This window comes from Solanum verrucosum, unplaced genomic scaffold, assembly GCF_900185275.1.
Source record: "Solanum verrucosum unplaced genomic scaffold, falcon-dt-bn FXZP01000261.1, whole genome shotgun sequence".
Lineage (NCBI taxonomy): Eukaryota > Viridiplantae > Streptophyta > Magnoliopsida > Solanales > Solanaceae > Solanum > Solanum verrucosum.
This window is the reverse complement of record NW_026019969.1, coordinates 2,074,739-2,217,453: the sequence shown is the minus strand read 5'-3', so window position 1 is coordinate 2,217,453 and position 142,715 is coordinate 2,074,739. Positions and strand designations below refer to the sequence as shown.

The window sequence follows — 142,715 nt, the reverse complement described above, 5'->3', positions numbered from 1 at the left end:
CGATTTTTGGTTAATCGGTTTATGGTACTTAACGGTTCGATTTTCAGTTTAACCAATAAGAAAATACTCATATATATTATATACACGATAAGAAAATTTTCAAATAAACCATATGATTTTTTCAGCATTTGACATGAAAGTAATAATCATAAAAGTAACAATCATTTTTCTTGCAAGTTTAGACACTAAACACATTCAAAGGAAAAAGTGTGAAAGTAACAATCGTTTAACCATTAACAAAAAGTGTGAAAGTAACAATCGTTTAACCATGAACAATAAGACTAGTAAATTTAGTATAGTCTTATTGGGTTATTGGTTTAACCATTAACAAAAATTATAAAATCGGAAACCGAACCAATAACCCAATAAAAAATTTTGCAAAACCGTTAGTCCAATAACCCAATATCAATAAATCAATAGTGTTTCTTTCAGTTCGATTTATTGGTTAAATCGGTTTTTGCACACCCCTAATTGAGGTTAATATATAATTTATAGAATTGACATATTTTTATCTATGTAATATCTTTTTACTTGTTTCTTTCTCTTTTTGCTTTTGGGTTTTTTATTATTATTTATTTGTATACCTCTGTCTGTGAAGAAATATGGTGCTTGAAAACACGTATATAATTAAAGTTCATTTTAAGTTAATATTATACAAAATAAAAATAACTTTAAATATTTTTTCTGCGTTTTGTACAGTGGAGTATTTTATTAAGCTAATAACTTCTATTTCCCTCTTGTATCAAAAAAGGAGCTCCTAAATGCTTTTTGAATAGATTCATTTTTTTTTCAAACACTGAATAAAGGGAACCCTAGTTCGAATAAGACCACTCACTCATTAATGAATTCGTATTATTAACCAACTTGTGATTTATAATATTATATAGTACTTATTTGCCTTTTAATTTATTTAAAATAATTCTTTTAACATATTCATCACTCATATATAACTTGACTAATTTTTCCCTATATTTCTTTTTCGGTACGAGGATCTTTAATATAGCTAAAAAAATGTCCAAAAAACAAATTGGGACCTATAATAATAATAATGATAGTGAGATTAACAAAGACAAAACATGTATTCTCAATTAAGTCCAACTAATTTTTCCCTCTCATTATGTCATGGTTTTTGCTAAGTTTGTATTGGTTCAAATTGGTATCAAATGGATGGTTAAATTTATTCTGAGAATGTAGAAATGGAGTGACTAATATTTAGATACAATAACTCATAAAGATTTCTTGAATTAAATTAAATGTGGACTAAGCAATGAACAAATGTTCAACTCACCCAACTCTTATAGGGCTTGCACAATATAAACTGAATACAAACATTAAACATTGTATTGTATTGTATAGTTAGTTTAAATATAATGTTTATTTTGAATGTAATTTAATTTTTATTATATTGTATCGTTTAAATTCACCATTAGGTAGCAAAGAAAAGACCCATTTTATGTAACAACTAATTTAGTGTGATCCTGTCATTATCTTAATATTTTCTTCTCATTTTGTCTTTATTTATTATTTAATAATGCTATTTCATCTTTTAATTTTATCCCATCTTTTCATAGTACGTAGCTCTACCATGCACTCTATTTTTGAGGTTTTTCCTTCAAATTATGGATGTGTGACATTACATAACGAAGGAGAATGATACAATCTATTCAAATTTTGTGTTCCTTAAAATAATACAATACAATATGATACATTATGAAACAATATGTAACAACCCTCCAAACAGTGTTAAGGGTCGTTTGGTATATGTGAATGTGATCAATAAAATTATCCATGGATTGAGATATATATATAGAATTAGTTTCGTTCATATATATAAGATAATTTATCATATTTTAATAATATGAATGGAAAGACGAATAATCTCAAAAATTAATTAGTACCTAATCAGATGCAGAATTTAAATAAATCCGAATATGTTATCTCGAAATTATTATCCCTCATTCCTTGAACAAAACAATCCCTAATCAGTAGTCACATGTATTGAAACAAAAAGAGATATCAACATGGATTGTGACTCAATAATAAAACTATTTCACTCTTACTGAATATAGAGAAAATATTATTGAAACACCACTTCAAAATAAGTTTTAATATCTGTAATTCAAATTTAATCGGATTTTTAATATTCGAAGAAAAAAAAGTAGCAAAAAAGATATGGCAAAAGAAAGGAAGGATCGGTGGGAGAGAGGTGAGTGAGCTGGCGCATTGTTTATTGTGTATCATTATTAAATAAATAATTTCCAACGTAATGTATTTAGCTAATACGTGTCGAGGTGTCAGTCAATTCACGCGTCGCTGGCTTGGATTGGCCAACTAATACCACCAGTCATGTGGCTGACGTGCTCCTTTTTATCGCCAAATTAATTTAATGCCACATTTATCCAATTTTATAATTATGCAAAATAACATTAACCACATTGGATACCTCATTTCAAGTCCGCTAAGTTAATAAATCTAATTGATACTCCATGTTCCTATTTACTCTTCCAAGACTTGATACATCTGTTAAGAAAATAATAATTGGCATAGTAAAATTATTATTTTATTTCTATTAATTGGTAAAATTACAAAGTTAATTCTCTCTTTTTCAAAAACAATAATTTTTAAAATAAATTAAAATTATATTAAATACAAAATATTGTATTTCTTGATTTATTAAAATAACAAGTAAAAATTAAAATGAACCGGTAAAAAATAAATGAGCGAGTGCTAGATATTTTCCCTTATGTTCACTTTTTAACTATTCCAATTTTAAAAAATGATTTATAAATGTAAAGTCAAAGTTGCCCTTTCTCCTCTCTTTTTTTCCACCCTGTTATTATTGTCAAAATTGAAAGAAGACGACACAAAAGGAAAAAAAAAGGGAAATGATCTTTTGTGGCAATTTACAAGTTATAAATTAAAGAGAAGAATAATTTTATATTATTTTACTGTTGTTATTTTCTATATTTTAAAAGATTTTACAATACTTCTTTATTAGTATAACTGGATATACTTATTTTCTAGTTTCTCTTGTATTTGAGTTTAATGCACTGAGTTAGTATCTTTTAAAAAGAGTCCATTTTCACGAGATATGTCCAACCAAAATGTGTTTTTATTTTTTTAGTTATTCTTTAATTTCAACATTCCACGATATATTTAAAATCGTACAATTAAAAAATATTTTAAAAATATTTGATATATCCTTAATTTAAGATCGTGAAATTCTACTTTTTTATCATATTTATTTTCTTAAACTATGTGTCAAATCAGTGAAAGAGTTACTATAATATAATTTGCAATCTCATGAATTTGATGACATATTGATTTTGGTATTCAGTCTAAGTCCTTTCCATACTATGTGAATAATGAAAGAGAGAAAATTTATAGTAGTATTATATATGGCAAATTGCATAAGTTAGTTGGCTTAATTAGTGAACAATTGTTGAGGCTTAATAATGGAATATATTATGGTTAGTTGAAAACATAAAATGTACGTCTGAATTTTCTATGCGACGGCCAGAAAATGACAAACTACTTTATAACATCTTTTTGCTCCTTTAGAGTAATGGTGTGGTAAGATACTCCAACGCATTGCAGCATAAATGAAATTGTATTTGAACCTTTTGTCAAATTTTCAGTCGTGACAATAATAAAAACAATCCAAATACAACAACAAAATTCGTGACAAGTATTCTTTCGTATCGCACAATCTTTTTATCGTAAATATGAATTTAGTTGAGTTTCCAACATACACAATATTTGATAGTAAATAATTCTTGTAAGAATTAAGAAGTGACGTCCACCTTCTAGGCTCTAGATAGTGTTGTGTGTATGGTATTGTTGGTGATGAAAAAGAATAGTCTTTTATGGAATTCGTTACCACCAAAGTCTAATTCGTCTTGCATGACATGATGATACGTAGATGGAAATTCCTATCACACTATTGAATTCACTAGTTTTTGAAAGATTATTTTTTTTGTAAAATAAAAATAAAAATAAAAATTAGGTCATGTAATTGATGCCGAAGAGAGGAAGTTTTTTTTTTTGTTTCCCACCCGATGTTCGGAGCCCACATTGAAGCTCCGACTAAATCTGAATCGTGCACAACAGGGCCCATTTAGGGATGGCGCTCCAAAAAAATTTTCTTCATACTCAGAACTAGAACCCGAGACCTCAGGTTGAGGGTGAATAAATTTAAAATTTAAAAACTATTCATGAGTATTAGTATTCTGATAACCTTAATAATTATGTGTCGAGCTTAAATTACAATAACAATTGTGAGTTATTTTCTTTCATTTTATTTATATATTATAGCGTGTATTTGAATGAATACGAAACTTATAAAAAGATAACTAAAAATGCCAACTAAAATAGAACAATCGAAACATTAATAGTAAAACTCTTTTTTTCCCCATAAAAGTGAAACATATAATAGTGTGTAGATATAATGTTTTGGCCCACCAGCGCACTTAATAAGAACAAATCCTGACCGTTGATTATGGGATTATGAACATATATAATATAATAAAGTATAGATTTCCTAGTCATCTCAAAAAGGTGACCCACGCGTTAGCCTAGGGCTACTTTCAAAATTCAATCAAAATGTGGGCTCCATTTTGATTTGCGTAACTCCCCACCTTTCTTTTTCTCGACCTATTATTCTTCTTTACCAAACTCAACGTGAATAACGTGAGCTATAAAGTATAATAATTTTAAGGATAAATTATTATGTATTTAATTTTAGGTATTAGATAGTTTTAAATTTATTTATCTCATTTTTTATAATTTAGTGATGAAGTATTTTATTCCACATACATGATGTAATAATTTATTTTAAAATAGTTTATCTCGAATAATTAGTTTTATTTCAAATCAAACAACTTTTTAAGTGTTATGATGAAGTTGTAATTTTATTGTTATTTAATTAAAAAAAAATTATATCCTTGCTACGAAGAAACTACTAAAGAGTAAAGATCTACATCTTTTTTCAAGATATTTATTAAAAATAAGTTAGTAAATATACATTTTACTCTTTAGAAATGAGAAATTTTCTTAAAGATATATCCAAGCTAAAAACACACATATTTTGAAACGAAGAAAGTATTTACCCCATCCCAAGCACATTTCTTTTTTTAGATTTTGAAATTAGATTACACTAAATTATTCAATGATTGGAGTTAAAATTGGGAAAATTGTATGAAATAACAAATTATTAATTCAAATTAAATGTTATAGCCATAATTTCTGTTATTTGTAATTCGCAGCAAACATTCCATATTTTTTGCCATTCATAGACCCATTCGGTATATATATGTGTTGTATAAAAATTAATTGCATGACCCATTTGTATACCGAAATATACAAATAGACCCATTCGATATACATATGTGTTGTATAAAAATTAATTGTAGGACCCATTTGTATACCGTAATATACAAATAGACCCATTCGGTATACATATGTGTTGTATATATGTAGTAATTTTATTTATATACAATTACTGTGTTTTAGTTTGTATACCAAAATATACAAATACCATAACTTTATGTTTACTATAAAGCGCAATTATACAAATTATAGTTATATCATACAAATATAATTTTTAAATTTGCTAATTCTAAAATTTACTCATTAAAATTTATAAATATAAAAAATTATACGAAAAATATTATAAATTACAAGTTTTGTTATACTGTAAAATTGATGAAAATTCATATAATTTAATTTTTAGAAAAATTAATATAGATGACGAATATCTGAATATCTAACAAATACTTATATCACGTTGAGGATTGATGGATCAGACGGTATAGCAAATTGCCAAGGTGGACTGCGAAGCATATTAACACGTACTTGCAAAATGGGCCCAAAATTTCAAACTTTTAATTTATTTTGGTCCACCGAAATGACGTGTACCACCCACAACCTGTAGTGACATAAGTGGACCCCACCTCTTTTGCCCTTTCGCATAGGCCAACTCACCATCACCACCTTCTAGATACAACTTGTAGCCTGGCCCACGTGTCACCTCTATAATTCCACGTGTTTATGTAAACGTGTTTCTACACTATTGGCTAATCTGTACGACTTTTAGGCTCGTTTGATAAGAGAGATATGAAACAAGTTATCTCGACATTAATTTATTTTATTTTGATTGTAAAAAACCATGAGATAACTTTATCGTATGATTAATTATTGTGAGAATGTAATGATATTTTTATTTCATGTTAAAAAAAATGGAAAAATAATTCAGAATAACTAATCCCGTATTAATGTTTCCAAACTAGTAGTGGGCATGGTACGTAATTGAATAAGTTATCCTGAGATTATTATTCCATTTCTAGGGAGGGATAACTTATCGCATGACTAATTGTTAATCTTGGGATAAGTTTTTCCACCCTTTGCAGCCAAACAACAGATTAAAAAGCCACTAAAAAATTATCTCTGGATTAAATCCTCTTATCCATCACACCCAAACGACCCCTTAGTTTATACTTATACTAGGTTGTATATTTGTTAATATTTTAATAATATGTATATAGTATTATTTATGTAACTATATATTTCAATATAATATTCTGTATATCATTTCCAAATATCAAATAACGTATTAAATACCAAAAAAATAATTAAAATATTTATTATATATTATATTAAATACTGTAATATCAAAACCACAATATTAAAAACTTCGATATGATATGATAATTTGGCATATACATACTATGCTCACAACTATGCGAAACCAACAAGCCCTTAGTAAATATTAATGATCTTCTATGACAGGTGGCTTTGGTTATGTGACGTCACACTTGATATCTTCTTCTTCTTCTTTTTCTGCCGCAAATATGACGGAATTTTTAAAGGGTTAATTTCTTAATTAAATAAAGAAAATGGTCTTGACGATTTAATTTCAGAAAGTTTTTGCCGAAATATACCGGAGAAACTATCTTAAAACTTATTAGACATAAATTTATATCATATATACTAATTTTATTTATATTTTTAAATAATTATTTATCTTACAATTAATTAATTTTTTAAAATTATATATATTAAAAAAGATACATCTAGATGGCTAGATACATATATTTTTACTACCCAATACTACACTAAAATAGGGAGAGAGACAAGCGAGATTGTACGAGAGTGACAAGCTAGATAGTCATGTATTTGAGATATCATTTCACATACGAGAGTGACAAGGGAGATTTGTTTTGTATCTCAGATATATATGAATCCACTTAGATATAATATATGTAGAATAAATTACACCTAACTCTAACCTCTTATGCCTTGTGATACATGTATCTGGACATACCAAAATCTAATAAGATTCGTAATATTTCAAACTAGAGTGTATGCTAATAATTAACTCCTAAACTAGTTAAACTTCCGTAAGTTTTCTTTCTCATGACTAGTTATATATAAGATGACTGTTATTCAAAAATGATGGCGAGTCATATCTATTTTTATTTTATTACTTAATTTATTTATTTTTCAAAAAAAGAGAGCAAAGAATTGACTAAGAAGAATCTGATGTGTGACACCTTTGGCGTTAACCGACAGCGTGACGTGTCAAGCAGGCATATGGTTTTACCAATGGGTCCGCTGACGTGGTCCATACAATTGAGATCTGATCTCTGAATATTTAATTATTTACTACTTACAACCATATTTTTCAACTAAAAGTATGGTAAGAAATTAAGTGGCCTCAATTTTCAAATATTATAACCATTGATCTAATTTTGAATAAATGACTAACTTCTACATACAAGTCCACATAAGTGGCTTCTTATGCAAACAATCCCTCCTCAACCTCAACTTGGACATAAAGCTGCATGTTTTGCCCTTTTAAATGAGTTTCGTTCACATAACTTATGGGATATTATGAAGGAAAAAAAAAAAAAACTTTTTTTTAAAAAATAATAATAATAATAATAATAAAAATAAAAATAAAAATAAATAATAATAATATATATACATATATATATATTTTAATCTCTCCCTAGGAGCTCCCACCCCTTTTGCTCCCTTGGTGATTTGAACTCACAACCTTCGGGTTGAAAGTTAAGGGTGCTTACCAACCGAGCAACTCCCTCTCGTCAAAATAAATATAAATTTATATTGCATGAAAATAATATTTATTATGAAGTGCATAAATTTTAAACAACACAAAATAGGGATAAAAGTGCAAATGATCGCAATCAGATGGGGTCCTTGGATATACTAGTAGACCCTTTATGCCATGTTAATTAGTATTCACTCCGTCAATTTTTAGTTATTATGTTGTGCTTTTCGAAAGTCAATTTGACTATTTTTTAAAGTTATTAGATAACATTAGTTCGTTATTTAAACAAAAAATTTAGATATTTAAAAACTATACGAAAAGTACTATAAATTGCAAATTTTTGCATATCAATATTATGAAAAATACATCGTAAAATGTTAGTCAAAATTCTTATTGTTTATCTCTAAAAAAAGAAATCATGACAACGAATGGAGGAAGTACTAATTAGAATAGTTTAAGAGTTGGAATGTATTATTGTGTTTTGTGTCAAATCAATAAATGCATATGTGTTTTTGTAATGAATTTTTTCTAAAATTAATATGCATTCTCAGAAAAATAATATTTTGTACTTCCTGGTTTGGTGATCAGAATTGACATGTACTTTTGGACCTTGGAGTTGGAGATAGGATGTACTTAGGCCACTTACTGCTGGGCCCCAAGCCCATATGGTATCGTATGGACTCATTAAGCCCAAAATTAAATTTGTTGCTTTATTCTCCTAGCCCAGACTGTCAAAAAAACAAACAATCTATTTTCTTTTAATTATATCTATGTTTATATTAGGGGTGTACAAAATTGAACCAAACAGCAAATCGAGTCAAATAAAAAAAATATCCGACAAGTGATTTGGTTTGACTTGGTTTGGTATTGAAAAAAAAAACCCGACTATATTTGGGTTGGTTTGGTTTTAACTAAAAAAAATCAACCCGAGACCAAACCAATCCGACATTATATATGTAGTTTTAAAAATTTATTTTATACATAAAAATATTTACTTTGATATAATTTTAAAATATTTTTATACTATTTCATAGTTTTTATCTTTTAATATATTATTTCAAGTTTAAAACATAGAATTCGGAATGGTCCAATAAATATTATAGTTCATAGATGTTGATAATTATAATAAAACTTGAATCAAAATCAAATTAATACTAATGCAAAAAGAAAATCAATTCAACACTAAGAATGACAATAATATTGAATATTTGTTCTTTAGTTTTACATTGGATTAGACAATTAAAATACATAATCTAATTTTAATTTTCCTTAAATATTTAGTGATGTAACTAATACTTATTAAACTTATTTTAGCATGATTTAGTACTTTTAAATTATGATCATTTTCATTATGACTTTGCAATATTTATTTTATATGATGATTTCATTATTATTTTTTATTGAATATTTTAGTGTCATCAGTACTCATCTCATATTTTGTGTTATTTTCTTAAGAAATACCTTAGATAATTGTATTTTGGTTGGACTAAAGAAATATTTGGAGCACAAGTTAATTATATGTTTGTATGCAAACTTTACCGAAAAAATCCAAGGTTTATTAGTTTGGTTTGATTTATAAATTGAAAAATTTGACACAATGATTTGGTTTGGTATTTGAAAAACCCGAACCAACCTGAGGTTGAAAAACCCGAAAAAATCCAATTTTTATTAGTTTGGTTTGGTTTATAAATTTAAAATTTTTACACAAATGATTTGGTTTGATATTTGAAAAACCCAAACCAACCCGATCATATACACCCCTAATTTATATATATTAGAAAAATACTGAATAACATCTCGAAAAGGAAGAGACATTTTTTTTTTGCTTTACTATGAGGTTAATAAACATTATTAACCTCATAGAATGCAAAAAATGTGCATTTAATTCAAACCTTTTAACTTTGGAGAGTCTAATACTGATATCGGTTATTATTGATTTTCAAGGTGATGTATGATTTCTCACTCTTTATTTGAATTTTATTGTTGAGAGGAATTTAGGATTTTAAATTTATCATTTCAAAGATATTATCTTTGAATATATTTAGTAAATGTTTTAACATTTATATAGTTTGAGCAAAAATTACTAGAGTCAGATGAACAAGTACTTTATCTTGTATATCCGTCCATGCTAGTGAGGGGAGAATGTTTTCGAGATTTTCATTGTGTAAAAATTGAGGCCTTATGCCTTGCAACAACAGTTTTCAATCCTACATGACTAATTTCATTTCTCTCCGTTTCCTAATTCACTCAGCTTTTAACTAAAAAAGAATACACATTGTCAGTGTAAATAAATTTTACACCGTTAAATTACTTTTCTTATATTATTATCTTTAGATGACATGATGGTGTAAAAATCTATTTACACATGTATACAACCTTTTCAATTCATTTATGCAAAATTTTCTTGATTTCTGAAATTTGTATATAGGTCCCATTTGATACGAATAAATTGAGAAAAAGTAAGGGAAGAAATATATATCCAATTGGAAAGCGTTACTAACAACGTTTGTTTTAACTTGCGTCACCAATTGATGTCTACATGCACCACTCTCTGTCTACAAATAACAAAAATTGTTTTCATTCATTCTATCCCATTACTACTCCAATAATATCCAAAAACAACAATGACTACTTTGAGAGCAATAACATTGTTGTTGTTTATGGTGGCTGCAACAGAGTGCAAACAATGTGCATTTAAGGCTATCTTTAACTTTGGTGATTCAAATACTGATACTGGTGGTTTTTGGGCAGCTTTCCCAGCTCAAGCCCCTCCTCATGGAATGACTTACTTCAACAAACCTGTTGGAAGGGCAACTGATGGCAGAGTTGTCGTCGATTTTCTTGGTGAAATATCACTAATGTCTCACTATACTATGTTCTTTTGTTTGTCTATCATAAGCCTTCAAGTTTAGAATAACAACAACATTACTAGCAAAAAGCCATAGAAAATGGTTAATTGTCTTATATGTTAAACGTTACGTTACCGAAAGAGAGCTATGGTTTGTCTTAGATGTTAAATGTTATCTGAATTCTGAAGAAGGAATGTGTATGCAGAGGCGGATTCAAGATTTAAGCTTTATAAGTTCAACATTAATTTAAGGTTCTTACCTCCTAGAACTGAACTCATCTACTGATATATTTAGCTATAAATCTGACCCTAAGGAGTTAGAAAGAAGATAGATATCTTAGTGAAAATTGTGACCATTTCTCTGTTAAGTGTTCTCTTTTGGAGTGAGGATAGAAGTATCATTGGAAGAAAACGAAATAGCCTTAGCTGGAAAAAGTACAGTAAAATTTGTCCATGTCTATGTATGTTCTTTGTTTGTCCTTATAGGTTTTGTCCTACATCCTTATCCTAACTATTGCACCTGTGACCTCTTCATGTGGCTTAATTTTATCCATACATTATTAGCCTTTTTCAGTGTATTGGAGAAGTAAATAAACGTTTATTCGAGTTGGATGTGGGGTAAACACTTATACACAGCTATTAGGGCGTGTTGAAGATATAGTTGAGTGAATAAAAGTGTACTCCCTCTTACAACTTAAACACGTTTAGATTGAGATGGTCACATAGTTAAACTAGATTTTTTCACACAATTATGTATGTATAGGAAAATATTTGTCCTTTTTCTTCGTCTTGTTTCAATTGTTGTTTAAAATTGTGACAGTTTTTTGAGATTCCTGGTTGTGCAGCTCAAGCATTAGATTTGCCATTTTTGAGTCCATATCTGCAATCAATTGGATCTGATTACAAACATGGTGCTAATTTCGCAACATTAGCATCCACAGTTCGCTTGCCACAAACTTCCTTATTTGTTACTGGTGTGAGCCCTTTTTCTCTTGAGATTCAGCTTAGACAGATGAAAGAATTTAAGGTTAAAGTCGATGAACTTCCTCGTAAAGGTAATATTATTAACATTTCATTCTATAAAAGATTCGATGAATGTAACGTTGTTTTGTATATGTCTGAATTTTCAGGGAAAAGTAATCTGCCTTCCCCAAACATATTTGGAAAATCACTATATACATTCTACATTGGCCAAAATGACTTTACTGGAAATTTGGCAAGACTAGGAATAAGTGGAGTGAAAGAGTTTCTACCTCAAGTTATTTCCCAAATTGCCAGCACCATCAGGGTAACAAACATCTTTTTACTTCAATGTCCTAGCATTCGATGAATACTTTATTATGCTTTCAACGTTTTTTTACTTGTGGGCTTGGTTCTTTGTTTTTTTGGTAATTCTTTTGATAGATGACTGAAAGTGGGATTTGATCTCAGGATTTCTGCTATTCATCATGACTATATAATATCTAAAACAGCAGTACCTTCCATCTCCAATTTTAAGGAAGACTTTAACTCGTTTTAAACGGAGAGATCACAGGGCATTCAAGATAGTTGTTGAGGAAGCATGTGATTATTGTTCGTTCTCAAACTAACTGAACGCCTATTTGATGCTATCTTGTTCTGTTTTATTTTCCAGGAGATATATGCATTAGGTGGGAGAACATTTTGGGTGCTAAATCTAGCACCAATTGGATGTTACCCTGCATTTCTGGTGCAACTGCCTCATAACATTTCTGATATAGACCAGTTTGGTTGCCTAATATCATACAATAATGCAGTGGTGGATTATAACAATATGCTTAAAGCAGCATTAGCAAAAACCAGAAAGGATCTTGCTGATGCAAATGTTGTATATGTCGACACTCATACTGTGCTCTTGGAGCTATTTCAACACCCCACTTCTCATGGTACTACTTGTTTTCATTTTCTTTTTCTTTTAAGATGCTCAACAGTAAAGATTCAAATGTTGAAAGTTTGTTTGTTTTTGCAGGGCTAAGATATGGAACCAAAGCATGTTGTGGATATGGAGGTGGTTTATACAATTATAACCAGCAAGTGTTATGTGGAAATACGAAACAAGTAAATGGGAAAACGGTAACAGCAAAAGCCTGTAAGGATCCACAAAATTATGTAAGCTGGGATGGAATTCATGCCACTGATGCAGCAAACAAGCTCACAGCATATGCCATTCTCAATGGTTCTTATTTTGATCCTCCTTTTCCACTTCACAAGTACTGTGATATCCAGCCTATAGGTTGACAATGTTGTTTAATTTCTTGTGTTCAGCAATAATAATGAACCACCACTTATGAGTACTCATTACTTGTCAAGTTAACAGACTTATCTGCACTCGGTGTTTACACCAAACCATGTTATGTTTGCCATATGCAAACACATGACATTCGTTTATTAGTTTGGTGTAAAGACGACAAACAGTTTTTCCAGTAAATGATATGGCTTATCTTTAAAATGTGACAGATATTGATGGAAACTTTTAAAACAAGGACTTGATAATTGAGTTGCATCATCCCATAACAACAAACTTCATCTATGAGTTGTGATCCATATCCTAATCTAATTTTCTTATAAAAAAACACAATCCATCTTTGTCTATATGAGTTGAATTTAATCATTAGGTATGGATTTAGTTTGTGAATATATTAAAGTACTTATTCCTTCTCAGATTGTGATTAAACTAATGCACACCAGCAAAAGATACTCCTGATTGCATCAGAAACACCATTTTCCAAATGGCTTAAATGGTTACAGCCTTGGGGCTCATTGGGTATAAGGTATAACTAATCCCGGGAATAATTTTGGATGAGATTAGTTATCCCGGGATTGTAGTGTTAAACAATCCTGAGATGACTAATCAGGGGACGGGATAACTTGTTCCCCAACCAAACGAGCCCTTTAAAAATTTTGTTGACAGGGGTTTAATCAAGTGCAATAACTATTAAAGAAAATTCTTAGCTTACAGACCAATCTTTAGAAAAAATGCAGACAGCTCAACAGAAGATTATTCTAAGATTTCAGATTGGCCCATACATTATGTCAAAACATTATAAAATTTTGGTTTTACAAATTAAAGTCTTAGTTAATTGTGCCTTCTTCCTGTCAAGAATAAAGTTAGTATTTTTTTTAAAAAATAAATAGAAACAAACAAGTATGTGAACAGTTAGTGTTAAACATTGAATGTTTCTTTCACTTTAAAACAGTCAACTTAATAGTTTAATAGCATAGCATTATTTAAAAATTATCAGCTAATGATCTCACTTAAGAACATTCTAATCATTTTGGAGTTTCTTAATTGTACTAAATAATTATCTTCAACCAACCATAAAGTTTATTTGATGACAGTTTGTACACTCAAAAGGAATCTCACCTTTTATGCATAAGAGAGAGCCTATTGCCTTTATATTCTATTCATTTATTTGAAGGGTGTTTTTTTTTGGAAACCAAGGATAACCCGCACTCGGTAAACCCCTCACCGTGTAATATGCAAACTGCAAATCACACCGGGAAAGTAAACCGCACTAGACACATGTATGTGGCACCAATCAACTGAGTCACTTTGAAGGGTGTTTTGTTGTTTGAATTATGTAAAAATTTACATTGATTTCCTAAACATGAATGTATATACACCCAAAAAATGGAAAGAAGACAAGAATTGAAAAGAACAAATTATAAAGTTGAAAAGAAAATAGAATCAAGGAACATAACTATTTTCAAGAACTGGTTGAGTTCTGATACCTGAAGCAGAAGGCATTCTGCTATTCCCAACCCAAACATCATCCAAAGCCTCACTTTTTTCAGATTGTCTCTCCATATTACCTCTCTTTTTTAGCCTAACACATTTGTATATCAAAATTCCCATCACAATCAACAATATTAATCCAACAATTCCTACTCCAAATCCTATTACCCACCATTTCCATTTTCCCTTTTCCTCCTCCTCTGGCTTCAATGAAGGAACCACTATCGCGAAATGTCCTTGTCCTCGCGACATACATGTGTTGTTCATTGTAACATTACTGAACTCTATCGTTCCATTTTTGACAAATCTAACACATTTCACATTCTTGTTATCCTTGTTGTAGTCGTTGTTTGGAGGGAAATGAATCAAAATGTGATTTTCCATGGTATTGAGCTCAACCATTCCATAATTTTCTCTGCTTCTTCTTGCATCATATGCTAAAAAGCCTATAACAGGTGTTACAAATGTGTAATTTGTAACATCATAGTATTTGGACGACAAATTCCCAAGATTTTCATAAATTATATCAAATCTCTTAACAAAAGGCCATGGTAATACTCTGTGTGGGATTTTAAAGAAGCTAAAATTAGCCCCTCTTCTCCAAAAACTTGAACTTCTAAGACGAACAATTGAACTTTCCATGCCTGAAAAATTTGTAGGAAGGGGAATATCATACAATTTACCCGTATATCGTTTCGACATATTCTTGATTGAATATTCATGAATATATGAATCCAATGAGTCTCGATCCAATCCTCGTGCAACGTTTAATGATGATAACAATAATAATAATAACCAAGACATCAGTGGGATGACGTTACATATATTGTTATTGTTATTATTAGACCCCATCAACAATCTTCATTCATTCCCATTTCTTCAAAAACATTAAAATCTTGATCAATGTGACATAAATTAATGCAAGAAAAAGGCATGGAAGATCATAACTAATTAAACAATAAATCAACCCTCTCAAAAAGGGGTTTTAGGGATATTAATCAAGAATTGAGATTGCTAATCTCCAAGATTTGGAGGAGTAGGGGATGGACTCTTAACAAACAAGATTATCTAGGTATAATGAAAAAATTGGGATCTTTTATAAATGTGGTTCTAATTCTAATATTCTTAGGGCCCTAACCTTAATCTGTCACCTTAATAAAAAGTACAAAAAAAAGAGGGTCCCCTTAAGAATTGTTCTATGTTACTTGTTACTCAATTTTTTTATTTAATAAATTTTGTGTCAATTGGATTAGTTGGAAATAAGATATGTAATTTTATTCTTATAATTCATTACTACTTTATAAATTGTGCCAACTGGACTTTTGTTGGGATCACAATCAATCTTCCATGAAGGACAAAGCTATATAAATATAAGATTTGTATAAAAAGCTTATTTTAAGGAGGTGGGTTGAATGGTCCATTTTGTTGGTAAAATCTATCTGTATTCTAAGTTACCTTTTTTGGTGTATTAGAAGTTAGAAGAATATCAACGTAGAAGAAAGAAATCTTGGTGGAGGAAATAGAAGTCGATATAAAAATGAATATTATTTGGTATTCAAAATTTCATAAACTTGATTAATTCAAATTTACACTATGTATAACACAATTAAAGAGAAATACTCATTTATCAAAAGTTTCTCCATTTCTATATTCAGACCTGATAGCTGTAAGAGATTTTGTATGCTTATACTAAATTAGAAAAATTATGTTTAATTTGAAGCGATCTTAATTCATGCCACCACACCTCTTATTTCAATTTTTTAACTAAAGTACGGCTAACTTTCTTAACAAAATTTATTTAAGTTTTGGTCTCCAAATGGAATTAGGTATTATGCGTCTTCGATAATTTAGGCGTAATGTTGTTGAGATAAATGTGCACGTATGGTATGAAAAAGATTTTTACTTAGATCACTTAATTTGTATTATATTTTAACCTTGATTTATACCTAACTAAGCGAATTTTATGTGATTACGATAAAAATTAATGATCTGACATGATTTTAAATCAGATTAATTTAAAATTGAAATTTTATTTAGAGATATAATTCAATTTTTTTAAGTTGTATTTTTCTCATAAAAATAAAATCCTATAATTTGTGAATACTATCCAAACTTTTCAACACTTATACAATCTTACCAAATAAGCAAATCATAGTTCATAACAAGGTAACAAAATATTCTAAAACACTACATTAAATAAATTACAAAAATTGTCATTTTCATTAATGAACAGATGTTTGCATTTGTAAGTTTTCTAACACATAATTTTACAATGATTTATGGTCTAAAAAAACACACAGTAATAACTAACTATTCTCTAATATAATTCTTTCATATGGTACGTGATACAAATAATTTATTCACCTCGAGCGTTAGTCTTTTTTATAAAATTTATAATGACGAGTTTTTATGAAATACGTTTTATGTTTTAAAAAAATTTAAATCCCAATTTGAAATTTAAAATCATAAATTTTAAAAAAATTATACAGATTTTATAATTTTATTTTTTTGGTACGAGGATACTAACTTTGGCCGGCGAGGTGACACGTGGATGGTTATGCTCAGTCAAGTAGTGCCAACTCAAGAATGCATATGAGCCGAAAGCTCACATCCACAATCAATTAGAATACTTCTTAGTGCTAAACACTGCAAAAATTACAAATCTAAGATTCCTCTTTTTTTATTCTAAAAAAGGATCGTTTGGTAGCTCGTTTAAATGTGAGTTATGAAATATTAAAATTAGTTAAAAAATAAGTTATATATGTATAAAATTAATATGGTATTTGAATTCATATAGCTATCTATATACTACTATTATTTTATACAAACTCTTCCCGTTTAAAAAAAATGATATAGTTTAATTTGACACGAAATTTAACAAAATGAAAAAAACTATTCAATTTTGTGGTCCTAGTTATGTTAAAATAAGTAGTTATGTGTTTGGATAAAAGTGTTGCAGTTGAAAAAAAGTTATTGATGTGTTTGGCAAATAAGTGTTGGTAAACACTTTTTTTTATCAAAATGTCTGAAATACCCTTTAAGTTGTTAACATGATGAAAAGTTGATTAATTTAAGGTTTTTATACTTTAAAAAAAATTAAAACAAAATTAATTTATATTTTACATCCATAAGTAATAATAATTTCCTATCATTCACATATTTCTTTACCACCACAAATTATTTATAAGAGGAATAGTAATAATAATAATATAATAATATAATAATAATAATATAATAATATAATATAATAATAATAATGATGATGATAATAAAATAATAATAATAATAATAATAATAAAATAATAATAATAATAATAATGATAATAATAAAATAATAATAATAATGATAATAATAATAATAATAATAATAATTAAAAATAATAATAATAATAATAATTCAATATGGGCAATTTGGAAATTGTATAAAAGAATTAAGGGCAAAAAGGTAATATATTTGGTCAACATAAAAGGGCTTTTAAATTAAAAAAAAAAAAAAAGTTCCCCTCACCTAACTTTAAGCTTTTGGCTTAAAATAAGTCATTTTTGACTTAAAATAAGTCACTTTGATAATTGCCAAACACTTTAATAAGTAAAAAATTGGCTTTTAAGCCAGTTTGACCAGCTTAAAAGTCCATCCAAACAGGCTCTAAAATGTTGTCAAATAAGAAAAAAAGTCATTTTTTTAAAAAATAGAGAGAATAATACATAAATAACTAGACCTTTCATAAATAATTCCTTTACAAAATAATACATAAATTTTCTTATAATAATATTTACATTACTAAATAATACCTAAATAACTCCACCAAACAACCATATGTTTGGTCTATTATTGGCTATATAGTAAAATAAATTGGTTAGAAGATGGAAATCCAAGATTTCTAATCTTTGAAATGTCCAACATGGACAATGGTAACAAGATTCTAAGAAATTATGAACTTGTCATCTTATTGTACGGAAGAGTAATTGTTTATTTTTTATGTTGTATAAAATAATAGTACTATATAGATAATTATATGAATTTTTAAATTGCAAATCAAATACCATATTGATTTTATATATATAACTTTTTTTAAAAATTAATTTTAAAATTTCTTAACTCACATTTAAACCATCTACCAAACAATCCAATACAATAATGTTTCTTTTAAAATAAAAAAGAGGAATATTACTACTCCTTTCCTTTTAAAAAAGAATGAGTGGCTTTGGGGTATCAATTTCCATATTAGCACATACATTAATTTTACAATATTTAAAAATTTTTTTAACTAGCATCGTTAACTACATAAAAGTACTATATATAAATTAATTATTTTATTGTTTTTGAATAATAACCAAAATGACCAATAATATGGTAGGGAGGTAGAAGGAAAAAGAAACTAGGGATTTTCTTTTCGTACTATATAAATTTCTAAAATAGACACAGAAGATTCTTACAAACAACAGAGCTAATATAATAATAGTTACAATTTAAGGTTTAGTCTTATTCATTTTGTTAATCATCAAGATTCTAATGAAATGAATATGATTTCTTTATTTTTAATCAAAATTTAAATTTGAGTCTTGAGAATAAATTTCCCTTTGATAGACCTTATACAGTATGAACGTCAGTCCATAAATTTTGAATACGGAATAATTACATAAAAAAAGATAATCTTAATTAATTGATATCACATGTGTAATTATTTGATTCTATTGTGTTTTGTGATTTTTGTCCGATACGGCTAAACTAATATTAATATTCAGAGAAAAGTATACTCTCCCCGTTCTATATTAGTTGATAATTTTCCTTTTTACACGTATATTATGAAATCATAAATAAGAAGATGATTTTATTAAGGGAAAAGGGTCAAAAATACCCCTCAACTTTGGTTTATAGTTTGACTTTACCCTCGTTGTTAAAATGAAGTTAATTTTAACCCTCCCGTTACTAATTTCATCAAAATTACCCCTCATTTGACAGAATTCCCAAAATTGACCCAAATTATCTAAATTTTAAAAAAAAAACTTATTCCCTATTTTTAACCCAATGCCCCGACCTGCCCCGACCCCTCTAGCTGACGATTTTGTACAAAACTGTCTCAGCTCTAAAATTTGGTCTCGTAGTTTCATTTGGTGTATGAGTTTATTTACGAGGAATTTGGTGGCTTATCAGAGTCCATAAGAATTATTTGGTACATTTTGGTTGATCTTCTGGAAAATAACTCTTAATTCTCTGCTAATGTATGTATATTTGTATTGATTGTTGATGATATGGTGAATATATGTTAAAAGAGAGGACTGATTAATACCTTTCAAACCTGATTGTGTTTTGGTATGAATGGAGTGTACTCTTCTCTGCAGTGCTTCTGTAACTCAAGTAGTAAATATGGTAAATACTTGTTAAGTTCTGATCCATATTGGTCTTTCTGGGTAACTCTGTAATTCAAGTAGTGAAATTCGTAAATATTTTTGTTTATTTGGATTCAAGTTAATTAATTTATCCAGTTGATGAAAAGAGCTAATGTGCTTTTTTGAATTGTCTTATTTAATTCCTGAATAGGGGACAACCATTTGAGTTAACAAATTTGATTTCTCACTGGAGCTAGCAGGCACACAGAAAACAAAGTTCACATAGATGCTACAACATATTTAAGCTCTAACTAATACTCCATGGTGGCTATCTCAAAATGGTCTACTTCAATGTTCTTTTTGATTAAATTTAAATGTTACAAAGATGCTAGTGAACCGGGTTATCCTCTAGAGGGGTCGGGGCAGGTCGGGGAATTGGGTTAAAAATAGGGAATATGTTTTTTTTTTTTTAATTCGGGTAATTTGGGTCAATTTTGGGGATTCCGTCAAATGAGAGGTAATTTTGGTAAAATTAGTAACGGGAGGGGTAACATTAACTTTATTTTAACGGCGAGGGTAAAGTCAAACTATAAACCAAAGTTGAAAAAGTATTTTTGACCCTTTTCCCTTTTATTAATTCACTCCTAAAAAAACTTCCTGGTAATATTACAAACAAATGTGAATACTTTAAAAAAAAATTAATTGTAAGAGTAATATAGGAAACATTTAATTGATGCTTTTCTGATTTAGTAGGAGTCTGGCCATGCGATTTCATCTCATGATTTAATATCATGAGATGATATCAACGTTTGAACATGTGATTTTACGTTGATTTCATCTCATAATTTTTTATCATGAGATGAAATCTCAAATTCTCCAAAAATCATGATTTGAGATTTTTCAAATACAAAAATTAACCGACTAGTTTATATTTTGTAAAAATAACCCCACATTTATATCTACTAACAATTTATTTCATATGTAACTAAAAATAATAATTCATATCATTACTTTTTAAACCATTTATACTCATTTAACGATTATTCTCACTAACATAAAATTTATTATTACTTTAAATCATTTCCTACTTCACTATTTGTATATTCACCAAATTCTTTATTTTTTATCAAATTTATTTACCGACAAATGACTCAAAGTAATAATGTTGGTCCATCTTTTCAGTCATATGATAAAGAAATGCACGTTCAACGTGAGAAGATTGACTGTACTATATGAGATGATTATATTAACGATTCTACAATTTATGTTCAATTTTATTTTTTTATTGAATTAAATTGATCAATAAATGTTGTACTTTTTTAGAATAACTTTGTGATAGTATCTTATTACGTGATTTATAAACTATGCTTATTTGATAAGATTTTTAAGAATTAAGACAATTTTAATAGCTTTACAACTTATCGTTCTTCATGTTCATAACAAAACATACCACATAAAAAGTCCAAATTACATGTCCAAACAAAACTTCAGCTTCAACTCCATCTCATCATCTTATATTATGATTTCAAATCATGGTTTTATATTGCATGACCAAACAAACCTTAATAAAATAGACAACTAATATGAGATAATTATTTTTAGTAAGGAGATTAAGAGCCCGTTTGGATTGACTTAAAAAAAGTAACTTTTAAGTTACAAATAAAAAGTCAAACTTAAATGACTTTCAAATCAAAAATAAAAAGTAGGGGGAGACTTACTTTTGGTTTTTAACTTATTTTAAGTCAATTTAAACTTATTTTAAGTTATTTTTAACCTTGCCAAACACTTCCTAACTTATTTTAAGTTATTTTTAACCTTGCCAAACACTTCCTAACTTATTTTAAGTAATTTTTTGACTTATTTTAAGTTATTTTATATCTGCCAAACACTTCCAAAAATTTGACTTAAAAATAGACTTGATCAACTTTTAAACCAATCCAAACACCCTCTAACTAATAGGGGATAGTGGGAGTACTAACAAATGAAAAGTGTTCCCATTTACTAGAAATTAGGGGTGACAATTGGCCGGGTTGGGTTAAACTTTGGGCGGTCAAAATGAGTCAAGAGAATAAACGGGTCAAGACCCAACCCAAATTTGTTTGGTCCAAAATGGGTTGGGTCAAAACGGATTAGGTAACGCGTCATAACCCAATCTGCCCAATTTTTATTAAGTTTTAATAGCTTTGTTTGTTATTTTATAAACTTTTAATACCTAATATTTTTTTTCTTTATTATAACAATATATATAACATATAAAATAAAAAATAATAAAAATATTTTGACAAGATTTTTCAAAAATTAATTTGAGTTACATATCAATTTAATTTCTAATGAATTGAGCTAACAAATTGATGGGTCAATAACCAATCCAAACCTAAATAAATTGAATCAAATTGAACGAGTTGAATTTGATTTTGCCACCCCGTACTATAAATGAACAGGAAAAAACTATAGGAAAATTAAGATTTTGAAGATAGGGAAGAGACCAATGAGAAAGCCGAGAGGTTCCACGTATCACACTCCACAATCAAATTTTTTTGATGGATAACCAGAAGTAGGAGAAGCACACAAAATTCCCACAAGAAAAAAAAGGGTACTTTTTGGGGATATCAAGAAACTAAAAAAGATATTTGAGATACACAAGAAAGAAAGAGAGGCCAAGAATCCAAGCATACACAGCTCAGTCCAAGATTCCAAGAATTGGCCAAATGGCAGCAGCTTCTACTTCAATGGCGGCTACTGCCGTCTTTGCCTCTCGTTTCCCACTTTCCTCCACCACCAAAGCCGCCCCAGCTCGCTGCTCCGCCTTGCCTTACCTTCCACCCCGCCTTTCTGCTACTGCCTTCCCATCTTCTCTCAAATTTGCTGGTACCCCTCTTTCTTATTGGTCCTTGTTATAATGTTTCTTATACCATTAACGTTATTGATGGGGACTACCTATTAACGTTACACTTGTAATTAGGGGGAAAAAGAGAACCCAATTCAATTAAATTAGACATATGGTGCTTTGGGTTAGTAGTATTTTTCTAAAAAGATCCTTTCTTTGTATTAATGTTATTGATGGGGACTACCTATTAACGTTACCTTGTTAGAAAGGTGCTGACTTGTTAATCAATTTTCACTCTTGTGTGTTCTTGTCGAGCAATTTGAATTGGGGTTACACTTAAGAGGCATGATACTGAAACACTGAATTTAAGGGCAGTTTTTTATTTTATTATCTCCCTGATTCAATGAAATCAATTAATTTTGGACACAGAGTGCTTTGTTTTTATTAGTTTTCTAGAAAAAAAAAGGGTTTTTTTTTCGTCTTTTTAAATCCTAACTATGATTGAACATTTGTGCAGTAGTCTTTCTTGTTACTATCTGTACTAAGTTGTGCAGATGTAGACTCCTCAATTTTAAAAGGTGTTAACTTGTCTCTGATTTCAATCTTGTATGTTTAAAAAACAATGTGAAGTGATTGTTGCTGGACTGTGCGGTTGTGTGACAAAATTGCTTCCATACTGTTGATGAATTGATTTAGAAGCTTACTTTATCTGCTCTTTAAAAGCCATGTTGGCAAAAATGTTTTTAACATTTGCTAGGATGTTATCGTGATGCTCTTTCCATTTGCAATGAGCTCGTCTACTGCTTGATTATGATAAAAGAGCCTCCGTATATACCCCGTGCTACTTGAGTTAGGTCCTGATTCCTTTGGTTAACAAAATTTTGATTTGTGTACAATTTCAACAAGTTATATAGTGTTAAGTGTTCTTTCTACAAATGCATTTGGCGCCACTTTAAGGGTCCTTATTTTAAGGGAAATTAATATCATCCCAAAGAAATGGTGGAGTGCCTGAGGTATAGCAGTAACAACTTGAGGTCAAAGGTTCGGATAACAGCTAGACTCAGTGTGGGTTCATCTACTCGAATACTTGTGGGCAAGTTGACCTGACGCCCAGACACTTGCGCTTGTGACCTGTAGCTAGCTGTATTGTGGATTAATAGTGGTGCGACAAGCTGACCTGGACACGACAATCTTTTAAAAGAAAAAGGGAAAATGATATCTATAATTGACGATTGTCAATAAACTTGAACTTGCCATTTCTTTTAGACTTCTGTTTCACATTCAGTAGAATTATGAATGTTACACATTTTGATAGCTTCAGTGGAATCTACTGTGGGTTACCTACATGTAATATCTTTCACATGTTTTCGGATTCTTTTTGATGAAGTAGACTGACATCACCCCGTTTTTGAAACTTGTGTAGATTTTATTTGTTACTTGCAATTTGATTCAGAGGTTCAAAATTTTGTAATGCTTTTTGTAACAGATGAGGGGTATCTATGTCAGATGCCATACTTCAATTGGAAGTGAACCTTGTATACTGTGTTGAACAGCCTCTCAACTGGATGTCTTAAAATAGAGCATAAAATGGCATAACATCGACTTATCTTAGAGGTCTATGAGTAATGAGGAAAGGAATATCTCATGGATATTATCATGTTATCTCCAAGAATACAGAAAGCCTTCCCAAAAGTTGGAGTGTAGTCATAAGAATCTGGTGCAGAAAAGGTCTAAGATCAGATGAAAGTGATACATTTTGCTGTTTTTAATATTGTTACTTAAAGTTAAACCTGACATAAACTACGAAGCATCGCCTACAAAGTCTGCTGTTTTCTATATACCAAAGTCAATACTTCATGTTGCTGTGCTCATCATCTTATGTTAATATTTTTACAGTGCCCAAGAGGTCTTCGCTACTCCAGGTCAAAGCCTCTTCATCAGAAGAATCTGGAGCTGTTGATACTAGTGAATTGTTGACTGATCTAAAAGAAAAGGTAAACTGGACACTTGCAAGCTGAGATCTTCTCTATTGCACTCACTTCAGTCATTTGATATACACACACACTCTGGGCTGCATTAGTACCTTAAAGGTTATTCAGAATAAATAACGTTGTTCTGTACATAGTCCAAACTAGTGTAAGTTGCTTGTTTCTGTATAATATTTTATTGCCAAACCTGTCATACTGGTATATTTGTTTTCTATTTTGTAGTTATTTGCTGTGTTATAAATGATATTTAGGTGCTAACCCTATGAGCGTTTTTGGTTAATCGCTTACAGTGGGATGCTCTTGACAACAAGTCTACAGTTATAGTTTATGGAGGTGGGGCAATTGTTGCAGTTTGGCTGTCTTCAGTTGTTGTTGGTGCTATCAACTCAGTTCCTTTGGTAGGTTGATCAATGTGAGACGATACAGTCTGTTTAATTTCTGTAAAGTGAAGTGAGATTGTGTGTTGCTTTTTAGATTTTTTTATGTGGTTTCCATTCACCTATCTAAATTAGCTAATCTTTCTTCCTCTTTCTACAGCTCCCAAAAATCATGGAGTTGGTAGGTCTTGGATATACTGGGTGGTTTGTCTACCGCTACCTTCTCTTCAAGGTAAGTTTTTTTGACTGTGTAGCTACTCGCATCATCTTTTACGTACTGAACTCAAGCACCAAACAGGCAGTACAGAGCCTGTTTCCTATATCAGCATGCCATTATTTTACTTTCGTCCTATGGGGTGGGGTTTGTTAAACATCTGTCCGGGAGTTGGAGATTGGCTGTAAATTAGCCACAACTGACTAATAGCCTGAATTTGCAAGGTCGTGTGTTACCTTGTTTTCTTTTCCGTAGTTGTGAACTAATCATTTACGACCATGGTATTTTACTAATTGGTCAAGACTAGATTATGCTGGGAATATGAAACAAATGGTTCATTTTTAGTCAGTTTATAACCCTATAATCCATCATATCCCCCGCGATATGCCTTCCCTCTACACTAAAACCCAAAGATCCTTTAAACTATCTGCTGCAACATTATCCACATCTCATTCCATTATCTGAGAAAAATCTGCTTTTAGCATCAAATTCGGTAACAACAGCTATAGAGTTTTGCCATTTGGTCAGCACTGCATCTTTTACCATGAGATGAAGCATGTGTAGACCCTGTAGCCAGGTCCTTTGACAACTGAGTAAAGCATTTGGATAACTTCATCAGGAAATAATACTCGGCTGAGAAAATCTAATCGTCTCTCTATGTATAGGCTTGCATTTAAAGGGCACATATTTTGGTTATGGAGATGGTTAATAGTACTTACTAGTGATTTAAATTTGTTTTTCTTGGTGACAGTCAAGTAGAAAAGAATTGGCTGAAGATATCGAGCAGTTGAAGAAGAAGATTGCAGGAACTGAGTAAATGCCAGCACCAATTCTGTACAATGAGGCATATGCTCGTCTGAAGTAGAGTAGATTTTGATGTAATTTTCGTTTTATCAGAGCAACATCTTCAAATAAAATTCTGTATTTACCTTACAGTTCATTGTGCTTATAAATCATATAGTACATATTTCCTTTGTTTCTATAAACCTTTGATGCATGTTTAATGCAACCAATTGTTCTGTTTGTAATGTTTTTTTATAGTAATGCATGAAGACTGATAAACACAAGAACTAGGAAGACCTCTCTTTTTCACATGTTCGACTAGTTTGTGCACACCTCAACGACTAGTTCTTTTTCAATTATTATTAGAAACCAACAAGGCAATGCTAACTAGGACAAAAGAAATTCATTTATCTAAATTAAATTAAAACATCAAACTATCATTTCCAACCAATCCTCCTTTAATTTTAACAAATCCAATTGTGAATCCCCCACTTTTCCTTCCACAACAATTTTTTAAACATATTGTAAATACATTTAGAATGTTAAAAAGTAACATACCCAGTTTTATATAGAAACTCGGCTCAAAAATCACAAGTTAAGAGTGTTTTACATTTCTTAAATTTTGTGTGGTATCAAATATATATAATTCCAAGAAGGCCCTTGTAGTTTCTTAATTTCTTTACTTGCCCCGGTCCAATAAGGGTTTTTGAGGGGGTTTCAATTACATCGTCACTTTCATCAGTTAGGTTTTTCACTTGCAGTGCCAGATTCATTACACAGTGAAATCAACATGATGCGATTAACAGAAATCGTAAAATCCAAACCCTTGACCTCATCAATCGAAACCCTAGGACACCAATTCATACAGAAATGCTTCGTCAGTCGAACAGCAAAGGGAAAAGGTAAATTGAAAGCAGGGCAGCCATTGAAAAGATCAAAAGTTACTACGAGAAAAGGCGCAGAAGTTGCAAAAAAAGAACCACCAAGGAGGAAAAGCGAATTTGACGAAATGGTTGAAGATTGTTTGTCTTCTACAGCTCCGGTCAGATCATTGAAGCCCAAAGAAAAAGCCCGAGAAGCTGAAAGGGAGAGAATGGGTTTAATTAGCAAAGCCAAAGATGAAGAGATGAAAAAGATGAACAAGATGAAGAAGGAGTTTGCGAATCCATGGCCAATTGGTCCACCGGGTTTGGATTTGATTTCACTTGGGCTTGTTGATGTAGAGAAGCTTCCTAAGTATGAATTGACAGTTGAAGATGGAAGGAGGCTGGCGAAGGAGAACAGTAGGGTTCTAATGCGCAAGCATAGGCAGAGGCAGGCTGCTGAAACTACATTGTTGAGGTTGAAGAAAGAGGCGATTGAGGCATTACCGGAGAATTTGAAAGCTGCTGCATTGGTTCCTGATATGACACCATTTCCTGTGAATCGATTTATGGCTACTTTGACGCCACCTATTGAAGGTTATCTTGAGAAGGTTATGGAGGCAGCTAAGAAGAGTTCTGCAAAGGAGAAGCTTAGATGATTGGAGGGTAAGGTGATAGTGTAATGCTACCTTGTGTTTGCTTCTTGAGAATCCCTAATTTGCAATAAAAATTCAATTTTTATGAGCATTGTTTTGCAATAGGTCCGACTAGAAGAAGTGGACCAAATAGATTAGATTGGACTTGGAGGATTTCTTATAGATAGTTTGATATTGAGTTGTAGTTGATTGATTTTGATCTAGAATTTGTACCTTTTGAGTTAAATTTATTTGTGTGATGATATGATCCAAAGGTGTTTTATGAGCTGAAAGAAAGCGCTAGGTTTAGTAGTAAGAAATGTTACTGTTTGATCCTTTACGCTAGTAAATTATTAGGACATTGGCTTACTGTCGTTTAGATTATCTAGGCTCTTGTTCCTTAAAAGAAAATGTGTTATATATCCATAGACATTGTCAATTGAGAGACTGCTTGCTGTTTTACAGATTATTTGGAAACATGCATACTATCTGTTCAAGGATACAACACTATCTTTCCATCTTTATGTATTTCATTTGTCCTCAAGCATTTATTCCGGTTTAGGATGTGGTGGTGGTGAGTGTCCCCCTGGGATTTAGTGGGCCAAAATGTGAGCTTTCTCAATATACAATGTTTTTGTATATTGTATAATGTTCCATAGAAGATATTTCTCGACTGAATTTTCTTAGAAAACTATTTCTTCATTATTTGAATGTTTGGTTGAGTGTAGAGATACATCACATATGACAGTAGTGGAAGATGTGATTGGGTTTGTGTTAAGTGTTTAGGTGATATCTAAAGTAGCAAAAATTTACAAAGGTTTCTGCATGACTAAGAGTAAGTCATATAGGAGAGGAACTGAGATACTTGTAACAGAGAGTGATTATGCCCTTAAGCAATGTAAGTTTTGTTCCCACCACCATGGTAAATCTTTACATTGAGGCTAATCAGGAAAAATGATTCCATGAAGAAGTAGTAGTTAATCTTGATTGCTATGGTGTTAACCGTATTAATGATCTTCAAGTATTGAATTTTGTGCTGGTCTTCACCATGGTTATGTGAAGATGGATATGTAACCTAGATGGTTAAATTCTGGATAAAATTGACATCCAGCTAGTAATAATGACATTGAAGCTACTGCATAAACTAGTACAAACCAAATATCGCAGCGACAATGAATTTTCTCCTGGTATTTGACCTTATCTCACTAGATTCCTGTACTGGCTTTAATATTCTCTGATAAGCATGATGACTACTTTATAAGATTATTTGTCCAAGGCTAAAAGACCATCTTTTGTTGAACAACCTCTTTGGTGGAGAACTCAAAATTTCTTTCTTTTGTTGTCATAGAATATATTGCACTTCATGCTATTTCCATTAAGTTTTTTTTTGTAACCCCTATGTCTTAGATGTTTTAAGACTTTTCCGTCATTGAGGTTATGCATTGATGAGCTTAACAGCTTCTCCACCTCCTTTTAACTTCCTTTCATCTTAGTGAGATTCTTTTTCTAATTGTGATAGGAAACTAGTGACTGTTACATGCATTGACTTTAGTAATTTGATTCCAAATGCAGTTGAAAGTTTTTCACAGAGATAGCAAGGTTTGCTGGTGATCTTGTGGCATTAGGAATCCATTATTTAGCAGCAAGATGACACTGGAAACAAGAGCTTGAATAAGCCTTGTAAACTCATAGACAAATGCCTTGCAACAATTCACTTTGTTTTGGTTAAACTGGCTTTTTTATCGCTTTTGTGGTATGCCATTTGTCTTTATGCCACAATATGCTTAGTGCCCCTTGCTTTGTGTTAGTATAATTCTTAATTAGGTTGCTTTACTTGTGAAAAACAAGTCATAGCTTTTTCCCTTTCACTCTGGTCAAACTACCACCAATTTTATACGAGACTACTTAACTAAGAAAGTTCATTGTTTTCTTTTCTGAATATGAAGTTTTCTTATTTCAATAATAGTAAGAAAGTAGTTCAATTATTGAGATTCTAAAATGTAAGCTTTTGAATTAGTATAGGAGAATCTCCTGTACTTTTTTCATTATCATGAAGAGCTTCTTAAAGCATAGGCGTCCTATAGTAGAACTAACGACTATACAACTTTATGCCAAATCATAACGATAGTAGAATCAGTTTGTGGTCAATAAGCAAAAGAATAGTGCAGATTCAGTAAACAAGAAAAGTTGTAAACAAATGCAAGTCGTAAGGTTCAAATTCAGCTATTCAACATCAATTCTGCGAGGTTGTTGGACTAATAATGAGAACAGTATTGCAGTGAGATTGACCTGCTTAGTAATGCATCTCCGTATACCAATATGTCAATGCATATTCTCTTAGGTCTCGTAACATAGAAGGCATGAAGAAATGGCAAAAACTGGGGTTATAGTCTCACTGCTTAAGAGCATTTCAAGGCAAAACGAGACAGTAATCATATAATGCATGAATTAGTATTCTGGGGAAAGAACCCCCAAGATGCAACACTGAAAAGTGTGACAGACTAATTTCAACTGAGTGGACTCTTTTCCAGCATGGAAGCTACAACCAAAATAGCAAGAAAACTAGGCTGAGACATGCTCACTTAACATAAAAGCTTCTTTTTTAAAGTTCATCATCCATAAATCAAAGGCAGCAAGAGATATCCAGCACCACTCCACTACATAGAATTGTTTCCAAATCTTAAGTCATAGCTACAAACCTACAAACATGTACTCAAAAGAACAAACACTGAAACACACCACTAAATAACAAACTGTACCTTCACCAGTGTTTTAGTAAAACTTAGAGCAAGTAACTCAGAAGGTGCTCTCCTTTTCTCATTTTTGACTTCTGAGTATCAACACAGACTATTATTGCATCTAATAAATCAAGAGTTGCATGAGTAGAATAGAGAACAGGTGGCTATTATTGCATCTGCTTCATCAAAGCATAAATCTTCATACAGAAATACTAGTGAACAAAGTTCAATCATATTAAAATGGTACATATAAGGTCTCTCTCTTTCTTTTTGTATTGAACTCAAACTCTAAGGAAATATTTGTGAGGCCAACAGGAACCCCCAGTGACAGCACTGTTTAGATAAGGAGTTTTAGATTTTGTCAATGTCTTCGTCTTCAAACTCAATGTAATCATCAGCAGCATTCTCATCTTCTTCATCCAAATTAGCAATACCCTCATTGAGCCTAGTGTTCTCTGGCAACTCCCCATATGCCTTCAACAACCTTGCCTCATCTGGCATATACTTCAGAATAACATCAGCTTTGTCATCCTGGCAAAAACCCAAATAGGAAAGTTTAGAGAAAACAATTAAAGAGAATCCAAGTTCACATTATATAAAAACTGAGAAAACATAAACAAGCAACCCAATGTAGATTAATCCCCCAAGTAAAACATTACAGAGAAGATCCTCACATGAGAAAGAGGCACATTTAGAAACCCAGAGGTCTCCCTGGCATTCTTAACATTTTTTTTTTTGGGACAAGTGATCAAATATTTACAAATACTTGCACTAAGCCGGTGCAATAAAGGGTAATTGGAGATTGCGCGGATCCTCTATTGTATCTAGAATTCCATCTACATCACATCATATAGGACAACCAGAACTCACCATTGAGCCCAACAGCTGGGTATAAAGACTTCATATTTATACTTGCACACTCAAATAACCAAACATAATACAAATAAATATGAAGATTTTACATTCATACTCTTATGACACTCAATAATCAAATGAAAGTACCATCTTTGTTCTTCAAGCAAAGGATTACAACAACATACCCCATGTAGACCCAAGTGGGGTTTGAGGAGGGTAGAGTGTACGCAGCCCTTAGAGAGGCTTTAATCAAAGGACTGTGGAACTAAATTAGCGTTGGCCAAATACACAAATTGCAATAATGCATCTCATGCGTTATTGACAAGGTTATCAAAAAATTTACAATCAGTGAACGAACAAGAAATATGAATCATCTACTCAATTGTTTTTTGGGAGGAATCCACAACTTTTAGAAAAGGAAAAATCCGTATACATAAAACACAGCTCAAAAGACAGGAAGGAAAAATCAAAATCACAGTGTCCAATCAATCAATCAATAATTTCATCCCAATTCTGAACTAGTTGAACCTCTATACTCTTTTCCGCTCAATTCCGGTCTATCAAAATCTCAATTTTTCATAGGGGACGAGAGAAATAAAGAGGGAAAGTCTCATTTTTTAACAGGGTCGATTACAGCTATGTAATTTCTTCCCATCTGCAAAAACCATATAAGAAAAAGATTCAATCGAAAAAAAAATCGGATCTTGCCTGATAATCACGGAGTCCGACAAGGACGATATCACCAGCGGCAATCCAAACTTTCTTATGCATCTTACCACGTATGTGACAAAGACGTTTAGTCCCATCAATACACATAGCTTCACACCGTCCATTTCCAAGCATACGAAGAACTTGAGCATATTCCTGTCCATCTTCCTTAAAAACAAGCTCTCTCTTTTCATCATCAGCTTCGTTCTTTCCTCTCTTCCTATTCTTTCCTCCCTTTCCCTTATTCTTCGGCATGATTACTTGGGTTTTGCTTTGATGGATACCTTAACCCTAATTTGAACGATGGAATGAAACCCTAGAAATGACTCAAGAGAGTTTCAATTTTTTCTTATCAGAAAAATAAAGGGATTTTGATAATTCTAGTTTTCCTCTTTATATAAATTATTAAATTCATGTTGGCCTTTTTTCTACTAGGGTCTAGGTGAGTCGATTGTTTAGACTATTTTACCCTTTTCAGGTTGGCTAATGGGACTTTATATGTAGGGACAAAACTGTAAAATTATTGATGTATTTTATTTTCTATTTTTTTTAAAATTTCAGTTCTAGTTTTTTTCTCTTCTCATTTACCTCGCACCTCCTCACTGGGGCGTCTGCACTCCGTCTCTGAGATGGTTTGGACATGTGAAGAGACGGAGTGCAGACGCCCCAGTGAGGTGGTGCGAGGTAATGGTGGTAGAGGGTACGCGGAGGGGTAGAGGTAGGCCCAAGAAGTATTGGGAAGAGGTGATTAGACAAGACTTGGCTATGCTTCACATCACCGAGGACATGACTCTAGATAGGAAGGAGTGGAGGTCGCGTATTAAGGTTGAAGGTTAGTAGGATTAGCGGGTTGTCTTCCCTTGCGAGGGTTTGGGTTGTTAGCGTTTGGAGCAGTCCTAGCCTTTTGTTGTTTACTGCGTTTCACTCCCTATATCTCTCTTGTTATTGTCTCATTTGTTGATTATACGCTATCTTTTGTATTGGCTGTTATGTTTGCATATATCTCTCCTGTCACTTAGATTTGATGTTCTTGAGCTGAGGGTCTCTTGGAAACAGCCTCTCTACCTCCACGAGGTAGTGGCAAGGTCTGCGTACTATTTACCCTCCCCAGACCCCACCTAGTGGGATTTCACTGGGTTGTTGTTGTTGTTGTTGTATTTTTAATGACTTAAGGAACATTGGAGGAAATTTTTCTACCATCAAATTTCTCTATAATAAGATTGCTGGTTTGAATATTAGTAATTATTATTATAAACTACTAGTATACTTGAAGCAATAACCGTTGCTAGATGTGTCTAATGTACGAGTTTGAATTAGTCAAATTTTATTGTAAAATCGGATACGGGGTGAAAAAATTATATATTTTTTTAAAAGTAGATTTGGAGGAAGTATCAAACGTGTGGGGGAGTCAACCCAAATAATTGTAGTTATTAGATTGCGTACACTCAATTGTTCTTTATTCTATTGTGATATATATATATAAGAAATTCTTGTGTTTCCTGTTATTTTCTGCCAGCCGGAGATAACTTCAGAGTTCAGAGAACAAAGATATTCCTGCAGTAATGTTCCACCATTATTACAAAAGCATAACCTATTTCACTTCCAAAATATTTCCCTTATAACATTGGATTACTCCGTTCATCTCAATTTATTTGACACTTTTTATGTAATTTATCAATCAATGAAGTTAAAAAAAACTATATAAAAATATAGAACTACTCAAAAGACTAGTATTATAAGTTGCTTTTTTAGCAAAAAGATCAAAAAAACCGTAAGTGTCAAAGTTTAGAAGAATCTCGTGGAAATTCAGAGATGATGCCAAAAACTTTGTCGAGGGAATATTATATTTGGATGAGCATCTTATATTTGCCACATTCAATGCATATGAGACGAATAACCAATAGATGAAATCACTCTTTTTTGATATAGCTAAAATTGTTGGGCAATTGAATAGGTAAACATGGTGATATAGACATGTATTGTGCACTGTTTACCATTCAGCATCACAAGATTACTCAATGCTATGAAAGCCCAATGGCCAGAGCTCACTTCCAAATTTCAGTAAGCATAGACTATGTAATTAATCATACCATACAACATCAAGTTTATGAGTCACCTTCTATATGGTTTCCATGGTTTATCAGAAGAAAGTTTGCTAGCACGTTGATACAAACTCAGCTACACATTGTTGTACAATGTTTAACGCAGCATGACATTTCAAATAACATGTACACAATATCAGGACAACCTGTACTAGTATTACATTTGAGCATTTCAGAATAACCAACGTAATTTTTCGCTCATCAATTCCATTTACATCCTTTTCCATCTCTGCAGAGCATGGCAAAAGTGATTTCATACTAAATATTTCAATACCTAGCCTATGGCAGTTAGTGCCTTCATCTAAACCTTGTCTTACATGCTTTTATTAAACCAAGAAACAGAGTGTTGAACTCACCCAAGAAGCAAAAACAACAGTATCCATTGACAAAGGAATCAACTCTTGATAGTAAGTTCAGCCCTGAGATGGAGCATACCATTAGTAAAATATGGACTGTCCTCAGCGATGAAAGAAGTCCATGGTATGGCAAATAGATTGCGGTAGCCAACTGCCTTGCCCCCTGTAAAAGTGTAGTTACCTTTGTACTTGCTGACATACTCCTCCCCTGGTTTTGTTCTTGCTGCAAATTCATAATCAACAGCAAAAGTCACCGAACCTTTTTCCTGCATCCCCAGAAAGAGACCAAAACAGTGGAAAGAGCTTTGCTGATCCATGTTACAATGTGCAGACAGGAAAAAACCTTGTCCCCCTAAATGAAATGCTTGAGAATACACTCTTCCTGAAGGAAAGAGGTTAGCACATTCCTCCCGCTTAAGATCCAGATAGACTACACATTGTTGCCGTGGAAGTCCAAAATCAACCACCTTCACAGGTCGATACTTGTAAGCACGCTCCACGAAACGATGACTAGTGGAGGACGAGTCTTCTGCAGCTTGGGTTCGCTGACGATGAGGAGCCTCAGCTTTATAAAAGAGAGCCTCAAGCACAAGCTTGGATGCAAATTCATGATCAAAGTCATTACATGCCAGAACCTTCCGAAGCTTTCTACAGCTCATAAAAGGAAAACGGATGCAACGACCAAGTCGTGAACCAAGGATTTCTCGCCGTTCCTCTATCTGTGGATAATGAGTCCTTGTCCACTTCAACACAAAGTCGTACACTGCATCCTCTGATGCTATCTGAAGGTCATCACTGAACAAAATAGCCTCTACTCCAGCAAGAGGCAACTTCATGACCTCTTCCTGAAACCTGTTCAAAGACAATGAGCTCATTATCAAGCACATACAAGTGTGACAGCTAATCAAAACTCACCAAAAGCAGCAGTAAATGGAAACAAATTTTTCACTTGTTCTTTGTCCACATTAAAAACAAGTACTGAATGGAAAGAAACTTTTCATTGTTTAACAATTCATAATAAAGAAAATGCAATGGAATTTTGAGTGATGGAATGTAGGGCAGAATTCCAAGAACATTTCTGGCACTGGATAAAAATTGGTCTTCTAGAAAACATAAATTTGTCACCACTGTATTGAACAAAGTATGCTGTGGAGACTGAAATATCATTATAAGGCAAATAGACAGCTGCATTAGAACAGAACTAAGAAGAAATAGAGTTTGATCAGTAATGGAACAAACTTGGTAATATCTTTGTATCTTGCAGCTAGGAATTGTTCTGCGGCATCGGTCAAAGGCTTAACTGCTTCAGCCATCAGGATGCTAGAAGGAAGCTCCAAATACAGCAAAGCGGACTCTGGAGTCATAGGTAAATTACGCAGTTGCCGGCTACAATGTCGCATGCAAGAAGCAACTTCAAACTTGTCGGCAGCCATGAGTACGTCCAGCAAAGCAGGTGCTGTATTAGTGGTCAATTTATTGCTATACATAAAATTCAGGAGCTCCATCAGTGCAGCTTCCTCTGCTCAATGAGAATAAAAAAGAACATTATTTCTCATGAAATTGATAGGAATCCTACAATTTCTCTAAGGTGATAATATTTGATCCACAATTGTCAAATCACTAGTACTAGATGCTGACATAACAATGAACATAAAATGAAAGAAAAATTATCTCTTCAGTGCTTTGCAAGTTTCTCATAAAAAAGGGAAGCTCAAAAATATGCTCACACAGCAAAGTGCAGTTCAATGTAGCAACTGACAAGAGGTCAGCAAAATGATATAATGTGTCTTAAATTTCTGCGTACCTGAAGCATTTATTCTTAGAGTTACTTGTCTTTGCTCAGACTCCCTCATCCCATTGGAGAAGAGCTGCATAAATACAAGAGAGCTCAGTTGATTCTTTATGTATAAACTCAAGACAGTGCATAAGCAACTTGCATATGAAAAAGAATGTTTACCTTGTAAAAGAAAGGGCTCTTTGCTGCTAAAATGGGGGAGCTGATATGTAAGGTTTCAACTTTAACAACTCTTGGAGAATCAAAGTTCCAAGATGAATCATCAGCATTAGTAGCTTCATCTCCTGCAGACAAAACACTGCATCGCTTGATTATCTTTCTCAAGGTACTTTGAAGTAATTGTGGGAATCAAACAAAATACAAGTTATGAACACCAGGAACAACTAGAGGAACATGTCATATGATTCTGCAATAAGATCAGCTTCAAAACAAGAAAGCAGAAAGAAAGTGAAGGACAATGCAACAGTATGTTACAAAATACACAGACAAAGAAATGCTACTACTCTATTCTGCAACATATAGCAGAAATAAAAGGTCAATAAAGATGTACTTCTCTTTAAGTATGGTTCCTTTCCTTTTTACTATACGTATACCCATCCCTAACAAGGGAAAGTGTCCTCATGCAACAGAAACACTGTTAGAATTTGTTTACAGTATTATCTCAAAAAAAAAATAAAAAAATTGCTTACAGTATGCCTGGAGATCACCATACTTTAAAACACGATATCTGCATACAAATTCTTTTATAAGCATCCACATTCAAATTTAAAATATAAAGAACGATGAAACCAGTCTTAGCTGAAGGTCATGGTTCCGAAGAGATCAGCTATTGGCTCATTGGCAATCCCTTCATATCTCTGACTTAATTATGTTTCTGTTATATTTTATTCTTTTATCTTTATATTTTAATTCAACAGAGTGGCACTGAAGTAGCAAGTATTTCGACAAAATACATGGAAATTAAAGAAACCTCATTGTTTATCGAAGAACAGAAGCTGGAGGAAAAGAAATGTAGGACTGGATTTGGTTTAAATACCCGAGTGTGGTTCTTCGATCATTGCAACAACTGATTCATCTTGATTTTCGTTCTCAACATCTTCAGTATCAATTTGATTACAACTTATAACCTGCTCTTCAGGACAAGCAGTGATATCCAGAGCTGCAAATGAGTGGCACGTGTCTGGTAATCATCATAGAACAAGAAAAACCCATGCCAGCATAACAAAACCAGAAGTCTAACCAATATGTTACATACATAACGTTCATTTCAAGGGAAGCAAAGGTGTATTTCATAACCCCCTCCCTCCGTTCCTCTTTCCCCCCAACAAAAGAAAAAGAAAACATGTAATAATCATTTAACAGCACCTTTTTCAAACGGAAAAAGAGAATTTGTTAAAACAACTTCTTTTAGAAAGAAATAAGTAAACACAAATTTGTTAAAACATCATCTATATCACATTTTATAACAACAACAATCAAATGTCAACTAGACCATTTGAATATAAGAACAAGAGCATTGGACACTGTATGATGCTGTCTAGTGGAGTCAGAGATCCTTTAGAGACAGAATTATGCCTCAATCCCGAATTAGTTAGGGTTGGATTTATGAATCATCTATCCAATCCATTCTACCTAGTTCCTTTCATTCATTCAGATTATTTGTTACAGTTAGACAATCATTACACCGTCAACTATTGCAATCTTACTCCTTCAACTTAGGATTAGTTACATGTGTAAGCTAACATGTGAAGAGCTCAAAGATCATTTTAGTTCAGTTAAATCATACTATTGAACATGGATGACAAAAGGCAACCAGAACTCCTTTCTTATTCTTTCAATCCTTACTTCCTTTCACTTTCTAGCAAAATCACAATCCCACAACAAATAAGTATGACATAAACCCACTGTTCCAAATTTCCATACACAAAACCTCCCTTTCACTTTGGAGATCATCCATAGCCAAAAACAAGGTCCACCAATTCTCAACTCAAAATCCTCAGTAACAGAAGTACCCAATTCATAAATTACCTAGAAACTCAAGCAACTGAAGCTTATATAGATACCCAGTTCATAAATTAGCTAGAAACTCAAGCAACTGAAGCCCAAACAGATACCCAGTTCATAAATTACCTAGAAACTCAAGCAACTGAAGCTTATATAGATACCCAGTTCATAAATTACCTAGAAACTTAAGCAACTGAGCTCAAACGCCCGATTACATAGCTAAGATAAAGAGAAAAAGGAGCAAAGAGACAAACCCATTTCCTTCCTGATATCTTCTCTACGTCGTTTGCGATTACGCGCCCAATCAGCTAGACTCTGAGAGTGAAAGCTATCTGAATCAGACTGGGGGTCGAACGAGTAAGCCATAATCTCGATCTGAAGTAGACGATCGGAGAAGTTGACGTCGTTGAAGGCAAAGCCAAAATCCGGGTCCCGGGTACTGCTCGGTGAGTATTCCGGGTCCATAACAGCCGTTCTCGGGTCGAAAAGATCCAAATTCTGATCCTTCATGGCTGTAAACTCAACTATAAAGATTCTCTTTCTCTCTAAATATCCGGCGGATTTTGCTTTATAATGTCTCTGAGATGTGGGCGGAGAAATGTTTGGGGAAGACGGAGGAAAACGGGGCGCGGGGGTTGAATTATAGTAGATAGACACGTGGCTTTGATTCTATCGAATAATCAGATTTTAAATTTATGTTTTAAAAAATATTATAACGTTCTCGAACAAGAAAAATTTTAAATATTTGAAATTGTTCATTATGCAAACATATAGTAGAAAATAATGAAGTTTTAGTTTCGAAATCAAGTCAAATTTAGTAAAAATGAAATTATATAGAGAACCAAACGAGAAATAACAAACAATATTAATTACATTATTCATGTGACCTAGTAGTCAATGAAGTGGTTGAAAATTATAAGACCTCGTTTCAAAACTTAGTGGAAACAAAAACTATTAGGTTCTTTTCATCTATCCTAATCTTGGTGGACAGAGTTGCATGATACATATTGTTAGTGAGAGGTGGCGGATATCCTTGAAATTAAAGGTGTGCCGAAGATTGACCCGAACATCGTGGTCATAAAAAAATCAGCAAAGGGTCATATATGCCCTTGTACTATAGGAAATAGTTTAAATATACCTTTGGTTATATTTCGGGCTAAATATACCCCTCCTGTTATACTTTCGAATTAAATATATTCTTATGACTAACATAGGACACGTGGACAGCTAAAATTAAATGAAATGTTCAATTTAAAATAAATCAAATTCGAATATAACCCGCTCACCGCAATAATTTAACCCAGCCTAATTATATGTTAATCCACCCACGTCCTCTTATCAATGAACTCCAGGAAAGGATGGCTACAGATACAAATTACTTTTTTGAAGAATGTGAATCCATATATCTGAATGAAAAAGTGATGCTAACTTATCATGCATTGCCTTCTCCACATATTTTTGAATTCCATTCAATTTCCAGCTAAGCATGTCAACCCACGCACAAATTCACATATAGGAGTAACACAGTAGTATCTTGAGATCCAAATGATAAAACAGGATATGAAAAGGGAAAGTGACAAGTACAGTAACATATTTGAGGGAATTTGGTTTTAACCTAAGAGATTTCTGGTTGATTTATCATTTTATTTCTTCTTGCTCCCCGCCAGGAGCCTCAAGATCGTCGTCGATAGTAGCTGCGAGGAGATTAAATATAAATTGGGTGGGTCAATGTTATAATTAGGCCGGGTTAAATTATTGAGATGAGGTGGGTTATATTAGAATTTAATTTATTTTAAATTGAACATTTCATTTAATTTTAGTTGTCCATGTGTCATCTGTTAGTTATAAGGGTATATTTAGCCCAAAAGTATAATCGGAGGGGTATATTTAGCCCAAAAATATAACTAGGGGTATATTTAAACTATTTCTTATAATACATGGATATATTTGACCCGTAAAAAAATACTACTTGTAGAATAATATAAAAGCAAACAACACAAAATCTCACTTTATAATATCAAATACTAAAAAACGTAACACGAACAAACACGCTATATATGTGCCTAATAATTTGATGCAGGAAAATATCTACTCGGTTTTACGTTTTGCGCAGTCTATATGACATCTAGTTCTTTTGTTTCACGTGTTTAATCAGTTTGATTTTCTTCCACCAAGAAAAAATAAACTTTAAAAATTGATAATGTGAAACATCTTTATTTGGCAAAAGATTTATTATTTTATGAGGCATGGCTTATCGATAAATTATTTAAAATATGCCGGATTAATAAAAAGAAAAGAATATTTCCAATAAAATACACCGAGAGGAGTCAACGGTCAAATAGGCTGCTTTTTTCCTCTTAGGTCAAAGTTAGCTTTAATTTGAACCATTTAGAGAAGTATTAAAGCTAATTATGAACTTACCAAAAAGCCCGATTAGTAGGTCCCCATCCTCCACTGGACTAGACTTGTTCAATACCACCGAATACAAGTTAAATTGTCTGTTTGATGGGGAGTATAAAAATAATATTGAATAATAATAACATAAAAATTAGATATGTTTCATCATTTCTTATTTACAACTTAGTTTGTTGTAGATAAATATATATGAAACGTCATGCGGTGATATTTTGCTTTATTAATTCCCGTAATAAGCATACTCGTAGAACAGGAAGAACTCTTCTTCGTCTTCTTTTTAAAAAATTGGGGCAGCGGAAGGGAAAAAGGAGGAGGGATTACAACGTGATAATCGAATCTTCATCAACAAAGTGAAAATTTAAATAGCTTAACCACTTGAACTACTAAAATTTCCTGGTTAGAATCGAACCCTCACAAACAAGGAGGTGAGAATCAAAAGTGAACTCGCTCACGTCAGAAATGGTTCTGAAGGCAAAATAGGTGAATTTTCACCCCTCTCCCTGCACGCGAGATATGTGTGAAGCCTAATCCAATTCTGGTTGTCTTAAATCCATATAATTGCCATTATTTCAGAGTCATTATCTTTGGACCGTAACATTCGATCACCTATATATAAATATATAGTTAAAGTGTGTGACCATCTCATGCCCCTCACTTGCGGGCCTGATTCTTTTTTATGAATCAAGCACGTGAATTTTTTTTAAAATTTTGGGTGGAGGTGAGATTCGATCTAAGGACCTTTGTCTGCTCTGATACCATGTTGAAGAGTGTCACCATCTTATCTAAAAGTTCAAGCGATTAAAGAAAGCACACTTTTATTATTAATGATATTCTCAACATACTTATACGTATAATCGTTCTTATAGTGTCATTCACGACATGCCTCAAGCTAGAAGGAAATTACTGTAATCATACTTCAACAGACTTTACAACAATTTCCAGGTGAAACAAGAGACTATGTTAATAACCAGTACACATCTCTCATTTACAGATAAAAGTCTGAAACTACAAAAAAGAGACAGTTCTCATTTCTCATGTACCAAAATTTTGGAGTCACAAAGCCAGCCTTAGCAACTCATGATAAAGTATCAACACCCTTTGACATTTTAAAGTTCAAGAAACCTCAGACAAACCTTTGATAGCTCTTGGCTGCAACTGCTGGTTTTCGAGTCTGGCTTCTAGCAGCTTTGCCTTGAGTGTATTCTCTTTTACACCTAGTGGTAATTTTGAAGAAGATTCAATCACCTCACGATCCGGGGCTGTTACTTTTGATGTCCACTTCTGCACTGGACTGGCAGGACCAGTAAATGTTGTTGGATCGAAAGACTGTTCCATGTGTTTATCGTCATTTGGAAGTGTCTTAGCTTCATAAGGCAATGAGTGATCTTTAAGCAAGTTATTCAGCAAAGAGAAGCTTCTCATTAAGCTATTCTTTTTCTTCTGGAATTTTCTTTGTTTCGTGACACGTTTCTTAAGCACACATGAATCATTACCTTCAACAGTAGTCTCTTCAATCACCATTGCCTCGAAAATTTTCTCTTCGGGTTGGATTCTTGAGCTAGTCACGTCAGGGTCCTTCGAAAGTTGAGTTCCAATCTTTGTCTGTGCTGGATTAGATTCTTTCATTTTTTCGACATGGATGTTTGGAGTAAATTCCTCATGTTGATTGATGCCATCATGCTTTCCACTTAAACCTCTATTAGATTCAGAAGCACGTATAACGTTGTCAAATGAATCGTCATCTTCCTTCTCTACTCTGGGGGCACTTGCAGGATTGTTCAAGTGAAAGGATTCCAAAGAATGCCGGCATAAACTACTCTCCTTTGCTCTTTTCAGGTTTAAGACATTATTCCCGTAATCACTAGATTGTCTAGCTTTAAGGAAGGTTTGTATTTCGGACCTCAACTTGTCTACAATTGTTTTCTTTTCTGCAGGATCATGACGTCTTTGGGATTGCTTCATTTGCATTCTTTCATCTAACCAGGCTTCAGAAATATGAATAATCAATCCATCCTTCTCTTCAGTCAATATTTGATCCTTTCTCACTTTGCTTTTCAAGAATCGAACTTCTTCTTCGTACTCCTTAATTCCGTAGGCAAACTCATCACATAATTCTTCTAGCATACTCCGTGCCTCGCGTTCTCTTTCAAGTTCTTTTAATGCAGTAGAGAAAGATGATTTCACTTCAGCAAGATCTCGAGCAAGCTTACGGTGAAGATTCTCTGAGTGTTTCCTCAACTTTCTTTCATCTCGTAGCTCATCCGTCAATGTCTTGACTGCCTCCTCGGGTCTGTTATACTTGTTCTTTCTTCCTATTCTGTACTCATCAATTAGCATCACCAAGTCATTTATTTCTTCTCTGTCTCTTTTCTTTTCTTCTTGTAGTTCCTTAACACGTCTTTGGGAGTGATCAACTTCTTTTCTCAATGCTTTCACCAATGACATGTTTGATGCTTGTTGCTCTTCAAGGCTCCAAATCCTATTAAGTATCTTAAGTAACTCTGCTGATGTTTTCAGGCTGTAGCTTGACTTTCCACTTCTACCTTTAAGGTCCTTTGAGCTGGTGGGAGTCTCAACAGGTCTAAAAGGAGCCATCTGTATGTCAGGGAACAGAAGGAATTTAGACACTACTTGAATGCGGTTAAATAAGTTTGACGGTGCAGACAATAATCTTCTCATTGCAGGAGAGGCTACTTCTCAAGCAGTAAAGGCAGGTTCATAATAGACTAAATCCAGCTAATTTCAGAGAACACTATCAGGATTTCAGAAGTTACATACAATATCCCGATTATGTTCACCAGAAAATTTGTCTGAAATCAGTTGATCGTAGCACATATTTCTGAATGAAACCTGATATTTAGCCACGGCTGACGTCTAAAATCAAAAGCCAAATATTTCATGATCCCTTACTCATGTAGAAACTATCATGTGTTACTAAAGGCATCATACTTCAATTTGCTTAAACATATGTATAAATACATGAAACTTTCAGGTAGTCACCAATTTCAACAGTGAAATCTGTGAATCCGAGAAAGGGACAGGGAGGGGGAGTGAGTAAAAGAGAATAATTGAACCATAAAAATAAGCATGTGTAATTAGAAAGTACAATACTGATCGTTCCTTACAAAGTACTGATTCATTCCTGAAACTACAGTCAATAAGGGGTAAAAGGTACTTTAAAAAGAAAAAAGTTACCTCCATTGAGCTACAATAACTTGCAGGTGATTCAAGCGATTGAGCGTCCCCATTCTTCGCAATTAAATGATGATGATGTTGTCTAAGTGATGCAGCAATATCCCTCCCTAAACTACAAGTGCTTGTTGGCTGCAAAAACAGAAAAGAAACATGACTAATCAGGTTATTGCCTTCTGATAAGGCACTTTATAGTTTAGCAGAAATGAACCAAATAGACATCCTTTTGTCTCTTCAGTGAAATTGGTAGACTATGAACTTTGTAGAAAGTTTATCAGTAACAAAACATTCCCAAGATCAACACAACAACCTACACTATTGACTACTAACATATATGTTCTGTTTGTCTTTCTAACCTATGAGGCAATTGGCATGGTATAACAAAAAATGGTTAAGGCGAATTCAGGATCTAGAGTCAGTGTACATTAGTTGTGCAAAAAGCAATAATTTGAACTCAGACAACTCCTATTTATATATAATAATAAAAAAAATACAATATGCGGGTTTGGACTTAAAAATAATAATAAGTTTTTTTGTACTTGACCTGCTGTGGTGGGCTATCAGGTGGGGCAGCTGTTTGTTTATGAAGCTTAGATTTGTCTTTGTGATTTTGAGGTAGAGGACCAATCTTGCTCATGTTGACAACCTTTTTCACTTGTGGTTGAAATTCCCAGAGATTTGCACCAAGTTTTCTGACAGATAGTGAAGCAGAATTGGAAGAAAAGGGGAAATCTTGAAGCAGAGAACCATCAGATTGTGCCAAACCAATTTTCCATGTAGGTGATGGAGTAGTACAAGTACCCCCTCTTTTCCCTACCAAAACACCTTGTTTCAACTTTACTACCAACAATTCTTCTTCCTCTTGTTGCTTTTTCTTTTCCTCTCTCTCCATTTTGGTGGTTGTCTTACTCAAAAGTCTTCTTTTTCTACAAAAAAAAATTCAAACTGTTTGATGTTGTCCACTTACTTTAGACTAGTAGTAGTACTACTTTTTTACCTCTCTCAGACACGCGGACAAAGGTAAATTGTTGATCTTCTTGTGAGCTCAACCATTTCTGTTTCTTCTTTCTTACTTACATAGTCCCAATTTAAAATCTTTTGTCTGCTTTATGTCCTTATCTCTCAGCTTCTGAATTCTCCTTTTCGTCAACTTTAATGTTTAATTAGGGAGTTCCACCAACTAAATTACTACGTAAGATATAGCTTAGGCTTTTAATCATGAAGATTATTGGTGAGTGTGACACGTACAAGTTACAGTCATCACTAGCAAAGCACCAAGAATCAGACACAGACACATGCAAAGCAGCAGCTACTCTGCTAGGCAAGTTTGTCAATAATTTAGATATAAGTTAATGAGTGAATTTATGCAAAATAGAAAGTAAAATTTATGTACTATAATACATAAATTCACTCATAATTAATTTCTATTTTATAAATATCGATATAACTCTAACCAATTATAGTGTTGCCTAAGGATTTAAGCAAACTGGCAATTACTAAGAAAAGCCAAAAGTTTTGGTAGCAAGAGTCCAAATTTGAGGACTAAAAGGAAAAGGGTTATGTTGTCTATAGGCTATCTGTATGTATGAGTTGCTAGCTCTGGTGTGATCTACATCATTCTTTGCCTCCTTTTGATTCAAAAAAACATGTATATTAATTTGATATATATTTTACATATATCACCTTAATTACTAAATTATAATTGATTAATATAGGAGTATATATTTTTATTTATATTTAATATAAATATTGAATGAAGATAAATTTTTATTTAGATTCAACCCTAGAAGGAATCTTTTTTAGGGTAAAATCATGCCTAATGGATCCTAGGATTGCAAGATTTTACCCTTCTAGCATAATAACTACTGTTTCCTATGTTTAAAGCTGTTAGTATTTGATATATAATTATTTGTTCTTTAAAATAAAAGTACTTAAAGACTTCTTTTTTTGTCAAGTGATGATTGATAACATACGCGTGTTGCTTCATTTGAATGTAGTTAGATCTTAGATCATTTTAGGTGTGTTGTAAACTTTTAATAAGGTGTTTTAATTAGATATTTTTATTAAAATTTTGAAAAACGTTTTGTATATATTTTTATTCGTCTATTAGTTAATTATATGTATTCAATTCAATAAGTCGTAGAATTTTAAATGTTTTTTTACTTGAGGTTGATGTGTATAATTAAAAGAGATGACATATTTTATGTGGTTAATTCAACCATCTCATAAACGGATAAAAAACATGCATAACTTTTTCTTAAAAAAACAATGAAAAGTGACAATTTAAAACACCTTATTAGGTATTGTTATGTTCAATTAGAACAAAACTTAGTCCGAGTTTGTTTAAGCCATCGATGTAGTTGGATTGTTGTTTTTTGGAAAAGACAAGTCAAGAGAATTATTGCCGAACAAGTGAAGATATCGTTACAGTGGGTCTGAATTTCCCTAAATACTTAAGAGAGTGATCATATATATATTTGTGCCTCAACATGAAAATAATTTTTTCTTCATTTTTTTTTAATCTGTAATTTATTTTTACCAACAAATATCTCTTTGAAGACCCTTACAAAACTAATGAAGGATAAGTATATTTTTCTAAATATTAGAAATTACAAAGTCTTGAGCTCCCATACATTACTCAACCACTCATGGTCAAATAAAATTCCCACAAACTTGGCTAAGGAAAATAACAAACTGCGCATTAGGGGAAATGTGTAAACCTTTTTCTTAAGTAAATAAAACTGTATATTTTTAACAAATTAAACTTTATATACACCTGTAACATTGTTACTATATTCTTCTTTTTGTAATTATTAGAAATGGTACCATTAAATCATTTAATTCAAAAATGATGAAAGAAGATTATTGGGGGGCAAAAATGGAAAAAGAAAGGAAGATAGACAAAATTGATGGACCCGAAAGGAACCGGTGGGCCCATACTAATGGGCTCAACTTTAATTGCTAGTCCAACTAAACATGGGCCCCGTCTTAATGTGAGACAAATAGACAAGTCATGGGCCTTATATGCCCCAACAAAGTATTGCCAAAAAGGATAATTGTCATTTTTCATATCACTCTCTCTTACCATGTAAGAAACCTAAGAGAAGACGCTTCGATAGGAAAATAACTATTAATATATATGTAGCGTTGCAGGCCAAGGAAATGTTGTGATCGGAAAAAAGAATCGTTCTTATTAGGACGTGAAAGGGACCTTTTCGGTGCCTTTAAATGGAGGGAATTAGAAATAAGACAAATATATAATACTGCTACACTAATATTAATTTTTTTTTAAGGTTTCAAAAAACATTTGTATTTCAGTTTTGGTTATTTTTCATTGTTGTTTGTTACTCTCTATGTCTCAATTTATGTGACTTACTTTTCTTTTTGGTCAGTCCCAAAAAGAATGACTCATTTCTATATTAAGTAACAATTTAACTATAAAATATCTATTTTACCCTTAATGAAATGATTTACAGCCACACAAATTTCTATCATTCATTTTGGACGTAGGAAGTAATTGTTATCATATCAATATAGTATACTCTTAGACCATCTCCAACCCATCTCTATTTTACTCTCCATTCTCTATATTTGGAGAGTAAAATAGAGAATGGGTTCTCCAACCACTCTCTATTTCACTCTCTATTCTTCAATTATAGAGAGGTGAGTAGTAGTTCTCCAAATTTGGAGAACTACTATTCACCTCTCTATTTTACTTTTTGATTATTATAATATTATTTCTATTATATTACTATCATTTGTAATTATTTTCTAATGTAACGTAACATTTAAAAATATATTATCAACAAGTTACTACTTCCGCTCAAATTAATAATTTCTCTATTTTATTTTTTAAAAGAAATGGTCACTTTAAATATGTAATTTAAAGTTATTTTAATATTATTTATATTATATAAGATTATTAATTATGTCTCTAATATTTGTAATTATTTTCTAAGTAATATAACATCTAAAACATTATTGATAAGTATACTACTTCCATTCCGAATTAACAATTTTTCTAATTTAATTTTTAATTATTTTTTTTGTCATTTAAATATGTAATTTGGATTAGAATTATTTTTCATTATGAAGTATGCACAAAAATTACCTGATAATTCAAACAATATACTTTTATGTTATAATGATAAATTATTAAATGACACTTTTTAAAGAGCATGCAAATATTTGATGCAATAGTTCAAAATGGAATAGGGGAAGTAAATTAGTACACGAAATAATTGGACACAAGACGAAATTGTTAATTTAAATAAGATTTAGCTACACATAAAAAATAAGGATAAAAAATGCTTATTTTGAACTCCGTAATACATTAATAGAACATTCATGAGTAGAGGTGTGCAAACACCGAACCAACCGATAAAAGTGTTATTGATTTATTGTTATTGGGTTATTGGGTTATTGGGTTAACAGTTTTTTAATGATTTCATTAAAAAAATTATTGGGTTATCGGTTCGGGATTGGTTTTTAATATTGGGTTATTAGGTAAACCGATAACCCATTAAGACTAGTAATTTACTACTTTTACTTGTACATAAATATTATATATCAATCTTAATACCTTAGTAGTTACTATCTTTGTCATTTAGCCTTCAATTCACACTTCACAATGGATTTGAGTTCACAATTTCACATTATAAAAAACGTTAAAATCTAAAGTAAGAATCATATTCCTCTTAATTTCTCTTTGTGTTACGGTTGTATAGTTCTTTTCATCTTTGTTATTATTGTTTCTATTTTATGAGTTTTTGTAAAGTTACATTATTGTGTTTTCGCATCAAATTTAAAGTCATATATTTGTTTTATAAATATTTTCTTATTGGTTAAACCGAAAATCGAACCGTTAAGGACCAAAACCAATAAAAAATATATTATTGGTTTAACATATTTAAAAACCAAAAATTGATAAACCGAACCGATAATACATAAAATCGAACTGACCAATGCACACCCCTATTCATGAGAGTAACCTAATAGTCTTAAAAGTTGAGTATTTATGTAAAATTTAAAATAAATTTTACGATAATACAATATTTTTGATGCAATTATATTTCATCAATGAGTTCAGTTTTATTTGAATTGTTCGTTAATATGTATTGCAATTTATGTTACTTAGAAATTTAGAATAAAATATAATTTTATATTAATGAAGAATTTGAAAAATAAATTTGTATTACGTAAAGATTATAGAGTGATTATTTGCAAAAAGAATAAATGATTTATATTATGAAATAAGAAAATAAGAATGAAATATAAATAATAATATAATATTGAGGAGAGAGAAAAAGATTCATTTTTAGAGAGTAAAATAGAGAATTGGGTTGGAGTTGATTGTCTGAAAAAATAGAAAACTCTATATTTGGAGAGTAAAATAGAGGATTGGGTTGGAGATACCTTTACAATATGGCAGCTCATTGTTTTTCAAAGGCCCAAATATTTGGGCTCAGTTGGAAAGTAGATATTTTCAAGGAAAAATTACAGAAATCTCACATTTTAGTTTATGTATTACCATTATCCCCTATAAGTTTTACAAATCTCCAAAATCTCTCATTTTCGCACATCAGATTAGTGTATCAGCGCTTATATTATTGTATCTCAGAAATCAGATTAATGTATCAGCGCTTATATTATTGTATCTCGCGCATCAGACTAATGTATCAGTGCTTATATTATTGTATCTTGCGCATCAGATTAATGTATCAGCGCTTATATTATTGTATCCGTTTGAGGAATTTCTGTAATTATAAATTTTTAAGGAATAGATTGTAATTTTGCCTTAAAAATATGTGATTTCTGTAATTTGCCCTATTTTCAAGCCCAAGCCCCACAAAAACAATGATGTAGAAAGAAAAAACAAATGATTTGTTTGAATATGGGGACATTTGTGCATTAATTCGAGAGCAATGAAAAAAACGATATTTTTTTGTAATTGAAGAAATTTTCAAAATAGAATGTAATTAGCCCCAAATGTATGTGATTTCTATACTTTATACTAGATATTAAGAATATGGGTCATTAGACAAATTCGAAAAATTCGATATATGTGAGTGATTTGTGTAACAATAGGAAATATATAAGTCAGTTTTATAATAAGGGATATATCAACTCTAAATGTCAAAGTTGAAGGGTATATTAGACTATTTTCCCTTTATTTATTAAAAAAATTACAGTGTTAACTAAGGAATTCGACATACAATTTGTGTAAGATCAAACCTTGAGCATTAAGCGTTAGGTATATGGATATATCGTTTGGTAGGTGGTTAGAGTTATGCATAAATTAATAGTGTATATCTATATACACTATTAATTACGAATATATTCGTAACTATTAATTACGAATATATCTATATATTATTCGGAGAAGGGCCTAAAATGCCCCTCAAGTATTTGAATTGGTACAAAATTATCCTCCATCCACCTATAGACCCTAAAATACCCCTGACGGCCACCTTTCAGCTCAAAAACACCTTTATGTCTAACGGATCACACTCATTAGGTGGATGGAGGGTAATATTGTACCAAATTTCATAGTTTAAGGACATATTAGACCCTTTTTCGTTAAAATAATTTGAAATTACTTAATATATAAGCTCAAATGATTGACTTGATTTTGAATTTCATAGTAAATTTAAAATTATAAAAAGGTTAGGCATCTACTCTCTAAACTACTCCCTCCCCGACCCTTCACTTCCTATCTCTTCCATTTGTTTTCTATTTGGATCTTGTCCACAATTTTTTTATTATTATTTATCACAAACAAGAGGAAAAAAAAAGAAGGAAAATAGCGATGCATTCATATAGAAATAATTAGTTCAATAAAAGATGACTTAATCAAGCAAATATGTACAAATATTACATTTTTTTGTGTGTACCCAAAATTAAAAATAAAAGAATAAAAATAATCATTTCTTTTATCCCCACCCTCATCCCATCATGGCAATAATACTAATTAAAAGAATATAAATATGTGAGTTCATTTCAAGTTTGAGTCCCGGATATCCTAATTAAGAATAAGAGATTAAAAAAGGGAATAAAAGAGAAACTGAACAAGACATTTGGATAATTGAGAGAAAATTTTATATTAATGAAAATATAATATTTTTAGATGGACAATGAATCGGAGTAAGTATGGATTTTAGTTGGATTCCCATTTATGAGTTGGGTTACGTTATAATAAATTGGGGTTGATTTAAAATAGGCCAATAGGAAGATATCATGAAATTATTTTTTCAATATTATTCTCAAGTGTATCGAGTCAAAATACGAATCATAAGTGGTTTTATAGAAAAATAGAAATTTTAAAAATATCATTATTGTTATTTATTTGAGAAGGGTTTAAATTTGTAGCAATCACATTAAGAAATATAATAATAAATATTTAATAATTTTACTTTAAGGGAGCTATTAAAAATAAGGGCAAATATGAGTCAAAAGATTAACATCAAGGGTATTTTGAGCCGAAAAGTGAACGTCAGGGGTATTAGGGCCGATAGGTGAATGGAGGATAGTTTTGTACCAATTCAAATACTTGAGGGGCATTTTAGACCCTTCTCCATATATTATTTTATATGGATATTAGTCTAACATAAATTTTAGATCTGAAATGCCAACTTATCTCTTGGTTAAGTAGTAATTGTCCAAATTGTTGATTTTATCTTAGATTATTTACTTGTTTTTGTTTTTTACTGTGGCTGTGATCCAAACTTCAGCGGACAATAAGACATATCCCCTAGGAATTTGTGTAATTGTTTGGTGTGAAGAAGACAAAACTGTAAAATTCCAATTTTTGTTTTAACACAAGGTTACAAAAATATATACTAACTAATTTTAAATCTAGTCTAGTTTATCTGTTTTTACATATCAAACTTCGATAGCCATCCAAACGCATGCAAGTTGCAACAACATGAATATTTACTCTTCTCATCAAGTTAATATCTGGAAAAGTTTGGCTAAATATTATATATTATTTTGATTTATGAGTTACCTTTGTAGAAAGAATAAAACTAAAATGATGCTTGAAAATATAATTTGCCGCAAAAAATATCACATCAAGAGTTGTTAAATGTCCAATTATCATTATGGGTGAGTATTCTTTATAAAAAAAAATTCAATTATTCAAAAGCGCCAAAGTTTTATTGAATAAATATTGCTAGTGACAAATTGTGAAACCCTCTAGATGGAAAAGGTGTAACATAAACTAGTAAAAATGTTATACAATTACACCTTCTTCTTTTTTTAACATTTAGTGTCCGGAACTCACATTGAAATCCAACTAAATTTAGATTCGTACTGAAAAATCTCACATTAGGGTAAAGTGTTTCCTAACAGAAGCGACTTCATATTCAAGAGAACTTACATCCGAAACTTCTAGTTAAGGATGAAAGTACTCAGTGGCGGATCCAGGAATTTTGTATTATGGGTGCTCAACTATTTTTAGCTCGGAAAATGCTACATATAATGGATGCTCAGTTAATATATTTCAATACATTTCTAAATTTTGTACTTAAATAAGAATGTTGACACAAAAGGTAGTGGGTGCTTAAGCACCCATAAGTGACTACATAGGTCCGCCACTGAAAGTACTTATCACTCCACCACAACTCTTGTTGGTTTATTATTACTGTTATGTTCAGACAAGATTTGATTATTATATCGAGTACTTGGTACCTCCCAATTAGGTCACTTGCCCATAATCACTTTGGCAACCAAACCATCAGTGTCTTGTAAAGGGGGCTTTCATTTTCTTGGTATAGTAACAAGAAACAAGTGATGTACCAAAACTCAAAACACACTCAAGGCATGGGCATGAGTATGACTTTACCAAAATAGATTGAGTATGTCATTAGCCAATGAAAAAACTTTATTGTTGGACATGTGAACTCTTGAAACACCAATCGTTTTTGATAACAGCTCACTTATTCCATGACCATGTGGAAGGTATGCTGCCAACTCTCATGGTTCATCAACTCAATTTGGTAATTAGCTGTGGTCCTAAGCCTAGAGGGCAAAAAGGTCCATAAACAAGCCAATCATGTTCTGCCAAATGGAGGATTCATTGGGGGAAGAGAGAAAAAGAAAGGGAAATTTTGGTCTAAAAATATTGGTAAAGAGCAAAGTATGAGGTCACAAGTTAGGATAGCCCATCTTCCAATTTTGACTTTGTGATTTGCCAAGACAACTTCTCCATGTCTTAGGAAAGAGAACTCTAGCTTATGCAAACACAGAAACTAGAGATACAGAAATGTAACAATAACCCTATGTTGCTTAATGCTCCGACTCTTCAAAAATGTCAGATGAGTGACATTTTTCAACATGAGTGAAGCAACATAAACATAGATAATAATAACCTTTGGAAGCTGAAATGAATGTGCCTCAGACTGCCCAATTTTTTTTTAACAATATTCTCATTTCATAAATTAGCAGCCTCATTGGCTGGTACATGTTGTATAAACCTTTCAAGAACACAGAAATCTTTGCATTGAGAGGAGACAGGGAGGGAAGAAAAGAACAACAAAAGGAGTACAAAATCAAAAGACATGAAAGGAAATGATGATAGGATTCTAAGGTGCGCCAATCACATCAATTGAAGTGCGGAGTGTCTCAGGGAGACATCTCAAGCCTTGGCTCGAAGCAGAAACCAGTAAAGAGCTGAAGGGGAAACCTCTTTGTCACCGGACATTTCTGTGACCACCTCCACTGTTTCTGGTTCACATCAAAAACAAGAAGGGCAGGAGCTCCATAACTCTGAATGTATATGAGATCATCAGTGCCACTGCTGGCAAAAACATCATCGAATTCCCCAAAACCTTGAAAATACTTGTGTGGCATGCGGGAAATTTCTTGCCATTCTGTCCCCTTAAGTACCCATATGCCAATCCCCTTAATTATGTCAGGACGATCTGGTTTCCCAATCCCTCCCACCATTACTAACTTTTCCTTGAGGTTCATTAATCGGCCACATGTTAGAGAACATGGCACGGGAATGAAAGTCTTTATTAATGAACAATGGGATGATCTGCTTGAGAGGTTGTAAGTGATCAAACCGTGACGACTTTCTAGACCACCACCTCCAGTTGCATAGATCAGGAAGTACAAAACACCATCACAGATGACACTTTCATCCCCACCTCTCCAGCCTGTTAGAACCTCAGTCAAAGGGGTCAACCACTTCATTGTTCCAGAATCATATATGTGGATTGAGAGATCCCACTGATAGAAGTTACCTGGTACTTGCTTAGATTTAACTATGGCGACACTGTAACAAAAAGTTTTCATGTTTGCACAGATAGCCAATGCACTGTAATCAGAAAACTTGAGACCAGGAGGCTCCTGAAGGTTCTTGCTGCATTTGGTTATTGGGTTACAAACATATAGTTCGCTTCTACTGTCATTGTCCATGATGCAAACTAATCCACATGAAGAAGCAATGAACCAATTGGATGTCTGAATGCAAGGGAGGTCAATACTATACCATTTTCGAAGGGAAGGATCATAGGCATAACCAACTGGCTCCTCTGAGCTTGTGAACATAAAGTACCACGGTTTTTGAGACAACACCTGAGAAAAGTTCCATAAGAACCTTCTTGAACTCACTATCTCATACCATCTTTTACACACACAACTTGCCCTAAAAATGCTAGCAATGGGAAGATAGGCCAGTATTCGTTCCAGTAAATCATCAGGGAGTATCAAATCCACAGGAACTGAGGAAACTTCTCTATTTTCTTCATCGTTAAGCTCTGAAAATGAATCAAACTCAACCATGGCTGGTACAACGTAATCAGGGCAATGACTGACCCAAGAGGTTTCCCCTTCCATGATGATGGAAAGGGATGAAAACCTACAGGCAAAAAGAAAAGTAAAACTTGAGTGAGATGTAGTAGATGAAACAAAATTAACCTCGTCTCATTCACTAAACAACAGCTATCCTTCTTATAAGTAAGTGCAAAAATAGCAACACATCAGATCAGAGAATTACAAGATCATCTAACATCAAAACCTAAAGCAAGACAAGAGGTGGTTGCTCAAGTGGTAAGCACCATCCACCTCCAACCCTAAGGTTGTGGATTCAAGTCATCGAGGGAGCAAAGAGGTGGGAGCTCCCAAAGAGGGGTTTATAAAAAAAGCATGAAAATGAACATATTTGTAAAAAAGCATTTGTGAGAAAGCTAAATAAAAAATATATCACAAGACCTAGATGGCTATAGGCAAGGTTGTACAATGCAAAACACTACTGCTCAATAAAGCAGATTGAGCAACATCAATAAATCCAATCCAATGAAGCTGTTTTTATGAAAGGTCAATAGTGATGTTGTACTTCAACCATGGCTCACTTAACAGAAGAAACATCAATCAAAAGCAATGACATGGAGAAGCAACATTTCATTCAAAAGCAAGTAACAGAAGACTTATATAAGTAATATTGGCAATAAAAAATACTAGAGAAAGAATATTCACCACAAGTTTACAGATAAAACCAAAAGATCTTCTCTTTTTAGTTTCAACACTTCATTTCATTCCAAAATTGAGGACACTTATATAAACTAACACAGGTAAATGCACTTTTTATGCCTCATATACATATCATATGGAGTTTAAAGGCAATAAAACAGATGCATAATGAAGAATATTATTTCATAAACAAAAAGCACAAGCAAAACACAGATCAACAATCTTGTCCTAGTACCTACAAGCAAAAAGGGGAAATCCCACCTCTAGTATTTCACCACTAAAAGTTAAAACGCATTTAATGAAAAGAGACACAAAATGTGAAGAAAATACAATATCCCCAAAACACATACAACAATAGAATTGGCTAATCAAGAAAGGAGCACCACTTTCATAGATTTCTACATGAAACCTTAGCTGATTTTGTTACCATACACGCATGTTGTCCCAAGGGGCAAAAGAAAACCAGAAGAAACCACAAACTGTACAGAACAACCCATAGAACACAATAAACCATAAACTTGGCAATGGAAACTACAATAAACAGACAAGTTCTCAAATAAATAGATCTCAACAATCAATTTTTGAAGAAACTATTTTTTTCTTGAAATGAATGAAATCAAAGACTATACCTTTGCTAAGAAACCTCCTTTCACCAGCTCCCAAACCAATGAGTCTAGCCAGACTCCTAAGAATCCTCAAGATTTACCAGTTAAACAGTAAGGAAAACAACAATGAACACTTCAAAAAAAACACCCTTTTTTTTCAGACACAAACAACATCCAACAGCAAAGAAAACAAAATGGTATTCAAGATTATCCCTCAAATCTCAAAGAAAATGGTAAAGATTAGATTTTTCCAGTAAAACACATCTACCCTTTGAGTATAGAGAGAGGAAAGGGAGTTTTTCTTGATGACCCTCTTCCTCTTTTATGTTTTTTAGCAAAAAAAAAAAAACAGCTACCAGCACTTGGAGTGACAGGGAAAGGCGGTATTTAATAGGGCATAGAGAGAAGGAGAGGAGGGTGATATTGGGGGAAGAGGAGTGGTGTTTTTAAAGGCAAATTTGATGGGGGTTTTAATGGGGGAAGAAAAAAACATTGGGATTTTGGCCACAATCCAGAAAACACTCTAAAAGGATATAATGCTGTCTTACTCATCATATCAAGTTTTTATATCATTTTCTTTTTTTTCTAATTGTATTTTTCATCGAGTATTCATTTCGAAATTAGATCAGACTAATTCAAATTCATGTTGCAAAATTCATTTTAAGAGTATAACTCTCTATTGAAAGTGATTTCATACTTGTCCTAAATCTAAAATCTATAATTAAGAATGAAAAAGTAGAAGCTTACCATTCAACCACGTACTTTGTTTTTCATGTCATTTTTTGTGGTTCTTTTCCCTATTATTTTATTTCTTCCCTTGTGTTACTCTCTATATATCACATTAACTGAATTTTTAGGGAGGGTTTCAATATTTAAAATAATTGAATTGTTCAAAGTTTAAGATGCATGTTTGACATTTTTTTTTATTTGCCTTTTCTTTAATGAAGTTTAATATTTTTAGGAGATACTCTCTCCGTTTAATTTTACTTGTCAGAGTTTGACTTGACACACTCATTTAGAAAATAATTAAATGATATAGGTATTTTATTAAATTATTATAAAATGATGTCTTGGAAAATAATTTGAAAAATAAGTATTTAATGTTGAGGTTAAACATGAATTTTATTTTTTTTAATGTCAAAAGTGACAAGTAAAAATGAAAATTTATTTTAGGATTAAATGACAAGTAAAAGTGAACGGAAGGAGTAAATTGCACTACCTATAAAGTTACATTTATATTTCACAAAGAACAATAGTGGAAAATATAGTTTAAATTATGTCCTTAAATATTTTTCTTATTAAGTGTACATTATTTATTGCATATTCAGTTAATATGGAATAGAAGGAGTAATGTTTAAGAGCAAAGACTTTTAAAAGAAGAAAGAGATAACTTCAGAATTTCACTGATAAATATTTTTTTTAATAAATGTATATTAATTGTCTCACATTCAATTAATATGCAATAAAAGGAGTAATATTAAAGGGCAAAGGCTTTAAAGAGAAGAAAAAGATACTCCATAATTTTACTGGTAAATACATTTTCCACTTACTAATCAAATAACAAAAAATATCTTTTAATTTAAAAGTAAAATAAATATCTTTATTAATCCAACAGTGTAAAAAGATACTTTTCATAGAGAGGATCTTTTAGGAAAATCATTACTACATTATATAAAATACAGTTAATATATTTTATATTCCTAATTTTCAAATATCTCCATTATTAATGTTTTTCCTGTTTATTTGCATTATTAATAGTAAGTTATACATTAGCTTCTTTTCTTGTTTCATTTTTATTTACAACATATTTATGGAATATACTTTACCAACACATACAAGGATAGTGTCTATATATGTCCCACTTTACCGACATATTTAAGCAATCTTTTTTTCTTTTCTGATTTGCTTTTGTAGAAAATTGTGTTGTTATTTATTTTTTTGGCTTGTCATAGGGATTTCCTCCAAATAGGTTTACTTTACCTAATTAATGACCCTTTACTCTTTTGTCACATCTTAAAATTCTTACTTTTTTAATGATACGTTTCTCTCTTCTTCTTCTTTTTTCTTATTTATTTTGCTTTTTTTCAAATATATTCTTTTGTATGGTTGTATTCAATTATATAGAAAAGTTCTAGCAGTAAAGAACGTCTTCCCGGTTGTATTATGTACCAAAAAATTTACTAATCTAGTCAATTTTTTGTTTCTCATTCGATATATTTGATATCTGAATTGAAAGTCGATTAAATGTAAATTCGTGCATTACAAAGTTCATTTATGGAGTAGTAGAAATAGCTTCGATTATAATGTAATTTTTTATATAAAGTTTCGGCTAGCTCCCCATAATTCACTTAACAATAGTACAGAAAACGAAAAGGAAAAAAATAAAGTTAGGAGTATTAGAAATAGCTTAATAGTTTGTGAATTATGATGTTATGTACTTGTTGAGCCCCAACTATATAAGTACGGAAAAATCTGAAAAAAAAAACAACAAAAAAACAGATTCAGTGAATGACCCCTTTTCACTCAGGGTAGTTTGTACCTAATATAAAAATATGATTTTTAAATTATTTTTATGAAATTAAATTAATTTGAAGTTAAAAGTATGATTTGGATATACAATTTTGATTCTTTAATTTGTATTTTTATAAATATAAAACTTAAGAAGTACTGAATACTATAAAAAAAGAATCATCTTTTGAATTTTCAAATTATGATTCCAAATCATATATATTCAACTATCAATATCAAATTATAATTTTCTATCATATATTAAAATATTAATTTTAAATTATAGTTCCCAATTACAAATCTAAATATTAATTTCAAATCCTAATTTTATATCATATATTCAAACGTCTGCCGAAAGGGCAAAAGATGCATATATGTAGAGTAAGAGGCACCACCTATTTTTCCACACATTCTCCTCATATTTTCTTATTAGTCTATTATCCAAAACTTAATTATGTCTCAAATGAACATGCCCACTAAAGTTACAACAGATATTTAAAGCTAATTTTAGGCGTTCACGTACTTATAATGAACATAAAACGTAATTCAACTTTAAAAAGATATTTAAAAGATGAGAATTGTTCAAATCATATAAAAAAAAAGAATTTCAATTCATCTCCAGTTGATGTGGACTTTTTACATCCACACACTTAGGAATAAATAATATTTTAAGTATGAATAAAATAATAGGAAAGTTCAATATAAAATAAAATAAAATAAAAGTAAATTAAGTTCTAATTCTATGTAAAGAAATAGACAAAACCATATATGAAGAGCTCAAGCTATTTGCTTATTCAACTCAAATTATATATCCATACACAATCATATTTACGGTTACAAAAGGGTAATCTTATGTATTATATGGTACTAATTTGTTTGAAATTGAGACGGAAAATAATATTATTACTATGTCGCTATCATATTTATTGTAGCAAATGGAAAATTAAAGACTCTAAGTTATATCAAACATTTTTATTGGTTCTACAAGAAAATAATTCTTATTGGATTACTGATATTTTATAATTACCTTTTTTCAGCCTCTATAATTTATGCTACTTTATTTTATCACTGTGATTAAGCTAATTTAAAAATGCAAATTAAGATGACCTATTTTGACCCCATTATAGGGGAGAGGGAGGCTTGGTGCATGTCAGCCTAGTATTTTCGATTTAAAAATCCTTTCAAGTTAAACACTTAATTAATTTTTATTAGTATTGTTAATAAGTATTTAAATTCACTGATGAAGACATATTACAATTTAATTACAACATGAGAACAACTACTGCTAATTAACAATAATCTCCTTTCTGTTGCCTTTTTCTATTTATTGGCTTGTGAGATCTGCAGGCATAATAATAACAATTATAGTAACTTTAATTAAAATATTTACAATAAAATAGTGAAAGTCAGTGGGCCTGTTCTTGAAAGGTCATTTAACAAGATGACATTTTCATCTCTCAATTAAATTTAACGTTAAAACTATATATGACATGATTAAATTTATTTAATATAGTTATAATTAATTTCAAGCAACCTGATGTTCACGCAGCATCCACGCAATGCTACAATTTTTTTTAAAACTCTTTTCTAGAAGTTCTTCATATATTTTGTTTTCACGATTAAATTTATAATTTTAAAGTTGAAAGCGAAGAAGAAAGATGCTTATCATTGGAGTTATTTCGTTTTATCACTGCTTTTCCTTGAAGTTTGTATTTTAGTGTAGTATTTTCCTTATTTTTAATTTGTTTATCTAGTTTTACTTATTATAGCGTTTAAAAAAATAAAGAAGATTTTTAAAATTTTATAATTTCAAATTAAAAATATACCAAATTATTTTTAAATATCGATCCTAAACATATAATATGCCATATAGAAATTAGAATTAAAGAGTATTTTTAAAAGGAAAAAAATAACTTTATTTTTCAGTGAATTAAAAAAAAGCGAGACAAACAAATTTAAAAGTATAAAAGAGTACTTCTTTTTGTGATTAATTAATTATTATTTTCAAATGTTTTCTAATATTAAAATTTGTGAGGAAACCACCATGGGGAAAAAACAAAAGAGAGGAATAGAACATTGATCATGCAGAAATCAGAATCCATGGTCCACTATTAATCTCTATTGAAACCAAAAATATGGTCAGATACATGGTACAAATAATAATATTAAATTTTTTTTCTACAAAAAATATATATTTTTTATGCTCTTTCATTTAATTTTTTAAAGGGTAGCTGGAAAAATAGTTTCTTTTTTTCTTATAAAAGATATATATGAGGCAAAGGTCCAATTAAACCAGTAATCGCCAGAAATTATTACAACGCGAGGTTTAGCTAAAGTGGTGTGTTCATAGATTTACGTTTATCTTCACAAGGTAACGAGGTTGTTTCTGATAGACCGTTAAGTTAAGTAAAACATATTAAAATAAGTATGTAAAATAAATACAGCAGTAAAGAAGCCATACAAAAAATAATGGAGAAGAAAACTATAGCAACAACAAATAATATGATAATCAAATAAAAAAACAATAAATAATATTAAAATCAAAGAATATATAGTCGCCAAAATAATTGATATGGGAATATCCTGAACCAAAAAGTAGCATATTTCTTAATCAGAAGAAGTTATTTGAAATAATTAAACAAGTTTTCTTCCCTCTATTAATGTTCTTTAATATATGCAACAAAAACAATGCATAAATTAACACTCCCCATTGGGTCCATACAAATGGCATTGACCTCAAATAAACTTTAACCTAATTAGCATCCCATTCAACTTGCAACTATAAAGAAATAATAAAACCATTATTTTTAATTAAAGAATTCAAGGGTCGTTTGGTTTGAAATCATTCCAAAATTAAAATCAGAATTATAATCTAGATATGTAACTTATCTCACTTGTTAATTCGTTATACAAGATAACTAATTCAAATTATATACGCTCAATCATTCTGATTTCGACTAATAAATTTAATATAAAATTTTAAATCGAGATAACTCACCTAATCCCTCGGACCAAATGATCTCAATTGAGAGAACTGAAAGTAGCAGCAGTGATTAGTGGGCACCCCACTTATAAATTTGTAACATGACTAATACCTCTTTCCAGCCTAGACATTATTTTTTTTTTTTGTCACAAATGACTCATGTATCACTTTCAATAGTTTATATTAAACTATTTTCTATTAATTTGTCTTTTTATGCTAAGCAAGTGACTAATTAAGTGCTAAAACAACTCCTGGACAACACATTAGACATGCAATTGGGTGTTTAAGACACTTGTAAATTCAAGTTGAATATTAAATGTATGATTACAGATCTAGTACATAGCAATTATATATAATATTATTAACCTGATAGACCTTTTAACCACTCTAATAAATATCAGCCATTCGACTTTATAATTATTTTTTATAGTATATAGTCGAATGTTGCAATCATACTTGTAGGAACAACCAATTGAGGACTAAAAATGTCTTGTCAATTCCATCAAATTTTATTCCATGCATAATAATATATACTTTATATATATGCCAAACATTAATCATCTTAAGTTCTTATAGTCTTGTACTTAGCTTACCTAATAGGTAACAGTGATCTCCACCATACAATATAAGTTTGATCACAAAGATCCCATAGATATCTAAGTACCTGCTTTGGGTTCTGAACACTTAATCTAATTCATGTTTTGAAGTCCTGTGCAAGAGGTAAAGTATATCGTACCAAAGACAATTTCATTTTTAGGTAGAAATTAGTTCAAGATTTAAAAATTTTGGATTTATATATTATATATATAGTGATGACCTCAAGGTAATAGATAATAACTGAGTTCGCAGCTAAATATTTATAAATATCTATTGATTTTTTAACACATATATACAAGATCTAGACATTTTTTATTGAATTCACGTAAACACATTATTTATATATAAGCTAAGTTCACTCATGTTTTTAGGACTCAATTTCAAAACATCTGATTATAAATTAAAAAAGTGTTAGCGCCAATCAACAACACGTTTCATGGTGTTTATGATATACAACTGTAAATTCTGTTTTCAACAATAAAATATTTATATGCATGAACAGATGAATTAAAAGAAATATCACAAAACATCATCTATAAAACTTTTATCAAAGGAAAGTACAAAATTTCTAGGTATGATATAGATATGATTAGGAATAAGCAGGTGGATCACATGATGGTGGGGGATGATAGAAGAAATAAATCAAGAAAGTTGTTTGTTTCTTTGAATAAAACATAAAATGCGTATAGTCTACATAGTCATAAGTTGAGGATTGACATTAAGAATAAAGTAAAAGTATTCAAGTAAAAACAAACGTGTGCCAAACAAAATAAAAGGAGTAAAATATTAGTCCGTTCAAAAAAAAAAAGGTTTGTTTTTCTAATATTTAAAATAATTAATTTTTTTCATAATTATAATTTATAGTAACATAATATTTTTAATTTTTTTCATAAAAGTAATTTTATGTTAAATTAAATATATCACATAAATTAAGACGTAAAAAGAAAATCTTCGCGTGCCAAATCGGACCAGAGACCAAAGATATCCCAAGGGCTAAAACCTATTTTCCCTTATGGTGGTTGTGATTTGGGGGGTCTCACCAAGATTCATTCACTTTTTTAAAAAACAAAATAAAAAATAATCTGTTACAAATTCACTTAATTGTGTGGATGTTTCTCTTAATCTATCCTAACGTAATGTATCCATTTAGTATATTAATTAAATATTATAGTAACGTATTGTCAAATGTTGTAAAAGGATGATTTAAACATCCTATAAAAGGTAGTCTTCATCCTTAGGAAATACACACTTGAAGAGTATTAAATAATATTCTCCCCTCTATACTTCTCATCACAATTTGTCTTCCTTACTTGTTTAGTATTATTATATTTTGCTCTCATTTTACAACACGTTATCAACACGAATCTCTAACCAATTAAGACCTACTTAATTCGGAATTATCTTTTTCCCTAAAAAGTTAATCAATTTTCTTTCCGAGTCAGGTATACATTTATATGTTTATAACATATCTAATAGGACTTACATAAGTCTTTGATCAACGATTTAATTACTGCATATATAACTTGCTTTAGGTATTTGTATGATACTTTACTAGGCATAATAATCAATACGTTTCAGGTTTATATTTTTATGTTGTTTATATGCTAGTAACTTATAACTCTAAATTAAATACTAGGATATATGATAACATGCTAGTTAGAATAATCGTAAGTATTTTAATTTCTTGTCATAAATTTATGATAAATATTGGTGTGTCATAAAGAATAATAGTATTATATTAAATATGACTTAAAATCTTACGGTAGCTTTGGCGTTAATAACTATTGAACTAGTAATAAATATAGTAAAATTATTAATTAGAATATATATTAAATTTACTGTTTCATACTTTATGAGTTTACATGCTTTTGTAACATCCCATATTCATGCATATGATATATTTTATACTAATTCTTAATCATTTCAAATATTAATTTATCTTTCATTATAAAGATATCAAAATCATGTTATTAACTCAACTATTTTATGATAGTTTTCATCATGTCGAATTTATCAAAGCTTGAATTTGTGGCACTTGACATTTCTGGAAAGAACTATTTGTCATGGGTACTTGATGCTGAAATTCACCTTACCGCTAAGGGTCTTGGTGATTGTATAATCGAAGGAAATAAGGCATCAAGTCAGGATAAAGCGAAAGCTATGATTTTCCTTCGTCATCATCTTGATGAAAGCCTGAAGGTTGAATACTTAACAATGAAAGATCCACTTGAATTGTGGATAGGTTTGAAAGGGAGGTATGACCACCTCAAGGCAACGGTATTGCCAAGGGCTCGTTATGAGTGGATGCACTTACGATTTCAAGATCATAAAACCGTAATTGAGTATAACTCTGCTGTATTTAGAATCACTTCCCAATTAAAATTATGTGGGGAAGTTATAAAGGATGAGGACATGTTGGAAAAGACACTAACTACTTTTCATGCCTCCAATATGATATTACAGCAGCAATACCGTGAAAAGGGTTTTAAAAAATACTCTGAATTAATCTCATGCCTTTTGGTGGCTGAGCAACATAATGACCTTTTAATGAAAAATCATGAAGTCCGTCCCACTGGAAGTGCTCCATTACCGGAGGCCCACGGGGTAGAAGCACACGGCCAGTCTGAAATAAGACAAAATAATCGGGGCCATGATAATGTGCGTGGACGTGGCAAAGGCAAAAGACGATATAATAATCGTCGAGGTGGTGGTCATAACAAAAGGGAGAACAATATGGGTTCTCAAAATAATCCTTCAAAAGGCAAGGGCGATCACTGTCATCGTTGTGGCCTTAAAGGTCACTGGAAAAATGAATGTCGAGCACCTGAGCATTTTGTCAGGCTGTATCAAAATTCCTTTAAAAGGAAAGGGAATAAAGGTGGTGCCTCCTCTTATAATGCCCGAGTGGAGTCACATTTGACTCTCAAAGATGATGCTCAGGCAGGGTCTTCTAAAAAATATGATGAGAATGTTGAGGCGAATTTAGCATTGAAAGATGATGCTTTTGATGGGCTCGATGATATTACTCATCTAGAAGCTGAGGACTTCTTCGGGGATCGCAACTGAAGATTGATAATTAAACTGGAAAATGAATAATGTTTTTTTTTATGTATTTTTAATGTCTTCATTAAAGTTTATGTACTTAAGATTTTTTTTGTTAAATTTCGTACTTCTTATTATGTATTTTTATTTTTATGAAGATATATAAAAATTTTCAGTCTTCAGTTGGATTCAATATGAGTAATGGAGATATGTGCCTTCTGGACAGTGCCACAACTCATACGATACTAAGAGAAAAGAAATATTTCTCTCATTTGGTAATGAAAAAGGCATATGTTAATACAATATCCGGTAGTACAAAATTGATTGAGGGTTCTGGAAGAGCAACCTTATTACTACCTGGAGGAACATTATTGGTAATTGATAATGCATTGTATTGTAGTAAGTCTCAAAGAAACTTGTTAAGTTTCAAGGTTATTCGCCAAAATGGCTATCATGTTGAGACTGCGAATGAAGGAAAGGTTGAATACCTTTATATTACTACAATAAATGCAGAGAAGAAAATTGTGCATGAAAAATTGTCTGCACTTTCTTCTGGGTTGTACCATACAAATATTGGTACAGTTGAATCACATGCCGTGGTAAACAAAAGGTTTACTGGTTCTAATGATTTTATCATTTGGCATGACCGATTAGGCCATCCCGGTTATAATATGATGCGCAGAATAATTGAAAATTCACATGGACATACTTTGAAGAACCAAAATGTTCTCAAATCAAAGGAATTCTCTTGTGCTGCTTGTTCACAAGGAAAGTTGGTTATCAAACCATCAGTGGCTAAGGTTGGGATGGAATCCCCTGCATTTCTAGAACGGATACAGGGTGATATATGTGGACCTATTCACCCTGCATGTGGACCATTTAAATATTATATGGTCTTGATAGATGCATATACAAGATGGTCTCATGTGTGCTTATTATCAACTCGCAATATGGCTTTTGCGAGGTTGTTGGCTCAAATAATAAGGTTAAAAGCACAATTTCCAGATTATGCAATAAAAACAATTCATCTTGATAATGCTGGTGAGTTTACATCTCAGGCATTTAATGATTATTGTTTGTCCATGGGAATAACAATTGAACATCCTGTTGCACATGTTCATACTCAAAATGGTTTAGCAGAGTCATTGATTAAACGTCTTCAATTAATAGCTAGACCATTGTTGATGAGAATAAAGTTGCCCATTTCTGTTTGGGGGCATGCTATTTTGCATGCAGCGGCACTTGTGCGCATAAGGCCAACCAGTTATCATGATATCTCCCCATTACAATTGGTTTTTGGTTAGGAGCCAAACATTTCCCATCTTAGAATATTTGGTTGTGCGGTATATGTTCCAATTGCTCCACCACAGCGCACAAAGATGGGTCCCCAAAGAAGGTTGGGGATATATGTTGGGTATGAATCTCGTTCTATTATAAAATATTTGGAACCTAGAACTGGAGATTTATTTACGGCAAGGTTTGCTGATTGTCATTTTGATGAATCAGTATACCCAACATTGGGGGGAGAACAAAAGCAGTTGGGAAATGAGATAGATTGGAATTCACTTTCACTGTCTCATTTAGACCCTCGAACAAATCAATGTGAGCTGGAAGTTCAAAAGATAATTTATTTGCAGAATATTGCAAATCAACTGCCGGATGCATTTACTAACCTTCCACGGGTTACTAAATCATATATCCCAGCTGCTAATGCTCAAGTTCGAGTTGATATCCCGATAGGACAAAATGTTAAGGCAAATGAGTCTGGACCACGCTTAAAGCGTGGTAGACCAATTGGTTCCAAGGATAAAAATCCTCGAAAAAGGAAAGGAATAAATGATCAAGATGATCATAATATGGAGGCAATTGCGCATGAAGAGCTCCGAGACATAATAAATGATGACACCAAAAAGGAGGTCCATGTACCAGAAAATAATGAGAATGAGGAAATCTCTATAAATTATGTCTCGACAAGAAAAATGTGGAATCGAAATAATATTGTGGTGGATAATATTTTTGCCTATAATGTTGCAGTTGAAATAATGCAACAAGATGAGGATTCGGAGCCAAGATCTGTCAATGAATGTAGACAGAGAAATGATTGGCCAAAATGGAAGGAAGCAATTCAAACAGAATTGGCTTCACTTGAAAAACGTGAAGTTTTTGGACCAATAGTCCGAACACCTGAAGGTGTCAAGCCAGTGGGGTACAAATGGGTTTTTGTGCGAAAATGCAATGAAAATGGTAAAGTCGTAAGATATAAAGCACGACTTGTGGCACAAGGATTTTCGCAAAGACCTGGCATTGATTATGAGGAGACATATTCTCCTGTGGTAGATGCAATTACCTTCAGGTATCTAATAAATATGACAGTTCATAAAAAGCTTGAAATGCATCTAATGGACGTTGTCACAGCCTATTTATATGGCTCACTAGACCACAATATTTTTATGAAAATCCCTGAAGAACTCAAAGTGCCTGAAGCATATGAAAATTCAAAAGAAAGTTGTTCAATAAAGCTTCAGAAATCCTTATATGGATTGAAACAATCAGGGCGAATGTGGTATAATCGTCTTAGCGAATATTTGCTAAAAGAAGGGTATAAGAATGACCCTATTTGTCCTTGTATTTTTATACGAAGGTCAAAATCTGAATTTGTAATAATATCTGTTTATGTTGATGACTTGAACATCATTGGAACTCCTACAGAGCTTTCAAAAGTCGTTGAGTGTTTGAAAAAAGAATTTGAAATGAAAGATCTTGGAAAGACAAAATTTTGTCTTGGCCTTCAGATTGAACATTTGAAAAGTGGAATATTTATCCATCAATCAACATATACTGAAAAGGTTTTGAAGCGATTTTACATGGATAAATCACACCCATTGAGTACCCCGATGGTTGTGAGATCTCTCGATATAAATAAAGATCCATTCCGACCTCAAGAAAAGGATGAAGAGATTCTTGGTGATGAAACACCATATCTTAGTGCTATTGGGGCACTAATGTACCTGGCCAACAATACCCGGCCAAATATTTGTTTCGCAGTAAGTTTATTGGCGAGATTCAGCTCATGTCCAACAAGAAGACATTGGAAAGGTGTTAAGCATATATTCAGATATCTTCAAGGAACAATTGATATGGGATTATTGTATTCTAATGCATCCAAGTCAGAATTGATCGGTTATGCAGATGCTGGCTATTTGTCTGATCCACATAAAGCTCGATCTCAGACAGGCTATTTATTCACATATGGAGGTACGGCTATATCATGGCGTTCGATGAAGCAAACAATAGTTGCTACTTCTTCAAATCATGCAGAGATAATAGCCATTCATGAAGCCAGTCGAGAGTGTGTATGGTTGAGATCAATGACTCAACACATTTTGCAATTATACGGTCTTTCTGTGCAAACAAAGACTCCAACAATACTGTATGAAGATAATGCTGCTTGCATAGCTCAATTAAAGGGAGGATATATCAAAGGAGACCGAACAAAGCATATTTCACCTAAGTTCTTTTTCACACATTATCTTCAACAAAATGGTGAGATAAATGTTCAACAAATTCGTTCGAGTGATAATCTTGCAGATTTATTCACTAAGGCATTGCCAACGTCAACATTTGAGAAGCTAAGATATAAGATTGGAATGCGTCGTCTCCAAGATATCAAATAAATTTTTCATCAGGGGGAGTAAAATACGTGTTGCACTCTTTTTCCCTTAGCCAAGGTTTTGTCCCATTGGGTTTTCCTGGTAAGGTTTTTAATGAGGCAACACTCAAGGCGTATTACAAGATGTGTGTACTCTATTTCCTTCACTCGGCTTTTTCCCACTGGATTTTTCCTAGTAAGGTTTTAACGAGGCACATTATCTATAAACATCCAAGGGGGAGTGTTACAAATCCACTTAATTGTGTGGATGTTTCTCTTAATCTATCCTAACGTAATGTATCCATTTAGTATATTAATTAAATATTATAGTAACGTATTGTCAAATGTTGTAAAAGGATGATTTAAACATCCTATAAAAGGTAGTCTTCATCCTTAGGAAATACACACTTGAAGAGTATTAAATAATATTCTCCCCTCTATACTTCTCATCACAATTTGTCTTCCTTACTTGTTTAGTATTATTATATTTTGCTCTCATTTTACAACATAATCAGTATTATACTAATAATATTGTTTTGATAAATAAATAAAAAACTTGAAACAAAAATATAAAAAGACAAAAAAACAATAGTATTATTAACACGTACCCTTCTAAATTTTGTACTATAGTGTCTTTTTTTTTTAAAAAAAACTTTCTCACTCTTGTTTCATTTTTTTTTCCTTGTATATAATCTATGGGGGTTTCTTCATAATGAAGCACTTGTTTTATCCTTTCAAAAAGATAATTTTCTTTTTAGTATTACTTGTCTATTCTATATATGGATTTCTTCGTAATGAAGAACTTGTTTTCTCTAAAAATATTTATAATTATCTTATTTTCTAAAAGTTAAATTAAGTGAATTTTTATTGGTTTTATGCGTAATAATCGATATTTGCAATGAAATCAGAGTTGAAAGTGTTTCACTTGAGCCTCTTTTGATGGAAAAATATATATATACACAAGATAACATAATTTTAATGTATATATAATATTTTTATCTTTTCTTTTATATTTTATATTCACTTAGTAAGATCGAGAGATTTTTAAGACATTGATTTGCTAAATCAACATACAAAGAACTTTACCATAAATTTGAAGTTAATATTTTTCTATATAATTAATAGACGATTGGATAAAATTATGTGAGAGAAACAATGAATTCAATTTCTTTTAACTTTTTTAAAACACTTATATATGTATCAAATTGTACTTTTAACTTTAAAAAAAAACTTATATGTGTATCAATTGTTATATTTTAATTTAATAGATGTGTATGTCATATACTTATAGATAAATTTTTAATATTCAATTACGATTAACTAATTCATGATTTTTGCTTTATCAGAATTTATTATGATAAGTTAAGTTATATATTAGTTTGTTGTAAATATTTAATACGACTAAATATTTTCACATATGGTGTAGGTAATAGTACAAGTTTGTTTTTTTAAAACCAATCTGTTATAGACACGTAGTAAATCTAAGTGAAAAGGGGATTTTGAGGTTGAGGTTAAAGGAGAAGTCAAATCAATTTGCATAATACACATTGAGGGTGTCATAATTCGTAAGTACTGCAGCAACAACAATCACATAATTCAACAAGTAAAATAAGAAGCTAGAATTTACCTATTTTATCATGTAGTGAAGAGTGTTGGATCAAAATAAAGTGTACACAAACCTTATCATTAACTTGTAAAAATAGAAAAGTTATTTTTAAAAAATCTCAACCTAAATTTAGCTAAGAGATTGTGTTAGTATGGAAATACTCTTAATATTTGTATATTTTGTGGTCAAATTTTTTGAAAAATATATTATTATATTTTAGAAAAATAGTACTCCTTATAAAACTTTAAAAAAAAAACCACTTTCTTGAAATTAAAAAAAAAAGTTTCATAATAATATTTCGATTATCTTATTTGGTCCTTTAAAAGTACCCTTATAAGCTAGCTTTTGGTTGAGTTAGACCCAAGATCCATCTTTACTTGGTATAAGAGTCAAACCCATCTCAATTTGTTATTCAACAATGTTGGGCTCCCATTTATATATGTGTTCACACTCTAGTTGAGGTTTGGGCATGTGCGAGAGTGTTAAGATGTCCCACATCGAGAGATGAATGAGAATTAGTCTCCTTTTATGAGACTTAGACAAGCCCCCCTCGTAAATTGGTCTCATTATATGGACTTGGATAAACCTCCTTCATAAACTAGCTTTTGGGGCCTAAACTTGATAAGAGTTGAATGTGTTGAGTTATAATTCATAATTTTATCCATCTTGATTTAATATAAGGAATTATTAGGCAGCACTTATTTATTGATTTCCCTATATTAATAGGTTAGGTGGGCAGAGTAGAGGAGCTCAAATAAGTTGGTAGATTACGCCATTTAAGCGCCATATTGGAATTAAAGAAAAACCGAAGACATTGAAACTTAAATGTAAATATCACTCTTAATTGAATGAAAAAATATATAATGAATGAGCAAAGAGGCAAATATGTTTTTTTTTAAAAAAATTCTTTTGTCTAATATTGAAATACATCATTGATTTGTTGCTCAAATATTTAGAGATATTAAGTTAACAGTCCAATTTTGATGACAAGAACTTTTGCAACTTCAATGCATCTACTTGATGCTTGAGAGTTGAGACTAATGAAATTCAATTATCTGATCATTTTTTTTTTTGAGGAAAAGAACTAGCTAGTACTAAGTAAAATAACACTAATTATTACATTATGTCTAATTTTGGTTTGTTGATGAAACTAATTTATCAATACTTCACCTAATCTTGGATAAAGCTAAACTTTTCTCCCCTTTGAATCCCTAAAGAAACAATTTAGCTAAGGACCATAAATACTCATTACAAATCAATAATTTTCTCCTAACCAAAAAACAATGATAAAAATAAATTACTAGATCTTATTAGCCATAAGACAGATTTATCAAAGATTTTATATTATCTTTAATCTTAAAAAATGTGATTTATAGGTCTCAAATTTACTTAATCCATTTTCCATCATACTCAACTGAATAAAACTAATCATATTTACAATTTGAGCGTCTTCGTACAAGATTAAGGGAACACAAAACAACAGTTTGATCCAATGCAGAATCAAGAACAAGATGTTACATCACAAAATGTTAATTGCTAATCAAAATTAACCAAAAAAATAGCAATGAAAAAACAAATGAATGGGTGAAATCTGCAATTAAGGAGACTCAAAGGGTGGATTTGATATTTTTGCAACTGAAATGATTTGTTGTACTCATGCAGAGTTGATCATCACCGTTGATTTGTATAAGAAGAATCTGGACCGTTTATTATTATGGTTCCTTCTCAATGGATTCAGTCCAGAACGCTGAATTTTGATCAAACGGACAGAATGGGATCTTCTTCTGCAGCATCAATCCACACAGCAAACCTCCACCGTCTGATTTCAAATCTTTCTTTCCCGCCATCTCTGTAACTGTTGGTACACAGTTGCAATCTTTCAACGCCATTGACACCGCCGATGACGACGACGACGAAGTTGTCGAATCAGTGCCGTCGGAGAAATCGTAAGATTCGCTGCCTGATGATGGTGGCTCGCTCCGCTTCGATCCTCCACGGCTAAGACGTCGCCGACGCCATCGACTACCATTCTCTTTTTCTTCCATCAAATCCCCGAAGCAGATGGCAGATAATCCATTCAACAACGAAAAATCCGAACTACTATACACCGCAGCAGCAATATTCAAAACTCCATGGAATCTTCCAGAAGGCCGCCTAACTTGTACAGCAGTGAAAGCCGGAGTTGCAGTAGTAATTCCATGATTCGCAATTCCTTTAAGACAACTACTTATCAGTAAACGCACAGTACCAATGAGAAAATCCTTGATGTAACCGACGGCGTAGATTTCAACAGAGACACCGGAAGTTTCACCTGAAATGAATTCCGGCGAAACACGGAAGAGGAATTTGTCGTTCCATGTAGGGTTTTCACCGCCGAGATGATCGATCTTGGTACGAAGCTTGGTTGATGAATCAACCCAGAGTATGGCATAAGTTTGCATACGGCGCAAGTTAGCGACTGGGGTTTTGAGGGATTGAGCAGAGATCAAGTTGATCTCCAGAATTTGAGTTCCCTCTTCCATTTGGGGGGAGCTTAGCTTGTTGTTCCTCTCCAGATTCTGCTTTTCTGTGTGCTAATAATAATACATGTTGATGTACGATTGAAGATTGGTGTGTTTAATAAGAACAAGAACTGAAAATTTTCTTGATTCAATTCATAATGTGAGCAAACTACTACTCCGAGCGATTGAGAGAGAAAGAGAGGATTCTCCTCCCCGCTCGCCGGCAAATGTTTCTCTTCTTGGAATTACATATATACTCTGGAAACTGTTTGGTTGATTGTTGGGCTTGAGATGATAATGGGCTGGGCTGATTATATGGGTCATTTGCACTTTGTCCCTATTTTGTGTTGCTCTTTTAACTTTTGTCCATCATAATAAATACATAATTTCTAGGGAAAAATAATCTAATTACACAAACAAGTCTACTATATTTACTAATTTTTTCTATAGTTTGAAAATGTTATATTAGTTTAATTAATCAATAATTTCATACTGGATTTCAAGTTAGTTATAGCTATACATATATTTTTGCTACCAGATACACTCTGAAATACATATTCATTGGGAGAGAGTTGAGCTAGAAGGTCGACAAGTGAGAGAGTATGTATATCCCATATACATACGAACATATTAGATACATATATCTGAAATATCAAATATATTTTATTTTGTAGATACAAGGAGAGAAATATGAGTGTACATTAGATATATGTATCTGAAATATCAAAACATTCTAGATACATTTTATTATGCAGATACAAGGGGAGAAAGATGAGCGTACATTAGATACATATATCTGAAATATCAAATACATTCTAGATACATTCTATTATGCAGATACAAGGGGAGAAAGATGAGCGTGCGTGAGAGAGAGCGAAAGAGGGGAGAGACAAGCGAAAGAGTCTAATATATGTAAATTTACTTGGATATAGTGTATCTTAAATAAATTATACCTAATTTTGATCCCATGTATTGGATGTTCGAATATTGATAAGATTTGTAATAAACTCGCGTGAAGAGAAGTAATTTGCTCCCACTCTAGTGGGTTTGTATTGTTTAAACTAATTTTTAATCATAGATTGTATTTTCGTATCATAATATTGCATAACTTTAGCTCAAACAAATTTTCACTTTCTAAAAAATTTATACCTCTGTAGACATAAGTTCAATTATTAATAATAAAAAAATAAATATTAACTTATTTGAAAGAAAAACACATATAATTTGATATTGCTTAATTATATTGTTTGCAATAAATTTTAAAGTAACCGAAAAATAAATCAACCACAATAAAATCTGAACAAACAAGAATACTTCGTATTTCTAAAATTAGGATGATTTGAATTTGATCTCTTGTAGTACCCTTTATATACGCATAAACTAGGGTTTAGGGTTGATTATCCTCCAAGAATTCTAATTTGAATTAAACACACCTTGTAGAGTCCCACAAAATTTCAATGTCGATAAATATCTCAACTCGAATTAAATGCGGATAGAATTCCACAAAATTTCAATTTCTACATGTATCATCTTAAATTCTAATTCCAATTTAACATAAACCTCTCTACAAAAAATATGTACAACTTTCGTGTCTTTCCTGTTTAACTTACGCGCATCTCTTTGACTCTCTCAACTATTTATAGCATTTCATTCTCCCCGGAGTTCTTATCCTAAATAACTAATCATTACAATTTAGGAAAATGTAGAAATATCATATGCATGCTCCATTACTTATTAATTGGATGGCTCGATGAACCATCAATAAGATTCAATTGATGGCATTTATTACAATTCGATAGCATGCCAATTAGAGGTGAACTTAGGAATTGGAGATTTTGGGTTTATCAATATGCTCAAATACGAGTTCTAATTTAAACTTTTTAAAAAAGGCTTTAGCTAAATTTGAACCATTGTGTCACGTAGTTCCACTGGCTTGTACCAGCAACGCAGACAATTCTATGCTCTTTATGAATGCACATTTAATTATACCTAATTTTTGTCAATATCTATGTATATATATAATACATGTGATTTTATATGATATTTTCCAAAGTTAACGAGTGCACGTGCAACTGAACTTTATATGCAATCCGTGGGTCCTCCTATGCATATCCTCTTAGATATCCTAAACCTAATTAAGATGATTCATCTTATTGTTATTTGAGGAACTTTCACATATAACCACTCAAAAATAGCTTAATTACTCTCCATAGCTATAGTTTGATAGACGAACGAGATTGGGAGAGAGAGGAGAGCAAGAGAGGGCAAAGAGTGGGAGAGAGGTGAATTGTATATGTATATCGGTAAGATAATTGTATATTATACATATATATTTGTATATATGGCAAGCGAGATTGGGAGAGGGAGGAGAGAGGCGAGCGAGATTGGAAGAGGGAGGAGAGAGGCGAGTGAGATTGGGAGAGGGAGGAGAGAGGGCAAAGAGTGGGAGAGAGGTGAATTGTATATATATATATCGATTAAATAATTATATATATTATACATATGCATTTGTATATATTGCAAGCGAGATTTGAGAGAGGGAGGAGAGAGGCGAGTGAGATTGGGAGAGGGAGGAGAGAGGTGAGCGAGATTGGACAATAATTTATATAATTCACATCTCCTTTGTAGAATTCGCGGCTACGTTTTTATAATTCACGTGTTTTTGTATAATTGAGTAATATAAAGTTTGGAATTATACAAATATGATAAAACTTGAAATAACAAATTGATACTAACATAAACATATAAACTTTAAACAGTTATACAAAATATGTCATACAAATTACATTATATAAATTAATTATACAAAATCCGAAAACTACACGTTTATACAAACTTTAAAAAGTTATACACAAAAAGATTGAATGCATATGGTGACAAAACTAAAGGAAATCATTGTCATATACATATATAAGCCATCGTATACAAATATAAATCAAAAGAACAATTGCTAGTTGCGAATTATACAAATGTGGCTAATTATACAACTCGAAGTCAGCCCACGTAATTAATAGTTAATGTTAGTCGCGAGAGTTAATTATAGCAAACTATAACTATGATGAGTAATTAAGTAGTATAAGTTTGCTTAACCGCGTAATTTTTCCTTGTTATTTTATATAATTTAAATAAGAGAGGACTTATATAATAAAAAATCTTTATTTTATTTATTAAAAAAGAAAAAGGAAAACCTATATATTAGGAAAAAAATCAATCAAACATGAAATTACGTAGTATCCATGAACTAATTATTCTCTTTACATATCAAAATATGATTATTGTGTCCCTAAATTAAAGGAGATTTTCTCTATAATAAAACACAAATACGAATCCTTACCAATTTGATTCACTTTCTACACTACTTTTATGTTTTAATATTAATATTCCCCCTCCCCCCCTTCTTTTTTCTACGTGTGCTCATATTATATTACTACTATGGCGTACTCATCATCACTGCCGGCAAAGTACAAATTGCTTATTGTAGAAGTAAAATCTGCTCAATTTGATGTGAAAAAGAAGGGCAAATACTACGTGAAAGTTTCCACACACAAAGAAAATCAACTCAAAACAAGTAAGATTAAGATGTGTACCAATCAACAATGGAGCCAAAAGTTTGTTTTCGTCGTCCCGTCCAGTGAAAGCTTTAGCCTTCGTTTCGAAATTTTTAAAGCTGGTAAGTTTCTACCGCTAGACTCTTTACTGGGTGTTGCTGAATATCGATTTGATTCCGAAAGCGAAGAGGAGGAAAGTGCTGTATATGACTCTGATACAGAGTACAAATCGGATAGCGATGGTGATGGTCATGAGGATTATCTGTCGTTTTGTTCGAATTTTAGGGCTTCGGAGAGTTTGAAGATATGGAGATATGGCAGTGATCATAGGATCTCGAAGGGGCAATTGTATGTAGAGATCGAATTGGGGAAAAATCCGTCAATGGTTGGTGATTTTAACTGGAAGAGATTTGGCATGAAGTATAAAGATTTTATGATGGAAGAAACAAGGCGTGGATACAATGGATGTGTGTGTTTTGCTCCTACTGCGGAGCTGCAAATTTAGAATTTGAATTTTATGAATTTACGGGTATTATTGATTGATATACATATTTAGTAAAGCATACACAAAATTTAGGTCAAAGCTACTAAATAGGGGGATCCATATATTCAATAGCTAGCCTAATTATGTGTATTTCTTGTTTCAATTTTTACAATGGTATAGTTTGCTCGTCTTAAATTACAATAAATATCCATTTTCATTAGAATAATGTTCGTTTAATTCGTGGTTATTAATTAGTGATATTTTGGAGTGTTACTTGACTTGGTACTTCTTTATATTTATTTATATAAATTCCTTTACTTCTTTTTGTGATTCATAGTATGCAATTATTGTTTGAAAAGGGTGATCATCTATTAACCAATTAAAGGTGGAATTTAAAACGTCAAAAACTACTCACACCTCTAACTTTGAAGTCGCTATTACCAAACAAATAACTTTAAAATCGCTATTGTCACGCCTCAGTGCCAAACAAGTAACTTTGAAGTCGCTATTGTAAAACATGAAAAACTATTGTCACGCCTCAGTCGCTATTGTCACGCCTCAGTGCCAAACAAGTAACTTTGAAGTCGCTATTGTCACGCCTCAGTGCCAAACAAGTAACTTTGAAGTCGCTATTGTCACGCCTCAATGCCAAACAAGTAACTTTAAAGTCGCTATTGCATAAGAACCAAAACCAAAGCCAAAAGGGACAACAACTGAGCAGAAAAAGCCTTATTTATACATAGCATACATACTATGGAACACAAACAGACTACATGAACCAAACTACTATTCCATTCAAAGGAATCACCAAGCTTTTTGTTCTTACATTGCCAACCCCACAGACCTGTTTCTAAGTGAGTCATTCAATGGCTTTACACAGGCTGCTGGTAACCTACTCCGTTTCAATTTTAGCTTTTTCTTCTTGGACAATCTCTTCTCCAGGTCCTTAACTCTTCCAGAAAGACTGGATATGGCATTCAGTTGTTCATTCCCTGATTTAATTAACTTCTCCATCATCTCCCTTAATTTTTCATTCTCCTCTATAAGTTTTTTATCGCTCTCAGACAGCGCATCACTATCACAGGATACTTGGCTGGCAGCAGGTGACGATGGGGACATGTCCACTTTCATCCATTCTTTAAGCTTGTTTGCATCCATAACTTGTACTTCAATAGGCGTAGAAGAACCAAAAGAATGGGAAGCATCAACAGAATTACCTTCCACGGCATCACACGATGGATGTGTGTTGTGGTCATCTGCTACACCAAGCTCTTTCTCCCTTGACAGGTCTGTCTCGGTAGTTACAGCTTCTGATGTTGGAGCAGCCGTAGCTTTACTTCCATCCACTGGTTCCTCGATCACATGTGCAGCATTATCGGCAGTTACTGGTTTAGCAGCCACTGGTTCGTTCCCTTGCATCTCAAAGCTCTCCTCCACAAGGCGCTGCTCAACCACCACATTACGCTCTTTTCCTTCATTATTAGGTTCAGAGACTACAGCATCATCACGAACTGGCAATTCCTCACCTTGCACCTCCTTATTTTCCTCCCCAATTTTCTGCTTATCTTGAATATGGTACTCCCGAGCTTCGTCATTGGTACCAGTGAATAGTTGAGGTTCCACCGATTTTTCTACTGGTTTTCCTGAATCAAGGATTTCAATATCTTTGTCAAGTGCATTTTGCATTTTCTCCTGCAGAACCTCAACTGTTTCTGATTCCTCTGCGTTGGTAGTATCTGTAGGCTGCTCCGTGGTGATTGCGTCTTCCTGTGATGGTATTGAAAAACCATCTGATGCACTACCGCCTTGATCAAGCTCTTTTTCATTCTTCTCCATACCAACCTTGTCACCCACATCGGATATGTTTGCATCTTCTTTCTCTCGTTTGGGAATGTCAATTGGTACTGCTGCATCTCTTTCCAGAATTTCTGCATTTTCCTCTACTCCATTGCTGCTGTGCATATTTTCCGTCCCCAAAATAACTGGTGTTTCACCCAATGCTTCCAAGTGGTGGTGCTCTAGACTCGCTGTATCAGAGACTTTTTCTTCAAGGGTAAGTGCAGTAAGGTCTACTGTGTCTTTTCTGATTTCAGCAGAACCTTTAATGCTGGTCTCTTCATCAAGGACTCCTCGAGGAAGTTCTTCCAACTCATCCACACCATCTCCACGCTCTTCTAATTTCTCAACTACTGCTGTGTTCTCATCAAGTAACTTATGTGTTTTTTCTTCAGATTCAAAAGGTTTTACTGATGCTTCATCTCCTGTCTTCACTGCACTGCCACCCGAAACGCCCTCCATTACCTCCTCAACGTCCTTGTTTTCTTCTTTTCCCGCTAGTACTGCATTGCCTACATCATGGGAGTCGGGTAGCATCTCTGTTGCACAAAGAGGCTGCTCTTCACAAAGTCCTTCTGCATCAAACTTTATTCCTTCATCCCCCTTAGTAAAACCATCATCCCTTTCCAACTTTTGCACCTCTTGGCCATGCAAGGAAGGGTTGTCTTCCACCGCCGTGCATGTATCCTCACTAGATTTGGCAGTAAAAGTCTCTTCACTTTCTGCTGGTTGCTTTTTACAGTTTAGAAGATCCAGCTTCTCCTGCAGGCTAACAAGCTCCTTCGCTACGGATTTTCTATATTCCCTAGCAGCTGGATGCAACCCCTGGCAAAAAGAAAAGAGATTTTAATTACTCCAACATAAATGAGAGAAAAGAACTTAAACACGCCGCACTTAATAAAATCAGACATGAAATCAGCAACGAAAAACTTTAGGCGACACGTACATTGAAATACTCAAATCTCAGTGGTTTAGGCAGTAGGCCAACAATTACACAAAACAACATGACACAACGTGAATCATGGTGTAAAGAAGCAATATTATCAAGTTGATTTTGTATAACCATTAACTGCTTTCATCTTAACTGAGTTAGTAAGTAAGAACAAAGACTCCCACAGAAATGAATAGATTTTGAATTTATGAAGTACCAGTCCAAGCTCAATATATACAAGTGCTATTCCGTGAAGTAAATCATTTCAAATCACATTCTGCATGATGGTTTCAGTAATTAATGTTATCCACATACCTGAATAGCGTCTAGCTTCAGCAGAAGACTCATTATGATTTCTGTGATAATAGTTCTCTGTTTGTTGTCGACTCCATTGTCAGCTGAGCTCTCCAAATCCTGAATACGTTTTTTGATCTCAGCCATCTGCTCCTCTATTTTGGCTATCTGCTTTAATTTCTTCAGAGGCTCCCATCTCCGCACGTTGAAACCTCGGTATACCGACTGAATCATGGTAGCTGCCTTATCATCGGACAGTTGACTCCTCTTTACTCGTTTCATCTCATTGCCTGCACCCACATCTACATTGGCTGCTTCTCTGGCCTCACCTCTGTGATGTCCTTCATTGCTGGACTGAGCTTTTGCAGCTACTGCATCAGGTTCATCTTTTGGCTTATTTGCCGCTTTACTAGTATCGCCTTCACCAGTTTGGCTCCTTGCCTGGCGTTTCAGATCAGAGAAAACAGTACATTGATCCTGAAGTTTATCTTCTTTAGATGTCCCTTGGGCAACCTCAACAACTTTTGTCTTGCCTTTACTTGGCTCCACTTCTGTGCTTTTTTTTGGCATGCTTGTTGTTGATGATTTGTCTAGTTGAACATTCTCCTTCTCATTTGATTGGATGGGAGGTTTGGAGCTCTCACTGCGCGATTCTACTAATTTCCCTTTCCCACAAGGAGGACTAGGAGACCTAGAATTGCCATTACTGCTTTTCTTCCTAGGAAGGGGATCAACCCTTAAACAAACAGGAGGCAACTTCGATGACTTTGTAGGAGAAGGTGACTGTTTCTTACCACCTTTTTGAGCAATTTTATTCTGTTTAGCATCACTTTCATGCCTCTGGGAAGCCTCCTCTTTTTTTCCATCAAAGATCTCATTCTGCTCCACTTGCTTTACAGGAATGGTTTTCACAACAGACCCTTTATTCAGTCCCTTCTGGGAAGCCTCCTCTTTTTTTCCATCAAAGATCTCATTCTGCTCCACTTGCTTTACAGGAATGGTTTTCACAACAGACCCTTTATTCAGTCCCTTTCCACGGATTTCACTTCCGCTAATCACTTCATTTTCTTTAGAAATGCTTCTCTTGTCTTCAGAATCATGTAACATTGGTTTAGTTAATTTTGAGGGGGAGGTTGGCTCCTTCTCAGCAATGAGGCCAGACTCGGTCTCCTTACCAACTCTCTCTCCATCTTCCTCGGGTTTAAAAGGCATCCAGATTATTGGAAATGGAAACTGCTTCCTGATTGCATCATCATGATGTTGCTTTTCAGGCAAATCTCCCGTTTGCTTTGGTGATTCCGAGCTGTTCCCATAATGAGAAGGCCATAAATTCCAGACATTCGGTTGCTGGAAAGCCCTGAAATCGCCAAACGGCTTCACAACTTGTGGGTTCTCCTCCTGCTCTTTACAATTGGATCCATTAGGCTTCATGCGCTCCCTATTCTTCATGTCATCAGGTGGTAAGCAGACAACTGGATAAGGACAATTCTTGAACCCAAAAGGAACCAATGACTCGTTACTTTCGTTTTTCTTATCCTGGTCATGTTCTTCTATTTTGACACTGCTCCCTCCTTTCTCACTACCACATTGATGATTTGAACAACCACAACAGTGATGATCTCTGCCCATATTCTTTTCATACTCGTATCGGGGATGCTCCATACTAAAATGTGGAGGAGGAACATAATGAGTAGGATACATCACAGGATATGTAGGATAACTACAGTTGTTGTAGGTAGGTGGTGGAAGGTAAGGATACGGAGGGCTAAACGCACACTGGCTCGGAGAACTGTTATGGATACAGCAACTGTGACACTGAGGTGGATAAAGATGCCCATAGCTGCTACCACCACAAGGCAAAGATTCATAAGGTGAAGTAGATCTAGTTGGATCAATGTTCATATGATGATGAGGATTTGATTCGAAGTGGGGATAATAATGAGGATTGTAAGGTACTTGGTTCCTTTGGTAAGGATTCATGGGGTACATAGCTTGGTTCAAATGCAGGTCCAAATTAAGCTTCCCTTTTATGTGTATATAGAATTACCTATGAAAAAAGAAGACTTCAGCATATGCTCAACCAAGAAAAAAACGAAACAAAAGAATCAGGCATTTCTGCACAAAATTAGCAGCATCTCCATCACCACTTATAAGACAATCTAAGATAAATTCCGAAATCGAAACAGATTTTACAATTGACATTTTCCTTCCTTCATCTGTTACTAAGACTGTAGACAGTATATATGGTTTAATCAGTCTTTGGACACTATATCACATTTTTTAAAACAAATATTGCTACCACCAACAACATATCCATCTAGTGTAATCCCAAGGTGTGTGAACTTATATAAAATTGAGTAAGACACACATACTATGTAACAATTCGTGTGAGATGCACTCGTCCTACTTGCTAATTGATTTGCATTATGTTAAATAGGACATGTGTGTACTTATTTTAATTTCTACCGATACACCCAAAATTGAGGCGCTCAAACTAAAACCAAGTTAAAAGGATATGCTTGGTATATAAAAACCGCAAAATCAGAGTGAAATAACATGAAGGAAACAGAGGGTTACTGGCAATATTTATAACCTAGAAATACCCAAAACTCCATTAGATAAATCAAAACCGAAAATTTCACCAGCAATTCAGAACAAAGATACACAGAAAAGCTGAAAACAAACCAAATACATATTTTAAAAGATATAAGATAAACTTACAATTAAGAAAGAATAAAAGCTCCGTCCAATCGGTTCCACAAAATCCAAATAACTCAATTTCCAGCACAAATCACTCCACCAACCCAGCTTCTTCAGTACTCAAACTTCGCTTCTCTCTTTATAAAACTGCTCTGAAAATCTTTTCTTTTTTTTTCAATCTGATCAGTTTGCTTTAGCCATTTTCGTATTTATACTGACTAAGTTTAACAAGTTCTACGTCTTTCGAGATGTTTCGCGCGCCAACGTTGGTTAACATGTCTCAATATTTCATCCTCCCTTGCCACGTAATTAATTTTTCTAGCTGAGAGATTATTTGATACGACGGGGTACATATTATCCCCATGTTCTGCTCAGCTAGTTAAGTGACACGTGGATGTCAGATGAGTTGGCAGTAGTTTAGTTACTATTTGTTTGTTTTTGAATTAATTATACAGTAACCGGAATCATCGAGAGTTTCCTTTTGCCTCTAGATATTTCCATTGCCAGCTGTCTTTTTAACTTTTAATTTTTCTTTTTGTGGTGTGATTTTTATCATTTTAATTTATTTTTTTATATAAATAAACTGGTAGGAAAAGAAAATGAGATTATTTTACATGTTACTCCCTTTGCCAATCTATGTAATTCTTCTCTTTTAGTCTGTATTATAAAAAAAAAAAATCTGTTTAAAATATTTATTTTTAAACTTATCATTTTATCATCAATGAGATAATTAACAGATAACCAAATAAATATCTTTAAACGTCAAGTTTTTCAAAAGAGTAATTTTTTTTCTTGTATTTAACATAAGTATTATTATCTTAAAATCATTTGTATATAATCTAAACAAATACAATATGGAGTGTGGAGTGGGGGGCGGGTTAAAATGAGGTGTGTTGGAGGATGGAGAGAATACGATCAAATATAAAATATCACTTGAGAAACTTGTTTTCCCTAATTCAATAGATAAGTCATTTTCCTCATTTTCACATACTTAGTTTTTTGAAAAATATTTTTCAAATTTTTTTATCAGTCGAACACATAATATCTAGTCAAAAGTGCATCACGTGAATTGAAAAGGGAAAAGTGATATTATACTAATTTTATGAGAAGAGTACAAATAGTTTAGACATGGCTTTTAATGGAGGAACTATAACCAGTTTGATCATCATAATACTTGGACCACAGCATAACTCCTCCATACTTGGCTGAACCCTTTATAGTTGGAAGTACTTGAGAAGTTAAATCACCAACTGGAATAAATCCACTTCCAGCTGCATCAGGAGCAGCAGGCAATCCAAGAAATATTTTCTTTGCAGGAATTAATGAAATCCACTGTTTCCATGAATCTTGAAAACTAGTTACATTTTCTTGATTGTACTGACATGGTGGATTGTTATAAAATTGTACCCAAACATAGTCAAAAACTCCTGTTTTCAAGGCCCCACCAACACAAGCATCAGGAAATGGACACTGTGGGGCTGCAGTTAAGTACACTTTCTTGCTTCCTCTGTTGCTATTATATCTTGCAAGATTCTTAGCAAGATCACCCCAATATGGTCCTTCACCACTCTCTAGATCAAAGTCGATTCCATCCAAAATCGCGTCTCCTAGAGGGCGAGAGGCCGATTTTCCACCTAAAAAGTTGTTCCAGAGATATGCAGCAACTTGATAAGCATCATCAGGGGAGGCAATTGAGTATGCTCCTGCTCCTCCCCCGATCGATAACATGACTTTGATTCCTTTAGATTGACAAAATTTTATATCAGAACTCACGTTTACACATCCATTTGGAGTGTATGGATCACAATGGCCTGCTAGATTGAGCTTCGCATTTCTACCATTTCCAAACGTTGAAAGAAATGCAATGTTCACGAAGTCATAGTTCCCTGTAGCACAAGTCTCAGCTAGTGTCCCTTCATTGCCGTTCTGTCCCCAGTATATAGCAATTCCTCCTGCTTCAGACCTTGACACTAGTGCTAAAATCAACAATATTGGAACATAATGAAGAAAAAATGAAGTCTTGATTGCCATTTTCTAATTGGATTTCAATGTTGTTCTTGTTGGAATAATGCAACAAGTTACATGCTTTTTATAGGGAAAAATGAATGGCTGTGAAAAGTTGTCCTTTGTACTACTTGTAGACAAAATAGAAGCCCTGCCACTCTTTGTGCCTATCTGCGTAGCGTAGCAGTTGTTAATTAAGTTCAATATTTGACTGCTAAACAATAGAAACTTTGAAAGCAAAAATAACCACAGGCTGCCAAAGTTCTCAAATAAAACTTAAGCCAACTCCTCAGATACTTGCAACGTGTCAATCAAGACTTACTGTAGATTTAAGCCGCATCTCGAGTAACCAATGTAATTTCACTTAGCAGAAAGGTATAGAGAGTTTTCTTAAGTTACAACACATACAATTGCTGACGCTCAGCGTGTGACTGTTAGCTTACAAATCCATCCTTCTCATTCTCCTATATGGATGAGTAAGGCTTGGGAGAGAAAATGTGACGCAGAAAAGAATTAAGAAAAAAAATGTAGAAAAGAAAGACTAACAAGATACATGCTTGGCAACAATATCAGAAGGATGCATCTATGCTCAATACCCTCTCATACCTGTAATAAAAATCTATAGCATCCCTCTGAACAAAAATGAAAAAATGGTAGGGATTTCGAAAAAATATATATATTGACCAAATTAGACTATTTAACTTTGGACAGACTATCTGTAGACTAGTGCTACCTCATAAGCCTTGCTGTTGCTGTTGTCGTTGTCGTTGTGTTTGAATTTTCCACATCTTCAGGAGGAGGCTTGACATATTTTCCTAATGCTTTTTGATGAGTTCGATTCTTAATCCTTTTGATTTTATCCTTACTCTGTTGCCTCCTTTTCTCTTTCTCTTTGTTTTTCAAATTTCTTTCTTTCTCATAGATACCTTGCCAGAAAACTTCACCAGTTGACGGCCACAACCACCTCCTTTTTGGACGGTCAGAATCTGCCTCCTCAGCCAGTTCCTCGTCCATGCTCTTAAGAGTGTTAAATTGGAACCATTTCACCCACATTTTGCCTTTACGGCTTTTTAGTTTATGTTGTTCCTCCATCAAGCCTGTCTGTGGGTCCACATACATCATTCTTCTTGCACTATGGTATGCCCAAACATTTACAAGCATCTCAATGACTCTTGAATAACAATGTTTGTCCTGAAAACATGTCAGAAACATTTGATGGGGTTACAAGCTAAGTCCATAACATAGGGGGAATGTGTACCACAAGGGATAATTCCTCCTAATGTCAGTAAGACATGAATTTCAAGATATTCTTTTTAGAGTTCTATTTCAATACTTCTCTAGTTATTAGACATATAGCTCCTCCTTTAGCACTTTCTGCTAGTTGTTTAACAATCAGGTCTCAGAAGCATGAGCTTAGTAAGTAAATTCTTTACCATGTGTGGATGCATGAAGTAAACATCAAAAAGTGCATTTTTTTCACATTTTAATGTTGTGTGCCTCCAAAATTAGCATCAGTACCTTGGTCAAACTAAGATAACAATGGCCACTTCGATGGTGATCTTCGTAAAATTGAGAGTCGAGTGCATCAACAAACATCCTGCAAAGGAAGATGGCATCTTTAAGAGATCGGTCGATGAGAAAAAACAATTCAGGGGTCCAATCTCAGGATTCAACTATGACTTGCAGAGACAAAAAGTGTTCAAACCTTGAAAACAATACAAATTCTACAAAGGACTTGGTAGGCAAAACCCAACTGTGCATGACAGACCATGTGCCATCCACAGGCATGGGAGGAAGAGAGCTCAAATTCTGCTTTAACCCATACATTTTTTGGAGGGCCTCAGAGAAAGCAAACCTTCAATAAATGACATGAAAAACATTAGGTAAAACATCATTAACAGTATCAAATAAAATTTTGTTTTTGAAGCAGGGTGTTGCAATATGGGAAAATAAATTAAATAATGTAGAGAGTCTTACTGGCAATTTCCAGCATTAAGAGCATCACAAAATGACCAGAAATCTTGTTTGAGTGGGTTCCTTGGATCCACATCCATACGAGCCCAAAAATAGAGTGTGTCACCATGCCTTCGCGCTTCAATAGCTTCAAGTAGTGACTTTTCAGCAGTCTTGGACAATGATTGCTGTTTAAGTAATAATGTTAGTGTAAATTGTAAATCAAAATAAAATCCGATAGGGACAGTAATGCATTTGCATTTAATACATAAATGACTTAAATTCAATTGCCAAGCAAGACCAAACGACTAAAAAGATCTACAAAAACAATTCAGTAAGTTGCTCCTTGTTTTGTTCAAGGAAGAAGTGAAGAACCTCTGGCCATTAAAATCTTGACAGGCTTCAGTTGGAGCAGTAAATTTGAGTATCAATTAGCACTCATTTACTTGACAAGTCACACTGGACAATAGTTAGGTAGAGTCAAGATCCAAACTCCTATTTTCTAACACACTAAAATTGTTTTTTCAGTATATTTTAAGATCTATCCACTCTAAATGAAATTTAAGTTAAAGAGATCGGAAGAATATAGGCTCGCCAAAGGATTCCTGGCAGTCACTTATCCACCCAAAAGAGCGAAGGAAAGAGGATATCCAGTTAGAGCTTAATTTGTTTGTTCATGAGCAACAAGGGTAGTGTAATACTTGAGGTAGTATATGCATACTCATGCTACTTTTCCGGTAGTAAAGTATTTTGTTCATTTGCAAGTAATGCTATGTTTTATAGTTATTCATGGCAAGCATTTGCTTATTTCCTGGAAGAGAGACAACAGACAAGGATGACTCAGTATCCAGACAAAAAGCCCACATTAATCAGCACTCCCGTTGAGAGAAATCATGCTTAACACAAGGCATTTGACCCGCGCCTAAGCTAAATTAAGGACAAGAGCCCATACACTACACTCTGTTCAGTGTTCTGTGGATATGCTATCAAATTTTACCACGCTAACAAAAGAACAAGTTGCCTTAAAAAATGAAAGCAGAAACATCCATGAATAATATTTACCTGTCTTGCTGTTGCTCTCCAAGATTGAAACCCTATCCAGGTATTTTTGTGTATCCTATCAATCCTGTTAGCAACAGCGAAAAAAGCTCCATATTCACCAAGAACGTCTCTATAGTAAGGGTTATTTAGAAGTGAAAGCCGAGAAGGAGCATCAATATCATCATGACCGGGTCGTCGCCCTTTGCTGGACTGTAATAAGCCAATTTCAGATACATATCAGACTGATGAATTACATTTTTTTTACTTACCAGCTTCAAAGAGATAATAAATCAACTGTCAAAAGTTTTGGCAGCAAATTCACATCAAAAGATCATAACTGAATACATCTAGATGAAAATAATGGCTAACTTCCACCAATCAGGGATATTACCATGTCATTTTGCAAATTAAGTGATACTTCCTCTCTAGCTCAGGTTGGTATCGAATTTCAATGGAGATATAGTTATGAACTGATAAGCCAAAGAAACAACCCTCACATAGAAAATTGCCAATTCAATTTTTGAAAAGATTTACCACAGAAGAATTGATAAAAGGGAAGGAAAAAGAAAACCACCAGATATATAAAGCAAACTGGTGACAGGCTTTTTTTGATGAAGCAAACCGGTGACAGGCTTTACAAAAATGTAATTTTTTAATGAACATATAAAATCTATTACTAATCTTCGATTCAGTATTCTTTCAGTGGCACAAAATTTCAGGTTTCTTTGCATATGGTCCATTAATAAATAAAAACTAAGGAGAGAACTAATACTTTATCCTACATAACCTGTCAAGCAAGCTATAGAGAAATGTGAAGCAATATTACTCACAAGTCCAAGGCCACGATAAAGTGATGTACTATGCAAGAAGGGCCAGGTCCCTTCTCCAAAATAAGGCTCATAAATGCACAATGGTTGACCAGTTCTTTCAAGCTCCCCTTCATCCCTTTCGTGCAAATCGTTCCTAGACCGATCAGCTCTTTTGGCACTTCTATATACTTCCTCCCATGTTCCCCGAGGTTGATCAGTTCTGCCCTTCAACTGCATCGAATTTAAAATGCAAAATAATAAAGAGTCACATTAATTTCCGAAATTTTCCAGTTACCAAACAACTCCTTTTTCTTTGTTGGTTATAGTAATAACCATTCACAAAGTCAAGCATTTAAGGGAGATCAAACAGAAGAAGTAAAGGAAACAACAGCAAGGCCATGATCAATTACCTCCTCGTCTTCTCTTCGCTTTCTCACATTAGCTATCTCAGTACTTCTGTGATCCTCCCAAATGCTGTACAAAAAGTCCTCATTCTTTTCCACCACAGCTGCAGAACCCTCTCTTTGGGTCGGATTCCATTGCCTTTCAAACTCATTCAAATATTTTGAGGTCTTCAAACTGTTGTTCTGAGAATATTTTGTCTCGATTGCTTCAAAAAGTTGCCATTGCCATTCTGCTTTTGGTTTTTCAGGAATTTCAGTGACAGCCTTGGGATATGCAACTTCGGATGGAAATCCGAGAATGTTCTCCAATAACTGAGCATACCCTTCCACACTTTCTGAAACCATAAGGTTCCTTGCAGCACTTTGTCCAACTGAAGCAGCCTTGCGGGCTAAAAGGGACAGTTCACCATTTGATACTACTTGCAACATGATCTGTGCTAAAACGTTGACATTTTCTTTGGGAAAAAGATAGCCGTTCACCCTATCATCGACCTAATAATAATGTAAAAATAATCAGTCTAGCTTTAAAAGTCAAAAACCATCCCATCATCAAACCTGATAATAGAGTAAAACATGTAGTCCCTTGCTTTAAAATTCGAAAACATATCATTATGCATTCAAGTCAGTGAAGACGTAGTGAGTGTCAATTGTTGCCCGGAAAGCACTGGGTGAGATAAATGACAAAGGATAAGGAGTACAATCTTAGTGCATGAGATATGTTTGACCAAATGATTTGTGCATTCGGTGTGATAAAGACAAATTAAACATAAAAGTTTTGAGTATGGATACAAGAGAAACTAAAGTTAAAACTAGGCCAAAGAAAAGCTATGAGTTTCTTAAAGAATATTATCAAATGCCAACCATTACCAGTCTGCCAAAAGAACAAGTGTGAGCATTTATATAGCTAAATCATTTGTTCCATCCTTGTAGGAACTAAGTTATCAGATTGGTAAGATTTCTTTAGGAGTTTAGGTGATCATCTTCAAACACTTCTCCATGCACGGAATGAATTCTTGTAGTTGAGCTAAGTGTGTCATGATGATGGATGAAATCAAAAATTGATTCACGGAAGTCTCAAAAATAATTTGACAGTGGTAATACATGTTCTCAACCACATTGACAAAGATGCACATGTCAACCTAGGCAAAAATTTGATATCCACGGAACATTTAATGAATTAAGATACCTACATATTTCTTTATCATTGGTAGATCTGGAGCTACTATAGGTTTCCCTAAGTACATTGCCTTTACCAAAGTGTTTGGAAAAGATTGCTCCTCACGGAAAGATGCATATATAACAAGGTCAGCCACACTCAAAGTTTTCTCTGTATCTTCGGCAGGAGCAATGTGCTTCACCATTCCCTCGGGATATCTTAGGTTCCGCGCAATAGCCTATGGAAATCACACTGCCAAGTTACTACAGTACATATGAGAAGAACCAAAAAAAAAAGGGAAATTTTTTAAAGACATTCAAATTGCTAAATTATGCAGACCAAGAGAAGGACACAATTTACACAAGAAAAAGAAAAAAGATCCTTTACCTCCACAGCTACACTGTAGTTGGTATTTGAACCCTCTGTCAGTACAACAATCTTGAAATGGGAATTTGAATTGCCATCATTCGTTAATTCAGGAAAAACAGGTAATAAAGCTTGTAAAACAAGGGCTTGTTCTAGCCAGAGGCCTTTATATAAAAGCTGACTCCCCACAACCACAATAACAAAATCTTCAGGTGCATAGTCCATCTTGGCTCGTAAATTATCATTGGATACAGCCATGAAGGTATCAACTTCCCACGCTTCTTTAGGAGAACCCGGAATGACAAAGTAGTTTCCAGCATCGCACACTGAATAACCTATCTAAATAATGTACAACTCGTAGTCAGCATACAGATAAATACTGATTCCTCACTAACAAGAACTGAGTATGAGAATATGCAAAAGGGAGTATGAATAACTCACCCATTTCATCAGGAGGATAATTTTAACCGTTAATGACGAGAACATACAAATTGTATTTACTTAGAAAAGATGATTGAGCTAGGCAAAATTTAAGGATATCTAGTAACTACCTCCATCATAATTTATGTGACGCTTTTTTCTTTTTATTCAGTCACAAAAAGAATGAGACCTTTCTATGCTTAGTAACAATTTAACTTTAAAATTTCTATTTATCCTTAATGAGATGATTTATAACCATGCCTTGTTTTAGACCACAAGTTCCAAAGGTCTTTCTTTCGCTCTTAATCTTCACATAAATTGGGAGGGAAGGAGTATTATTTTTCTTTTTGATGCCCACACCTCGACTATTTCCCCGTGTTCTTTCTACCATCCACCAACACAAGAACTGGACAACTCTACCCACCAAGTCTTAGGCAGAAAGGACAAAATCACTTTGTGTCTTTTGCTTCCATTGAACTTGAACCCGAGACTTCGTAGTTCTTTCCTCCCACTTCATTGACCATTAGACGATACTCCTAGATGCATGTTACTTCCTTCTTGGGAAGGCAATATAATGCGTTGAGTCTGTGGGATGACCTCGACCAAGACAACTCTATATGAATTACAAAATCCAACACATAAAATGAGTGCAAATCTTGTTTCACCCAAAATTTTCAGTATTTCGACATGCATCGGAACTAGACTCATATCAATACAAAGGAGAGATCTATCTTTGATAAAGAACAGTACCGGAAGGATGTAGTTTGGGAAGACCACAACATTGGCACGACTGAAAACTTTTCTCCAGTTGTCCACAAAATCATTCTGCCCACTTGAAATATATTGCTTCAACCAAGAAGCAAGTGTAAGTTCATTAATAGTCCATACCAGAGGTACATTCTTGAAAGGCTCCTGCATTACACTGTCACAAATATCATTGGAATAGGGCACCAGAAAAAAGAGCGAAGAGAAAGGAAAATGAGGCACGTCAGACTTCTTATCACCATAGTTAAGAAAGTGCAACATAAATACAAATGCTTTGAAAAAGAGATATGCAAGAAATTGGCAATAGTTATTAGAACATGATCATTTTAAGTGACAAAGTTATCTAACAAGACTGTATCTATGCCTATATCACATGTGAGATACATTGACCAAAAGACCAATCTAAAATCAAACCTTCATATGGAAATAAAAAAACTATCAATTCTTCAGAACAAGACATAATAGTTCTTATGTGAATCAAAATGAGGAAGACATAATTGTATATACTAATAAACACCCACACCATTTCCAAAATGCATGGTTGTACAGTCTAGGATCACAGTATAATTAGTAGGATCTAGCCTAAAGCTTGAGAAAATCCAGTCCTAATAAGTAGAAATCCAGATTTTTGTTGTCAAAATAAATTAGAAAATTACACCAGATATGCACCTCACAAACCAAAATCCAGATTAGGTCATTTTCCACCAAAAGAAAAGGGAGTTGAAGATCTTCAGCCCACAAAATCATGGAAACACCCACAATATCACTCCTGAAGACCCCCAACTTGGAAATCATCAGCAATTCCATCAACCAGAACATAAATTAACCTAAATTCATTGTTTTATACTCTTGTGTGTATTTTTGGTAATTTCAAACAATCATGAGTTGAATAAGTTACAAAGATACTATCTGGTACGACAGCAATTTGCATGCTCCGCAAAGAATGAAAGAAGGAAAATCACAAAAGTATCTAACCAACAGGAAATTTAAGAAAGATATTTGAGACAGAAAAGAAAAGAGTGCTTACCAAGACAAGACATTGACAGCTTCAAGAGAGTTCACAAGTAGGCCATCATAGCTACAAAGAGCATGCAAAATAATCAGAAACTGCGTCACTCCAATTGTTATTTTTTGGTAATAGATGGATTCTCAGTGATGAAATATTTTAAATATCTAAGGCACAGGGAACTACAACTCAGCATGCCAAGCACTCTAAATAGATTCCTAATGAAAAGTAGACAAAATTACGTCAGAGAATTTCAAGAAACCTCGTAATGTTATATAAGAAATAGAAAAATGATTCTTGAGCTACGGACAAAAAGTTTTCTTCCATCAGTAATCACCAACATTAATCAAAAGTTATCCAATAATTAGAAAATGGTAAAAAGATACATACTTTAGCCAATCTAAGGAGATCTTTGTATGCCCATCGGTGTTCACGATGATGACTGGAACTCCTATATCTTTCCAAATGGACCTCACTGGACCATCTTCAAGTGAGAGTACCTGCAGAATTTTGGAAGGTCATAAGTTCCCAAAGAAATGACCATCTCTTGTAAGAAGGGGAAACTTTGATTTTTTCTGTAGCTACTGATACTAATATAACCTAGCAGGGAATGGCAGATGTAGAAACCAAGCAACATTCACTCCTTTGTGCTGGATTTTTTAAAGGGAAACTAATCAGTAACTTTTTAGAACATACATTATTGACGTGAACTCATATACAGGTCCTATTGCATTGCATGAAGCATCTTTTACAGTGCCAAACATAAGTTGAACATTTTCAGGCTGCCCATTCTTAAACCACTAAGCTAAGTTGATGTTAGTGAATTATCAGGCATCTTCATACAATAAGCTAAGTTGATGTTAGTGAATTCTGCCAGTCTTTTTATTTCTCAAGTGTTTTAGTGCAGTCTTCTTCAATCCCTTTTTACCAACTCCAGATACTTGATCATCTCTCCAAGTATATACAACAAATCTAATCACTTATTCTTTGATAATTGATTTTGAGTCACATTTCCGATTCCTTTAGATTACAAGATTTAACCTTTTCCCATAAGATTGCATAACCATGTCCCAAACCAGGCCCAAAGATTTCCCTGTGTTATTATCCTTTGCAAGTTAAAAGAAATTTTGATACAAAAAAAATCCTGGAAGTACTCTTCACCAGATTCAACAAATATAGTACTCTGAGTTGAAACATGTCCCATGGATTACCAGTTGTACAGGAAGAATATTATATCCTTACTTAGAAGTCTAAAGCTAGAGGAAGAAAGAATCCAACATCCCTAATTGTATTATCACTACCACTAATCTCGGAGCAAAACATCCACAACCTTGTTTAACTTCATAGAAGTTGGCATTGCCTCCATTTTCATGAGCCTTCAGTAAAAAGTAAAAACCACAAAAGTTACCTCAATTTCATAGCCGATCTCCCGTAATGCAGCTGCAACGTTAACCATCATTATTTGATATGGATCAACCAACAAATTTGCAAATACCTATATGCAGCAAGCAGAATAAATCAGAAAATACTTCAAAGGAACAAAAACATACTTAACCAAGTACACAATAATCAAGATTTACTTCACAGAAGTGAGAATTGAACTGGAACACTGATACTTACCAAAGCCAGCTTAGGTTTTCTATAACCAAATCTAACAACAGTCCTTGAAGCAACAGTTCCATTGGCCTCCACAGCCTCATCATGAAACTTAGCTAGAAGCTTCAAAGGTTCAAACTTGATATCTTCCCCAAAATCCAAACCCCCCAACTCTTTCAATAAAGCCAAATCCCCATACCCCACTTCACTATCTTGAGTTAAATTCCCAGATTTTTCCATCACAGAACCAGGCAAGAGCATCTGGAAGAGAACAACAAAGAAGAAGAACACAGCCACAGTACAAATCCATTGTAAATAATTAATCTTCTTAACAAACAAGAATCTTGCAAATCTCGATCTGACTTGTCTTTGACCAAATACATTCCTCCCAGTTGCTGATGAAGAACGAAGCAAGTTCTGATCTTTCTTCAAAGAAACCCCATTTTCAAGAGACCCCATTTACATCCCGTCAAAAAAATTCACAAAAATATGTACATATACATACAGACCAACTCATACAAGCAAAACAACTAAAAAAAAATATCAAAGAACACAGCTACACCCACTTTACCTAGTAGTGTTCTTGTTTATTTTTAACACTAAAATATTTCTAGTGATGTCAAAATAAAGAATTAGCAGAGTGTTGTTTGTTTTCTACCATTAAAGAAATCAAGAAGATGCTTGTGAGTTTTTTTTTTTCCCTTTTTAAAGAAGCAGCTTCACATTAATTCAATATATAAAAAGATCTGCATATATTAAATTAAATTAAATTATGAATAAGGAAAGTAAGAGAAATACAGCTATTTATTTATGCAAGAAAGAAGATGAACAGAAGAGAAGATAGACCCATGTGGCTGTTCTGCTACCGTGGCATTGTCGTCAAACGTTATATACAATTTTATTTCGTATTTTACATAATTTTGCGAGCTAATATAGTAGCGGATACCGTGAAAAAAATATATGTATGATCAACACAACAAATTATTATGAGTAATTTTTCTAAAATTAAAGTTGATTTTTACATCTATATAACATAGAATAGTGGAAGGTAATTGAAGCTTCAAATGACCCTTTGTATTAGTTTTCATTAAATTAAATTAAAATTAGAGAAAAATTATTTTACTGAAAAGAAAAAAAAAATTAGGACAAAGGGACTGTAATAGATGAGAAATTGAAAAAGTGAAATTGATATGACCTATTTTCTTGCTACATATATGTATATTATTTTAGGAAATAGTAGACTAAAATTGTGACTACTATTAAAGAAAAGATAAATTATTATGGAAATTCTTGAAGATAATTATAAATACCTCTTTTAAAGAAAATGCTATTTTTACATTTTTTTTGTTTTGTAAAGTCCTTAAAATAATGAAACAATGAGGGATGAAAATGACAAAGACATTAATTCTGCGTATCTTAATGATTTTGAAAAAATATATTTTCTAGCTTATTTTTGTGTAAATATGGAATGAAGTTTATGAGATTAAATCTTTAGAATGTGAAAAGTTGACCCCATATGTGTTATTAAATAATTAAATGTTGGAAATGCATTTAAAAAATTGCCCCTTACATTTTATAGACAATATTGGAAAACCAACCTTTTAAGGGGAATAAAAATACCTTAATTTTACTATAGTACTTGAAGTTGAAGGTCCCTCATAAATCCTAATAATGTTTAAACTCAAGTTATCAATATGGTTCGTTATGGTGGAATGGTATGATCCTCTTGATCCTTAATCAGATTTCTCGATTTTAAATTTTAAGAATGACAAAACAAAATTTGAAAGTGTTGCCTACTGCGACACATGATCTAAAGCTTCAATATGAATATCAAATATCGGATGAGAAATTAAAAAAAACACTCAAAGCTTTTATTTTTTAAACTAATAAGCAAGAAATTTGGTATGCTAATAAATAATGAAAAAAATACTAAGGTAGTTAAACTTCACATACTATTTGAATTAAGTAAAATAAATAAATTGTTGGAACTTTTTACTTGATAAGGTAAACAAAGGAAGACGTTAGGTCTGATACCAAATATTAGCTATAATTTCAACCATGAATTTTAAAATACTATTTTTAATGATTAATAGAATCTGGAATATTTTACTGTTAATTTGCATACAATTAAAATAGCACATTTAGTTGGTACAATCAAGATGTTAAATTAAAAGAGTTTTGAAGTGAAAAAATAATCATAATATTGTATGTATATTTATCAATTCGATTTTCTCTTTCAAATTATTAACCAAAAAAACAAAACTTTCTACATCTGATTGGAGTAATCAAATCAAAATTGTCTTGACTAGGTACGAATACACTAACATAAATAAAATATGCAACTTTTTGTTTTTATTTTGGGTAGCTATCATACTAATTGTTAGCATAAAATTATAAAGTAAAATATTGTGATAATTAAAGTGATAAATATTTTTTCATCCATCATAATTAGAGGACTGAAATTCGAGTTCTGAATATGGAGTTATCTTTAGCTTTTAAAATAGAAATTTTTAAATGTAAATTTAAATTAGTCAGGTCTCAAGGCAAATATCAGATAAAAATAAAAAATAAATAGTTATAATTCAGATGTTGTTCATTTCTATTTTGTCAATAATTTAACTAGATATTTTAAATATTGTGAGGTTGATATTTCTCTTTCTTTTATTTATTGAGTACAAAAGTTATCATTTTTGTTAACTCTATTCCCTTTATAACCTTTTCTAAGTGGATACTACTTTCCTTTGGGAATCAAATTACATAATTGCATAAAGTCAAGCTTAATAATCAATAGAATTGCCTCTTTTCTTTTTTTCCGCATGTGTTTAGAGTCTGCGTTAGAGCTTTGATTAAATTAGGATAGTGTACTACAGGGTCCATTTGAGGATATGTGTATGAAGTGTGCATTGGAGCTTTGATTAAATTTGGATCGTGTACTACAGGATCCATTTGAGGATGTGTCTGAAGTCTGCATTGGAGTTCCGACTAAATTTGGGTCGTGCTTTATATGGTCCATTTGAGAATGACACTTCCAACAAGATTTTCTTCATATCTAGAGCTTGAACTTGAAACATTCGAGGGTGACACTCCTAACAAGATTTTCTCTATATCCAGGACTCGAACTCAAAACATCTAATTAAGAGTGAATCAATTCCACTACTGGACCACAATCCATATTGATAATAGAGTGAACTCATAAAATATATATAATAAAGAGAAACTTCACATTACATTTGTTCAGAGTATCATGATTATCTTGAAAGTCACTAGTGGCCATATATATATGCTTGATTACCGTCTTTTTCTCTTGGCTGTATTGCAAGTAAAAAAAAAGGACCAGTAGGAAAAATGGGCTCCTCATTTCAACTCAAAATACACCTTTTCATCTTTAAATATTAAATTTATTTGTTAATTTCAATTGAATATTGTCCAAACTCCTAAATTAATTAGCAATTGACCAATTGAGTTAGTTGACTAAGAATCTAACAAGGAGACGTATACAGTTTTAAATAATAGTAATTAATACGTATATACGACTCTAGCAAATAATCTAGATAATTCTCTTAGATGATGATCAATATAATAGTGTATTTAACCAAGTTTTTGAAACGCTAAAAGCATTATTTTTTTTTTAAAAAAATACTTAGAAAATTGACGTATTTGATAAAAAAATTCAATCAGAACAAAAAGTTGAAAAAAGTAATTGCTCCCTTGAAAACAACTCTTGCAAGATAAGCTGATAGTGTAGCATAAATTATTATCTTAATATTGATAAAAGTTTTTTTTTTTTTTTGAATCAATTAACCAAACACAAAATTATTATTATCCAAAAGTATTTTATTTTATTTTTTAAAAACACTTCTAATAAAGAGTAATTTTTAAAATAAGCAAATAATTTTTGGTAGAAACAAGTAGGTAGGTTGACAAATAAAATATTTGAACAGTGAGGAAAATGACAGCTCATATATAATATGATATATAATCAATCTTCGTGTGAACCGACACTAGTAGTACAAATTGCGTGCATCACAAAAAATCTCTAATATTAATTATCGGACATTGATTGAATAGTGACCGCATTTTGCGAGACATATTAGATACGTATTACTATATGGCTATATCCATTAAAACAACAATAACAACATATTTAGCGTGATTTAATAATGTACACTTTATCTGAAGTTAATATAAATTAATCTATTTTACTAAGAAAAAGTAATATATATGCGATTTTATTTTTATTTTATAAATATAGAGAGCTATTTCTTATAGACTCTCTATATCCACTAGAAACAATTTTAAAATTATTGGTTGGTTGATTGGTTAGTCTTTTGATAAAAGATTATCCAACTTACTCCAATAAATATTTGTAGAGTCGCAGCAACTCTACTATAACAATCAAATAAAGAATTAATTAAAACCCACAGTTATCTTAATGAATCATTTGTTTTATTTAAAAAAATGCATATCATAACGATTTATAGTGTAAATAATTTATACTAACATATTCAATTTTATAAGTGAAAATGTATAATATTTGTGTTAAGTTAAAGTGTAGACAAACTGGTAACAACCAAGCGTTTGTAGTCCAACGGTTAGGATAATTGCCTTCCAAGCAATAGACCCGGGTTCGACTCCCGGCAGACGCATTTTTATTAATTTTTGCAATTTTTTTTTTTTTCCAATCTTTTGTTCATACATAATATGTACCATTTGACATCAATCAATATTTCATTTGAGAAGTTTCAGACTTAGGTCTCCTTCAAATGACAAATTAGATGTCTAAAGAAAGAAAAATATTCTTGATCATTCATTTTAGGTAAACTATTCAAAAAATATATGAAGCTAGTTAATATACGAAAGAGAAAAATCATTACGTTACCACTTTATTTATATGATTGTATTTAACTAAAACACAGACTTTAAAAAAGAAAAACTTTTGCTACCTGAGCGAAAATAATAAATACTCTTCAGAATCTTGTTAATTATAATGAATAATGCTCAAGGAGAAAGGGAAGAAAAAAGAAATCCATGTTTAGGCTTGCAAACCAATATGAGTAATGCACTAGTTCAGTAAAACATATCACTGAAATGATAGCACTCTGAAGCAAATATTACAAAACATTTCATTCAATATTTCATAAAGTTACTGTGTCTTGTACACTGAATAGATACAAATCAATATTGGAGTATAAAAAGGGGAAGAATAGAGCTATTTTTGGAGTCCCTAATACAGACTCATTTTACATGAGAACAAACCAGACATTAGATAAACAATAGCAGAGTTCTCAATAAATCTAAGATGGAATTACAAAATCTATGCATTTAGGAAGGAAAATTCTGGCGTGCTTCGCTTAGCAACCCAGAATATCAACTCAATGAAATGATTGAGATATTGGTAATGCATGTGCACCAGCTGCTAAAACTTCCAATACCTTTAGAGGAAGAGAGAAATTTGGCCTGCTGCTGTTCGAATTACTGCTCTGCTGGTTTGCCAAAAGGACATCGTGAGTTCTTTTTACCGACTTCCTATCTAGTCTAATCTGCCAAGCGGGGATTCAGAGCTAAAATCATCCACCAACCAGAGACCATAATCACGGAAACGTTTTGTCTTCTTCTCAAAACCAACAATATAGTTATTATGAATAATAACATGCATTCCCTTGGTTTCCTTCACCCAAGTCTTGTTTCTAAAGTATAGACCACCCGTTGGGAATCCTGACTGCGGAAGCAGATACATGTCGACCTGCAACAGAGTCGTTTGTATTACACAAACAAGTTAACTGCCTATCCTGATCAAAGGTAACTAAAATAGTATCCAAATGAAAAATGAAATATAAACACTAATCGAAAAAACTTTTTTTTTATTTTTTTTATTTTTAATTTCAAAAAAAAAGTATAGGACAAAAAAGTGCGAAAAACTAAAATAAACATCCCAACAAAAATTGGAAGAGCTGTTGCATATGTCGTGCCCACAAAATAGAAAAAGAAAATGGACAATTGAAAGAGCTATTATCATATCTGTCTTGCTTTATTTAGCTCTTTTTTTTCTTCAAAAAAGCAGACTCTGATAGTGCGTCCAATTGAAGGTTAAAATAGCCATATTTATGTTCCAAGATTGTGATAACTGGATGAGATAAATGCATGTGGACTTTGCATAGGGTAGAGGCCTGACAACTTTCATAATCTGGTCTGAGATATCCCACTTTTATTTGTATATCTATTTTGTGATGCATTGTATCACACTATTACTTTAGCTTTGATTGCATCTGATTCCAGTTTGATTCCGTTGTGAGCTAAATAATCTAACTTATATTTTCACTGAAATGGAGCGCCCTGCAGAAATAACAGAATAGAAAAACCGAGGACTAAGTGATTCCTAGTTTGGCCTAAAACACAATTAAGCTAACCATATTTCATTCTCTTAACCAAACAGAATCTAAATAACCCAAATTGGACAACATTTTGATCCAGTAGTTTAGTTGCATCAGTCTGCCAATAAGTTTAAAGCTAGTTCCATACTTCCATTTCTATCTTTCATTAATCTTGGTATGACTAGCTCACATGATAAAAGGAAATAAGATCACTTATATACTTTTATAGCCAGCGTGCTGATGATCCATAAGCAACGAGTCACTCCTTTTTTACTTCTAAGGCAGTCGAAGGACTCTCGGCTCCTAGGCGAGAGGAAACATCCTCTATCATAGCTTCAAGTTAATTTAGCTGCTCTTCAAAGTAGTGGCATAAGGCTTTGGCACTTCGCTAATTCTCACCACTCACCACATGAAGTCCTCTTGTGGCTATTATAGGTAATAGGCATGAGCATACTAAGGCTCAAAAGGTTCCTGAGAGTTGCGTGCAATTACCAACTACCGATTTGGATCTAAATTACAAGTATGGCCTTAAGAATACTAGAAGTGAGTTTTTTTTTTTTTTTTTTTTGATAACCGAGAAATTCGTCTGTGACCCGCCCTTTGGACCAATCACAGCCTTCTAAACTCGGTGGATAATGGGCCCGCCCCTCTACCCTTCTCCACTTAAATACCGGGCTTCGCTTTGCATGGTGTGGGGCTTGAACCTGCGACCTAAGCCACAAATCCTCCACCTTTTGCCACTTGAGCTAGGCCTTGGGGGCACTAGAAGTGAGCTTTTTGGAAAAGATAGAAAAGCAAAATTGGTGCAGATCATTAAAATAGTAATCGCTTGGTTTTTATGAAGCATTAAAATAGTAATAATTGTGAAATAGCAGCAAGAAAATAGCAGCTTATTTATTTGAGAAATGCTGCCTAACACAATCAATTAATTTGCCTTCAAAACGAGATCCAAGCAACTGCATTGAACAGATTATTTTTCGTACATCAAATTTTCAAATCGCTTCTTCAACCTCAATCACATAAAACTCAGCCTATAAGTATTCAGCCAACAGGGACACACTACAAAGAAAATATGGGGGGTAAATACAAGGGACAAAAGAAGAAAGGGAGGGGTTAAAGCATAAAGGCTGGTTATACCTTCCTAAATCATTGGGCTTCAAAGAATAACAATGCTAATTGAGAAACTAGCTAAGTTTTAAGTTTTCATCATGCTTAATTTTGGATCTGAAACAAGCCTGACATTTTTAACATGTCCTACCGAAACCACTGAATGACCCATGGAAGAACCAACGCCTATAAGTCATGAAGTGAAAAAGCAACAAGGTATTCCAACACAAATGAAGTTTCTTGCAGCAGGTGCTGAGGCATGGAAGTAGAAAATGAAATAAAAAGAAAGCCACACACCTGTTCAACAGTTTTGTTCAATGCCCAGTTGAAAGCAGGCTGGTCATTAGATTTCTTTGCTCTGGACCATGGTTGAATCTGCATTTCCTCAATCCACTTTTTCATAATGAGTTTTGCTCCATTGGTGGGTCGCGCATAGATCATGCAGCTACAGATGTAAGGCCGGCCCTTCTTCCCTGGAGGTGGCAAACCATGAGAGTGATTCAGAGGTTTTACCTGGTGTTCCAAAAGAAAGGAAGAGAGCAGACTTTTCATCACTAACAATCCAATCCACAATGTCAAGATAATAAATATAAATTCATGGAACCAAATAAAATTATCTTAACTACCAGAGAATAACCTATCTTCCAAGTAAAAAAAAAAGAGAGAAGTTAAAACTTAAAAGAAAAAGGAAATAGTAGTTTGCCACAATGCTTAAATCAGATCATTTTAGAGTGAACCAAGAAGATGCAAGTTAAGAACTTCCACCACAATAAATTAAGCCAGTACATTTAATCATGCACCATAACATTCTTAATTTAGCTTCTCAAACAATTCTTTCTCAAAAAAAGAAAAAAACTTTTCTCAAAAAAAACTTCCCAACCATTAGACTTGTCAAAACTATACAAAGAAAAGTTAAAGCATTTGCATCCTCTTCAGCACTCACCGCAGCCATGTCATCCATGAAGTATATATCATGCTTTCCTTCCAAATATGGAAATGGATCCCCTAACCAAACCATATCAACATCATTGTACATGACATTATAACCAAGCTCCAAAATTTGCAGAAGATGCCGAGGCCTTCTGGACGTAAAATTGAAGAATCCCTAAAAGAATTAAACCATCAATGTATTTCAGCAGAAACGAAATAACTAACTCAAGCAAGTACAACATCCCAGAAAGCTTTTGTTCCCTTTTTAATCAAAAGGGTTTCCTCTCTAAATCAAACTACAAGGTTACAATTCAGGATAGTCAAAGATGGATAGTGAAGGATCAACATAAATGCATTCATGATTATTATCGATATTCTGAAGCTTCAATCATCAGCACTCCAATTTTAAGGCATTACTAGCTGAATAATGAAGAATGATAATTGCAAGAATCTTGTCACTCTAAAATACATTCTACCTACAAAACTGCAAGTATCAAAATATGGAGGGGGAAAAGGCATTATGCAGTAACTCTACATGATTTTTTAAATTTATTTTTAAGAAAAGCTAAATAAACGTGATAAATAATGCCAAGCTGCTACAATCAAATTCCAAGTATCTATTTGCACATTCGTTCACAGACAAACATAATAGAACAGAAACTAAAAATTATTCAAACCAATGGAAAAACAGTGGGAAATACAACAAAATCAGCTGTAAATCAATCAATCAACAATGTCCAAACTCAAATTAGTTGAGGTTTGCCAATATGCATCCTCTATATATTCTGCTTAATTTGAGCCCATTCTAATCCAATTCTAAGTAAAGTAGTAAACAATATATTCTTTTGGAGGCTCTCTAAAGCTACAGGTTCTCTAAACACAACAAACCCAAATGTAAATCAATCAACTACCTGCTACTCAAAATGTGTACTCTATTGGGTCCTTCATTACGAATACTGTCAAGTAATTTATTATTATTTTTAGGTATAAGGGGGTTCTTTAAACACAATAAAACCCAAATGCAAAAATCTCCTAAAAAAAGGTACCTGAGATCCAAACTTATGAGCAGCCTGGGATTCCAAAACAGGAGGAATGATCACAGCATGACCAGGCCACCTTTCATTAACCTTAAACAAAGTAGCATAGTCCTCAGCAATGACAAGCACTTTGTCATGATGTTTCTGCCTCACAATACTAATCAACCAGTTATTCAAGAAGGGTAAGTAAGCTTCACTAACAATACAGACTATAAGGGAATTATTCTTGGCCACAAAGGCTGCAGCTTTAGACAAGGAATAGTCACGCCACTTGGATTCAAAAGGACTAGGCTTTGAGGTGTAGGAGAGAAACCCATTTTGAGGAAACTGAATATATGGATAGAAAACTCCGACAATTACCAAAAGAGAAAGAAGGAGCAAAAGGGTTGTGCGACTTTGAAGAAATGAAGTGGATTTTTGGGAAGTTTGAGAAGATGGTGGGGATAATGGATTTGGGTCTGTGAGAGGATTGTGAAGAGGTCTTTGATGTAAAGACGCTGATGACATTGTTGCTAGATTTGGCAAAACTGAATCCAAGAATATGATGAATTGCGAGATACGAGCTAGCAAAAAGGGGAAGTTAGCACTGTCATATTCAATTTCCAAAGAAGGAACTTGGCGAAATTCTATAGATCAGACGCAGATCTCAGAAGGGATTGTTTGAAAACAAATTGCACTATGAACCGGATCCCACACTAGTTGAGTTTAATTTCTTGGTGCTGGCTCAAAGCCTCAAATGAAAAAAAAGATTTGTGTCTTTCCTTGAAAAATATTTTTTTTATTTTCAAGAGTACAAGGGTGTGCCAGTGACGGTGAGTGCTAAAGGAGGAAGAGATAAAAAATAAAAAATAAATATTTTAGAGTTAACTGCGAAAAACCTACTTAAACTATTATATTTTTCATGAATTTCATAATTTAACGATTCATCATTCTATTTATCTACTTAAATGGAATAATTTCTTTTCCTGAAGTTCATCATCAACTATTACAATATGTTGAATCTGCCTATACATGCTTGTTGTCTATTTCCAAAGTAGTGACAATACACATCTATAAAAGAAATAATCGATAGTTAAAATATGAAACTCACAAAAAAATAGAGTAGTTGAGATGGTTTTTTTTTTTTTTTTTTTGCCATTTAACCCAATATTTTATGGAATTCTTGTTTTGTTTGATGGGAAAAGACATAAAATCTCCCTGAACTTATCCGCATAATTTACTTTAGCACTTTAACTATACATGTGTTTAGATACCCCCTTAACATCTTTTAAGTGTTTTTTTTTCAACCCTCCCATCACTAGCCCAGTTGAAGGCTGGGTGTTGTTGAGTCACACACATTTTTATTCGTCCACGTGTATATTAACTAAATTTCTAATTAATTACTTAAATCTCTATAATAATTTTTTTTTTCATCACTAATTGTCTTCCCCAATGTTTGTCACCTTCTCAACAACAACTCTTCTTTTTACGGTGAAATTTTCTTCAACTTTTCTTCTTCCATTATATAATAATTTTCTCTTTATGTAAAAAAAAAACTTCTCCAATTTTCTTTCTTTTCGTAAGAAAATAGGTTTCAATATTCCATTTGTAGACATCAATTTCCACATTAAACCAACAACTCCTACACCCACCATAATTATATCTAAAATTGAGCCAAAAACTAAACCAATCGATGAATTTTACCCCTCAATCTACAAATTATAATTCAAATTTCAATTGCAATTCCAGTTCAGTTTTTAGTTACATCATACCACCTTCCTCGAAAATTAAAATAATTATTTACATAAAAATGTTAATTTATCAATGAATTGGACGAAATCTCCACAATCAATTTTTTGCCAACAATATCTTTGAATTTTTTTTAGTGAAAATCGGGTTCTTTTTTTGATAACTCTTTAAACTCATAGATCTAATGATCTTTTTTGATATCGAAAATGGTGTCAATAAATCAAACACCAAAAATTTTTGCCAGAGAAAAACAGAAAAAAAAGAAATGATTAAAAACAGAAAAGAAAAGGAGAAGAAGAAATGTGGAAAAAGTTACCGTTGGGAGTAAATGAATAAATGTTTACCTTGAACTGAATGAAAAGAATAAAAAAGTGAATGAAAAGAATAAGAAAGAGAAAGAGTCTTGAGAAAAGAAAAAGAAAGGAAGAAGAAGATGCAAAAAAAAAAAAAACTACAGAGAAGAGAAGTTAATTGAAAAATAAAATGTTTAATAATTAGTAAAATAAGTTATTAAATATGTCGTCCAATAAAAAGTTGACATGTGTCAGTTTTTTGGTTTTTTTTCTGTCTCACGCGCTTATAGAAAGTTGGTGATACAATTTTTGCCATGTCACCCTTTAAGGGGTAATTAAATTCACTTCAAATTAAATTAGGGAGGTAAACAAACACCCGTATAGTTAAAGTACTAAAGTAAGTTGTGCAGACAAGTTCAGGAAGAAATTTATGTATTTTCTCTTTGTTTGATACGTTAATCAAATTTTATAGATAAAAGTTTTCAGTTCAATCCTGTCTCGAGGTATTATATAAAAGAGATTAGTTCTATATACACTGATATAAATATATTCTATATTTTCCTCCATCAGTCTGTTTAAACCTTTTGAGAAGAAGTTCAAAATAGTCCCTTATTTTTGAGTTAAGATTGAAAGTCATCTTTGAATTTTCACATGAAACACTTATGGTCCCTCATGTTTGCAATATTGAAAATATTTTGATCCTCTCTCAAATTTTTGCCTATTTTTTTAACTTTGACTTTATCCACAATTTATATATGAAATGTTTAATCGTCTTTTTATATATTTAATAGAAATAATAACTCTAAGCGAGAAAAGGTGAGAAGAAGAATACCTTGTTTTGTTTAGTAGAAATGTTATTGTAGCTAAAATCGAGAGGTTAATCACGTCGATCACCTTGTTCTATTCGATAGAAATATTATTACATCTCAGATGTCAGGGTGTTCTTAGTTTATCTTCAATAATATTTCTACCGAATAGAACAAGGTTTTCTTCTTCTCACCTTCTCTACATGGAGTTATTATTTCTACTAAATATATAAAAAGACGATTGAACATTTCATACATAAAATTATGCACAAAATCAACGTTAAAAAATAGGCAAAACTTTGCGGGAGGACCCAAAGTGCACCAATATTACTAACATGAGGGACTATTAGTACTCTATATGAAAACTGAAGAATGACTTTGAGTCTTAACCTAAATATAAGGGACTATTTTGGGTTTTTTCTCAAACAGTCTTGGCATGCAAAAAGTTTAGTTTTCACATAATCAATATCTCATTTTTACAACAATTACCCGTAGTTATTTTTAGGTGATGTTTACATTACATGTATAATCGGATAGAACTGCAACAAAATAATTACGTCTCAGTTCAAAAGAAATGAAGATCAAATATTTAAATCCTCATTTATTTATTTAAATAAGGGAAAATTACGCGGTTAAACAAACTTATACTACTTAATTACTCATCATAGCTATAATTTGCTATAATTACCACTCACGACTAACATTATACATTAATTACGCGGGTTGACTTCGAGTTTGTATAATTAGTCATGTTTGTATATGTATAATTCGCCAAAATATACAAATACATATGTATAATATACAATTATCTAACCTATATACATATACAATTCACCTCTCTCCCACTCTCTGTCCTCTCTCGCTCGCCTCTCTCCTCCCTCTCCCAATCTCGCTTGCCATATATACAAATGCATATGTATAATATACAATTATCTAACCTATATACATATACAATTCACCTCTCTCGCTTGCCATAAATACAAATACATATGTATAATATACAATTATCTAACCTATATACATAAACAATTCACCTTTCTCCCACTCTTTGCCCCCTCTCTCTCGCCTCTCTCCTCTCTCTCCCAGTCTTGGTCGCCTCTCTCCTCCATATAATATGTAGCTACGAATTGTAATTATCAAACTATAGCTATGGAGAGTAATTAGGCTATTTTTTAGTGGCTATATGTGAAAGTTCCCCTTTAAATAAATACATAAGTTTTCGAGAAAATAACAAATACTATATAAATACGTTTTTTTATGTTATTTTTCTCTGGAAAAGTTTTTCAAAGAACTCATCGGAATTTTTCCCACGAGAGATTATCCAAACGGGAGTGACATGCAACCATTGAGGATTGATCACTCAGCTTAAGAATACTGGACAATGCAGCTAGAGAATTATTTTTCCAACAATTTGTTCTACAACAAGACAGCTATTAACATCTTCTTTACCTTACAAATATACACACTGCTCTTTATTGATTCTCAATCCAAACAAATTGCCTATGATTGCGATACTTGTGAATTCCTAAAAATAGGTGTTCCCCGGGTGATGGCTTAGTACAACTTCTCTTTTACATATGGAAAGTTAGATGGATGCACCTCATGCTCTCAAGCCTAGATTACGACACAGCACTGGTCTTCAACTTAGTTGTCTTATGCTTGACAAAGAAAGTGGAGAGCATACTCCTGCTGCGATTAGGTGCACGGATAATATCCCGCCTTGGATTATCAAATGATCTGAATGGTGTTAGAGGTTTGCTACCTTCCAGGGTACCCTGCAAAGGCAAAATTTCATTTAAGAGAAGAAACCAATTCAGACGTGCAATTGCGGTTTGGTCCTACTGGATGCTCCACAAGCAAAGTACGTAACTTCAAACAAACTTTAAGACCAACAAGGTTCAAGATTAATGATGCAATACAAACCAAAATTTCAGAACATACAAGATATTTATATATTAAATTAGACCATGAAAAGAGAAGAGGCAAACTGTCAACGCATATAGACAGACGCTCACAAATGTTTTACATCAAGAGAGATGAAACAAAATGGCAGACAAACCAACTTCAATACCAAACAAGTTATTGCTCTCTCCAGCAAAAGTGCATACTTACCTCTTGGAATTAGCTTTTTTTTTTGGAGAGATAAAACTAACCAATTGAAATATTGTTAATTGTTAAGTTATCTGATTGATTAACAAGTATACTGACAGATTGCAAGACTTTGACTAAACCACATGGATGCTCATATTTCAATGATCTTATGATCCTCAGATAGCAATGTTAAACAATGATACTCATGTCTATATATTCACTAAGTTGTCTAATACTCTTCCCACTGAATTATATTTCCTATTCTGAATTTCCACAGTTATCACATATCAAGGTAGATAAAGAAAAGTTATAGTGAAGTGGAAAAAGTTGGGCCCATTAACTTCCTCTAGAAAATAATACATTGTACAACAAGCACACATATCTTTTGGATTATTGGTCATATTGTTTAACACATACATAAATATCAGTTCTGACCACTGCTTAGAGCCTTCAAAGGAGAATTTACTTATGTAGGTGCAAAATTTTCTGAACAAACTTTGAGCTCAACATTCAAGATCATGCTGCCTATAGCATCATAGACATTTTGGTTAGACCCCTTTTGTTAATTGCATTGCCAATGTTAGACGAATAACATGTGATCACTCACTTGATATGTAAGCAAATAGATAACAGTCAAAGCAAGCAGAAAGATAAAAGGAATACTGAAATTGATACATTTTGTTACTACTAGCACAAAATTTATGCAATGACAGCTATGATCATCATCAATCTTCCTCTATTACTTACGGAAGTATAGGAAGTGGATCAACATCAATTTCTTCTAAACCACTCGTTAAGTACTATAGGAAGTATCAATAATCAGTGAAAGATGGGCAAGTTGATGTGTCTGATAACAGGATTGACAGCTATAGAAAGATGTTCTATAAGCACCTGACATATAACACACTTGGTGCAGTTTCGGGACAGATAGCATGTAATATAAGGAACAGAATACAGATAGCATAATATATTTATTTTGAGATAGATACAGATAGTATATGGAACTGTTCTTCCAATTAATGCATTTGGCATTACCTGCCGTGTGACCCCCAATGTTTGCATAGCTAGACTTGATGCAGGACCAACATTGGGTGATGGAGGACGGGCTACATATGATTTCTTCCGGGTATTCTCTTCATCTGCTCAAATAAAAATTGACAGTGAGAAGCCATGAGTCTAACGCACCATTACAGAAAGAGAAAGCGAACATGGAACCTTCACATACCTAACAAGTTGAACGCGGCAGATGCTTTTTCAGAAACTTTTGCTTCCTCAGGACTGCAAATGTAAAGAAAGATCAGTTTTCTACAACCTCTACAAATTATTTGAGAATATTGTCCAGAGAAAATGATAGCAATCTCCTTTTCAAAGCTTCAAGATCAATAGCACCACTAACCTCATAAAAGTACGTGAATTCCCTTTCAATGTCGATTTGGTTTCTGTTGCCAGATGCCAAGAGAGAGTTTTTGCAGCAGGAGTACCTAATTTAGGAAATATGATAAGAACGACGAGATACAATGCCAAAGAGAATACGAGAACAAGAGAGTATCATCAAGAAGTCAGGACACCTGAAGGATAAAGGCGGGGTCTTGCTTGTAAATGTTGCCTTGAATCCATCTTAACTTGAGGGCTGAAGTGCACCTTCTTTCCAGCAGAATCTAATCGTGCATCAATCATGAGAGAGAGAGAGAGAGAGAAATGTGTAAGTCCGCCAAAAAGGATGAGGACACAACCGCAGAAAACAGAAAGAGCTTTAACAAAATGCAATAAGGATTAAAAAGTAGCCATACTTGGCAAAATATAATGCTTGTGATGCCTTGGGATGATGGCTAATAGCTGCTGCTGCCTGAGGCCTTCTTTCTCAGTGTATGTTTTGCATGTCAGAAGTCGCTGAAATAAAAAAGCTAAGTTCCGTTCTATCCTGTTTAATTCTCATATAGACAATTTGTATTAGGGAAAGTTCCAGAAGTTACCTGATCAAGACAAGTGACCTTCAGCTCCATGGTTGTGACGTCCAATGTTTGTTGCTCAAGCAAGTCGGTTAACTTATAAGCAACAGTTCCCAGGTGGTCGACAGCATTGACAAGAGCTCTTACAGCATAGTCTTTCAGGTTATCAAGAACCCTGAAAACGAGTAGTATTAGAGGATGAGCATGAAGTAGCAACGAAAGAATACAGCATGACCAAAAATAAAAGCTACCAGCATTTTGGAGATTGCCCTAAGCATAGGAAAGATTCTTGCTGAGAAGGCTAAAAGAGCCCGTACAGCCAAGGATCAAAGAGCCTATGCACATAATTTGTTTCTACCTACTTTTGGTATGACTTCTGTAAAACCAAGGAGAAGCATGAAAAATTGACTGGAAAATATTATGTTCATGGGAATACTCTTACATTTGTTTCTGCTCGTTTTGAAGATAAGACTTTTCACAATATTCTGCAGCAGAATAGAGTTGCGGCCTCAAGTTCTTGAGCTCCTGAGACATGAGACAGGCAACACGTGATCATTGAGTTAGAACAAAGTTCATGCAAAGGTTGACAAATGGTTAATATGGAAACAGCCTCTAGCAAAAATGCAAGGTAAGGCTGCGTACAATTGACCCAATGCGATCCGGCCCTTTCGTGAACCCCATGCATAGCAGGAGCTTAGTGCATCGGGCTAACCTATATTATGACTACCAATCAATCACTTATCAGAATAGTATCAATATCAATCAACCAAAAAGTCCTCAATCCTAAAAAAAAAGAAGTTGGTTTGCCAGTTCTATGAACCCATTCATTCTATTTAAGCCCATTTTTTAACATGTCCCAATGAATTCAAAAGATGACCATAGCTGTAGGAAATACTAGCCATCAATCTACCACAACCCTCATCTTTTAGCCTAACTTTGAACCAGCTAAGCTTTGCAAAATGGTTGTAGCTAAAAGTCTCTACACATGATACATACAAGTAACTAAACAACGAAGAACACCCTGAGTCAGTCAGATTTAAGGTAATCTGAACTTGTAAAGAGTATCCTCCATCAACTGAGCTATCATCAACTTATTTTATGGTTTGAGCTTTTCGCACCACAGACGAAAATTTACATTGCAAAGTCAACCGTTATTATTTAAATAGATAAAATATTCGAAGCTACAACACAACTAATATCATATTAGCAATCACTGAACAATAACCAGATCTGATGTCGAAATTAGCAAAAGAGATTGAGAAAGAAGTAGCGAAAACCTGTAATGCCTTAACGAAACTCTTGCTTCGCTCCATTGACACTTCATCAAACGTCATCGCCGGAGAATTTCCAAACTTCAATTGTTCTACTTCCATAACTCCTCTCTTCCAAAAATCGCACAAATTCTCCACAAACAAAAAAAAAATCCTTCCAGATTAGTGGATCAACAAATCATACGGATATACATTTTATATTAAAAAAAGCTGTAACTACAGAAAGAATAATTGTTTGGAGATGGATTAGGAGTCAAGAAAAGGAGGGTTCCGGTAGGGCACGGCGGTGGAAGGTGGATGTGGTGGTGGTAGGAGAATTTATGAGGAGTGTGTGTGTGAGCGAAGCAATCCCGGGAATTGTTTATTATTGCTGGAATTTTGAAGGAGTTAATTGCAAGTGAAAATGACGTCGTATTTATTGTAGGCAGATAAGAAGGTGGTTCAACTGATACTGTGCTGCTCCTCCCACCTTGACATTGACCTCAATTTCAAAAAATAAATCATCACCATCTTTTTCACCAAATTAAATAATAAGTACTACAAATATTAATTATGAAGGTTTAATTATGCAATTTAATATAATTAGTACTTGATTATCAATACTCTCTTCCGTCTACTTTTACTTGCTCATGTTCGACTTGACACACTCTAATATTTAATAACAAGGATAAAATAGACACAAAATATTAATTATTCTCTTGATTTTTCAAGTTGAACAAGTAAAATTATACAACTATTTTTAATATACTAAATAAGTAAAGATGGATGGAGAAAGTACTAGTTAACGGAGAAGTGTCATTCACAGTTATTTATGTGCTAGTAAGTAGTAACTAATAATATAGTTATAATGATTTTGTTTTATTGCTTGGGATGGTGATAGTTGTTATACATTTGCTTGATTATAAGTTTGTGTGCTTCCAAGTATTGATCCATATGGAATTAGTACGATCCAATGATTAAATTCTCGAGGGGAATCAAGAGAAAGAAAGAGTCGAGAATTGGGAAAGCAATAAAAATAATTTCTCTTTAACTTTGTTCGAATTCAATTTATTGTTTGGAGCGTTTAAATAATTAACTTTTAAGTATTTCTAATATCAAAACTGGTTTATAACTCTTTTCATATGATTTTAAATAGGTTTAATTTTTTATTTTTTTTTATGGATTGTCTTTGGTCTTTGACTCTGTATTTCAAATATTATTGCATTTTAAGATGAATGAACCAATGGAATATTATTATTTATGAGGTGAGGAGGAATATGTCATTTTCGTCTTTAGAGCACCTCCACATGGCTAACATGCCCATATGAGCTAGATGGGGAAGCTACTTAATGAATTATCATTAGCACCCCTATAGTTTATGGGAACATTAAAAGCACCCCGACATTCAACTAACCTTCTTCACATTTAATACACCTAAATTCAATTATTAATCACTCTGAATGTAACATTGAATGCAATGTAATTTGACTGACTCAACCATGTTAAACATTTTCTTTTTTAAATTATTGACTATACTATACTCGGTGTAGGATTTATCTACGTTTATTTTTAAAGTAATTTTGAGTGTAAATTATGTTTTACATTAAGCTCTAACTCATATAGTCATTAATGGTTTAGGATTTTGACATGATTGATTTGTTGGTTTTTTGCTCTTTGTATAGCTTTTTAGACTTCCGTAGCACCAAAGAAATTACAACCAATTTTTTGGTCAAACGTCAATGCTTTGATGTTAAGAATGGTACCTAACCTTTTTTCTACTTATGTAAACAATCATGCTACGCAATTCCATTTATTGTTTGGGCTAGTTACATAAGTACTACTATTTTTTTTTTCCACCCAAACCTCCCGGAGGATCAATAGTGTTCTCACTTACCCTCTATCATTGATGGTGAAGTATCAATAGTGTTCTCACTTACCCTCTATCACTGATGGTGAGATATTCAACCACTTGAGCAAGCCTCACTTAATAATTACCTACTATTCGGTAATCAAACATTGAAATTAGTCTAAAAGTAAATAATTTAGTACCAAGATTAACCATACAGAAATATTTATCTTTTACTTTAATTCGACTGTTATGAACAGAACTGACCTCTTGTTATGAGCAGAATTATAGTGCTATATATAAGTTGCAACTTGCAAATGCAGGTCTCTACATCTGCCAGTGAATTGTTTGGTGTCTCTGATCGAAGTTGGGTTGTCCAAATATGGCTAACAGTGAAGGGACCCCAGGAGGATGGGGTGTCAAATCAGTCATTCCTTAGTTTAAATTGGCTAGAAAGAGAAGACATGTTGTAGTAATATAATTGACAGGGATGAGTAGTACTTCACAAAATGCAGAGCAAACACTTTGAAGCGAAAGCAACCACATGGTATGCTATATACTATACACATATGTACAACAGTCTGAGTTTTACAAACACAAGCCAGTAGCTGTAGCTCAAATGAAGTATACAGTAGAGAGAAGTAGATGTCTTCCTGGAAGAAAGAAAAAAAAAACTCCAGATATGTTCTTCTGCCTGCAGGAGTATATTAGTACATATATATTTGTATGTATGGATTATTCGATTTTGGAATCTAGAGCGAAAATGCGCCAAATTTTTCGGGCACTTCACTTGCTACGTTTGGTGGTCTGATTGTTCCTCCTCATTTCTCTTTATGGAGGCGAGAATTGAGCCCAGGTGCCGCCTCAGCCATGGAAATTTCAATACTGGAGCAATGTTTCTCGAGGTAGGGGAAGAGATTTCAAAGAAAGTAGGCTTTGGTGTTGAGGCACCGCCAATGTATTCAATTAATTCCTGCACAGCAAGTACATGGAACTTTGGAGGTGCATTCAGAGCAATGTTGTGAACCCGGTGCTCATAAATCTTCCCATCTTTATCAAGCTTATACTCTGAAGTACCATCGAACCGACCGTGGCTCTCCCATGGAACACGCGGAATGCCATGAACAGTCCACCGAACTATTATCATATTTTCCACTGGCTGCCAAACACTAACAATGTCAATCCACAAGGTCCTAAATAACATCCTGCCATGGAATCGTAGGGCCCAGAAGATTGATTTATAATTATCAATGCCAGTAAACGTGTTGATTGGATCTTTGAAGACAATATCATCCCTGTAGAACGCAAAAGAGCACCATTAGCACCTCAAACGTTAATTCACTGAAGTCACAATTGGGTACAATGTCATCACACTTGCATTAATTCACAACTAAATTAAGTGCACAATTACATGCATATGCAATTCATACAGCATCCAAGGAGGTGGAGCAAAATAATTAAGGGTAAAAACTTACCCGCACCAGTGTTTACACCAAACTAATAAATACATAGCATGTGTTTACACACACTTCTATCACTTAACCATGGTTAATTGACGCAAGTTTACTGTATTATTTTTCCCTAAAACTGTTCCGACAGCATCTAGAAAATAATAATCTAAAGTTGTAATTACATCCTAATTATGTAACCTCTGAAGTAAACTACTAGAAAGGGACCTGGCCTGCCCACTGACTATCAACAACAATGAGAACAACTGCTCAACCCAAGCTAGTTGGATGGAAGTCAATTTAAAAGAAGAATATAGAACATGTGAAAGAGATCATTCTTTTGATACTTCAAGCCCTAGGAAGTCTTTTTGTGGATTACTGGATGGAAGCGAGACGTGTGAAGCCACAATTGTTTGACAAAGCAGCTATTGCTCACCTGCCATGATCCTACAACACCCAACATGATCAATTCCATTCCCCATAATCTCCAGGGAAAGGACTGGGGAAAGGACTACCATGATCTGTTTGTTTGCAAATTTGTGTTGGAAGAACACTTATTTGTCATGATCCAACTAGAATCTATATGATCCTCCCTACGAAACTAAGGATATCCCAAATGGTTCAATTATCAATCTTATTATCTTTAATCTTATTCGTTTGATGAAGTAATGATTTTATAGATATACAAAGTAAAGTCAGTGTACAAGCCACAAGGTGTATTGTTCCAAATGGCTCATATAATAGAAAACTCAGTTTGCCCCCAAGGCTAGCTCAAGTGGAAAAAGGTGGAGGATTTGTGGCTTAGGTCGTAGGTTCAAGCCCCACACCATGCAAAGCGAAGCCCGGTATTTAAGTGGAGAAGGGTAGAGGGGCTAGCCCATTATCCACCGAGTTTAGAAGGCTGTGATTGGTCCAAAGGGCGAGTCACAAACGGATTTCTCGGTTATCAAAAAATAAAAAATAAAAATTAGCAAACTCAGTTTAGGCAACCCAGTTCAGAAGTCCAAAGTCCTTCAGACTTCTGTAATTAAAGCACTGACTTCAACTGCTACAATTACTGAAAGTGAACTGCAGGATGCAGCAAATCACAATTAGCTATCCCAAAAATAAAAATAGCATTTTTAACCCACTAAGCTAATTCAATCCTCGCAATCTAAAATCTTCAAACAAAATAAGAAGGAAAGAGCCATCAAAATGCTAATCCACAAGAACCATATGAATGACTTAAAACGGGAAAAGTGACTGTTTGCTTCTCCACTTCTCATATAAATTCTTGTTTTCATAGGGAGCTTGAGTTTCAACAGATATGCCTATTTCAGTTTTCATTATTTGCCTATACTCGATCTTGAAACTTGAAAACTACAACTTGAACCAATAAGAAGAACTGTAAATTATGGTGCTACTTCTAAATAAAAAAAAACTTATTTCTTTTCTTTTGCTTTGGCGACTTAACACTGAACATTTTTTGCGTTTACTTTCGGCAAATGCTCCTCCATTAATAGTTGTCTAAGACTCTAAGTCACTTCTCACTTAGATCTTAAAATATTGACATTTTCCAAGTACTCTTGGTCTTAGTTGCACGGACTCTTCACTTTTGATGCCGCACCCGTGTCGGATTCTCCAAAAATACACTACATTTGGCGAATCCGACACGCACCCGTTGACATTTTTGAAGAGTCCGAGCAACATAGCTCTTGGTCACATTTTTCAAAGAAAAGTTTCTTTCCCTTGTTCCGGCTCCTCAAACAAATGTAACAGATCCCTTAATTGAAAAAGAAGGGGTAGATAATCTCACCATCCTTAAGTTCTGTGGATACTTTCAAATAGTTAAATGATTCTTGCTGCAATTACTGAAAGTGAACTGCAGTATGCAGCAAATCACAATTAGCTATCCCAAAAATCAAAATAGCATTTTTAACCCACTAAGCCATTAGTCAATCCTCGCAATCTAAAATCTTCAAACAAAATAAGAAGGAAAGAGCCATCAAAATGATAATCCACAAGAACCATATGAATGACTTAAAACGGGAAAAGTGACTGTTTACTTCTCCCTTCTCATATAAATTCTTGTTTTCATAGGGAGCTTGAGTTTCAAAAGATATGACTATTTCAGTTTTCATTATTTGCCTATGCTCGATCTTGAAAACTACAATTTGAACCAATAAGAACTGTAAATTATGATGCTACTTCTAAATAATAAAACTTATTTCTTTTATTTTGCTTTGGAGACTTAACGCTGAACATTTTTTGCGTCTACTTTCTGCAAATGCTCCTCCATTAATAGTTGTCTAAGACTCTGAGCCACTTCTCACTTGGATCTTAAAATATTGACATTTTCCAAATACTCTTGGTCACATTTTTCATAGAAAAGTTTCTTTCCCTTGTTCCAGTCCCTCAAACAAATGTAACAGATCCCTTAATTGAAAAAGAAGGGGTAGATAATCTCACCATCCTTAAGTTCTGTGGATACTTTCAAACAGCTTAATGATTCTTTCTGCAATTCACCCAAATCTAAAAAAACTCAAAATTTTTGTTTCTCATATCTGGTGTTATTGCTAGAACAAGACAACCAGATCATCACCTGCATCAATCTACTGACGCGTCAGTTCCGAAATAGTTAAGGTCAGCTATAGGAACCTGATGTATCAATTCCACTCCATTCATGCCCATTTTGGCTTCAGTACACATGTTTCATCATAATTACACTATTTTTTTATACTAATTGTCAACCTATTGACGTGAGAGTAGCTAAGGTTTGCGCAACTAAAATAAGCTGAATTAGGTCAGAAATCAGGGATATTTAAAAAGAAAAATAACATCATTATCAACAACACCTAATCACAACAAAAATGGATAATTAACAACTCAAACCTGTAGATATCAAAGCTTAGCTCCTTATAGAAGAGGGAAGGAAACTCCTCTCGGATAGTCCGAATAGCATAACCCGTATTCAGATAGTAATTCCGCTTCTCCTCCTCCTCTTCCTCGTTCACCTCAATCGACGACGACAACGACGTGCTAGTCTGCACATGAGCAGAGAACTGTGCGTAAAACCCCAAATTATTCTCTGAATTCAAAGACGGAAACTCCTCCAAATCCTTCACATACGAATAAACCCTAACCCTAGCACCCCTAATTCCGCACCTAGAAACCGTGAGCTTCTGAGCATTTCTAGGGTTTAAGTAAGAAGAAATCCTCAGAGGAAGGCGACCGGCGGGGAATGATGAAATTTCCAGCGACGGTAAAAGAGTGGTCATCGGAGATTAGATTTTGGAAGAATTTAGTTAGATATTTTCCAATTGGATAATTGAAATATAGTTATGGAGTTGGATCCGCTAGAAAATTCTCCTATTGGTGGATGAAGGAGATATTTTAGTAGTTAAGACCTTTTTTTTTTCAACGTAAATATCTTGAAAAAATGTTCACAAATATTAAAATGGGATTATACTTTCTTCCTCGATCGGATCGCATTCATCTTAAGAATACCAATCAAGCTCATATGAATATTAAGTAATAATAGCAAAAAATATTTCGTACTAAATAATATTAATAAAATTTTAAAATCGTATTCAGTATACGGATTTATAAGTCGTATTCATATATAATTTCTCTTAGTTAAAATTGCCTATAAATTACATTCAAGGTGATTTATAATCGCACTCCCTAAATACAAATATCATTCAAAATGGAATGTTCTCTCACCATGATAATGGAAAAAAACCCTTAGAAAATGACAAAAAATAGTCTTATGTGTTAGGTTCAGCAGCAATGAGATAGATTATGGACAGAACTTAAAAGTCACAAGTTATTACACAATCTTTAATTGGCAATGTATTTCCCTTTAGATATACATGATATAACACATTGAATAATTACACAGGCCATCATATCATATATGTATAGTAAACTGATAAGGACTGAGATATAGCTCAGAACTTCAGACATCACTCTTGATTGAAGAACTATAATTGGTTTGATCATCATAGTATTTTGACCACAGCATCACACCACCATACTTGGAAGAGTTTTTTATTGAAGGAAGAACTTGGGAAGTGAGGTCATCAGCAGGGATGAATCCGCTTCCCGCGGCGGCAGGAGCTGCTGGCAATCCAAGGAAAATCTTTGTGGCAGGGATATCTGCTGTCCACTGTTTCCATGCAGCTTCAAGATTGTTAATATCACTAGAACTGTATTGACAAGGAGGGTTGTTATAGAATTGAACCCAAACATAGTCGAAGAGGCCTGTTTTTAAGGCGTTTCCGATCCAAGCATCAGGGAATGGGCATTGAGGGGCTGCTGTTAAGTAAACTTTATTTCCCATACTGCTATATGCAGAAAGAGACTTGGCAAGAACATATCAGTACAGATTGGTTCCTCCTTCAATATCAAAGTCTATTCCATCTAAAACAGCATCACCAAGTGGACGTGTTGTCGATTGTCCCCCCAAGAAGTTGTTCCACAGATAAGTGGCAACTTGCCTAGCATCATCAGCAGAAGCAAGATAGTAGCTCCCAGCACTGCCTCCAATTGACAGAATCACTTTAATTCCTTTCTCTTGGCAGGATTTTATATCTGTGCTTAATTTGGTACACTCACCAACATTTGGATTACAATGACCAGATAGATCTATCATTGGTTGTTGACCATTTCCAAAGGTTGGCAAAAAAGCTATGTTCACAAAGTCATAGTTCTTCGTGACACAGGTTTCCGCCAGAGTTCCTTCACCTCCATTCTGACCCCAGTAAATAGCAATTCCACCAGCATCACAAGAAGCTGCTAGTACTAGAATCACTATGGAGAGTAATGCAAGTGATCTATTGGATTGGAGTTTCATTCCTTGATGATGTTCGCTAAATATTGAAATGACTTCTATAGGAAACACTTTAAAGCTGTTCTGCTTTAGAATTCTGGTAGATAAGCACTAGAGCATTGCTTTTATAGGATGGGAAATTTGTTTTCTCAGACTGCTACTTTGTGCTTATGCTAAGAAAGGCGTGGCTTCACGGTTAAGTAGTTCTCAGTTTTATTCAAATTCTATGAACAATCTTTTGTTTATGCTTCTGGATTATTATGTTGTCTCTTTCCCCTTGTCTTCTCCCAAAGTCTTTTGATGTTAAAACAAAGGCAAAGCTTTTCCTTTTACATAAAACTAGCCCACAACTGTGAACCTTGTTAACTGTGCCTCTTCCAAATTCTATCTCTTCAATGAAATGGACCAGTAGCTTCAACACTGAAAATAGTTTATAAGAAACAGAATTCTCTTTGCCTCCAGTTATAAGAAATATTACTTGCTTAGACAGAATAAAGTAACAATACTCATGGCATGAATTGTTAAAGATGGTTAGGTGGTTTTGGTTGGGCAAACTAAACTTAGTCATGATTCTGGAGTTTTTGGTGCAAATCTAAGTTGAAAGGTTCATTAAACTGTAACTTACTGCTAATGGACTTGATGAGTACAATTAAGTAGGCATAGATAATAACTAATATCTTTAAACCAACGTCGAAATGAAGAAATGGACCGAAAGAGGGATATTAACTTGTCTTGTAATTCTCTCTACTCATTATATGCAAGCCATTAAACATCCATTTTTTGGTTAGTAGAGTCAACGTCTTCCAATGAGACTCAGCTGAACTCACCAAAGAGAGGGATAAAGAAGAAGTCTGAGCGCTAAGGATGATAAATTACTATAACATTCATTGCACAAAAATTGGTAGGAGATAGGTAAGAGGTCTGGTAGATTGTACTGGTGCAGCTTTTGGAGTTTACGTCAGTACGTAACACGATGATGAAGCAATGTCAAAATTGTGGACTTCAAACAGTGATGATAGGTAAGAGGTCTGCCATTATGTTTGAGAACACGATATCTTTTTGAACTAAGTCATAGATGAATATTATTTGTTAGTATATAAGGCATGTCTTGCACCGTTCTATCTCAAATCAGAAGACGGTTGATCTTAGTCATTAATAAACAATATATGTTGAAGCATGAAATCAAGCATAATATGTGGATTATTGCAATGCTTTGTTTTTCCTCAGAACTTATATCTTATCTTGTCTATGAGATTACAAATAATGGATGTGCATCAATGCATCCATTTCATAAAAAAATTTAAACCTCTATATTGTCAATATGTTGTGGAATACATATGAGAAATGAACCAACATAATCTATGGAAAAGGGTCAAAAATGCCCCATACATACTGAAAATGGCTTACATTTTGCCCTCATCCCATCTATTGGATCCGAATTGCTCTTAATGTTAATTTTCAGGTTAAAAATGCTTCTCCTTCCATCAATTGGACCCCAATTGCCCTTAACGTTAAATTCTTAGTTCAAAATGCCCCTCCTTTCAACGGAACTATGAGATGGCACATGTGAGGTTTTAAACATATGGCACTGATTTGTTGATCCAGGTGGCCCCAACCATTAACAATCCGACCCATCTTAGTTAACCCAAAACAACTATGGAATTCTAAAGTTAGTTTACCTTTTGACTTGAGCTCCTGTATCACATTAGAATAATATTCTTCTCTTTTCTGTCTTCTTTTTATGTCTTTTACATTGATGGATCATGAAGAGTGCAAAAACTTGAAGTGGCTATGTATTTTCCTTTGGGTACATAAATTGGAGCATAATTACACAGGAGACAAGTTGCTATCATATTACATATATATGTATATTAACATAACATACTTGATCACAAATAAGGGCTGAGGTATAGCTCATAACTTCACACATCACTCTTGATTGAAGAACTATAATTGGTCTGATCGTCATAATATTTTGACCACAACATTACACCACCATACTTGGAAGAGTTTTTTATTGATGGAAGAACTTGAGAAGTGAGGTCATCAGCAGGGATGAATCCACTTCCAGCAGCTGCAGGAGCGGCTGGCAAGCCAAGGAAAATCTTTTTGGCAGGGATATCTGCTGTCCACTGTTCCCATGCAGCTTCAAGATTGTTAATATCACTAGAACTGTATTGACAAGGAGGGTTGTTATAGAATTGAACCCAAACATAGTCGAAAAGGCCTGTTTTTAAGGCGTTTCCAATCCAAGCATCAGGGAATGGGCATTGAGGGGCTGCTGTTAAGTAAACTTTCTTGCCGATACTGCTATAGGCAGAAAGAGACTTGGCAAGAACATCCCAGTACATATTTGTTCCTCCTTCAATATCAAAGTCTATTCCATCTAAAACAGCATCACCAAGTGGACGTGTTGTCGATTGTCCCCCCAAGAAGTTGTTCCAAAGATAAGTGGCAACTTCCCTAGCATCATCAGCAGAAGCAAGATAGTAGCTCCCAGCACCGCCTCCAATTGACAGGATCACTTTAATTCCTTTCTCTTGGCAGGATTTTATATCTGTGCTTAATTTGGTACACTCGCCAACATTTGGATTACAATGACCAGATAGATCTATCATTGGTTGTTGACCATTTCCGAAGGTTGGCAAAAAAGCTATGTTCACAAAGTCATAGTTTTTCGTGGCACAGGTTTCCGCCAGAGTTCCTTCACCTCCATTCTGACCCCAGTAAATAGCAATTCCACCAGCATCACAAGAAGCTGCTAGTACTAGAATCACTATGGAGAAAAATGCAAGTGATCTATTGGATTGGAGTTCCATTCCTTGATGATTTTGCTAAATTTTGAAATGACTTCTTTAGGAAAAACTATAAAGTTGTTCTGCTTTAGAGAGCATTAGATCATTGCTTTTTATAGGATGAAAATTTACTTACTCAGACTCCTACTTTGTGCTTATGCTAAGTAAAGCGTGGCTTCACAGTTAAGTAGTTAACAATTTTATTTAAATAGAGGATTAATCTTTCGTTTGTGCTTCTGGATTTGCTATTATGTTGTCTTTTACCCCTTGTCTTATCCCAAAGTCTTGGTGATGTTAAAATAAAGGCAAAGTTTGTCCTTCCAAAATAAAACTATAACTCACTTGAAAAACTTGATTTCACATTTTAAATGTTTAGTCTCATAAACTATGAATTTAATAGGGCCATTAGCCTAGTGTATAGACTTAGTGCCTACATATTTAGTCTACTACTATGGGAACTCATTCAAATTTTCGACATCCACTGTTATCATTAACTGTCTATAAACTAAGGACTACAAACAATTGTGCAGTCTTCTGGTGTTGGCCCTCTAAAATTAAACTTCAAATGTTGAAACAAAGCTTAGAGATTTAGCATAGCACAAGTGAGATAATTGTTGAGATATGAATTCTTGAATTGCATATAGAAAATAAGTATATAATTTGAACAATTTTTTTCTAATTCTGTTCTACTGGTGGTTAGGACTTTGTCTTTTCATATTGAAGACGGGTTCAATACCATAAAGGAAAATTTACTCGTTCAGGATACTTACACACAACCTCTACTTACTCGTCCAGACTTCACGGATGGTAAGTCTGGAATGTAGTAACTTAAGAAGCAACAATAGTACTTTTACTGAACGAGCTGCTATATTGCTTCAGTAGCAGAAGTGTTTGTTTATATTCGTTGTTATTCACTTGTTCAATACAGCAGCAAATATATAGTGATACATAGTAACTTGACCAACTACTTTTGGATCAACCAAGATACTTTTTTATTAATACAACAACACATTAATTTTAACAATAACTTAATTATAACATTGATCACAAATTGGTAGGATGATCACAGGTAAGAGGTCTGCTAAATTTTACTGGTACATTTTTCTGGCGTTTACGTCATGGCATAACGAGATAATGAACCACTGTCAAGATTGTGGACTTTAAAATTGAGAACATGCTTTCTTTTGAACTAAGTCATGATTCATGAATATGAAGAATATTGGTTAACATATAAGCCCTGTCTTTCGCTGTTCTATCACAATGAATCATTTTGAAGCGTGAAAGAACAATAGTATTTATTAGTCATGAATGAACAATATTTCTCAAAACTTACTTATAATCTCAACCATGAAAGGATCTATATCCATTTTATAAAGATCTTTAAACCCCTATATTGTCGATATTCTGTTAAATAGATATTGGAGTAATCTAATGGTAAGACGATAAAACTAACCAGTGAAACTGTCAAGATGAAGCTTGTTTTGGTATATGTATATATATCCCTTATTCTCCTCAACTTACACTTCACCATTCTTGTGTTGATTATTGTGGCCTTAATCATGGTTCATAAGATAAACAACTTCCTTTTGTTTGGTCAGAAAAGACAATTATGAATTCATATGATGGAAAATGTCTGATTGAGATTGCTGATATTTGGCCTTGATATTGCCATATGTTGTTCTATTTTTACTAAACAACTAATAGGGAATTAGTCAGCAGACAAGTCCTGTTCCTTTGTGCAAACCAGTAGGGGACCTTTGTAAATCAGTTCCTATGTCAGTTTCCAGCCTTTGATTCTGCTTTTTCTCCCAACAAACTAGGGACCCCAGTTCTGTCTGTTGTCTCTTCTTTTCTCTTTTTTCCTTTATTTCTTTTCCTTTACTTACAATTTCAAGATTCTTTTAGTTTTTAATACAGTAACGTATACTGGAAAAAGATAAAATCATCACAACTCCAAAAATCCGAGCTTTTAATTGTTTAAAGCATCTTCATTTTATCCTACAAATGACAGGATTCCTCATTCTTAACTCCGCCTATATGAGCTCGTTTACATTGCCAGTCCCAAGTCCATATAAAGGAGTAGGATTGCTGAGTGTCAATCGAAAACAACTTTTAAGGTAGGGGTTAGGCTGCGTACATCTTACCCTCCCCAGACCCCATACCCAACTTATGGAATTACACTGAGTTTATTGATATTGACAGGATTTCTCATCCTTGGTCATTAACTAAAAGCCAGGGTAATAAAGCATTCATACCAGAATTAAACGAATCTTCTTATAGAAATAGAACAAAAAGTCATGATATTCGAGCCAATAAAGACTTAGAAGATTGACTCAAGAACCAGTTTCATTCTAAGCTTCATTGTAGAATTCGAACCTAACCATTAAGTAAGAAGTGATGGGAACGACAGACAGAACTTGTGAATGCAAAAGATTCTGCAATCAAGAATTGACTTTTTTTAACTCTGTGTTATCAACCTTAACTAAGTTATATAATAGTTACCTATAGTTGCATTTGAAACCTTTTGGCTACATTCTGGGGTCATTATCTTTGGTCTTTGAATATTTCATTGCTTTTTTTTCTAAACTATTGCTTCATTGCTTTCTTTTGTCTATTTAACTCCTAACAGTCAAGAGACAGATAATACTAATACTTTAAAACAATCATTTTTCTACAAGAAGCATGTAGGAAGCTACAATTTAATTCTATAAAAAATTGCAAAGGGCCAAATAATATCACTATCTAAAGCATGGCCAATGGCTTCAACATGTCTGCTAATACTTGCAAATTTTTTTTAATAATATCTCTTTTTCCCATTCCTGCAGAAAACGAGTATCATATATGTCATCAAATTGGCCTTTGGTAAAATTTTAGTCAAAGAAGCCTTTAATAAAATAATCTTAGAATATGAAGAATTAAATTAATTAAAACATATTTCTTAAATAACTTATAGCTACAAAATGGAGCTATCACTAGGATTATATTAAATGATAAAATTCTTTGATTTAGGATTATGGATTAACAATTCTTTGCAGTTATGCATTTGTTTTTTTTGCAAATATTAATATTGTATTTAGTTGGACGGCATGATAACATTAGGTGCTAGCAAAAAAACAAAGAAAAAAGGAATTCAAAAGATGAAATAATTACGTAAATATGATGATTACTTTGAGAAAACAAAAACAAAAAGAGAGGAATTGTCCTAATTAATCACTTGTTTGATATGAATGCAACATGTGTTGCTGTTTGAATTTTTTTTTTAAAAATCTATGCAATATTGTATTTCTGAAATTACTGTAAAACAAGCTCACGTGAGTCCCTCTATCCTCAGCCAAGCATTTTATTTTTATACAGATTTAACTTATATACACCGACAACTTAAAATATTTTAATCTGTTATAGCGGATAACCTGTTAAGTCTTTATATAAACATCTCATTTCCCTTTTCCTTTCTTCACATATTATTGTACTATTCACCATGGAAAATTCCCAACAACCTCTTGCCACAGAGAGTTTTTCATATAGCTGGTTGTTGAACAGAAAACCTTCCATTGATGGCCTAACAGAATCCCCTAGACCTTGTTATAGTAGTGATGATGATCATGATAATGATGATGAAGAAGATATGAAGTTTATCGCTTACTCGAAAAGATTCCTAGAAGAAGCTCAAAACTTCAATTTTGATGTTCATCCTGTTTCTGAATCTGTCCATGCTGATGAAATCTTCTCTGATGGACACATCATGCCTCGATATCTTGATAAATCAAAGATTGAATCTTTTCGCGAAGCCTTCAATAATTTCAACATAAATTCATCAGTACCCTCAAGTAGTACTCATCCCACACCACGAGTTTCAGATTCTACAACTAGTGATCAAGCTGATTTTCTTGAGAAATGGAGGAAATTTTCGCGCAGAGTCTTGGTTAAATGGTTCGGATTCATCAGGCCAATTTCCAAAAGGATATCAAGTTCAAGAAAAAGTACAGCAAAAGTTGATGACCTTCAAAGAAAAGTAAGTGAAATTCAAAGCTGCAAAACTACTGATTATTCTTCATTTCAGGGATCTCCTCCTCATCGAATAATGAAATCTCATTCTGTTGTCGATTGGGCTGGAAATCGTAATGATCAGAGAAGTAGAGTTAAGACTTTGAGAAAGGTGAAAAGCTGGAGTAGTATTAAGTCACCACAGGCTTATAATTCCCCTATAAAAAGTCCAGCCTATGATCATTCTAATGATGTTTGGCGCGATATGGAGAGCGCGGTTTCTGATGCAATTCTTCACTGTAAAAGATCATTTGGTATGTTAACAGAGCCTGATATCAATCTTGATGATCATTTGGTATGTTAACAGAGCCTGATATCAATCTTGATGATTATTTTGTCAAGAACATGCAACACTAGCTGTTTAATTTCATCCTTTCTCAGATGTATATTTAAATTTTTGTCTCTTTATACAAATAATCTATCATATATCACTCAGATTCACTATTTTGTACATTCTGAGGTGAAAAAAAAAACAAGTTATAGTTATTAGGACTTATTTAACTTGCTAGTATCTTCTTATTTTGAATTATCTGATCCAATTTTATATATGCTTGATAATAGATCAAAAGTTGAAGGATGGTGCTATAATTGAAATGAATGAGTATGATTATACACTATTATACGTGTATTATACATTCACAGGATATTTTTAGTTTAAGCAGTTGAATTGACAGATTATTTAGATTAATCCTTCTTTTTTTTTAATGGTGTGGGGATAAGGTTGTAAAATGTCATCAGGACCCTCACATAGTCTCATTTTATTTCTCTTTTTGTTCTTTACTGGAGATGGTCTGTGCCATTTTGTGGAGTAGCTGGGAGGGATTTTGATGAAAGGCCCACCACTACAAGTTAGAGTTTTATATTGGTTGAATTAATGGAGCATGATATCACATTTGAAAATTGCAATGCCTACTAAAAATTTCATAGCACCTCCATAAACACCAACTAATTATCTTTTGATTCATGAGTGTCATATGACCTACCTCATAAAAAGAAATTAAGAAATGTTGAGGCAATGATAAATTCAGAATTTAGACGCAAGTAGTTAGTAACATAAAAAAAAAAAACCATCATTCTCGCGCTTTTAGAGATAGAAGTGCAACAAAAATAACCAAAAAGGGCATACTAGAACCCTGCTACATCAAGTCTAGATTGATTCGCCGTTGGTTCTAGGATATTTATGATAAAAGTTTACTTGCACTTGATGTTTACACTAGCCCAATAAATACGTGACACGTCTTCACATATATTCTTACCTTAATTTACAACTTAATCATGGTAAATTAGTAGAATTTAACGTAAGCATCTAGTGTGAGGAAGCTTTTATGCTTGGGAATAAATTCAATATGGTCTCTCTTAAATATATTGCTATGCCTTTTTGTTTCTTTAAATTTGTCAAAAAAGAGATTTTTTTTTGTCTCCATCAATTAACTTTGGTTATTAGATTTAACATAAAAGGTGAAAAAAGAAAGAAAAGAAGGTTAACCAAAGCAATACAAAAAAGGTTCAGCAAGAATATAATTCTAGGTTGGAAAATTGTGTGTTCACATTACTAAATTATCTGCATAACTCATCCATTTCTATAATAAATACTGAAAATAGACAACAACAACTCACAATGCTCTCTAATGATTTCCTTATTATAGTTAGCATTTATTCCCGTTCACTTCTGTTTTTCCTTTTAATAACTACTTGGATTTACTGCATTTGAGCCGAGAGTCTTTCGAAAATAGTTTATCAGGTAGGAGTAAGGTTTCGTACACTCTACCCTTCTCAAACTCCGAAATGTAAACTTGTTCCAAACTGTTTGGCTATCTAAAGTGTGACACTGAACCCAAGAAAGTCTACATAAGTGCTAAAACTTTCTTTAAAGAGAAAGCTAATTCTGCATTGAGACAGAAATCATGTTCAGTTGGTAAAGGAAACAAAGAAAGACACAACAGGGTCCCATGAGTGGCAATTGTTAGGAGAAAATCCAAGATTTTATCCCCATCACTTTTTTGTTTCCATGCATAAATATTTGTTTTCTTATCCTTAATACATATGTACAACTATGCACTCCTATCAAGAAGGGAAACAAACACCACAAATTTGGCTCTTTTTTTATGGCATTTGAAATTTGAAAAAATAAAAAACATTGATTTTGGTTCTTTTGAGATTTTGAGGAGGGGACCAACGTAACGTCCTAAGCTACTTGTCCCCGCTAAATGTTTTTAGCATCCTAATATTCTTTATCTCAATTACCAGCTCACTTTAAGTGGTGCACCTTAAAACATGGCTTTAATTTGTCTATCGTACGTACGTGGAGTAATTAAAACTCTTTACCAACGAAAATGTTTTCTTGAATGATGGTGTTATCTAGAAAATTAGTGAGTTTGTTATGTAACCAAAAGATACTTATTATCTTAAAACAGGGAGTATATATAATCTAGACAAATTCTACTGGGGGTGGGGGCAGGGGTGAAGGATGTTGGAGAGTTGGAATTACACAATCAATGTTGAAGCAATTTGTGAAACATGTTTTCCCTACTTTAGCGTTGAAGAAGTTATTTTCCTAAGGAATTTATTTTCTAGAGAATATGTTTTTCAAAATTTTTGATAAACCAAACATATAAAAAAGGGAAAACATTTTCCGCACCCTTAAATCCAAATGAACTATATTGCTTTTTAGAAAGCATTTGGTTGGAATTCAAAGTATCTACTTTATCAAAGTGATTCTGATTTGTGTAATTGCCATGTGCTTAATATGTTCCAGCAAGATGAAAGTTGCTTTGGCCTTTTCTAAGTTGTAGGCAAAGCGGTTTCGTATACGTAAATCGTAATTAGTTATATAAGTGCAATTGTGCTCGTGTTACACGTACGAGGGAATAAAGAATAGTAATAAGCTAGTGTATTAATTAGCAAATATAATACATGTATTAACTCTATGCATTAGCAGTCTCTTGTTTGGTACATTTTCTCATGCTATGTTGTATTAGTTATACACTTTATTGTGTATTGAAGAGTGTATTATTAATAGAAAAATCCTTTTGGCCAGAATAGTATTTTACCTTTTAAAATATGTTTACCCTTTTAGCTTTGATACCGTTTAACTAAAAAATGGAAAAAAATCAATTTATTTTTAAATAAAAAAGATATTATAATTTTTAAAAATTTCTGGCCAAATTTTTTTGTCATTTAGCATTCATTACCCATTATTAATATCATAGATATCTTGGTATTAGTAATGCAAGTGTATTTAATACATGCATTAGCATGGTTAAAGACTAAATTACCCCTCAAAAGAACTTTTACATCTTTTTCACCATAATTATGGAGGATATTTTTATACAATGCATACTATTTCTAATACATCAAACCAAACAATGCATAAGAAATAATTTATGCATAACTAATATAAGAATTATTAATGCAAGCATTATTAATAGTCTAATACACTCTACCAAACGACTCATATCAGGATTTTCACTACGGACTTGTTATCTAATGTTTATCAAAATTACTTAATTATACATTGTAATTTTTCGACAAGAGATGTTTCAATTGACACCCGGGTTCGAGTGTGTTTATAAAATATTCATTGATCTGGTAACCTGTATGCCAAATCCCATTCAACAACTAACTTATTGTGCAAAAATCAAGAACCGTGTCTACTTGAAGTTTGTGTAATATAATTAACATGCACCTACAATCTTTGCTTGTTGGTTTATCATCTTAAGAACAACTAGGAATTAAGTAGGTAACAGTAGCAATGCATGTTTTTAGTAAAAACAACTTGTGGTAATATCGATGATCAGTTAATTATTTCGAAATTAGGGGGACCAAAGACATTACTGTTTATTGATGTCTTTAGTTGTCTTGTCGGGTCATATTGTTTTGTCCAAAAGTGTTAGATTCATTGCATGAACAATAATAGTATGAAGTAGAGAGAAAGGAATTGCAGAGTAATAGTCATTCAAGAATGAAATGCCCTGTTTTGTTTAAATGATGACAAAAACTAGAGGAACGACTTGTAGGATTCTCAGTTGGGGACCAAATGACTCTTGTGCAAATATTTTGCTTAAGTCACATCAAGTTCAATATGTACAATTTAACATCTGCAATGGGGGAAAAAACAGAGGGTGTCGATTTTAAGCACAGAAATTCTTGTCAAGTATCAGGAGAACAATGAAAATGAAGATGACCACCTTATACTAGAACAATCTTCCTACAAGTGGGAGTTGGAGAAAATTATTAGTATTTTTCACTTGTTTATGGTACGACTGTCAAAGAAATAGTCACTTTTTTAACACGATAGTTTTAAATATATACAATAAAGTTATTAGTTTACGATAAATATAGTTATATTTTTATTTACATTAAAAAATAGTCAAGAATTATAGAAAGTATACACTGCGTATACAATATAGCTTAGAAAAAGTCATAAAAATATAAATATTGACTATGCAATATAGCTTACATGTACCTGAGTTATACACTGACTATACATTAAGATACAATAGAAAATTGAATATAGTTTAACTATACATGAAGTATACACTGACTATTCAATCTTCAATCAACTCAAAATCACCTCTAAACCGTTCCAAATTTTAGATATGATATCCTTTCAATGTTTCGAATCTTTTGATATATAATTCGATCGGAGATGGAGGAAGAGGAAGAACAAGGACGAAGATGACGAAGGTCTATAAAAATCTGGCTACTCTGTTTTTCAATTAAAATTACAGAATGGTCTTTTTTGGGTAATTGTCACTTTTTTTATTAAGAAATTGAAATTAAAAAAAAAAAGACTTTTTGAAATAATAATGATGTAGTTATGTTATTGTCAAAGAAAATGATTGGTGTACTCTCTTGCTGATCGGATGAACCAATATATTTAGATTATTGTTCACAGCAAAAAAGATTTCATCTTTTTGAAAATTCACACTTCAATATTGATAGACCTTCATTGGAGTAAATATTTATATGTATCAAGTGTTCATATCCAATTGATCATCTGAACTTTAATTAACTAGTATAAAATAAGGTAGAAATACATATTACTCAATTTTTATTAATTTTGATGATGTATAACGTTTTCTGCATTAATGATGCACAAAACTTAAACTCTGAAAATATATGTATATAAAAAACACACATTATATTTATTTATCCAAAACTCGATCATAAACACCCAAGTAAGCTTTTACCTCTCCATAGTTACTACTTACTATATGTTCCTGTCATTTTGCCATTTAGTTCAACACTTGAACAAATATCTTATTTTTAATTCGAATTTGGTCAAAGAAGTAGAAATTGAAGAAGAAAGAATTATTAAGTAGAATAAGATAGAAGTGTATGAACAAGTTGTTATAGCTCCCCTTTGCATCATTTATCGTAGAATGAGGTAAAGATCATTTTTGACATTTTAAAATTTCATTCAAATTGATTTTAGCGCGTTGTTTTACAATTACGAAATACAAATTTAAAAGATAAAGAAGGCATGATTTCAAAATTCAAAATGATTAAGGGTTATAAGTATTTAGGATTCAATAAAAAAATAATTAAGTAAATAAATATATTACACGAACACGTTATTACAACTCCTAAATAATTTAATTTAGGGTAACAAGTTAATCACATCTCCTCCACTCTTTCCATCATTGTCACTTATATTTTACAAACCCATTTTATTTTTATAAAATTAGTAAAACAAAAATAAAGAAGTAAAATTAAAAAAATAATGTCAGATTTGAACCCCAAAAAATACTAAGGAAAAAAACACAAGTTATATGGGGGAAAAAAATTAGAAGTGAATTTGAACTAAAAAAAGATTTTTTTTAAAAAAATAATGTCAGAAGTGGGATTTGAACCCACGCCCTCTTACGAAGACCAGAACTTGAGTCTGGCGCCTTAGACCACTCGGCCATCCTGACTTTGCTGTTTATATATTGATAAATTATTTTATTATCCATTTGTTATCTTCGTCCTTTTTATATTTTTAGACACCAAAATATAGAAGGCGCCAATCAAAGAACCAATTTTTACTACCTGAAATCATCGATTCACATCTGCTAGGGTTTAACACTTTCTCAGTTGAAGATGCAGGTATTTGAATTTAATTACACTGTGTGTTCAAATTTCTAACATTTTCAGCTGATTTCAATTTCTCGGAATCAATTTTTAGTACCCGATGAATCAACCGGGGCCACCACCATTCGGACGACCGTTACCTCCGCCATTACCGGCTTTTCCACCGGCGTCAAGTGCTTTCTGGAATAGCTCCACCAATGTGGTTGATCACCTCAAAAACTTACACGACACCGTGAATCTGGCGACAGCTTTGTAAGTAACAGAAAGCTTAAAACTTTGAATGATGAAACACTATTATATACATTATTGAATGTGAATTTGTATGTGTTGCTCTTTAGATCTTTCTGGGTTTTGAGTAGTCAGAAGGAGCTGGAAATGACCAGAAATAGAGAAGTTGTCATTTATGTTTGGAATAGATTTAAAAGGAAATAGTGTTACATAAAACATAAATGAGGGAGTAACAACAACAACATACCTAGTGCAATCCTGCTAGTGGAGTTTGGGGAGGGTAGGATGTATGCAATAGAGGGAGTAATAAAGGTGAAAAGTAAGGTGACAGTTCGGAAATGGTGCTAAAACTTTGATCTAGAAGCACCTATTATTTGCATTGGTTGAATGCAAATTTGATACCACCAAGGTGGCGGGAAGATAGTAAAGGTCCTCCCTCTACTCTTAACCAAAGTCTCAGAGTTTGAGCACAATGTGTTACCCTCTTGTCTTATTGGGGTGTCCCTTATAAATAGGTATAGTCACGTCAATGGATTTTTTATATGGAGGATGCTTAAAGGAGGGGGAAAAGAATGCAACTTGATAGACTTGGTCATGTTAATTAGGGTGGAAGATAAAGAAAGAAAGTCTGAGGAAGGTTCGGATGGTGGGGCTAAAGTTTGATTCAGAAACACAAGATGTATTTAGCAGGCAAAAAATCTCGAAAAGCTCGATAGAATGAGAAGGAATTTTCTATGTGAAGGCAACAACAAGGATCATAAGTTTCACTTGGTTAAATGGGCAAAAGTGACACAACCTAAATCTCAAGGGGGTTTGGGTATCAAAGATCTTGCAGCTCACAATAAAAGCATGATGATGAAATGGTTATGGAGGTACGGAACTGAAGACATTGGATTGTGGAAAGAGGTGATCAAAGCTAAACATGGTGAGGTTACTCACTGGTCCACAAAAGTCTCAGCAGATGCATATGGAGTTGGTCTATGGAAAAGCATCAGTAAACTTTTGCCAAATTTTGCTGGGAACGTCACATTTAGAGTTGACAATGGATCTCACATCAAATTTTGGAAGGACATATGGTTGGGAGACACAACTCTGGGTGAGGAATTTCCAAGTTTGCACCTCATTACAGCTGAACCAAATTCTACTGTAGCATCCAACAGATCAGACGACATTTGGGACCTAAGGTTTAGGAGAAACCTAAATGACTGGGAACTTAATTACGTATTTGGTCTCTTTGCCGAATTGCAGCCTTGCTCCTTTTCAGCCCAAGAGCCTGATAGATTGAAATGGGGTAACTCAAGAAAAGGTCACTACACAGTCAAGGAAGGGTATCACAGCTTATGCTCAAGGAACTCAATGATTGACAAATGGCCATGGAAGCATATATGGAAGACAAAATTACCTACCAAAGTGATCTGTTTCAATTGGATTGCACTACATAACTCATGCCTCACACAGGATAATCTCTCCAAAAGGAAATTCCAGCTTGCTAACCGATGCTATTTCTGCCACAAGCACACAGAAAGTGTCAACCACTTACCCTTCGGGGTGGCCCAGTGGTTTGAGCTTGGGACTTCCATGTTGGAGGTCTCAAGTTTGAAACCCCTTGCCAGCGAAAGCAAGAGGTTTGCCTTCTAGGTCGAGCTCGTCGCACCAGGCTTGCCTAGTGCGGGTTACCTCTCCTATGTGGTTAGCGAGCTATTGCATAGGAACGGGGGTTCTACCCTGTGCGCACCCAAATGGTAGCGGCTGCGGGTGTCCCTTGTCATCAAAAAAAAGAAAAAGAAAGTGTCAACCACTTGCTACTGCACTGCCCAGCTGCCTCAACCTCTAGAATATGTTTTGTTACTTTTTTGGTCTTTCCTGGGTCATGCCTTTCTCTGCTAGGGATGCTCTTGAAAGTTGGAGTTCACGGGAAGTTGACAAAGCCATCAAGAGTATGTCGATGATGATCCCTGGTGCTATCTTTTGGTGTTTATGGACAAAGAGGAACAAAAGATGTTTTGATGGAATTTCAACTTCTAGAAATCTTTTGCGAGGCAGATGTCTAGTTAGCCTTTTTAGTTGGTCCAAATTGACCCCTGTAAATAATTTAGAACTCTTCTTGGATTTTGTTAGCTCTATAGCTTAGAAAGAGGCTACAAATCCTCTTTTGTGAGCTTAACTGATCTATCCTTGTAAAGCTTGCATCTTCTTGATGCCTTGAAATGAATCTACTTACTTCATCAAAAAAAAAAAAATTTAGCAGGCAAAAAAGAGATGGAGTTTTTTAGCTAGGGTGAAAGATTAAAATATCTGAAAGGGGTTCGGAAAATGGTGCTCGTAACAACTTTATTGTGTAACTAAAGCTTAGAACTTCAAATCAGTAGTATATGCATTATTGCATATGAATATGATAGTTTATGTGCTCCTGTTTATCTTTTGGGTTTTTGAAATTTGTGCAGGAAGAAGGAGTTGGAAATGTTAATTACGTTGAAAAACAAGAAAGAAAATTCTGAGGAGTGTTCAGAAAGTGGGGCTAGTGCAGGCTCTGTTGATAGTTGTGTGAAGTTTATGGAGCATTCTAGGATCAATATGGAAAGCCAAGAATCGTTGTCGTTGGAAGCGGCTAATGCTTTAATGTCAAAATTGAGAGCTCAGTTGGAACCTTTTAGAGTTATCACAGATGAGATGGCCCCATGGGAGGAAAAATCTGCAACTGTTGGATTAGCAAATAAAATGCACAAGTACAAAAGGAACAAACTTTGGCGAAAGAGGAAGAGGAAACACATTGCAGAAAAGCTAGCAAAGGTGCTATTAAACCCAATTTATACAGCATTCCCTTTTTTTCATGTCTTCTATATTTTTGGAATTTTAATCTCTAAGGTGTTTGTGACTTTGTGTTATCCGTTTAAGCATTCTGATTTCTGATGTCACACTTATCATTAGGAGCGAGAGCAATATGACCAAATTGATATGGAAGCTGATGAATGGAGGGCCAAAGAGATAGCCAAGGATATTGCAAAACGCAAGGTATTAATACTGAGACTGCATAGTATTAACTGCTATGAAATACTGGTTTAGAATTTCCATCCTGTTATAGAAAAAGTAGAGGTGGCCCTCTGTGTTGGCTTGTACTGCCTGGGTATGAACACTTGTGAAAACTTCTCAATCATTAGCCCAAAAACATTAAAGGAAAAAGAAATGGAGAATGAGAACAATAAATAGCCAGATTGAATGTTCTTAGACAACAAATGTATCCCTTAGATTTTTGACACGTCTATTGTTTACCTTCATCTATTCTTTTTTCTTCTGTATTGCTCAGTAACTTATGGTGTATCCGCAGGTTGAAAAGATGAAAGAAATAGCAAAGCTAAAGGCAAAAGAGGAGAAAAGGAGACTAGAATCTGAGGTGAGAATGATGGTTGCTTATTCATGCAACTGGACATGACTGTTGAAGTTCCCAAAGCTTTTCCACAACCAATGTACAATTTCTTAAGGATTTTAGAAACTTCTGAGAGTTTTGACATGGTGTGGCACCATATTTATCATCCAGTTCAGTGTTTCATGTGGTTGAGTTTTGCTCCTGCTCCTCTTCCAGTAAACAAATTCTGCCAGATATAACCCTTGGAGACAGATATATATAGAAAGTGTGCAGTGAGGATACTTGTAAATCATTAGGTAACCTAGCTCGACCCAAGCAATGCCCAAAAGTCCCATGCCTTTCTTGGTCGGACCAACCTAACCGTCACTCCCAAAAAGAAAAAAAAGTTCCTTTTCAATACCACAAGATATGGGAGGTTGGTTTATGGTTTATTTGAGATGACAACCAAGTAATATAATATTGTATGCCCTTTATTTCTGGGTATAATGATGTTGAGTCACTTCTATTTTTGCTTTCAGCTTGAGCTGGCATTGATAGTAGAGAAATTGCAAGAATTACGTTCCATCAGGGTTCAGAAATTGAAGAAGCAAGGTAAATATCCTAATGATGTTGATATGTCTTTGTGTTTCCTTTAGTTTATCTAACTTGTTTGATCCTTTTCCTTTTGAATTTATTATTTTTACTCTGTTTCTAGTGGGACACTTATATTTGTGGTTGAAATCTGCACTGAAGTAAAAGCATGCAGTGTTCTGCATGGATTGTTGAAACAGTTTGTAATGAATGAGTATTTTTTTATTCGTTAACTATAAGATGCTCAATAGGAAAATGAATTTGGTGAAAGAATCAGTAGTTTCCCTTGGGATTGTAATTTCTTTCTTAATGCTGCGACTGTGTGTGTATCATTTGGCAGCTTCCTTTTTTGCTTCATGAGTTCCGTGGAGAATTTAACCCAAATATGAAGTTAATGTGTCTTCAGTATGTAACTAATTTTATATGCTGATCTTTTAGCATCGATACTCAGAGAATGAGTGTTACTGCTGTTTTTCTATAAACCTGTAAACATTTGGCTTTACAGGATGACAGGGTAGAAACCCTTGTGAAAGATACTTTCACTGTCTTTTACCCTCAGTCTTGTCTATCCCCTTTGGCCCCAGAGACATTCCTTCTTCAGTCTTAATTTCTAAACATCTTGTTTATCCTTGAATAGGTCACTTTCTCCCTGAGGAGGATGACAAGTTTCTAGAAAAAGTAAGAGCTGCAGTTGAGGAAGAAGAGCGACAGGCAAAGGCAGCAGCTGATACAGCTGCTGCTAAGGATGCAATTGCAACTGCTGAGGTATCCAGGAAAACAATTCAAAGTCAAAGACCAGAGCCTGGTGACCTGCATGCTAATACTGATGACGATAAAATAAATCCAGACCAAATGACTGTGGATAAAGATAAATCAGGTCCTACACCTGTCAATGAGTTGGAAAAAGTTGGATCTAAAGTGCTAGGCTCAGCCAGCTTACACGATTCTGTGGCAAATCTACCAATGGAATTTTATCACTATTACTATGGCAGTAATCATGATTTGGGAACGCTTATAGAGGTGAATTTGGCTATTGTCTTGTTAATTCTTTACTCTGCAGTAGATTTGCATTTCTCTATCATTGTGATTGAAGGCCCATTCTGTTCTTTCTATGTTAATTATGAGTTGTTTTTGCAAGAAGAAATGTCAAAGTTGATTATGCTTGACATGAAACCTTTTCTTTCTTCTATAGGTAAGAAGAACATGGGATGCATACATCAGACCTGGAGGAAGGTAAATATATCTTGCTAAATCCTGCTAGTATCCCTTTTTTGACTTTTTGTTTAGTCCACAAAAGCAAAAGTTGCATTAGTCATTTCCTTATCCACCAAAGTTTTCACTAACACAGAAAGAACAAGCAGCAGACGTAAGAGGAAAAAAAGGTTGAAAAGGAACATCTCATGACTGCATTTGTTGGTCAGATGGACATCTAGCGTAGCTTCATTCATTAATAGTCATTATTCTCTCGATGCTTACATCAATCAGTCCTTAACTCCTTATCAAAAAAAAATATCAATCACATTTTTAACACTGTTAGGGATCGCTTGGTACAATGTATAAGAATAATGTTGAATATAGTATATTAGTAATGCTTGCATTAGTAGTGCTTGCATTACTAATGCTTGTATTAGTTGTGCTTGCATTATTTCTTATACATTGTTTGGTTTGATGTATTAAAAATAACAAACCTTGCATAATTTTTATTTTAAAATGTTTGTTTACAAAAATGCCCTCCACACTTTTTAGTTTTGCATACTTTCTATGCAACACGGTTCTTTTGCTTAAACATTGCAATAAAGTTCTTTGCTAAAATGTCGCTAGCTCTTCTTCTTTTTTTTCTCAAAATAAAATTAAATATTTGTTAGTATTTTGAATTCTAAACTTATTTGCTTATCAAGTAAGGGACGAGATATTAATTAAGAACTTGGAGTATTTTCGTGTTTAGCTCCAGGGTCATAAGAAAAAACATATTGATCTCAAGAGGAAGAATGTATGATCAATGATGCCTAATGATTAGGGGGTTAATATTAAAAATTGAAAGGAATACGAAGTTGAGTGCTGATAATTCAGAGTAATTGGGTTCAATAATTGTTAGGTAACAACTGAGAGAGAAAAGGAGTAAAATATTTTAAAAGGGCTTTGAGGGTAGTTTTGTCATAGTTAATCTAATGCAAGTGTTAAAATCCTTTGTATTACTAATACCTAGAAATTCATGGTATTAGTAATACACACCACAATACACAATAGTGTATAATTATACATAGCATGAAAAAGTATACCAAACAAAGTACTATTAATACACAGAACTAATGCATGCATTAATTTTGCTAATACACTCTACCAAACGACCCCTTAATATTCTTGCCTAGATATTATACCCTTATTACCACCACACTAGTTTTAAGATTTTGGCAGTTCACTTAAGCATGTGATTTAACATTTTTAACTCACTGCCAGTAAAAGAAAAATAATGAGGTTGGAAGATCATATCAAAGAATCATTTCAATGTCATTATCAAAGTATAATTAGGATTTGTTCTTGGAATCGGCTGTGGTAATAGAATCCAATCGTGCAGTAATCCAACTGAAGGTCCAGCTTGATACAACTAGTTGTGATTGGCTCACTGCTTTTGAATTGTTGAAAGTATGCCCTTTTACAAACAAAATATGAAGTCATTTCTATTCGACCACTGATAAAGAAATGTCCTTGCTATTTACCCTTTAGTGTCTTCTGCGCGAACTATGTTCTCCTTTTAATCATTTTTCTCTTTGGAGTCACTTTCTTTAAACTAACAAAATGTAATTCTTTCCAATTTCTCATGACAAGTTATGTCTGCATATGCCAAATAACAGGTATATCTAACACCCACCCACCCCTTAATCTTTGTGTGTTGATGCAGCCGAATACCTGGGCACTGGGTCCAGCCACCACCTCCAGCAGATGCGATATGGGCATCCTACCTGGCGAAGCCTAAATGACATTTTTATAGGTGGTTTCCTAGTGCCTAAGCATCGCCTTTGCAGATTGTCTCGTTTGCTGGCTATCCTACTAAATGATTCGTGATCTTTCAGCATTGCGCCTTGATGCTTGTGGAGGACACGGACAAAAAGGCTTGTGCCTAATTTCTCTCTCTCCTCCCTGATCAACAGAACTCCAAGGCAAACATGAGGGACTGACTTTGTCTGAAACAAGGTTAATTTAAGTGCAATACTGTACAAGGAAGACATTGATCATTGCTAGGAGACCAGGCATGCCATTTATGGACTTCCCAAGGGGATCAAATAGCAGGAGCTGATATTGCCATAGTAGTTACCATATTGATGAATTATTGCCTCGCAAGTCTTACACTCATCAATAGCAGGCTTTTGTTAATGTGTATCGCACCCATTGGGGGTGAAGCTAGATATAAGGGGGTTCAAATAATTTCCTTCGTCAAAAAAGTATATATTATGCAAATAGGGTCAGAGTGAATTTATTTGGTTATATACAAACAGTTGAATCCCTTTGTCCCAAGTACAAACTTTAGGGTCCTTTGGTAGGATTTATAAGAATAACACTACATAAAAGTGTATTAGTAATGCTTGCATTAATTTACATAGATTATTTTTTATGCTTTGTTTTATTTTGGTATATTAAAAATAGCACGCATTGTATAATAAATATTTATTTATAAAGATACCTTCCACAATTATGTATGATGGAAAATATGTAAAAAAAAAAAAAAGGTTTTGAGGGACTTTGGGGTTTGTCTTTAACCATGCTAATGCATGCATTAAAACCGCTTGCATTACTATTACCATGAATTTTCATATATTAGTAATACACACCTCAATATACAGTGTATAATTAATGTAAGCATCAGTTATACACGTTGAAAAAGTGTACTCCCTCTATCCAATAATAGTTATATACTATTGATTTGACATACACCTTTAGAAACAATAAATAATAGGGCTAGTATTACTATATTACCCTTTGAATATATTAAATTGAATGCTTTGAAAAATATATTAGATATTGAATAGTATTAATACCAAGGGTAAATTATCTCTTGATTTTCCAAATTGGAAAAGTATTGTTGAACAACTAATTTTAGTATAGTGAACAAGCCAAGATGAACTGAGGGAGTACCAAACAAGGTACTACTAATACACAAAACTAATGCATGGATTGTTTTTTTAAATACGATACCAAATGACTCTTAATAAATTGCTTTAGCTCATAAGCTCAAATCTAAACTGTGGAATTTTAATAGAGTATATATTTTTTAATGCTGTAGTATATATTTCTGGCTCTGGAGCTTTGACATTGATACCCATTTTTAACTATATGTGACATTAGCAGAGCACATTTGTACATGTTCAACTTCAGTTGATAAGTAATTGTGGGAAGAATTATAGATCTTGTTAATATACTTGGGGTCGTTTGATGTGCATACTTGTTATGTTGATATTAAAGAAATTGTTTACGATAAATAATAATCAAACTATTGTTATATAATGAAATAATAAAAGGGATTGATATGCAGAATATTATTATTGCATGAAGTACTTATTTAGAGGCATTTGTCTATAAATAGTTTAATATTTGTCTATACATTATATTTGCATAAAATAAGTACAAGCGTTATTATTTATGCAAGAAACATTTTTAATTTTTTCTTTCAGTACAAAATAAGTACGAGCGTCATTATATACTTGTACAAGTTATGTTGGGATCAGTTATGCTCGATAAGTTATACTGGTATAATTATGCTGAGATTAGTTATGCTCGATAAGTTATATTGGTATAATTATGCTGAGATTAGTTTTTATTGCTTTGTTTAGTTTGTCATATTCAAACTTATATTCATTGCATAATTTTTAAGAATAAGTTGTTTATTTACAAAAAATACCATCCACCTTATTTAGTTTTTCTTTTACATTTTCTTTGCAAGCGTTAGTTATTCATTCTTAAAAATAAAATTTCCATTTTATTTTAGCTTAAATATATTTGTGTGTGCATTTCCTTGATTGTGCCGTGTGTTTTTAAAATTAAACTTTCATCTTATTTAACTTAAAAATAAAACGTCCTTCTTATCTAGCTTAAAAATAAAATGTCCATCTTATTTAGTTTAAAAATAAAATTTTCATCTTATTTAGCTTAAAAATAAAACTTTCCATTTTAAGTTTGTTAACGTAAAAGAAATATTATTATTAAAGTTATCTACATTTTAATTGTTATATAAAAATATAATTTTTAAGTGAGTAATAAACTATTTAACAAAAAATATGTAATTTAGTAGTGCAGTGAACATTTTAAGAGAAATCAAAATATAAATAAACATAAGAATTAGATAAGTAAATTCAACTTATAATATGTTCATAAATAAAAATTGTATTTTTTAAAATATAATATTTTTAATAGAAAAATATATTATCATAAAAATAACAAATAATTAAGATAGTGAATGTTATTATAAATGTTGTTAAGAATTATGTTCATATACATGAGTGTAAAAGTGGTGTATAAAATAAAGTTTAAGAGGGGATGTTTTTGTTATTTTACCTATATTATCTCAGGATAAGTTATCCTGAGATTACTATTTCACCCCAGTGAGTATTAACTTATCTCAAGACTAATTGTTAATCCTCGAATAAGTTATCCCAACTTTTGCAACCAAACAACGGATTAAAAGCCATTCAAAAATTAATCCGAAATTAACTCATTTTATCCATCACAACAAATGATCGCTAATTTTTTAATATACAATATACATTAGTTGTGCATCGATGTAGCACATAAACGTACGATCGAAACTCCCGTTGAAGAAAACTAATCTTGGGTGGCAAAAATAAAATC

General features: G+C 33.0%; 19 protein-coding genes, 2 non-coding genes and 1 pseudogene across 21 annotated transcripts; 7 read left to right on the top strand and 15 right to left on the bottom strand.

Annotated features, from left to right (window-relative positions):
* Positions 1 to 10,643: 10,643 nt before the first annotated feature.
* LOC125816138 (GDSL esterase/lipase At4g01130-like) lies at positions 10,644 to 13,235 on the top strand. Its single transcript, XM_049495729.1, has 5 exons — positions 10,644 to 10,915; positions 11,765 to 11,974; positions 12,050 to 12,207; positions 12,553 to 12,823; positions 12,907 to 13,235. The coding sequence occupies exons 1-5, from the start codon at positions 10,696 to 10,698 to the stop codon at positions 13,173 to 13,175; spliced, it is 1,128 nt and encodes a 375-aa protein (XP_049351686.1). The 5' UTR covers positions 10,644 to 10,695; the 3' UTR covers positions 13,176 to 13,235.
* A 1,368-nt stretch (positions 13,236 to 14,603) lies between these two features.
* On the bottom strand, positions 14,604 to 15,525 carry LOC125816464 (uncharacterized). The gene has a single exon (XM_049496075.1). It carries the CDS (start codon positions 15,523 to 15,525, stop codon positions 14,626 to 14,628), a length of 900 nt encoding a protein of 299 aa, XP_049352032.1. The 3' UTR covers positions 14,604 to 14,625.
* A 7,049-nt stretch (positions 15,526 to 22,574) lies between these two features.
* LOC125816146 (protein CURVATURE THYLAKOID 1A, chloroplastic) lies at positions 22,575 to 26,373 on the top strand. Its single transcript, XM_049495739.1, has 5 exons — positions 22,575 to 22,872; positions 24,728 to 24,825; positions 25,110 to 25,217; positions 25,357 to 25,428; positions 26,162 to 26,373. Exons 1-5 carry the CDS (start codon positions 22,713 to 22,715, stop codon positions 26,225 to 26,227), a joined length of 504 nt encoding a protein of 167 aa, XP_049351696.1. The 5' UTR covers positions 22,575 to 22,712; the 3' UTR covers positions 26,228 to 26,373.
* Positions 26,374 to 26,906: 533 nt separating this feature from the next.
* LOC125816145 (uncharacterized) lies at positions 26,907 to 27,896 on the top strand. The gene has a single exon (XM_049495738.1). The coding sequence runs from the start codon at positions 26,984 to 26,986 to the stop codon at positions 27,713 to 27,715; it is 732 nt and encodes a 243-aa protein (XP_049351695.1). The 5' UTR covers positions 26,907 to 26,983; the 3' UTR covers positions 27,716 to 27,896.
* Positions 27,897 to 30,574: 2,678 nt separating this feature from the next.
* Positions 30,575 to 32,340, bottom strand: LOC125816150 (eukaryotic translation initiation factor 1A-like). The gene is made up of 2 exons (XM_049495743.1): positions 31,993 to 32,340; positions 30,575 to 30,960 (listed from the first exon to the last, which is right to left on the bottom strand). The coding sequence occupies exons 1-2, from the start codon at positions 32,245 to 32,247 to the stop codon at positions 30,781 to 30,783; spliced, it is 435 nt and encodes a 144-aa protein (XP_049351700.1). The 5' UTR covers positions 32,248 to 32,340; the 3' UTR covers positions 30,575 to 30,780.
* Positions 32,341 to 34,230: 1,890 nt separating this feature from the next.
* LOC125816135 (BTB/POZ domain-containing protein POB1-like) lies at positions 34,231 to 38,874 on the bottom strand. Its single transcript, XM_049495725.1, has 6 exons — positions 38,504 to 38,874; positions 37,282 to 37,404; positions 36,408 to 36,529; positions 36,255 to 36,318; positions 35,690 to 35,969; positions 34,231 to 35,302 (listed from the first exon to the last, which is right to left on the bottom strand). The coding sequence occupies exons 1-6, from the start codon at positions 38,757 to 38,759 to the stop codon at positions 34,489 to 34,491; spliced, it is 1,659 nt and encodes a 552-aa protein (XP_049351682.1). The 5' UTR covers positions 38,760 to 38,874; the 3' UTR covers positions 34,231 to 34,488.
* Positions 38,875 to 41,624: 2,750 nt separating this feature from the next.
* LOC125816200 (uncharacterized protein At5g41620-like) lies at positions 41,625 to 44,748 on the bottom strand. Its single transcript, XM_049495784.1, has 3 exons — positions 44,401 to 44,748; positions 43,860 to 43,988; positions 41,625 to 43,259 (listed from the first exon to the last, which is right to left on the bottom strand). The coding sequence occupies exons 1-3, from the start codon at positions 44,746 to 44,748 to the stop codon at positions 41,778 to 41,780; spliced, it is 1,959 nt and encodes a 652-aa protein (XP_049351741.1). The 3' UTR covers positions 41,625 to 41,777.
* Positions 44,749 to 53,269: 8,521 nt separating this feature from the next.
* Positions 53,270 to 56,441, bottom strand: LOC125815843 (F-box/kelch-repeat protein At3g61590). The gene is made up of 2 exons (XM_049495400.1): positions 55,958 to 56,441; positions 53,270 to 54,717 (listed from the first exon to the last, which is right to left on the bottom strand). The coding sequence occupies exon 2, from the start codon at positions 54,693 to 54,695 to the stop codon at positions 53,478 to 53,480; it is 1,218 nt and encodes a 405-aa protein (XP_049351357.1). The 5' UTR covers positions 54,696 to 54,717; positions 55,958 to 56,441; the 3' UTR covers positions 53,270 to 53,477.
* Positions 56,442 to 64,022: 7,581 nt separating this feature from the next.
* Positions 64,023 to 65,087, top strand: LOC125816462 (uncharacterized). Its single transcript, XM_049496073.1, has one exon. It carries the CDS (start codon positions 64,023 to 64,025, stop codon positions 65,085 to 65,087), a length of 1,065 nt encoding a protein of 354 aa, XP_049352030.1.
* Positions 65,088 to 71,772: 6,685 nt separating this feature from the next.
* Positions 71,773 to 72,922, bottom strand: LOC125815831 (BON1-associated protein 2). Its single transcript, XM_049495389.1, has one exon. It carries the CDS (start codon positions 72,838 to 72,840, stop codon positions 72,031 to 72,033), a length of 810 nt encoding a protein of 269 aa, XP_049351346.1. The 5' UTR covers positions 72,841 to 72,922; the 3' UTR covers positions 71,773 to 72,030.
* Positions 72,923 to 77,565: 4,643 nt separating this feature from the next.
* Positions 77,566 to 82,831, bottom strand: LOC125815460 (BAG family molecular chaperone regulator 6). The gene is made up of 4 exons (XM_049494935.1): positions 82,634 to 82,831; positions 80,858 to 81,959; positions 79,934 to 80,761; positions 77,566 to 79,512 (listed from the first exon to the last, which is right to left on the bottom strand). Exons 2-4 carry the CDS (start codon positions 81,899 to 81,901, stop codon positions 77,674 to 77,676), a joined length of 3,711 nt encoding a protein of 1,236 aa, XP_049350892.1. The 5' UTR covers positions 81,902 to 81,959; positions 82,634 to 82,831; the 3' UTR covers positions 77,566 to 77,673.
* A 902-nt stretch (positions 82,832 to 83,733) lies between these two features.
* On the bottom strand, positions 83,734 to 84,644 carry LOC125815825 (acidic endochitinase-like). Its single transcript, XM_049495381.1, has one exon. The coding sequence runs from the start codon at positions 84,641 to 84,643 to the stop codon at positions 83,735 to 83,737; it is 909 nt and encodes a 302-aa protein (XP_049351338.1). The 5' UTR covers position 84,644; the 3' UTR covers position 83,734.
* Positions 84,645 to 84,957: 313 nt separating this feature from the next.
* LOC125815221 (uncharacterized) lies at positions 84,958 to 94,945 on the bottom strand. The gene is made up of 14 exons (XM_049494643.1): positions 94,157 to 94,945; positions 93,945 to 94,031; positions 92,927 to 93,036; positions 92,558 to 92,608; positions 91,516 to 91,687; positions 90,367 to 90,684; positions 90,014 to 90,217; positions 88,830 to 89,315; positions 88,441 to 88,650; positions 87,632 to 87,820; positions 86,594 to 86,757; positions 86,322 to 86,471; positions 86,135 to 86,213; positions 84,958 to 85,807 (listed from the first exon to the last, which is right to left on the bottom strand). Exons 1-14 carry the CDS (start codon positions 94,589 to 94,591, stop codon positions 85,346 to 85,348), a joined length of 3,117 nt encoding a protein of 1,038 aa, XP_049350600.1. The 5' UTR covers positions 94,592 to 94,945; the 3' UTR covers positions 84,958 to 85,345.
* A 3,761-nt stretch (positions 94,946 to 98,706) lies between these two features.
* On the top strand, positions 98,707 to 98,778 carry TRNAG-UCC (transfer RNA glycine (anticodon UCC)). The gene has a single exon. It is a non-coding gene; the product is annotated as a tRNA-Gly (tRNA).
* A 463-nt stretch (positions 98,779 to 99,241) lies between these two features.
* On the bottom strand, positions 99,242 to 104,306 carry LOC125816196 (UDP-D-xylose:L-fucose alpha-1,3-D-xylosyltransferase MGP4). Its single transcript, XM_049495781.1, has 4 exons — positions 103,587 to 104,306; positions 102,554 to 102,715; positions 101,908 to 102,123; positions 99,242 to 99,875 (listed from the first exon to the last, which is right to left on the bottom strand). Exons 1-4 carry the CDS (start codon positions 104,082 to 104,084, stop codon positions 99,663 to 99,665), a joined length of 1,089 nt encoding a protein of 362 aa, XP_049351738.1. The 5' UTR covers positions 104,085 to 104,306; the 3' UTR covers positions 99,242 to 99,662.
* A 3,480-nt stretch (positions 104,307 to 107,786) lies between these two features.
* Positions 107,787 to 112,182, bottom strand: LOC125816151 (protein ABIL1). The gene is made up of 9 exons (XM_049495744.1): positions 111,722 to 112,182; positions 110,887 to 110,969; positions 110,469 to 110,619; positions 110,286 to 110,385; positions 110,064 to 110,153; positions 109,892 to 109,976; positions 109,721 to 109,773; positions 109,531 to 109,634; positions 107,787 to 108,179 (listed from the first exon to the last, which is right to left on the bottom strand). Exons 1-9 carry the CDS (start codon positions 111,815 to 111,817, stop codon positions 108,024 to 108,026), a joined length of 918 nt encoding a protein of 305 aa, XP_049351701.1. The 5' UTR covers positions 111,818 to 112,182; the 3' UTR covers positions 107,787 to 108,023.
* Positions 112,183 to 114,068: 1,886 nt separating this feature from the next.
* On the bottom strand, positions 114,069 to 118,384 carry LOC125816206 (uncharacterized). The gene is made up of 2 exons (XM_049495790.1): positions 117,860 to 118,384; positions 114,069 to 114,835 (listed from the first exon to the last, which is right to left on the bottom strand). Exons 1-2 carry the CDS (start codon positions 118,243 to 118,245, stop codon positions 114,334 to 114,336), a joined length of 888 nt encoding a protein of 295 aa, XP_049351747.1. The 5' UTR covers positions 118,246 to 118,384; the 3' UTR covers positions 114,069 to 114,333.
* Positions 118,385 to 118,925: 541 nt separating this feature from the next.
* On the bottom strand, positions 118,926 to 119,875 carry LOC125815707 (hevamine-A-like; annotated as a pseudogene).
* A 1,790-nt stretch (positions 119,876 to 121,665) lies between these two features.
* Positions 121,666 to 122,758, bottom strand: LOC125815708 (acidic endochitinase-like). Its single transcript, XM_049495248.1, has one exon. The coding sequence runs from the start codon at positions 122,615 to 122,617 to the stop codon at positions 121,721 to 121,723; it is 897 nt and encodes a 298-aa protein (XP_049351205.1). The 5' UTR covers positions 122,618 to 122,758; the 3' UTR covers positions 121,666 to 121,720.
* A 3,250-nt stretch (positions 122,759 to 126,008) lies between these two features.
* Positions 126,009 to 126,941, top strand: LOC125816448 (probable membrane-associated kinase regulator 6). The gene has a single exon (XM_049496055.1). It carries the CDS (start codon positions 126,072 to 126,074, stop codon positions 126,939 to 126,941), a length of 870 nt encoding a protein of 289 aa, XP_049352012.1. The 5' UTR covers positions 126,009 to 126,071.
* A 5,530-nt stretch (positions 126,942 to 132,471) lies between these two features.
* On the bottom strand, positions 132,472 to 132,555 carry TRNAL-CAA (transfer RNA leucine (anticodon CAA)). The gene has a single exon. It is a non-coding gene; the product is annotated as a tRNA-Leu (tRNA).
* Positions 132,556 to 132,773: 218 nt separating this feature from the next.
* On the top strand, positions 132,774 to 140,188 carry LOC125816214 (U11/U12 small nuclear ribonucleoprotein 59 kDa protein). Its single transcript, XM_049495799.1, has 8 exons — positions 132,774 to 132,964; positions 135,385 to 135,730; positions 135,869 to 135,952; positions 136,266 to 136,331; positions 136,823 to 136,895; positions 137,512 to 137,894; positions 138,067 to 138,107; positions 139,774 to 140,188. The coding sequence occupies exons 1-8, from the start codon at positions 132,813 to 132,815 to the stop codon at positions 139,850 to 139,852; spliced, it is 1,224 nt and encodes a 407-aa protein (XP_049351756.1). The 5' UTR covers positions 132,774 to 132,812; the 3' UTR covers positions 139,853 to 140,188.
* Positions 140,189 to 142,715: the final 2,527 nt, after the last annotated feature.

Coding starts and splice junctions, on each gene's coding strand:
- LOC125816138 (XM_049495729.1), top strand. CDS start 10,696: ATGACTACTTTGAGAGCAATAACATTGTTGTTGTTTATGGTGGCTGCA. Junction 10,916..11,764: donor AGTTGTCGTCGATTTTCTTG/GTGAAATATCAC, acceptor CTGGTTGTGCAG/CTCAAGCATTAGATTTGCCA. Junction 12,824..12,906: donor TCAACACCCCACTTCTCATG/GTACTACTTGTT, acceptor TTGTTTTTGCAG/GGCTAAGATATGGAACCAAA.
- LOC125816464 (XM_049496075.1), bottom strand. CDS start 15,525: ATGGGGTCTAATAATAACAATAACAATATATGTAACGTCATCCCACTG.
- LOC125816146 (XM_049495739.1), top strand. CDS start 22,713: ATGGCAGCAGCTTCTACTTCAATGGCGGCTACTGCCGTCTTTGCCTCT. Junction 24,826..25,109: donor TGACTGATCTAAAAGAAAAG/GTAAACTGGACA, acceptor AATCGCTTACAG/TGGGATGCTCTTGACAACAA. Junction 25,429..26,161: donor ACCGCTACCTTCTCTTCAAG/GTAAGTTTTTTT, acceptor TCTTGGTGACAG/TCAAGTAGAAAAGAATTGGC.
- LOC125816145 (XM_049495738.1), top strand. CDS start 26,984: ATGATGCGATTAACAGAAATCGTAAAATCCAAACCCTTGACCTCATCA.
- LOC125816150 (XM_049495743.1), bottom strand. CDS start 32,247: ATGCCGAAGAATAAGGGAAAGGGAGGAAAGAATAGGAAGAGAGGAAAG. Junction 30,961..31,992: donor TCGGACTCCGTGATTATCAG/GCAAGATCCGAT, acceptor GGTTTTTGCCAG/GATGACAAAGCTGATGTTAT.
- LOC125816135 (XM_049495725.1), bottom strand. CDS start 38,759: ATGAAGGATCAGAATTTGGATCTTTTCGACCCGAGAACGGCTGTTATG. Junction 36,319..36,407: donor AGAGCCCTTTCTTTTACAAG/GTAAACATTCTT, acceptor GTATTTATGCAG/CTCTTCTCCAATGGGATGAG. Junction 35,303..35,689: donor AGATACAAAGATATTACCAA/GTTTGTTCCATT, acceptor GTCTTTGAACAG/GTTTCAGGAAGAGGTCATGA.
- LOC125816200 (XM_049495784.1), bottom strand. CDS start 44,748: ATGGAGAGAGAGGAAAAGAAAAAGCAACAAGAGGAAGAAGAATTGTTG. Junction 43,989..44,400: donor CTGATAGCCCACCACAGCAG/GTCAAGTACAAA, acceptor CTGTTTTTGCAG/CCAACAAGCACTTGTAGTTT. Junction 43,260..43,859: donor GTTATTGTAGCTCAATGGAG/GTAACTTTTTTC, acceptor CCTGACATACAG/ATGGCTCCTTTTAGACCTGT.
- LOC125815843 (XM_049495400.1), bottom strand. CDS start 54,695: ATGGAAGGGGAAACCTCTTGGGTCAGTCATTGCCCTGATTACGTTGTA.
- LOC125816462 (XM_049496073.1), top strand. CDS start 64,023: ATGTCGAATTTATCAAAGCTTGAATTTGTGGCACTTGACATTTCTGGA.
- LOC125815831 (XM_049495389.1), bottom strand. CDS start 72,840: ATGGAAGAGGGAACTCAAATTCTGGAGATCAACTTGATCTCTGCTCAA.
- LOC125815460 (XM_049494935.1), bottom strand. CDS start 81,901: ATGTACCCCATGAATCCTTACCAAAGGAACCAAGTACCTTACAATCCT. Junction 80,762..80,857: donor TTGATGGAAAAAAAGAGGAG/GCTTCCCAGAAG, acceptor AAAAAAGAGGAG/GCTTCCCAGAGGCATGAAAG. Junction 79,513..79,933: donor TGAAGCTAGACGCTATTCAG/GTATGTGGATAA, acceptor TCTTTTTGCCAG/GGGTTGCATCCAGCTGCTAG.
- LOC125815825 (XM_049495381.1), bottom strand. CDS start 84,643: ATGGCAATCAAGACTTCATTTTTTCTTCATTATGTTCCAATATTGTTG.
- LOC125815221 (XM_049494643.1), bottom strand. CDS start 94,591: ATGGGGTCTCTTGAAAATGGGGTTTCTTTGAAGAAAGATCAGAACTTG. Junction 90,685..91,515: donor TCCCAAACTACATCCTTCCG/GTACTGTTCTTT, acceptor TACATTATTTAG/ATAGGTTATTCAGTGTGCGA. Junction 88,651..88,829: donor AGCGAAGAGAAGACGAGGAG/GTAATTGATCAT, acceptor AATTCGATGCAG/TTGAAGGGCAGAACTGATCA.
- LOC125816196 (XM_049495781.1), bottom strand. CDS start 104,084: ATGTCATCAGCGTCTTTACATCAAAGACCTCTTCACAATCCTCTCACA. Junction 102,716..103,586: donor CTCATAAGTTTGGATCTCAG/GTACCTTTTTTT, acceptor TAATTCTTTTAG/GGATTCTTCAATTTTACGTC. Junction 99,876..101,907: donor TGAACAAAACTGTTGAACAG/GTGTGTGGCTTT, acceptor ACTCTGTTGCAG/GTCGACATGTATCTGCTTCC.
- LOC125816151 (XM_049495744.1), bottom strand. CDS start 111,817: ATGGAAGTAGAACAATTGAAGTTTGGAAATTCTCCGGCGATGACGTTT. Junction 110,970..111,721: donor GTTTCGTTAAGGCATTACAG/GTTTTCGCTACT, acceptor CTCATGTCTCAG/GAGCTCAAGAACTTGAGGCC. Junction 110,386..110,468: donor AGGTCACTTGTCTTGATCAG/GTAACTTCTGGA, acceptor TTTTTATTTCAG/CGACTTCTGACATGCAAAAC.
- LOC125816206 (XM_049495790.1), bottom strand. CDS start 118,245: ATGACCACTCTTTTACCGTCGCTGGAAATTTCATCATTCCCCGCCGGT. Junction 114,836..117,859: donor CTAAGCTTTGATATCTACAG/GTTTGAGTTGTT, acceptor TGCGTTCTACAG/GGATGATATTGTCTTCAAAG.
- LOC125815708 (XM_049495248.1), bottom strand. CDS start 122,617: ATGGAACTCCAATCCAATAGATCACTTGCATTTTTCTCCATAGTGATT.
- LOC125816448 (XM_049496055.1), top strand. CDS start 126,072: ATGGAAAATTCCCAACAACCTCTTGCCACAGAGAGTTTTTCATATAGC.
- LOC125816214 (XM_049495799.1), top strand. CDS start 132,813: ATGAATCAACCGGGGCCACCACCATTCGGACGACCGTTACCTCCGCCA. Junction 135,731..135,868: donor TTGCAGAAAAGCTAGCAAAG/GTGCTATTAAAC, acceptor ACTTATCATTAG/GAGCGAGAGCAATATGACCA. Junction 136,896..137,511: donor TCAGAAATTGAAGAAGCAAG/GTAAATATCCTA, acceptor ATCCTTGAATAG/GTCACTTTCTCCCTGAGGAG.